At 47.1% G+C, this 142,169-nt stretch overlaps 5 protein-coding genes and 2 pseudogenes across 13 annotated transcripts in view; 3 read left to right on the forward strand and 4 right to left on the reverse strand.

The window, feature by feature from the left end:
• Positions 1 to 27,019: 27,019 nt before the first annotated feature.
• On the forward strand, positions 27,020 to 27,867 carry LOC307097706 (transmembrane protein 230-like; annotated as a pseudogene). Its single transcript has 2 exons — positions 27,020 to 27,174; positions 27,649 to 27,867. The product of its transcript is annotated as a transmembrane protein 230-like (transcript).
• A 2,852-nt stretch (positions 27,868 to 30,719) lies between these two features.
• ANKDD1A (ankyrin repeat and death domain containing 1A) lies at positions 30,720 to 64,282 on the forward strand (the record flags this gene model as incomplete). Its single annotated transcript, XM_079769205.1, has 15 exons — positions 30,720 to 30,753; positions 35,159 to 35,262; positions 37,383 to 37,481; positions 38,561 to 38,659; positions 43,085 to 43,189; positions 43,831 to 43,929; positions 48,932 to 49,030; positions 49,586 to 49,684; positions 50,983 to 51,081; positions 54,941 to 55,039; positions 56,444 to 56,542; positions 57,462 to 57,557; positions 59,498 to 59,702; positions 62,465 to 62,596; positions 63,655 to 64,282. 15 exons carry the CDS (start codon positions 30,720 to 30,722, stop codon positions 63,714 to 63,716), a joined length of 1,530 nt encoding a protein of 509 aa, XP_079625331.1. The 3' UTR covers positions 63,717 to 64,282.
• On the reverse strand, positions 52,442 to 53,305 carry LOC307097560 (nascent polypeptide-associated complex subunit alpha-like; annotated as a pseudogene). Its single transcript has 2 exons — positions 53,275 to 53,305; positions 52,442 to 53,047 (listed from the first exon to the last, which is right to left on the reverse strand). The product of its transcript is annotated as a nascent polypeptide-associated complex subunit alpha-like (transcript).
• Positions 64,283 to 68,457: 4,175 nt separating the features above from the next.
• Positions 68,458 to 93,269, reverse strand: SPG21 (SPG21 abhydrolase domain containing, maspardin). 2 transcript variants are annotated; one of them, XM_079769084.1, is made up of 9 exons: positions 93,022 to 93,269; positions 88,959 to 89,045; positions 85,877 to 86,038; positions 83,141 to 83,221; positions 81,829 to 81,974; positions 74,934 to 75,042; positions 72,621 to 72,728; positions 70,053 to 70,193; positions 68,458 to 69,173 (listed from the first exon to the last, which is right to left on the reverse strand). In XM_079769084.1, exons 2-9 carry the CDS (start codon positions 89,019 to 89,021, stop codon positions 69,057 to 69,059), a joined length of 927 nt encoding a protein of 308 aa, XP_079625210.1. In that variant the 5' UTR covers positions 89,022 to 89,045; positions 93,022 to 93,269; the 3' UTR covers positions 68,458 to 69,056. The 2 variants fall into 2 exon arrangements, with proteins under 2 accessions (XP_079625210.1, XP_079625211.1); XM_079769085.1 differs by lacking the exon at positions 83,141 to 83,221.
• A 7,522-nt stretch (positions 93,270 to 100,791) lies between these two features.
• Positions 100,792 to 119,710, reverse strand: MTFMT (mitochondrial methionyl-tRNA formyltransferase). Of its 4 annotated transcripts, none has more exons than XM_079768559.1 (9): positions 119,469 to 119,710; positions 117,395 to 117,604; positions 115,528 to 115,626; positions 114,150 to 114,252; positions 112,976 to 113,051; positions 111,440 to 111,531; positions 105,749 to 105,827; positions 104,600 to 104,682; positions 100,793 to 102,097 (listed from the first exon to the last, which is right to left on the reverse strand). In XM_079768559.1, exons 1-9 carry the CDS (start codon positions 119,687 to 119,689, stop codon positions 101,903 to 101,905), a joined length of 1,158 nt encoding a protein of 385 aa, XP_079624685.1. In that variant the 5' UTR covers positions 119,690 to 119,710; the 3' UTR covers positions 100,793 to 101,902. The 4 variants fall into 4 exon arrangements, with proteins under 4 accessions (XP_079624686.1, XP_079624685.1, XP_079624684.1 ...); XM_079768558.1 differs by having other exon boundaries at positions 100,794 to 102,097; positions 115,528 to 115,650; XM_079768561.1 differs by lacking the exon at positions 104,600 to 104,682 and having other exon boundaries at positions 101,969 to 102,097; positions 115,528 to 115,650.
• An 8,011-nt stretch (positions 119,711 to 127,721) lies between these two features.
• Positions 127,722 to 134,664, forward strand: SLC51B (SLC51 subunit beta; the record flags this gene model as incomplete). Of its 3 annotated transcripts, none has more annotated exons than XM_079769690.1 (4): positions 127,722 to 127,975; positions 130,618 to 130,829; positions 131,950 to 132,040; positions 134,466 to 134,664. In XM_079769690.1, exons 1-4 carry the CDS (start codon positions 127,812 to 127,814, stop codon positions 134,662 to 134,664), a joined length of 666 nt encoding a protein of 221 aa, XP_079625816.1. In that variant the 5' UTR covers positions 127,722 to 127,811. The 3 variants fall into 3 exon arrangements, with proteins under 3 accessions (XP_079625816.1, XP_079625817.1, XP_079625818.1); XM_079769691.1 differs by having other exon boundaries at positions 127,917 to 127,975; positions 129,819 to 130,829; XM_079769692.1 differs by lacking the exon at positions 127,722 to 127,975 and adding an exon at positions 128,616 to 129,985.
• Positions 134,665 to 136,308: 1,644 nt separating this feature from the next.
• The window catches only part of RASL12 (RAS like family 12), a 12,883-nt gene continuing 7,022 nt past the window's right edge, over positions 136,309 to 142,169 (reverse strand). Inside the window, exons 3-5 of the mRNA XM_079769689.1 lie at positions 140,231 to 140,304; positions 139,355 to 139,545; positions 136,309 to 136,697 (exon numbers count right to left, since the gene is read on the reverse strand). Of these exons, the coding sequence (XP_079625815.1) occupies positions 136,322 to 136,697; positions 139,355 to 139,545; positions 140,231 to 140,304 (641 nt within the window). The 3' untranslated portion in view covers positions 136,309 to 136,321. The remainder of the gene's footprint in view (positions 136,698 to 139,354; positions 139,546 to 140,230; positions 140,305 to 142,169) is intronic.

Raw genomic sequence — 142,169 nt, forward strand, 5'->3', positions numbered from 1 at the left:
TTCCCGGGGCGCTGACAGGTTGAGCAGGAGGAAGGGTCGCCTGGCAGTGGGGAGGAGGCCACAAAGGAGGAGTCGGGGTGAGCTCTGGAGAGTTCTGGTTGGGCCTGTCCCGAACCCTGAGGAGCCGGAGTGGACCTCTCCTCGGGGCTTGCGTCTGCTCTCTGGGCTCCGGGGCCTCCCAGGTCGCTGCCGATGTCTGCTGCCTGACTCCTGGCCCAGCGTCCTGTGAGCCTGTCAACACTGACCTAGTCATGCTGGCTCGTGACTGTGCTCCTCGTGTGACCACGAATGAATCAAGAGGGGAAGCAGGAGCCCCAGGGTTTTGGGGGATTCCCGGATGCAGGCTGCTCAGGGTCTGCGTGAGGGAGGCCTCGGGGTGCCTCGGAGGCTGGGGCTCCCTAGAGCTGAGCTGTGGAGTTGCCCTCCTCCCAGGATTGAGGGCCAGTCAAAACATCCCCACCCCCAATTCGATTGCTCTCCTGCCGATGCTTGCCAAGAAAGAAGACTAGGGAGCAGCCACAGCAGAAGCCTCCCCCTCACACCCCATCCCCCCACCCCTGCTTACTGAGACCTACTACCTGCCAGGCACTTTATTTATGTGTAAATTTAAGCAGATTTTAATAACTACATTTCATACCATTACATATATGTGCTATAAAATAAAAGAACTAGCCCTGGCTGTTTGGCTCAATGGATAGAGCATCTGCCTGCGGACTGAAAGGTCCCAGGTTCCATTTCGGTCAAGGGCACACTCCTGGGTTGCGGGCTCGATCCCCAGTAGGGGGCGTGCAGGAGGCAGCCAGTCAATGATTGTCTCTCATCATTGGTGTTTCTATCTCTCCCTCTCCCTTCCTCTCTGAAATCAATAAACATATATTTTTTTAAAAAAGAACTAGTTCTTCTTCATCTGGGGACCATGGAACCCTCAAAGATCTAAGGATAGACTTCAAGAGATCTGAAAATTTGGAAGAGAAAATACTACATCTTTATTTTTACTGGCTTCAACCTGCATTTTTTTCTCTTCACTGACGTGGCCACAAATCACATCAAATTAGCAGGACCTTCTGATGGTGTCACTGGGAGAATGATAGATATTTTCAAATCCCATTACAGTTTTCTCAGATGTTTCAAAATACAGTTTACACTCACCCCTATTTCAAAATTACAATTGCTGTTAGGCCTATTGCAGATCTTAATGTTGCTTGCGTTAGTCACTATTACTATGTCAAAATTTGTTTTTTAAAACCACATTTGTTTTGGATGACGACATTTTAATAGAGTTCGTTTCCTTGATAAGCCTACGTCATTTCATTTGTATTTAAGAACATGGTTCTGAGAAGGGGCTCTGGACATACACAAGCTGAGAAGCCCCTGAGGTGGGCCCACCCTGCCGTATTTGGTGAGATACCCATATTTTAAAAATGAATCCTGTGTGTGTGTTTTAAAATTTTTTTAAATATATTTTATTGATTTTTTACAGAGAGGAAGGGAGAGGGAGAGAGAGTCAGAAACATCGATGAGAGAGAAACATCAATCAGCTGCCTCCTGCACACCCCCTACTGGGGATGTGCCCGCAACCAAGGTACATGCCCTTGACCGGGATCGAACCTGGGACCCCTGAGTCCACAGGCCGACGCTCTATCTACTGAGCCAAACCAGCCAGGGCTGAATCCTGTTTTTTAAAAGGACTATTTTCCAGTTACATCAGAAAGGTGGATGCTGATCTGGTTATTTTTACTCAGTCTGGTGAAATGCAGCTCCCCACTGTCACTGAACAGTGAGCAACCTACCGCTCTCCAGTTGAACACTTCTGTCTAGTAGCATAAAAATCTTTCCCCAACAGGCATTTGAATTGTTTGACTTAACAGAAAAACAACCCTGGGTCCCCTGCATGCTTTTCTTCGAACGCATGTACACGCTCTGTAATGAGGCCGTGTCCTAGGAGCGATGGCGAAGGAGCGGAGTTCTTAGCTAGACAAGAGGCTGGCGGTGGAGGGCTGTGGGGAGAGGGGGCAGGACCACTTTAAGGAAGGGTGGCTCTTGCATCCCTGCGCGCAGCCCTGGACGCCCAATGAAGAGACAAAGGGGCTCAGAGTCAGGATGCCGGCGAATGACCTCCAGTCTCCGTTCTCTCCTTGCAGCCCACTTCTTCCCCGCATCACCCGCCTTCGCTGGGGTCCTGGTTCCTCAACTGGCTCCCCTCTCTCCTGTGAAAATGTGCTCTGAGAGAGGGGATGGTGGCGTGGAGGGAGTGGCAGTCCCAACAGAGGGGCTGGTCTTAGAGCTGGCTCGGGCATGGTGGGACTCAGTCCTGCAAAATGGGCATAATTCTACCTGCTCTTGTTGGCGTGGACTAGATGAGATGGCAGTGAGAAAACGGTGACAGTCCAAGGTCACAGTGATCACCAGCTCTCTCACAACCAGGTTGAAGCAAGTGATAAAGCTCCCCGGTGACTTTCCCCAGTGGCCTTTGTATTTAAATTGGGGATGGAGTCTTGCTTCTTTTGCAGTGGTTTCTCCCCGCTTCTTGGGGAGGGGAGAAACCCACAGGGTCAGGCTCTGCCCTGCCCTGCCCTGTGTTTGGCCTGGAGCAAGACAGTTCACTTCTCTGAGATTCAACTTATCATCTGTTACGTGGAAATAATAACAGGACCTACCCCCAGTGTTGCTGTGATGATTCAATAAAATCCTTTGTGAAGAGCATTCAGTGCAGAGCTTTGGGAAGAAATATCCTAAAAATGTTTATTGACCGTCATTCAGTATTCAAATCCTGAGCTAGCAAACAGGCCATGAGTAATGAAGGCAGGTTGGGCAGTATGATAAAGGGATTGAAGGAGAGCAGAACCGCCCCTCCCCCCTAACCCCCACCCCCCCCACTCCACCCCACCCCCCGACTCCACCCCACCCCCCGACACACACACACACACACACACACACACACACACACACACACACACACACATACCCCACTACCACAGGGCTTCCTACTGACAGGGAAGAGGTGTCTGGCCTGGGAGTGAGGCACTCGACCTCCTGATGGCCTGTCCCTATGGGACTGACCCTCAGACTGCAGGGTCAGTGGGCCAGGCCCTCGCTGGGCTCTGCGTCCTCCCTCAGTCCCCTGGGCTCAGGAGGCCGGCCGGCTGCCAGGCCTGATGCTCAGCCGCACTGGCTCCCCAGGCCAGGCCTGGAGACGAGGAGGGAGGGCCCAGGAGTGGAGTTGCCTCCTCAGGGAGTCCAGTCTCCCTCTTGCCTGGATGGCTTCTCAGAAAATGAGCAAGGAATAAATAAACAATAAATTAAAAAAAGAAAAAAGAAAATGAGCAAGGCTGAAACTGATAGGGACGGAGGAGAGCAGGAACCAGGACCCAAAATGAGGAGCTAAAACTGAGAGGGGAAGGGACACCCAGGCAGGGCAGGGCAGGGCAAGTGGAGAGCTTGGGCCCCTCAGAGCTGACTCCAGGGCCGGGGGCTGGGTCACACACTCTGAGCCCCTGCAGGCCTGCTCCGCCCTCCCCAGAAGCCAACAGCTCTCCTCCATCGGAGTCTCCCCAGGGCCCACATTGCTCAGGATGAACTTGCCCTTCACACACACCAGAGCCAGAGCAGCACCCATGAAGGAATGGGGGTGGGGGCTCTTCGGAGTCACCCTGTGTTTGCCAGCAGAGGCCCACAGTCACCGCTTCTGACCAGGAGGTTTCAAGCATTGCTTCTAAAGCTCCAGCCATTCATGAGTCGCTTTCCAGACATTTGCTACTATTACCCATTCAATATTTTTCTTCCAATAAACCCCTTTCAATCCTTAGCCTAGTCCCGAGCAATAATACCTCTGAAACCACAAGTTTTGATGAGCTGATTTATTTTTACCTGATTTACATTTGGATCAATATATTGTTTAAAAAAACAGAAACAGTTCACCCCCATATCATCTAAACTCACCTTACAGGCCATGTTTTCAATTTAAAAAATGTTTTTTATTTTTTTCAGAGAGGAAGGGAGAGTGAGAGTGAGATAGAAACATCAATGATGAGAGAGAATCATTGATCAGCTGCCTCCTGCACACCCCTTGCTGGGGATTGAGCCCGAAACCCGGGCATGTGCCCTGACCGGGAATCGAACCATGACCTCCTGGTTCATAGGTCGACACTCAACCACAGAGCCACGCTGATCGGGCTAATTTAAAAATTTTTAATCTTCACCTGAGGACATCCTTTTATTGATTTTTAAAGAGAGAGGAAGGGAGAGAGGGAGAGAGAGACACTGATCTTAGAGTGAAACCTCCCTGACCAGGGATGGAACCTGCAACCTGGGTATGTGTTCTGATTGGGAATTAAACCCACAATTTTTTGGTGTATAGGACGATGCTCCAACCAACTGAGCCACACTGGCCAGGGCACGGACCATGTTTTTAAATTCATCTCATAGTCCATGTTTTGGGAAATGAGTGGAAAGAAAAGATTTGGGGATCACTACTACTTCCTAACTGTGTGACCTTGGGAAAGTCACTCAACCTCTCTGGGCTTCAGTTTCTTCATCTGTGAAACCCTCCTTCCCGTAGCTGCCTGGGCACGGGTGTGAGTGCTGAGCACAGGCCCTGGTCATGGTGGCGTTCCCCCTCCTGCAGTCCCACCCGCTTCCCCGCAGGGTCACAGGCAGGAAGCCTGGTCTCTCCACGGTCTTCCTAACCCTTCCAGGGCATCCCACACGGAAGGTTTGCCTGGGCAGAGGTGTGTTCCTTTGACACTTGTCCTGGAGTCTACCATCCCAGGAAAGTGCTCCCTGGCGTCCACCCCGAGCTGCCAGGTCAGCTCTGGTACTTGTGTCCCACCCTCAGTGGGAATGAGAATTAGTTAGGGACCCTCCTCACGGGGTGGGGGGCGCCTGAGGATGTGGAAAGGCTCCTGGGAAGCTGGGGTCAGTCCTGGCACTGCCACCATCTCTCTGGTCTCTCTGTGCCTGGAGCGAGTCACAGGCTCTGTCTGCACACGGGTTTTCTCATCTGTAAAACGAGGGGCCAGCTTCGACTGAACCCGGCCTCTCCCTCCCTTCCTCCCCCACGCAGATGGTGTGGGGGGAAGGGGCAGGGACTCCTGCCCTGTCCAGTTGAGCAACTCATTTGTTTCTCTTCTGGTTTGAGGATGTGGGAACCGGGCGGGAGCGTGGCGGGTGGGATTGGGGTTGGAGAGGAAGTTGTTGATGAGGGTGGGAGACTGGCTGCCACTAAACCCTGCTCCACTGGAAACTTCCTCTCTGACCCCTCCCCCATACAACCGCAAGGAAGAGTCCATGGGTTTTTGAGGATGGTCTGGGAAGGATTAGATTAACATGGGGAAGGGGGTGGGGAGGCATGTCTGGTGGGGTATTTGGACTGTGTCTGGTGCCTCCTTCTGAGAAGTGAACTCAGGACACTATTATGAGTCTCCACATATGAGGGGTGGGAGGGTTCAGAGATCACCTAGTGACTAGGTCCTAGTCTAACCCCCCATCCTGCTTTCACAGAAAGGGAAAGTGGGCCCGAACGTGTCTGGGGTTATGCGATGACTTGGGAGCAGAGTGAGACAAGAACCTGCCTCTGCTGCCTTCCTGCCTGCCTGCCTTCCCACCTCTCCTCCCAGCTCTGATGATGCTCCCAGGGCGCTGCGGGGCCTCAGTAAAATACGCTCGAACGGATTCATGTGTGTGTGTGTGTGTGTGTGTGTGTGTGTGTGTGTGTGTGTGTGAATCCTCACCCGAGGATATTTTTCCATTGATTTTTAGAGAGAGTGGAAGGGAGGGTGAGAGACAGAGACAAACTTCCATGTGAGAGAGACACATTGATTGGTTGGCTCCTGCACACGCCGATCAGGGCTGGGGATCAAGCCTGCAACTGAGGTGCATGCCCTTGACTGGAACTGAACCCGAGACCCTCCAGCACACAGGCCGATACTCTAACCACTGAGCAACCGGCTAGGGCTCTCATTGATTCTTAACAGGAAGTGTGGGCACTTTTGCTCTGAGTTGACAACCACTGCAGCTGCACACATATACACAGGCAAGCAAGCACATTAGCCCCAACATGCACACACTCACCTCCCCCCGAACGTGTGCACAGCTGTGTGCATACATGCAGAGCCACTCGCCTGTACTAGTCAGCATTTAGGCACACAGATGGGACACACCTGTGTACTTCTCCTTGTGCCAGGAGATGCCCAACCAGAGGCTCCCATCCTGTACCTTCTGACCAGCCTTCTATTTCCACAGTGGAGAGTGGATTTGAAGGGGAGGAGCTCAGACAAGGGTGTCAGGCAGCTCTTCTATGGGTAGTAAAGGCCCACACCCCAGGCTGGGCCCCCTGGCAGATGCCCATTAGTCTGGCCTAGAGGGCTGCTCAGAGTAGCAGGGCAGGCTGACAGGGAAACCACCAATTAGTCACGGGGGCCCCGTGAGGCTGAAGAAACGGGGCCTTGGAGGGGTTGACTGACTTGCCCACAATGGCTGAGCATGTAAATGGCAACGTCTAAATTCGATCTTGGGTCTGTTGGACCAAGAGCCCAGGTTCATAGTCCCACAGGCATGCCTTTCTTCGTGCCCAAGTAACTGGTCCAGGCAGCAGTCCCTCACACGCCCATAAAAATGCCACCAAACGTCTCATGGACAAAATAAAGGAAACAGTGGTATTACTGGAAGTCGAGGCTTGAGGGAAGCTTCGTGGACAAGTTGGCCTTTGAAGCTGCTTGAAGAATGAATGAAAGTTCATTAGAGAGAAAAGCAGGGGAGGCCAGGAAGAGCTTTCCTCGCAGAGGCAGCAGCATGAACAAAAGAAGTGCAAGGAGGTGTAACTGTTAGGGAAGGGCAGGGTGGCAATGGAGCAGGGGGTGACTGAGCAGAGGGGTGTGTGGTCAGAGATCTGGGATGGGGCTGGAGGACTGACATGCAGGTCAGAGAGGTCGAGGGTCAGGCAAAGGTGTTTGGGTGCCAGGATGTCCTGGAAGGTGCTTAAGGAGGGGTGTGAATCCATTAGCACTATATTCGGAGGCTCACTCTGATTCCAGGATGAAGGATGGTAGTGATTGGATGCAAGGAGACCGGGCTGAGGATGAGGGACCAGGAAGAGCTGTTACAGGTATTGAGGCAGGGCTCATGGGGCTAGAACCAGTCCTGGAGCAGTGGGAGAGACAGGAGGGTGGGTAGGAGAAGAGAGACAACCTGAGAATAGATGAGGGCAAGGGTGACTATGCAGCCACTAGGTGCAGGCTTCTGAGACCACCCAGCGCCCACCTCTACCCTAGCCCAGGCCACTGGGTTCAGGCTGAAAGGCCTCAGAGAAAGCCTAACCTCCGCCCCAGACTCCCTGTCATTTCCAGGTGCTGCCCACCCCACCCACTTTCTCTGGAGGAAAGCAGCAGAGACACCCCCTCCCCCCCCCCCCACACACACACGCACACACACACTTTTTAATCTAGCTATGGAGAAATACTCAATCGCTGCAAAGCTGGAGGGACAACGCTGGCTGCCACCACTGGGCACAGACACTGCAGTGAATGAGGGCCCCTGCCCCTACGAATGGCTGCTGGTGCCACTGGAAGCCAGATGAGGGTCCTGTTGTGACTGCCTTAACGGACCGCCATGGTGGATCTGTCCAGTCACTGCTTCAACAGCAGGTCCGGGTGGTCATGCTGACGGGCCAAGTCTGGTCACATGCCCATCCTTAGCTGCAAGGGAGGCTGGGAAAGGGAGTATCTGGCATACTGAGCCTCCATCATGGAAGCGGGTCTCCTCTTCATGAGGGGAGAACACCCTACACCCAGGAAGGGGTTTCAAATGCTGGGTGGCCAACAGGAGTGATAAATGTCCAATATGCTACCTCATGGGGGTGTTGGTAAGAATTAAATAAATTCCATGTGAAGCATCTGGTGTAAAGAACACGCTCAATAGACGTTAGCTCTCATTCTGTTAAACTGTAAGCTCTACGGGGGCAGGAAGTAGGCCTCTTTTTTGCTCCGTCCTGTAGTCCTAGTGCCTAGGATGGTCCCTGGCACATAGTAGGAGCTTGACAAATGTTTGTTACGTGAATGTCTTGCTCCTCAAATCTGTGCTCTGTCTAGTCTTTCTCTCCTCTCCTTTTGCTCTTTGCTCTGGCTGTGGCCACAGTCTTTTCCAAGGAGGAGGCATCCACTGGAGCAGAAAGAACACTGCGTCAGGAGTTAGGTTCCATCATCCACTTACCATGTGATCTTGGGCAACTCCCCTCCCCTCTCTTGGTTTGGATTTCCGCACCTGCAAAATGGGTACAGTAACCTCAGCTGCTCAGCCCCACACCCCTGGTGTGAGGGACAAATGAGAAAATGTGAGAAGCTGATTGCAAAGCAGCAAAAATCCTCTGCACCAAAGCCGGGAGGAAGCAGCTGCTGAAGCCATCCACCGAGAAGTGTTAAGACCCCACCCAAGAGGATCAGGGTTTGAAGCAAGGCCGAGGGGATGCGAGTGGGGAAATGGCCTTCCTCTTCCCTCAGTGGAAAGGCCTGGTGCTCGTGTGTCTGTGAACTGAAGCTATTTTTATGTAGCACAACTGCGATTATGACAGAGCCTCTTCCTGAAGGGGAAGGGTGGGGAGTGGACCTGAGTCATCAGTGGGACGGTCGGGCCACCCACACAGGCTACCGTGGAAATCTGACCTATCCCCCCAATCCACTCCAGGCCTCTGCCTTCCTCAGGTAGAGGCAGGCCCCCAAGAGGGCAGTGGGGCGGACCACCTGCTCCAGGGACTAAGTCAGTCACTGGGCTCAGAGTCTGTCAATCATTATTGATGCTCCAATGAGCTGTGGGTTGGCAGTGTCCCTGGGCGGGAACCTGAGGATCCACTGAAAAGAGGTGGGACAGACGGATGGACAGGGTGCCTGACACATCCTCCCAGCTCCCTGCAGGCTTGGCCGGCTAGAACTGGCTTCCACCAGGGATGATCGGGCACGAACTGTGTGCCCTCCCTGTGCTCAGGGGCTTTACGTGCCCCCCTTTTATTGAATTCTTCCAACACCCGCCCCCGGAGGCACAGGTGATTTGCCTTCATTTCATAGATGAGGGCACTGAGGCTCATGAGGGTTTGACTGACTCAGCTCCGCAGACCTCCCCACTGTGAGTCCCGGGCTGCCGAGCCAACAGGAAGGGTGATTATTTTCTTTACTGGAAGGACAAGGAAAGCCGTCCCAGGGAAGGTGACATTTGAGCTCGGCCCTAAACAATGAGCAGGATTTAGCTATCTTGGGGGAAGGGAGAGGGAGAAGGAAGGGCATGTGACCAGAAGGGATGCAGCACGGGTAAAGCACGGACTGTGACCATGTATGGTTTGTTTGGGGGTGTCCAGGAACTCAAGGTATCTGGGTAACAGCAGGGGCAGTGGGGGCCTGAGGGGAGGGCATCGTATGTGAGACTAAGGGGTTTGGGCTCTTTGGGGCCGCTGCCGGCCTAGGCGTCCTCCAGGAAGTGTGGCCACGCAAAGAGAGGGGAGGGGAGGGGAGCCCACAGTGGGAGGAAAGACGCGGGGTGGCTGTCAGACCAGAGGAAACGAGGTAGGTTTCCTGCCCTGGAACACGCGTCAGGCAGTGCCCGCACGGTCACAGGGCTGCGGTGCTCCGCGCCAGCCGCCTATGGAGCTGCAGGCCCGGCTCCCCGAGTCCCACAGGCCCCTTTCCCCTGCCTTTCTCCGAGCCTCCTCTGTCAGCCTTTGCACACGGTATTCCCTTTAATCCTCACAGCCCCCTGCAAGGTGAGTATTATCACCCCACTTCATGGGGGAGGAAACTGAAGTTAGAGAGGCGAGGGGACCTGCCCAGGCCAGAGCAGGCCCTCTGGGTGACCTCAGGGGATCCTCACCTTCATCCTTCAACAAAAGAATCTCCTCTGAGCCCTGCTTTTAATCGGGGGACCAATGACCTCCTTCCTTCAGAGTAAACAGGACCCTGAGGCCACACCCAACTTGTCTGCCTCCCAGGCCCCTCAGCACAGATGCAGATGTAAATCTGGAGAGCCCCTTAGAGAGAATTTTGTCCACATATTACAGATAGGGAGACTGAGGCCCAGAAAGAAAGAGACTTACTCGGGTCCCACAAATGGCCCGAAAGGTGATTGGCCAGCCTCTTTTGAATCAGAATCATTGGGGCTCTAGCCCAGCTGAGAAGTTGAGCAATGAAGTTGGTTAGAGGGCAAGGCCCGGGGGAGGGTGCGGGGGGTGGGGGGGTGGGGGGGTGGGGGGGGTGGGGGGGTGGGTGGGGAGGCGCTTGTGGGACACGAGCTGGCTTGGGGCTTTGGGGAATCAGAGCCAAAATGCACTCAGCTCCTTCATCCCACTCAAAGCACTCAGACAATTTAGAAGAAGATGCCCCCTCTCAGGACACTTGACTGCTTGCTACTTGCCTGAAAGTGCACCCGAAACTATGCAAATGTTGGTGACATCATTGTCCCCGCATCCCCTAGAATTGTGCAGGACACAATGTGCACAACTGGAAGTGGCCACCAGCCCTGAAAATGAAGGGAGGGCTGAGCAGCTATTCCCACTTCTTTCCCTTCCCCCTTCCCACAGAGCCAGAGACCAGGGTGCCATTGCCCACCAGGGAGGGGACGACAAAGACAAGGGAGGAGGGAGGGAGAGTATGGAGGGCAGCAGAGGGGAAGGGCGGGACTCATTTCTGCTCTCTGAAACCGAAACCAAAAGTCCCATAAGGCAGAAGTCAATGTGAAGGGCAGGTCTGCAGCAGAAAGTTTGCACCTTTGCAAAGCCGTGCTGAGGGAGCTGGATGGGACACCCCAGCTCAACCTCGGGGTCACCTAGACCAGACCTTGCCCTTTGTGCTGACAGAGTGTGCAAGGCAGGAGACTCTTTTCTCATCTCTGATTTGAAAGGCTTCCCCTGACCTTAGTGCTCAGTACTGGGCTTAGGATCTTTGCTGGAAGGGGTAATGGTGCTCCCTCAAGCCACAGTCACCTGAGAGGGTGACCTAAGCCTGTGAACATGCACACACCCACAGCATGGGGCAGCTGGCATAATGTGCCCTGCTTAACGGAGACCCTACTTCCCCAAGTTGAGCTCAGGACATGTGAAGTAACATGGATTTTTGTGGCCCATCTGCTGTGAGAGGTCATTTAGGTGCCACAACATTGGATTCTCTGGGGCTCTTGATGCTTTATTCAAAAAAAGGAACAGAATGTTTGAAACCTGGTCTCTAAAAATTCAGATGGTGCGCTGACCATTTCTTGTATGATCCAACGAGCCTGTCATGTATCAAGAACCCGGGTGTCACCCTCCCATGGAGGTTTCCTGGCTCCCCTATGTAGGGAGGGATGCTGAACTCTGGCCCCTCCCTAGAGGGCTGAGGATGTTTAATTCACCTCTCTATCTCCCATAATGACAGGGACCTCCCTCCCTCTGAAGTTCTAAGAGTGTAAACTTCTGGCCCAGGGCGTGGCTCAGTGGTTGAGCACTGACCTATGAACCAGGAGGTCACAGTTCAATTCCAGGTAGGGGGTGTGTAGGAGGCAGCCTATCAATGATTCTCTCATCATTGATGTTTCTATATCTCTGTCCATCTCCCTTCCTCTCTCTGAAATCAATAAAAACACATCTTAAAAAATGAGAGAGAGCCCTAACTGGTTTGGTTCAGTGGAAAGAGCATCGGCCTGCGGACTGAAGGGTCCCAGGTTCGATTCCGGTCAAGGACATGTACCTTGGTTGCAGGCTCATCCCCAGTAGGAGGTGTGCAGGAGGCAGCTGATCGATGTTTCTCTCTCATTGATGTTTCTAACTCTCTATCCCTCTCTGTAAAAAATCAATAAAATATATATTTTTAAAAATGAGAGAATGTGTAAGCTTCTGGTTTCTTCATTTGTGTGCTGACACCTACCCTGTGCTGGCTTCCCAGAGGAAGGAGAGAAAGGGGAGGGTAGACTGATGGGTCAGGGCACAGGGGAGCCTGTCCTCACCATTTTCCAGCTCTGTTACCTTGAATAACAGTTCCCCTCCTCTCTGAGCCTCAGTGTCTCCATCTGGAGATGGTGATGATTTAAATAGCTGACTTTTACTGAGCACATCCTAAGGGCCAGGCACTGTGCTAAGGGTAGTGCATGCAGTAACTTATTTAGAAATTACTTACAAGGACCCCCAGTGTGGGAGGGACGCCACGAAATCAGCTGAGGAAATGGAGGCTTGGAGGAGTTAAGTGACTGCCCAAGGTCACGTGCAGGCGAACTGGTCCCCCAGAACCCACCTCTGTACTTGACGGACCCAGCAGGCCTGTGGGAAGCTCAGCACGGAGCTGGCTCAGAAAGTTCTATGGTGGTGTTGTTACCCATGGCGGCCAGGCCTAGCTGGCCCAGAAGGCACTCACAGCCTGAATTCAGGAACTTGGGGCAGTGAGAGTTCAGCCAAGTGACCCCACCAGGATGCTGTGAAAGGAGCCCCCCAAACTGGGTCTAAAAGACCATACCCAGCAGGGGTGGGGGCAGAGACTGCCGAGGGCCATGAGGAGGCCCGGCAGAGGGCAGGAGCCTGAGAGGAAGCTAGCTGAGTGAGTGCTGGAAGAAGAAGCAGGTCACATGCAGGCCTGGCTGAGCCACAGAGCCCGGGCTGCAGAAAGCACAGGTCTGGGAGCGCCCCAGAAAGCAGGTCACTGATAAGGTAACAGTCGACTCACTGGGCTGCCTCTGGGGATCTGGCTTAGCCGCCCTTTCCAGCACCCAGGGCTGACTCCGCTCCTGACCCGGGGACCGCAGATAGACGGCCCCAAGCAGAAGGGGCTACGGCGTGCCTGAGGAGCCTCCTGCAGAGGCTGGCAGACCTCTAGCCTGCCAGAGCAGAGGTGGGTCTGCAGTGTACAGCCAGGGGCTGGGGGCACACACACACACACCACCCGGAGGGCCAGGATCTGAGGGCCAGGCTGGGTAGATGCGGAGAGCCCACTAGAAGCCTCGTAGCGCTGCTCAGTCCAATGGGCCAGGATCCTCGAGGCACCCTTGCCTCCTTTCACACCCCACGGCCAATCCTAGCAAGTCCCATTGACTCATTTCTTCCCCATCGCCAGCTGAGCCACTGCCGTTTCTCACCTGGGGTATTGCAATAGCCCCCTCACTGGCCACCCTGTTTCCACCCTCAGTTAGTGTTCAAGATCATGTCACTCCTCAGAGAGAAGCCTCCAGCGGCCCCCACTTCACTTAGAGCAAAAGCCACGCCCACACCTCTCAGCACACCCCTTTGATAACAGTTCCCACACCTCTCCCGGTCCCCCCTCCCTCGGCTGCCGCCACTGGGCTTTCTTGCTCTCTTTCAAGCAGGTCAGGCCTACCCTCCCCTCTCCAGGCCTTTGCCCTAGCAGTTCCCTCAGCCCAGAAACTATTCCTCGGAGATGTGCCGGGCCTGGCAGTTCTGCTCAGATGGTACCGGGTTTCTCAGCCTTCCAGCAGACCACAGCACTCAATTTAGGATTATTCAAGGACTTTTTGCAGAGGTGTGGATGGGATGCAAGGAAACCCTTTGCTACTCCCAGGCTTCGGGGGAGGACAATAAGTGGCTGCTGGAACCAGGAAGGAGAGGATTGTGGGACAGGCCACCGGACAAGAGCAGGGACCAGCACGGAGGGACCAGGGACATAAACCCCTCCCTCTCCTTCCTGGCTCTCCTGAATGGGCTCGGAATTGATGGACCAGGCTGGAGGGCCAATGAAGTGTCCCCTGCCGTTAGCCACTCCCACCCCCAATTCCCAAGTCCTCTTTCCTGGCCCATTTCTTCCCCTGGCACTTACCTCCTAACATATTTACCTACTCACTAGGGTTATTTTTATTGTCGGTAAGGTCCAGAGACAGGAATTTTAGTTTCCTTTATTCTCTACTGTATCCCAAGAACACTGGCTGGACATAGCAGACACTCCATAAATACTGAACAAATGAGTGCCCACTCAGCTCCCTGGGCACCCCGGGGCCCCTGCCTGGGGAGGGAGTGGGTGGCTGCTGCTGTCTGGCCCTCCAGGATTGGACAGAGCCTGGCTGGGGAGGGAAGGAAAGCCTGTGCCCAGAGCAGCCCCCCAAACCTGCGGCTCCTGGAGCAGATCCCTGCCCTTCCCCACGGCTGTGATGTTGCTACCAGGAGGGTTGTCGTTGGCAAAGGCCTTACTGCGTTTGGTCTTCTGAACAAGGCGCTGCTCTGTGAAATCTCCTACCTCATGAATCAGCTCTTTGAGGGCACGTCTGGCCCCTCTCCTGGGCCTCCAAGGAATGTTTCCTTCAAGGAAGCCCGAACTCACCCTGAAGGTCCCGGAGTCGCAGGCCAGGGGCTGTGTGTTAGGCCTCCCTTGGCCAGGCCGTGAGGCCCAGGGCCAGGGCTGTGCAGGGCCTGCTGATCACAGGGCTGCCTTTGCTGGGCTCGTGGGCTCCCTCCCCCACAGGTGCCTGGGTGCTGCAAGGGCCTTTCTGATACGGCACCACCACCCCTCAATAAGCTTCAATGTCCTACAGAAGGGAAGACTCAAAGGTGACACCCAGCCCGGCCAGTGTGGCTCAGTGATTGAGTGTCGCCTGTGAACCAGGAGGTCATAGTTCGATTCCCGGCCAGGGCACATGCCCGGGTTGCAGGCTCAATCCCCAGTGTGGGGTGTGCAGGAGGCAGCTGATCAATGATTCTCTCTCATCATTGATGTTCCTATCTCTCTCTCCCTCTCCCTTTCTCTCTGAAATCAATAAAAATATGTATATACATAAACAGGTGACGTCCAGCCCAGCCCTCCCATGTAAGCCTGTGCATTTTCTCTAAGGGATCTAACAACTGAAAGCTATTTCAACCCAATCACCAACAGGACTGGGGAGGGAGCCTCAGAATGTGATATTAATCTTCCTCTGAGGAAAAAACACACCAAACATTTGAAACCAATAGGAAAATTCTGAAAAAGGAAAGGAACATACCACACAAAACCTAGAGGTCATAAAGTAAAAAGATGGATAATGTGAACACATAAAAAACTAAAAACAGCCCTGGCTGGTTTGGCTCAGTGGATAAAGCGTCGGCCTGTGGGCTCAAGGGTCCCAGGTTCGATTCTGGTCAAGGGCATGTACCTTGGTTGTGGGCACATCCCCGGTGGGGGGGGGGGGGGGGGCGGGGTACAGGAGGCAGCTGATTGATGTTTCTGGCTCTCTATCACTCTCCCTTCCTCTCTGTAAAAAATCAATAAAATATATTTTAAAAAAACAAAACTAAAAACATGGTTCAGCCGGCGTGGCTCAGTGGTTGAGCATCCACCTATGAACCAGGAGGTCACGGTTTATTCCTGGTCAGGGCACATGCCCGGTTTGCAGGCTCGATCCCCAGTGTGGGGTGTGCAGGAGGCAGCTGATCAATGATTCTCTCTCATTGATGTTTCTATCTCTCTCTTCCTCTCCCTTCCTCTCTGAAATCAATCCTACATAATAAAATGGTAATATGTAAATTACCATCACTCCGCTATGCCCACGATTGGGCCAGCAGGAGGCGCAGGGGGCGGGACTCAGGGTGGCCGAGGTAGCTGATTGGGCCAGCAGGACGCTGAGTTCAGTGTCTGTGTCATGGCTGCGCCGGAGGCTTTCGGAAGGCCTGGTGCACCGGCGGACAGCCGGCCAGCTCCCCCGCGATCAAAAGCCAAAGCGGGGGAGCTGGCCGGCTGTCTGCTCCGGCACAAGGCCTTTCGAAAGCCTCCGCCGCGCCGGAGGCTTTCGGAAGGCCTGGTGCACCGGCGGACAGCCAGCCCGCTGGTGCACCAGGTGCATGATTAAATCATGCACTGGGCCTCTAGTAAAAATATAAAACAAAAAAATCTGAATGAAGAAAATTACCAAAAATGCCACACACTGGAACAACTATTTGTAACATACTGTCACATAAAGGACTAATCTCCTTAATACACACACTTTAAAAAATAATATTTAAAAAGGTGAACCAAATTTTAAAATGAGCAAAGACAATCACAAGGAAAGAAAAATTTAAAATGAAATGATGCTCAACTTCCCTCATAATTAAAGAAATGCATAACAAAATAACAATGAAATACTATTTCCAACTGCCACATTGGTACCAGTGTTTTACAGTGCACAGAGGGAAAGATTCTTACATTGTTGGTGGGAATGTAAATTGATCAACATTTTGGAAATAGCTATTGTTGTGGGGTATAGGTGGCCAAACATTCTTTGACTGCTCTCAATAGAGAGGTGAGGTCTATGTTCCCTTCCCTTGAATTTGAGCTGGTTTGTGAGTTCTCTGACCAGTAAAATACAGCAAAAATGATAATGTCCTAGTTCCAGATGTGTATCCCTTAACTTGCCCAGCAGGTTCCACTTCTTACCTCTTGCAAGCCAATCGCCAGTTTACCTGAAGTGCAATTACCTGACCTCATCCTGCTGTGAGAAGCCTGAACCAGGTGGGGAAGCCTTGGAGGATGTGACACCACTCGAAGAGAGAGAAGTCACGCAGTGTTGAGGCTGGGTCATGTGAGTGATGACTCCAGCCTGGAAGAGAAGCAAAGATGAACCATCCAGCTGAGCCCTTCCTGAATTCTTGACCCACAAAATCGTGACTAAAATAAAATGGTGGTTTTAACCACCAAGTTTTGGAGTAGTTGATTATACAACCATAGGTATATAGCTATCCAAATTTAAATGTACCCTTTGACACAGCAACTGCATGGATTCTATGAATCTAACCTACTGAAATGTTTGTACAAGTGTACAAAAACACCTGAACAAAGACATTCATTGCAGCATTGTTTGGGAGAGCACAGGACTGGAAATGATTTACCTGTCCATCATTAGGAGAATGGCTAGATTAATTACCATACACCTCGTTAACTGTATATACGGTGCCGGCTGAAAGCCTGAGACAAGAAAAAGTCCCATGTGTGGTTCTGTACGCCTAGGGTGACATAACAGTGAAGAGCAGAGATTCTGGAGTCACAGACTCTAGCTCTGACATGTGTGACCTGTGCGACTTTGGCAAAAACGTTTAACTTCTCTCTATACCATCATTTCCTCCCATGCAAAATGGGGACGATAATCACAGTATCTACTTTGGATGGCTGTGGTGAGAAATGAATGAGTTACAATGATGAGCCTGGTATGCATCTGTGCTATACGTATTTTGAAAATGCAAAGAGCTTGGAATTTAAATTGGGTTAGACCAGACTTTTAATATCTTAAAGGAACTGCGTAGCAAAGGATCTGCCAGATTGACATCTTGGGTGGGGCAGGGAAGGGAGCTTTGACCAAGAAAGGACTGAAGCAGTGGTGGGAGAATGTTTTTAAAGAAATGGACTCCTGTTGTACTTCTTGTTCTGCCCTTGCTATCTTTTAGAGATTCTTCCTACATCAGCACTTACAGACCCACTCAGTTCTCTTTAACCACTGCTCAGCATTGCATTGTATGGCTGCACCTCAATTTATTTCACAACCCTCTCTTGATGGACTCTTGGGTTGGTTCCCGTTCTCTGCTATAGTTACAAACAATACTGCAACCAACATCCTTGCATATTTATCTTTGCCTTATCACTGCTATTATTTCTGTGGTGTATATTCTTAGGAATGGAGTTGTTGAGCATAAAGTATATGTACAGTTTTTAAAAGTCTGCACTTTATTTTTTTAATATATATATTTTATTGATTTTTTACAGAGAGGAAGGGAGAGGGATAGAGAGCCAGAAACACTGATGAGAGAGAAACATTGACCAGCTGCCTCCTGCACACCCCTTATTGGGGATGTGCCTGCAACCAGGGTGCGTGCCCTTGACTGGAATCGAACCTGGGACCCTTGAGTCTGCAGGCCGACGCTCTATTCACTGAGCCAAACCGGTCAGGGCAAAAGTCTGCACTTTAAAAAAAAAAAAAGATGAACTTAGTATCATTTTGCCAAGTATTATCAGGCCTTGTTTTGAATGAATACAAGGATGAACCAGCCACCGTGCTGTCCTGAAATGTTCACGGTCCGGCAGGCATGAGAGCGGGGATAGCAGTGTAGTGGGGGTGGTAGATGCAAAACAAACAGTTATCCCCGCGGAGGCCAGGGCTGGACCATGAGCTCTGGGAGCCCCAGGAGAGAGCAGCATTTTGGATCTGGGGCAATCATGGCGGCCTCCACAGGGGAGGCTTCCTGCCTTGCCTTTGCACTGGGGTCACAGAGCACTTTTTAGAACACCTGCTCTTTGAATTCTCACAACAGCCTTTGCATTAGGATTATGATGATGATGATGATGATGTAGTATTATTATTTCCACTTTACAGATGAGGAAACAGGCCTGGAGTATGAAAATCTTTTCCATCTCCTGTGCTTCCCCCATCATTTCCCCCTCTGTCCACTCCTCCCACCCCCACTCCCGCCCTCCACTTCCCACCCTGAACCGTGCTGGCTGGGTTGGCAGAACTCTGAGTGGTGGGCACTGCCTATGGACACTGCCTAGGCTAGGCAACCTTCTTGCAGAGGCTTGGGGCCCCGACCTCATGTGCGGGTGTGGACTGGCCCCTGCCCCTGCTCTCGGCCCAGACCACACAAAGCTGCTTCACTTCCCAAGCCAAGAATGTCAGGTCATCCCATCCCTTCTCCAGGCAACACCTCTCTTAGAAATTAGGCCTTCATAAATTTTTTTTTTTGGGGGGGGGGCAGAGGGGGTTAAGCATTTGCCCTGTTCTGCAGTTTTTAAAAAATGTACATTACTCTAACAGGAACCCATAGTCAATTCCCAAACTTTCTGTGCGAATATTCTGTCTTTTCCCTCTGGTTTAGAAAGGCCGGAGGCAGTTAACCCCACATTCACTCATATCCCCGCTGCATCTCTTCCTCCCTCGCCCCGCCCTCACGCACCAAGCCCCTGGCCTGGCATTCTAGGACCTCCACCCGCAATTTGGAGAACCAGCAGCAGGAAGCCCGGATGGAGGGCCCGCTGCGAGAGAGTAAGAGCAGGCGAGCACCCGCTGCCCCGCGTTGTGCCTGCTTCTTCCCGGCGGGGCCGAGCCAACCTCAGGTCAGACTACAGCCTGTACCCCCCAGCCCCTCCCTCTTCGCGCCCCTCCGGCTTACGTCACGGTCATGACGATGCTGGGCACAGACTACGTGTGCGCACACCCGCGGAAATTACGGTATTTAGGGCAGCTCTTCGCGGCTCTGGCTCCCCCGCGCGTCGATAACAGGAACTGCAGCCGGGACAAACCGGCCCCGCCCGCTCCCGGCAGAGTTCCTGGAGGAGGCTCAGCGCCCACCCTCCTGTCTGGCTCCTCCACACCGGAGTACCTGCTTGCGCTGTTTTTGAGGCTTTCTCCCAAATCGCTTTCCTTCCCAGCGAGAGGGTCGGCCCCGAGAGTGGGGTTGCCCCGGCGGACGCTGGTCTGAGAGATGTCCTCGGGTCTCACCGGTGGCACGACCCCAATCTGGACACAGCGGGTGCAGCACCTTGGGGACCACTGGGCTCACTTTGGAGAGAGGCACATCTGGATTCCACTTGCTTCTCTCACCTGCTTGCAGCGTGTCCCTGGTCGAGTCATTTACCTCTCAACTTCACTGCCTCCTCTGTAAAATGGAGCTTAGATTTCCTGGCACTGGGCCCAGGGTAGTGCCCGTGGCAGGTGGGAGCAGAAGGGTAATGATCACCACCATAATGGGGCATTCACTGCATGCTGGGGAAACATTCTGAAATGACCTTGTTAAAAAATTGAGGGAAGAAACTGAGATTTAGTGATTTTCCCAGAGTCACACAGCTAGAGGGTGGGAGAGCTGGGACTAGACGCAGGAAGACATGGGCACACAAGTGTGGGGAAGGCTTGTGAATTTAGGGGTGTCCAGAGGCCTGAAAATAATCCAGCCCTGCCCTTTTGGGTCATTAACCAATGCTTTCTTCTTCTAATAGATTACTCATCCCATCTTAGTATAATTCTTTCATAGGAAGGGGCCTGAAAGACCATCCAGGACTATTTCCTTAAGAAAAGAGGGAACGCCCAGCCGGTGTGGCCCAGTGGTTGAGCATAGACCTATGAACCAGGAGGTCACGGTTCAATTCCTGGTCAGGGCACATACCCGGGTTGCAGGCTCAGTCCCCAGTGTGGGGCGTGCAGGAGGCAGCTAATCGGTGATTCTCTCTCATCATGGATGTTTTTTTTTCTCTCTCTCCCTCCCCCTTCCTCTCTGAAATAAATAAAAATATATTTAAGAAGAAAAAAGAGAGAGAGAGACTTGTCCAGGGCCACACAGCTTATCCTGTTGTTCCCCCATTTCCCTCCCCTCGCCTTTGGGTGAAAGGTTCTGCAGAGTGATGCTCCTTCCCACTGACAGTCAAATGGCCCACTCAGTACAGGCACCTCTCCGGGGGCTGGCCACTCCTGACCCACGTGGCCAGAACCTTCCGCCCCCACACCCCGTTCCCTCCTCTAGGCACAGCAGGCCTTCTTCCCTCACGGAGCTGATGCTCTAAGCAGGGAGACAAGGGCGGCCTCTGACTCCCAAGTGCTGGCACAAGACCAGCAACTCTTTACCACTGTTTGCATGTGTGTGTATGTGTGTGTTTGTTTGGGGGCAGCAAAAGCAATGCTCAGAGACTGAGTTGTCTTTGCCAGCAATTTATTTAAGCACAAGTTTGCTGTAGGAATTCTAGTAATTTCATAAGCCAAAGCACACAGGATAATATCTCTTAATAAGCCAAATACAAAAATAACATACTCCAAACAAATGACAAGTTGATCACACTGTTTGTTCCAGGCAAGGGGAGATGAAGGAATAAAGTCCAAATTTAATATGAGGTGTACCTTTTTCTACCAGCAGGCACTGGGTAGACCAACCAGAGCTGATTTCCAGCTGCCAGTGCCTAAAGTAAAAGTTCTCTGTTGCTAGAGTACGTTGCTAGGGAGTGAGATGCTAGTTGTGGTAGGTGAGCTGATCTCTCTCACTGGGCAGCCCTAGGGCTTGTTACCACTGCCTCTTGTCTGGCCAGGACAGGAGAGAATGCCCCGAAGGTCTTCAGGGAATTTTTAGGTTAAAACTCAAATAGTCCTCACAAACTGTCAGTGTTTATAGTGTGAACGTCCCATCGCCATGGTTACTTCTACCCACTTTCTTATCGATGAGTCTGCAGGGGAATCCCTCAGCTGCCGGGTTACGGACTGCTTATCAGTGACAACAGATGTAGAATGATGACATCCTGGCAACACTTCATACTTATATCAAAGCAATTTTTTCTCTTTGTCATAAACGAGTGGATTAAAACAACTTCACTTAGGTCATAAACAAGTGGATTCGAAATCATATTAAACCTGTATACAACTGTGTGTATCTTTTTTCTTTTGTTAGGAAGGGGCTAGCATAGTATATAGCAAGTGATTCCCAGTGGCATTCTTGAGTAGATGAATTATGGCTATTTTTTTCCTTGCCTGTATTTTAAATTTTCTTTGATAACCAACAGACATTACTTTATTAATAAAACAAGAAATTCTCTTAAGCCCTGGCTTGTGTGGCTCAGTTGGTTGGAGCGACATCCTGTGCACCAGAAGGTTGAGGGTTCAATTCTGGTCAGGACACTTACCTAGTTTGTGGGTTCGATCCCCAGTAGGGGCGCCTACAGGAGGCAACCGATGGATGTAGTTCTCTCACATCCATGTTTCTCTCTCCCTCTTTCCCTTCCTCCCTTTCTAAGATCAATTTTTAAAAAAACTCTCTTAAAAAAAAAAAGGTCAACAATCATAAAGGAAAGTGAGCTAGAGATAAGAACAGATTGTTCTCAGAAAAAAATGAAAGTGGTTCATAAACATAGAAAAAGATAACCAACTTTGCCTGTAATGATAAGGATGCAAATTAAAATTACACCGAGCTTAACATTTCTTGCCTATCAGATTGGCAAAATTCCAAGTTTGAGAGTGTATTCTGTTGGAAAATCTGAGAGAAATAGGCTCTCTCATACACTGCTTGCTGATGGGGGTTGAAAATAGTGTAGAACATGTGGAGGGGATTTGGCAACAGCTAGTAAAATCATTTGTGCACTTACCCTTTGACCCAGAAATCCATCTCCAAGAATAGACCCTATAGCTCTACATTGGCAAAAAATACCAAATGGCCCAGCGGATAGAGCATCAGCTTGTGGACTGAAGGGTCCCTGGTTTGATTCCGGTCAAGGGCACATGCCCAGGTTGCAGTTTCGATCCCCAGTAGGGGGCGTGCAGGAGGCAGCCAATCAGTGATTCTCTCATCATTGATGTTTCTATCTCTCTTTCCCTCTCCCTTCCTCTCTGAAATCAATAAAAATGCCAAATGGTAAATGGATGAGGCTACTCATTGTAAATCTATTGTAATGGCAAAAGACTAGAACCAGGGCAAAAGTCCATCGGTAGGAACTGGGTGAATAAGCAACGCAATGGAGGACTCTTAGGCCACAAAAGGAATGTGAGAGAGAGAGAGAGAGAGGAGAGAGAGAGAGAGAGAGAGAGAGAACAACATACTGCTGTGGAGAGATCCCAGGTGGATTGGCTGGTGAGTAAAGCCAGGCAGTTGTCCAGAACAGGCAAATCTTAGAGACAGAAAGTAGCTTAGTGGTGGCCTGGGGTCGTGAGGGGATGGGAACACTGTGGGTGGCAAGGGAGTGAAAGCTAAAGGGTATGGGGTTTCTTTTCTTTTTGGGGGTGATGAAAATGTTCTAAAATTTAGTGGTGATGACTATACAACTCTGAATAATACTAAAACCCATTGAATTGTACACTTAAATGAGTGAATTGTGTGGTATCTCAACAAAGCTGTTACCAAAAAAAGGCAAGGTGAAAAAAATTATGTATAGTATGCTACTATAGGAAAGGGAGAAAAAAAAATACATGTTATATCATATATACATGTATATGATCAAATCAAATAATATAAGGGTAAACAACAGCAAAAATGTTATTGTGTCAGTGGGGATACAGTTGGGGAGCAGAATCACTTTGAATGGTGGGACAGGGGCTTTATTACCATAATTCGCTTTGCACAGTTGTCGAAGGAGCTGGGAAAGGCAGTGATCAGCGGAGTCACTAACCGGTCAATCTGAGAAGCCAAGCATGTCCAGCAGCTGAAATGGAACAACAGGAAGCTGTGGGAGGTCTGCGGGACGCTGCTTCCTCAGTGCAGAGAATGCCTCTGGTTGGCCACTGTGCATCTGTGGGGGCCTGGGGCCACTGCTGGGTCATCAGTTGGGAATAAATGCTGGATGTGGAGTGAAGGAGAGTGAGAACCAGGTGGGAGCTGCTGGTCTATGACAACTGACTATGACAACTTTCAGAGACTTGACTTTGAAATGTGTACCAGTAAATATCTACACTAATAAAAGAGAAACATGCAAATCAACCATCACTCCACCACGCCAAGCCACGCCCACCAGCCAATCAGGAGCGAGTATGCAAATTAACCCAACCAAGATGGCGGCCGGTCACGGAGCTGGAGCAAGCAGGAGGCTTGTGGTGCCCTGGCAATGGAGGAAGCCAAGCTTCCCACCTGCCCTGGCTGGCCCTGGCCTCTGCTCAAGGCTACAAAGTTTCAATTATAGAAGATAAATAAATTCCAGATACTTGATTCCAGCCGGCCCTGGCCTCTGCTCAGGAGGCACTGAAAAAAAAGAAAAAGAAAAAGAAAAAAAGGAGAGGCTGGGACCTTAGGTCGCCGGGGAGTGATCAGGCCAGGATGGGACGGCAGGAGCCATTGGGGGCAAGCAGACCAGCAGGGGGGCCAGTTGGGGGTGAGCAGGCCATCAGTGGGGGTCAGTTGGAGGTGATCAGGACAGCGGGGGGGGGCAGTTTGGAGTGAGCAGGCCAGCAGGGGGGCAGTTGGGGGTGAGCAGGCCAGTGGGGAGGAAAGGTTGGGGTGAGCAGGCCAGCAGGGGGGCAGTTGGGGGTGAGCAGGCCAGTGGGGAGGGAAGGTGGGGGTGAGCAGGCCAGCAGGGGGGCTGTTGGGGGTAAGCAGGCCGGCAGGCAGAGTGGTTAGGGGCAATCAGGCAGGCAGGCAGGCAGGCAGGTGAGCGGCTGGACCCAGCAGTCCCGGATTGTAAGAGGGATGTCCAACTGCCAGTTTAGGCCTGATCCCTGTAAACCGGCAGTAGGACATCCTTCGAGGGGTCCCAGATTGGAGAGGGTGCAGGCCGGGCTGAGGAACAAACCCCGCCCCCTACCCCCCCCTGCACGAATTACCTGCACCGGGCCACTAGTTTTACATAATTATAAAACAAAATTAATGTTAAAAATATCTGAAACAAATATGGAGCAGCCCCCAAACCCAGCAAGGTCAGAGCTAGAAGGACAATCCAGGGGTCTCTGGACTCCTCCCGAGTGTGGCCTGGGTCACCGGGAACCGCAAACCTACACGTTCAGGGCTCCCATCAACTTGGGGGATCGTGTGCCATTGCGAGGCCGTCCACCGTCCTTCCCTCCGTCCCTCTCTCCCTGCGGTTTAATGGTCAGCAAAAGTGCCTACAGGGAAGCCGGGGAGTGGATAACAACCCCGCAAGTAAACAGATAAATGTTGTCAGCATGAGAAATGTCCAAACCTGTAGAATTTAAAAAATAAGAGTTTATTAGTTTATTTGAGCTAAACAGAGGATAAGCCTGGAAACATATCTAAACAGACAGAGAAAAATGCTTCCCAGAATGACAGTTTGCGGGGTTTTTTAAATGTATTTGGAATTGAGGAGGGAAGTAAGGAAGATTACCTGGAGGTGGGGAGAACTCGAGGCTGGGGTTGGATTAGAGGATAGTTAAGATTATGTGCTCTCTTGAAGGTGGTTAAACTTCCAAGGGATCTGAAAAAGAGGCATTTCAGAGATGTGTTAACTTGAACCAGTGATTTTCAACCTTTTTCATTTCGTAGCACATGTAAACTAATTACTAAAATTCTGTGACACACCAAAAAATATGTTTTTTGATGATCTGACAAAAAAAAAAAAAAAGGTATACTTTTGATTCATTCACAGCGCCTGGCTCTTGTTGTGTTGGCTGTTGTCATTTATTTTATTTTATTTGACAATCTAAGAGAAAAGAGGTGAGTGCCCCTGAATAAAATAGTCAGGTGTTGCATGTTTTAAAAATCCTTGCTGCACACCATTTGAAAATTGCTAACCTAGACAGTGGACAGGGCTTGCTTAAGGCAAAGACAACCTTTTATTATAGGCCTGAGGTGTGATTGCCCACCATGACCTGCCAAGGGGGGAATTTTTTATCAGATCACCCTGGGAGGTCACTTCCAGTTAGATCTATTACAGTGCCTCTTTTTCTTTTTTCTTTTTTTTTTTTTTAAATATATTTTTATTGAGTTCAGAGAGGAAGGGAGAGGGGGAGAGAGAGAGAGAGAGAGATAGAAACATCAATGATGAGAGAGAATCATTGATCGGCAGCCTCCTGCACGCCCCCAGGCATGTGCCCTTGACCGGAATCAAACCTGGGACCTTTCAGTCCACAGGCTGATGCTCTATCCACTGAGCCAAGCTGGCTAGGGCCAGTGCCTCTTTTTCACCCATGATATTCACGTGGCATGTTCAAAAGTATTAAACTGAATTTTTACAGCCTCTGAAGGAGGCGACTGACTTGTGGGCACGCCATAGGGCTATTGGGGTGGTGGGGGAGATTCCAGGGCAGCGGGATGAGCAGAAATAATGATTCTGTATGAAAACACAAAGCTGGGCAGTGGACATTTAGGGGTTACACACACACACACACACACACACACAGAAAGAGTGTGATTGGAGGGAGATGAGAGTCAGAGACTTGGGAGGAGCGGGAGGGGTCCTATGGACATGACTGGCTCTTTGGGGAAAGACATGTTGAAATATGGTTTCCAGAAAGCTTTGCTGTGTCTGAATTTTCTTGAATTCCTTGACACTTGACAAACAATGACCTGCATTCGCTTTCAAGGCTTTGGAGCCAGACTAGTGCTTCTTTTGAGCCTGAAACGACAGGGCAATGGGTTCTGAGTGGGAGCAGGTGAACCCAGTGTTATTAGTGCCACAGAATCACACATTGTGACTGTGCTTGGGAGGAGAAGGCTGCTGTGCCAGGGACAGTGAGGGTCGGGGTGGCACCATTACCCTGGGGGAGTGACACTTAGCAAGTCCTGAAAAGCGCCAAGGAGCCAGCCATGGAAGGGGCTGCTCCAAGCAAAACGGAGCCGCAAGTGCACAGGCTCTGAGGCAGGGCAGACGGAATACCGTTCTGCTGCGGGAACTTGTGCAAGTTTAACTTTATTGTTTTCCCCCTCCCTGAGGAGGAACATAGAAGACATTTGAAATCGCATGCCTTACTAAGCTACAAAGTTAATACATAGAGCTCATACATGACAGCAATTGGCCTTACTTTTTCCACAAAGCAAGTTCTTCACCTGTTTTTCCTCAGCTTCATATTTCCTCCTTATTCCTAATCAGTGTTAAGGTCAGTCACTTCCCTCTGTCACACAGACTCACACCGGTCCAGACTCACAGCCACCCCCGCTCCCCTACCCCAGGCCCCAGCGCTGTGCTCTCAGGCCCTCTGCCCATCCATGTCAAACCTGATGGCCTCTGAATTACTTGTTCTTCTTGTCCCTCAGCCCCACAGTCCCTGATGCCAAAGGGGTGGAGGCAGCATATATGTGAAGCTGGGTACTCTTTGCTTTGAGAAAGACATGGAGATGGCGTGTGTGTGTGTGTGTGTGTGTGTGTGTGTGTGTGTGTGTGGTGAGGGCTGGAGATGCACGGTGAAATGGGCTCTGCATCCTGGCAGGGACAGAAGAAGGGCAGAGCCAGTGTTTGGCTTCCCCAAATATTTCCGTCCCAATACTCCCAGGGATAGAGCAGTGGGAACACCCGAAGCTCGGTGGCCTTGTCCAAAGTGACCCCCGGGGTATTGCATCTATACTCTGACTCGTACAACCATGGTTGTGTTTGAACCAGTCTGTGCGGGGTGGAGCAGGTGGCCGTTAGGTGAGGCGTGTCATGAGCATCTCTGTTTCCAATGGTGAGCGGGCTGTCGGCACGGACGATTTGGCGCGGCGCCGGGTGAGGGACTGTCGCTGTGTCAGTGTGTTATGACGCCATCTCACACCAACCTGGCTACTGGAACCCCCAGTAGTAAAGTGAAATACTCAAGACTCTCCAGCACAGAGGATGGCTACATCGACCTCCAGTTTAAGAAAAGCCCTCCTAAGATTCCATGGAAGGCCATTGCGCTTGCTACAGTACTGTTTTTATCTTATTTTTTAAAATATATTTTATTGATTTTTTACAGGGAGGAAGGGAGAGGGAGAGAGCTAGAAACATCGATGAGAGAGAAATATCGATCAGTCGCCTCCTGCACACCTCCCACCGGGGATGTGCCCGCAACCAAGGTACATGCCTTTGACCGGAATCAAACCTAGGGCCCTTCAGTCCGCAGGCCGACGCTCTATCCACTGAGCCAAACTGGTTAGGGCTACGGTACCTTTTTTTATTTTTTTTATTTAAATATATTTTTTTATTGATTTTTTACAGAGAGGAAGGGAGAGAGAGAGAGAGAGAGCTAGAAACATCGATGAGAGAGAAACATCAATCAGCTGCTTCCTGCACACCCCCTACTGGGGATGTGCCCGCAACCAAGGTACATGCCCTTGACCAGAATCGAACCGGGGACCCTTGAGTCCACAGGCCAAAGTTCTATCCACTGAGCCAAACCGGTTAGGGCTACGGTACCTTTTTTGATTGGCACCTTTTCATTCCCATAGGCTCCCTTCGGCTGGCCGGCTATATCAGCAAAGGGGGGGCAGACCAGGTCATTCCTGTTCTGATCACTGGCATCCTGGCGTTCCTGCCAGGGTTTTACCACCTGCGCATTGCTTACTATGCACCCAAAGGCTACCGGGGTTACTCCTAGGATGACATTCCAGACTTTGATGACTAGCACCTACCTCAGCCCTGAGGAGCAGAGTCAGATGGGTCTGAGCTCAGCTTTAAGATACTGAGCAGAAACTATAGCTTCGGGCTAAGGAATTCTGCAGGTTGCAGATGCTTAACAAAGCCATGGCCATGTTTTATGGGTCCATCCTAAGAGCTTACAGTTAGCTAACTGGACATGCTCTGTATTTCATCTCCTGGCCCTGACAAAAAGCTGACAAGCTTTTCCACATGAACCTGCATCATGGAGGAATAGCAATGCTAACGGAAGAAAGTGGGAGGTGATTCTGCAGAGGGAAGTGTTGCTGCCACCACCCTTTTTAGAGTCTTTATTGTCCGTTTGCTCTTGTGGTAAATGGAAGAAGGCAGTATGTCAACAACAGCAACAACAACAACAACAGCAACAACAACAACATGGTTGTTCTAATAAAAATGCAACTTTTCACCCTAGCTGGTTTGGCACAGTGGATAGAGCATAGGCCTGAGGGGTCCTGGGTTCGATTCTGGTCAGGGCACATGCCCGGGTTGTGGGCTCGATCCCCAGTAGGGGGCATTCAAGAGGCAGCTGATCAATAATTATCTCTCATCATTGATGTTTCTATCTCTCTCTCCCTTCCTCTCTGAAATCAGTAAAAAAAAAATACATATAAAAAATGCAACTTTTCCACCCTGCCTCGGGCATCATGCAAAATTGAGGTTTTGACTATGGTTTCCTGTGCCCGTTGTCCATGACTGTGTACCCCGGAGTATAGGCACCCCAATTTGAGATGCCCAGTACCAGGGCATCTCAGAAGGGAGAGCAGGCAGAATGCACTGAGCCCTGGGCAGAGACCCCCCGACTCTCAGTGAGTGGCCCTGGGACTCTGAGGGTAGGGTTCCCACCACTGTAAGGTGACAAGGACCATCACAGACTGTGTCCTGACACTGGCATGTGCCCATCTTCCTGCAGAGGATGCACAGAAGCAGGCATCCCAGCCGGGCCCTCAATGAGAGCAGTTGTGTAGCTGATGTGCTGTGTTTGAATTGGCCACTTACTGGCTGTGGGACCTCAGGCCTGAGGCTCCTCAGGTCTTGTGACTATCTGTGAGCAGCAGTTTTCCCGGAAAAAGAGGCTGATAACAGCATTCGCCTCACAGGGTAGGGGTGGGGAAGAGGGAACAGTGCCTGAGATACTGCTAATACAGACTGACACAGCGGCTGCTTCACAGCTGGTGCTCAGTAAATGAAGACGGTGCAAGAGGTTCGATCTGCTTATGGAAGATACCGAAATAAAAGCCTGTGAAACAATGGACTTGGATGAAGTGGTGTGGACAGCCTAGAGCAGCGCTTCTCCTACTTTAATGTAAACACGAATCACCAGGGATCTTGTTGAAACCGGTGTGGCTCAGTGGTTGAGGGTCGACCTATGAACCTATGCCTGGGTAGCAGGCTCGATCCCCAGTGTGGTGCATGCAGGAGGCAGCTGATGAATGATTCTCTCTCTCCCTCTCCCTTCCTTTCTGAGATTAATAAAAATATATTAAGAAATAAATAAGGTTCTGATTCAGGTTCTGATTCAGCAGGTGGGGGCTGGGGCACCTTCCCAAGAGAATGCCACTCAAATAGCAAAGGAGCATGACATCAACTAGGCAGAGTGCAAAACACAAGTCAGTTCTGTTTTGTTAAAAAACAAAGCAAAGCCCTGGCCGGTTTGGCTCAGTGGATAGAGCATTGGCCTGCAGACTCAAGGGTCCCAGGTTCGATTCCGGTCAAGGGCATGCACCTTGGTTGCGGGCACATCCCCAGTAGGGGGTGTGCAGGAGATAGCTGATGGATGTTTCTCTCTCATCGATGTTTCTAACTCTCTATCCTTCTCCCTTTCTCTGTAAAAAATTAATAAAACATATTAAAAACAAAAAACAAAACAAAAACAAAAAACAACCCTCTGATTTCTCAAGATGTAAAGTAAGAACAATGGAAAGCCTGGGGGGCCATCTTGTGGAGAAGCCTGCCACCCGCGCTGGGGCCTCACCTCTGCTTCAGGGACCTGGGAGAGAGGTCCCTGCTGGTCCACCAGGGACCACCAGGCGGAGCCACTCGCAGCCCCTCCCTCCAGCCCCTGGGCTTCACAGGGGAAGAGGGGGAGAGGGAGCTGGATTTTAGTCACAGTCCGCTGTGCATAATCCCCCTCGTTGTTGCCAGGCTTTTTTAGACCGGTGGCCCCAGGCTACCCCCACCAGCAGTGACGTGGCCGGGACAGCTCCTCACTCCCCACCATTTGGCATTATCCAGCTTTCTCATTGTTGCCAGTCTAATTGGCGCAAGTGAAACCTCATTCTCATTTGAACTTGTGTTTTTCTGATCATGAATAAACCGGACCATCTTTTCATAGGCTTGCTGGGGCTTCGGTGTCTTAAGAGCCTGCCCAAGTCCCCAAGGGTGGGGCCTGCTGGAGGCCTTGCACACACCTCTGGGCGTGAAGGCTGGGACAGCTCCAGGGGGAGGGGAGGAGGGACACACGCCCAGGGGGACCTGGGAGCCAGAGTGGCCCCTCCCCTCCCCGACACGGGTGGTGGGCCAGGTCCCGGGAGCCGAAGGAGGGACGGGCAGCCGGGTCTGGGATAGAGGTGGGGGATGGGGAGCGGGGGGCGGGGAGAGGCCGCAGAGCCGAGCTCACGTCAACCCCAAGGGCCGAGGCTGGGGGTGGGGGTGGGGAAGGGGGGGGAGGGTCAAGGGAAGCGGCTGCCGCCTGCACCTGGATGGTCCCCGCTCCGACTCCGCGCCCCCTCCCCTCCCCTCCCGCCTCCCCTCCCGCCCGGCTCCGGGGCTGCGCGGCGGGTGGGCTGGCGCAGGGCCGAGCGCGGGGCTGCGAGCGGCGGCATGGAGGAGCACCTGCCCTGGGAGACCGACGGCCGTGAGTCCGCGGCGCTGCGAGGCCGGGGCGGGGCGGGCAGAGGACCAGAGCATCTCCTGCACCCCCCGCACTCCCACACTCCCGCGGGGGCGACCCCGGCTGGGATTGGCTCGGTCCACGTGTCCTTCTCGGTCTTGGGCTCCTTTGTGGCGCCGAGAGGAACGTGCATGGGGCCGAGGGGACACTGGCCACGAGCCGGAGACATTAGCTCGCAATAAGCTGGCAGTGCCATCCTTGACTGAGTCCTTACTTCGTGTGCCAGGCCGAGCGACAGGCGCGCTCTTGGATCTCCAGGGCGGCCTCTGGGTGGGACCTATTGCTATCTCCATTTCTGCAGAAGGGAAAGCTGTGGCACAGGCTGGTTAAATCAGAGGCCCACGGTCACCGTCAGTCAGTGGTAGACGTGCTGAAGGCCCCGGCTCCCCCAGCATGCCTCCGTGCATGAAGAGCGGTGACCACATCAGATGGGGAAACTGAGACCCAGAGGAGAGGAACTATGGTGTGCCCAGTGCCAGGGTCTCAAGGCCAGGTAGCAGCAACCATGGGGGCATCAGCTGGGAGAGGGGAGAGAAGGATGGTGCCAGCCAGCGTCCTCAAGGGGATGGGTGTGGGGGAGGGGCTCTATCAAGGTGTTATTTCAAAGGGTACAGGGTTCTGCCCGGGACAGAGGACCACCTGATCAGGACCTTTACAATGTGCAGCAAGATGCCTGGGGGAGTGTGGGATGGAGTTCTGGGCAGAGGCCCCGGCCTGGGCAAAGGCTCAGGGGTTAGAGTGCAGTATGTGTGTGATGTGGCCACAAAGAGGACGCATGGGTTGAGGTGGATGGGAGAGAGGAGACTCAGTTTGATCTGGGCTGTGCAGGGTCAGCTTGCTCCCATTTGGACTCCTGGCTGTTCGCCAACACAAACCAGCCCCTAGGCGTCCGCTAAGAGAAAGGGAGTCGGAGCTGGAAGGGATCTCTTCAGTTCACTTTCTCTCGGCCCTCCTGCAATGTTACAGCTGAAGGAACTGAGACTCCCTGGGGGACGGACTAGCCCAGGATCCTGCTGCCAGAAAGTGGCAGAGTGGGTACTAGGACCCCAGCTTCTCTAAGCTCACACCTGCAGTGCCAGCTCCTTTCCCAAACCTGGATCGTGGTGGTTTACAGCCAAGGGGTTAAGGAAGGAAAAGCTGGGGAGCCAGTGTGAAGACCCACGTCCCGCGTGGTTCAGGGTTCGGGATCTGGGGAAGGGACCACATGCAAATGAAAGAGACGAGACAAGAAATAATAATTTGGAAATTGGGGGGCCAGGCGGGAGCCCAACCCAATAGGAACGACTCTGCTTGGACTCAGGCCTTGCCATCCTTTTATTCAATTTGGGACACACCTATAGCCCTTAGGCAGGCAATTTCCAGTAACAGACTATCTTATCAGTAAGGGTTTACATGACTGTCTTGTGGGGAAGTTGCTTCAGCTACCATTGTCTCCACTAAACAGTGGGTGCATAGCTCTGACCTTTGCCAGGGCTCAAGGGTCACCAGCATTCCGGGCTCCTTGTCCACACCTCTCTGCTAGTGAAGACAATAGCCAGTGCTTCCTGGAGATGTTTGAGATCTGAGCGGGGCTCTTCCAGAAGGGCCTCCTCACTGCAGGAAGGGCAGGCCCTTCGGAATGGGGCGGATGGAGCTATCAAGGTGGACCTCTCCTGGAAGGTGGTGTTTTCTCCATCCCCTGAAGTATGGACAGGAAGCTGTCTTCCCCTGGGCTTCTTTCCTATCATTTACCTGAGCTCTCGGCTTGGTTTTCCCTGGGGCTAATGAGTCTTAACTGAGGCAATACTTTATAGGTCAAAGGCCCCCGAAGAGACTTAATGAGTTGTGTGTTTCTCATTCATTTAACAAATATATGCCAGGGCCCAAATTTAAAAAATTACATTGCCCTAGCCGGTTTGGCTCAGTGGATAGAGCATCGGCCTGCGAACTGAAGGGTCCCGGGTTCGATTCTGGTCAAGGGCACATGTCCTGGTTGAGGTCTTGATCCCCAGTAGGGGGCATGCAGGAGGCAGCCAATCAATGATTGTCTTTCACATTGATGTTTCTATCTTCCTCTCCAAAATCAATAAATATATATATATATTGTTTAAAAATTACACACATATATATGCATGCCAGGGCCTGAATTTGGGGATATAGTAATTGACAAATCAGACAAAAATCTCTCCCATCATGGGCTTATCTTATAATGGGGAAAGCAGACTATAAACTTAAATATGTGAATATAGCATTTGCCCATGGTGAGAGGTGTTATGGAGAAAAGTAATGCAGGGAGGTGGGTAGGGAGGGTGCTTTCCTTGGTTGGGGCTTCACTGGCTCACTTCCAGGTCTTTGGCCACCAGAATTTATTTATTTATTTATTTTATTAAATGTATTGGGGTGACATTGGTCAACATGAACATACAGGTTTCAGGTGTGGGTTTCTATATTACAAGATCTGTATATTGCACTATGTGCCCACCACCCACAAATCTCCTGTCACTGCCACCAGAATTTAATCTCTGATCTTTTGCCTTGGAGGAATGATAGTGATGACAATGGTGGCACTACTTCCCAGACACCATGCTAGAGGCTTCTCATATCTTATATCTAATCATTACAATAGCCCTGGGCAGCTTATGTCTCCATTTGGAATATGAGGAAACTGAGGCACGGGATAATGAAGTAACTAAGTCATACAGCTAGACAGTGACTCAGCCGGAGCTGGTTGCCCTGGGGCAGCTACTCTGAGGTCCACAGGTTGTATCTGGGAGGCACCAGAAGGCCCAAGACCCTCTCCCACGTCTGGGAAGCCATGTGGAATTTATCAGGCAAACCAAACTGATGACAGGCCTGTCTGTCACCTCAATGCATCACTGGCCACCTGTCCCTAGACAGAGTCTGGGTTTAGACATTCACACTGGACCATACATGCAGGATGTGGGTCTGGCAGCAATAAAACCACAAGATTACCTCCTGTAATGGCTGCGCAAAGGGCCAGGAAATATTTGTGCCCGTGTGTCCAAGCATTTCTGGAGGAGGGACGGGCATCAGTCTGGGGATTGTTAGTGTCACTCATGGAAGCAGAGTTTTGTGGACCCCTCCCTGTGCCCAGCTTTGGGCCTGCTGTGAGCTGTAGGTGGATTGGGAAGGGTCCGGTGTGGCCAGGGCCCCCAAAGGAGCTTGAGGTCCAGCCAAGGAGATCAGGCATCCTCACAAGCCAAGAGCAGTCAGGATGACAGCAGCATGGGGGTCACCAGGCCTGATCCCTCCTGACTTGGCCACTAACCCTCTGAGTCCACCACTGCCCATGTAGGGGGCTGGCAGGGGAGCTCTGAGGTTCTCTCTAGTATGGCGGGGTCTCTCTTTTCCTCGTCCAGCACGGAAAGAGAGATGATCCGGTTCTTCGCGTAGAGGGGCTGGGGATTGAGAAATAAAAGAAAGAGACAAGACACAGAGATAGAAGGAAAAAGCTGGGACTGGGTGGACCGCTGCCCTCTTCTGATGGAGAGACAGTGACCCAGAGCCGATGCAGCGTGTTTATTTTATACCCCCAGATACCAGGAAGTTTCACCAAAAGTCAAGACAAAGGAGATTATTTGCATTCTTGCATTCCTGGTGCTTGACTGGATTTACATATCAAAACCCACTCCCGGACACCTGGGCAAAGATAAGAGTCAATGCTGAGACCACACCTGCCTTTTTGGCAAAGCGTGTTCCCAAGGCGTGGCTTTGCCAACCGCCACTGGGTTCAGCTGACAATAATTAAAGAATGCCCATGTGCCTTCCCAGGCGCTCTCTACACTCTAGTCTGAGACTGTCTGAAGTAAAGGTGCATGATGAGGGTGAGAGGTGTGCAGAGAGACCACAGAGAAGGCCCCCTAGCTGGGAGAGGAGAGGTGGAAGGATGAAGAGAGAAGCCAGGTGAGCTGCCCCTGGCCTCCGCAGGGCCTGACGCAGCACAGGACTCAGCTCCTGGCTGCTTTCTGTACAGCGCTGTGAAAAAGGCAGTATAGACTCCGGGGGGAATGAATTCCATTCCCTTCCTAAGAGCAGCTCTGGGGGAGCAGACATGAAGCCGGGTGATGGGGCACCTCTAACGGGTGAGGGGCACACACCTAGCTCTGTGGATGGTCTTGCCCATGGTCTCCCACGTTCAGGGTGTGGCCGAGTCCTGGCCATGTGAACCTGTGGTGAGTTAGAAGGAAACGCAAGCTGTCTGGGGAAGTCTCCACACAGAGATGGAGGAGAGGCATCCCCCCCACCCTCCATTCCTTTGGAAGACCCCAGCCCAGGAAACATTCAGGGCCAGGGAGGGGCTCTTCACTGCGCCTTGGTATGCAGTGTGGGGACCCCCACTCTCACCCCACTTTCCTTCTTCTCCCCCCAGTGCTTCCTCTGGAGAGGCAGCTCCACGAGGCTGCCCGCAGGAACAACATCGGGAGGATGAAGGAGCTGATCAGAAGCAGAGTCAACATCAGGGCCAGAAACCACGTGAGTAAACAGGCTCCTCCCGCTCCGGAGGGATGGGGACAGTGGGGCTGGGACGCCTCCCCCCAGGAGGGAGAGTTTATGGAGTCTGCATCTGCATTTGCATTTGCAGGTTGTCCACATTGTCTCAAGGTCTCTGAGGCCTCACCCGAGGTCACGGTCAGCATTCTGAGCCAGACTTGTGCAATTCCAGAACTTATACTTATAAGTTACTAGAAGCCCGATGCATGAAATGTGTGCAAGGGGCTCAGCCCTCGCAGCCATGCTTCATCGGAAGGTTGTCCGGAAGGACGTCTGGAAGGTCGTCCAGCTGTCCGGTCTAATTAGCATATTACGCTTTTATTAGTATAGATACTGTGACCTATCTGAAAGGCATACCTGACTCCAAGGAAGGTCAGGAGTCAGAGGCTGACAGATAGGCAGATAGGAGCAGAACCTGCAGGGACAAAGGTGGAGTGATGCCTGAGGTCAGAAGTCCAGTGGTTTGAGACCAAGAGAGAGCAGACCAAGAGAGGCTGAGCATGCACAAGGCAGCCATTTAGCTCAATTCTCTGAGGGCCCTCTGTGCCCACTGAATGTGTCAAGTTGCTGTGGGCCCCCGCCTGCCCTCAGGGACTCGAAGACCAGGCTGGGAGAGCAGACATGAAGCCTGGGGGATGGGGCACCTCTAACGGGTGAGGGGCACACACCTAGCTCTGAAGGCTGCAGGTGAGGTGGCCCACAGCCCTGCCGGGGAAGAGGACAGAGGGCAAAGCCATCCCTTCTGGTGGGGGACACGGAGGATAGGCCTGAGTACCACCCGGGGTAGCACCTTCTGCCTCAGGGCTCTGGCTGTCAGGAGCACCTTAGAGGAGAAGCCAGCTTGGGTGCTCGTCCGTGGAGGCTGAAAGAGTGGATGCAGGATTTCTGACTGCAGCAGGGGCTGCTCTGTCTGGGGTGACACGACAAGAGTATGACCTGGGTCTTCAGAGCCTTCCTGGGACTCAGTAATAGTGACAGGATTTCTGAGGTTTTCAGAGCACTCATCCACCTGTTTCCTGGTGATCCTCACTCACCCCTAGAGAGGGGAGGGGGGCAGAAAGTATTAATCCGGTTCATATGTTGAAGCAGGCACAGATGGGGCAGCAAGTAACCTCAGGTCACACAGCAAGTTATTGATGACTGGAGCCTTGGTCGCAGCTCCTGGACAAGCACTAGCAAGGAAGCATGGATTTGTTGGATGATAGGATGCTAATGCCAGACTTATTCATTCATTCACTCATTCATTGATTCATTCAATCAGTAAGTATTTATTAAGGGCTTACTACTCTGTGCCAGCACCGTGCTAGGTGCTAGGGACAGAGCAGAACCCATGATGCAGCCCTCTTGGAGCTGATAGTCTAGTGGGGGAGGACTGACATTAAACTGAGTATCACAAGCAATTCATTCCCACGGTGGGAAGTTGAGCTCCACGGGGGTGGGAGGGGTCTGTCCCACCTGGGGGGTCAGGGAAGGCTTCTTGAGGAAGAGGTGTTTTTTAGGAGCCAGTGAAGAAGGACAGTGTTCCAGGCAGAGACACCACTCTGAAAATTAGTGTTTCTCTCATTGTCCCCCCCACAAGCAGAAAACTATGGAGGGACACTGGCTTCCACCAGGCCTGCTCAGAGGGCCAGATACCATCATAAACTCCCAAGGTGGTGTGAGAACCAGGTGGGGGGTCAGGTGCCCTCAGACCCATTCTGAGGGAAAGAGGGGACAGAACCCAGGCCCTCAGGGGCCCTCAGGGACTTGGAGAAAAACCATAGGCCACCGGGGAAGAGTGGGGAAGCTGGCATTTGTGAGAAGCAGTGGTAGGCAGGGCCAGGCCATGCAGTGTGTCCCAAGAGGGGGAGCTGTGAAGAGTTGCAGGTGGTGGACAGATGGATCTAGTTGTTGTATTTTACTACATGCCTTTCAGCTGCTGCCCTTTGGAAGCGGGAGCTGCCAGGATGCGGCTGGGGCCCCAGTCACTGGTCACCAGAGCCCGCGAAGGCCTCCCATGCTGTCGACCAGCTTCCTGGCCTGGTGGTGGGTGGCGGGGAAGGGGTGGGAGGTGGGCCAGGCAGCCAGCCAGTGCCTCACAGGATTCCTCTCACTCCTGGCAGGTGGACAGGGTGGCCCTGCACTGGGCCGCAGGTGCAGGGCACGAGCAAGCTGTGCGGCTGCTCCTGGAGCATGAGGCTGCTGTGGACGATGAGGACGCGGTACAGGACCCCTATGGAGGCGTGTCTGTGTGTGCATGTCTGTCTGTCTGTCTGTCTGTCTGTCTGTCTGTCTCAGGGTGGGGAAGCTCACTCTGGATCTATGAGCAGCTGTCATTGCCAGGGTTACCGCGGATATGCAGATGCACAGGTGCAGAGTGGGCAGGGAGCCTGAGTCTTTAGGGGCTTTGACACTGCAGGGGTCCCATTTACCCCTTGTCCAGTCATAAAGATCTATCTCTCCATTTTCAAGGGCCTTTCAGTTCTCAGAGAGCCTTTTCAGTTCCTGCTGATATCACGTGGGCAAGGAGAGATATGGGCTGTAAAACAGATAACTGATTGGATTAGTGAAGTCACCAGAAGGCAGGTCTCTCCCAAGAGAGATGCCACAAGGCACTGTTCTGTCTAATCCTTAAACCAACAATTTGCACAAAGACTAGCAAATTGGCAAGCCGCACATTGCTGAGCACTGAAAAGTAGCAGGGTCTACAAAATTAGCTCTACAGGTTTGTGGCAAGGGCTGATTCTGACGATGACATTTGATAGGGATACATTTAAGAGTCTAAATTTAAATATTGGCCTGGCTGGTGTGGCTCCGTTGAGCGTTCGACCCATGTAACAAGAGGGCACCGTTTCAATTCCTGGTTAGGGCACATGCCTGTGTTGTGGACTCAATCCCCAGCAGGGGGTGTGCAAGAGGCAGTTGACTGATGTTTCTATCTCTCCCTCTCCCTCTCTCTAAAAATCAATTAAAAAAAAAAACACAACCTAAAAAAACCCCTGTATTTGGAAAGAGTATATTCTGAGATTGGCTCCCTCCAAATTTTTTGTGTTAAAAGGGTCCCTCTTTATGAAATGATGGCGACAGTAGACGGCAGCTGTTTTATTTAGCAACCTCCCCTACCCTGACAGTTTGCAATAGTGTATCAGCCTCTGTTTTTAAAAACGTCCTGGACTTTAAATCCCTAAAGCTGGGAGCTCCTTGGCCTGGGTGGCACTTGTGGTTTCTATTGGTTGTGTGACTTTTCAAAGCAGCCACACCTCCTCATTCTCCTCCCCTCCTCCCGTGTCCTCTCCCCTAGTTTGGGATGAATGCACTGCTCCTGTCTGCCTGGTTTGGCCACTTACAGATCCTTCAGATCCTGGTTAACTCGGGGGCCAAGATCCACTGTGAGAACAAGGTAAGGCCTCAACTGGCAGCCCGCTGGACCCCACTGCCCCTGCCCGCCCTGTCCCCGGACCCAACTGCACAGGTGTGCCCCACCTCTGACACGTGCCCTGTCGCTGCTCCCTTTGGTCCCACATACATGCCTCTGCCTGCCCCAGTTTGCTTCCTGAAAACCCAGCTGAGCTCAACTGGGACCCTCGCTGCTCCCACTGGCGCTTGGAGAAGGGCCGGAGGTGCCTCTTCCATCAACATGGAACACCTCTTTCTTCTGATCCCCTCATCCTTTACCACTCTAGATGCTATGACAGTCCGCGGTTGTCTGACCAGCCGCTTCATGCACAGAAGAGGAATACAAGTAACACCCTCAGAGGGTGGTAGGAAGATTAAATGAGAGAGAGGCGGGGACCCTGCCTCCCTTGTGCTCAGGGTGGCGGGATAGGAGAAAGCACTGGTCACCAAACTCTGGGATCTTTGGGCAAATTACTTTACCCCCCTGAATCTCAGTTTTCCCCTTTGGAAATGGGGATGCTGGTACCCACCTCCGAGCTGTGGGAGAAGCACGTGCAGTGCCGTGTATGTGTTACCGGGTGCAGTGTCAGGGAGCCCGGCAGTCCCTGGCTGCTCACTGGTGTGCGCTGTGGTTCGAAGGAGGGCCCAGCCAGTTAGAGTGCCTGGAACCCCCGCACAGTGGTTCTAAAGAAAATGGAAACATCTTGGCCAAATGCTGTCAGCCAGGGGCTCTCAACCTGGGTCCTTAGACTTCAGGGGCCCAGGGATTTGGATGGGGAACAGAACATTTTATTTCACTTCTGTCAAACTTCTGCTTGAAATTTTAGCATTTCTTTCAATGATGGGTGAATGCAGGGGTGGAAGTGGCATGGTCTCTTGAGGCCAGGGCTGTGAAGTCACATGATAGTGTGTCCACCACATTCTATTGCTGAAAGCCCATCACAGGGCCAGCTTAGATTCGGGGGATGGAGAGTACTGGATTCCCCTGAGGAGAGTAGTACAGCCCCACCACGTAGGGTGTTTCCAAGGGTGGGAAGAATTGTAGCAGCCATCTTTGCAAATAGTCCACCCCGTCTTACTTTCAATCCCTCTTCAAGGTCCTCCCCAAAGGTATTCTTCTCACAGTTAGATGAGCTGTGGACTGGGTCAGAGGCCATTCATTACCCCTGTCTGCTCAGCCCAAAGCTTACCTTGCCAGTCATTGGTGATACTTCAAGTTTTACTAAACTACAGACTGCATTCAAATTTCATCAGTTTTTTAAAAACACTTAATATTCTACAGTGCATTTAGTCGTCTTGTCTCCCTAGTCTCCTCTAATCTTGTGACCATTTCTCAGTCTTTCCTTGTTTTTCACAACTTTGACACTTTTGAAGAGTACTGGTCAAGTACTAGTATTTCATAGAAAGTCCTCCGTTTTGGTTTGTCTGATGATTAGATTGGGGTGACAGAATTTTGGGAAGGAGACCACAGAGGGCAAGTTCCTTTCTTACCTCCTGCTATCAGGGGGCATATGACACCACCATGATTTGTCGCTGGTAATGTTACTTTGATCCAATTCTGCCACCAGTTCCTATGTGTGTGGTTTTTCCATGCCACCAAGTAATTAACTCAATTCTCCACAGACACTGACCAGGGGTCCCACCAAATTAACTCAATTCTGACACCATCTACCAGGAGACAGCATCATAGTCCATAGGCTAAGGGCTGAGCCCTGCAAGCCTGCCCCACTTCAGACGCCAATCCCGAGTCCCGGCTGTTATTTGGGCTCCCCAGGAACCCCTTCCCGGGTTTGAATAATTTGCTAGAGCAGCTCTCAGAACTCAGGAAACCCATTTACTTACTAGATTACTGGTTCATTACAAAGGATATTAAAGGATATGAATCACTAGCCAGATGAAGAGATGCATAATGTTAACGTAAGAAACATTCAAACCTGTGAAGAATTTTTGTGAGTTTATTTGAGCTAAACTGTGACAATTGCCAGGAAGCAGAATCTCAATGGGTTGAGATAATGCTGCCGAGAATGGGAGTTTTGCACTTGTTTTATACACTGCAATCAAAAGAGGAGATGTAAGGGGGTTACATGAAATCCATTGGTGATAGTGTTGTAGTGTAACCCCCATCTTACAATGGACGCCTCAAAAAAGTCGAATTATGGAGTCATTTATTAAAGGCTGGTGGCATACGAGGGGCTAAAGCTCCAAATCTCGCAGCCCCGAACAGCTTGCCACGCCTGGCTTATATTGGCAGAATATCACAAAAGTATCGATTACATCTTTGAGTCTGGAATGAGGAACCTGTTTCGCGAAAAAGCATTTTTACAGAAGCAGAATTTGAGCAACTTAGTTATCTACAAATCAATGAATCAACAGAAACACATTATCTGGGACCGACCACCTGGACAATTTAGAATAATTGTGCTGTCCAGATTCTGGGATCACTGAGTCAACAGGAATGCACTATCTGTAGCTAGTAAGGCAATTTAGGATAACTGAACTGTCTTGGGTCCCAGGAATGTGCTTCGATGACCAGTGAGATCACAATCAATAAGTTCAGAAAATTCTATTGTTTTAGCAAACAAATAAGTACAGAACCCAAACAGCAGTTTCTACCTGAGATGATTGCTACCATACTTCAATAGATTAGGGAGGTGGGAGAAAGCAAAGCGGGGAAACCTCTGGGATTGGATAAAAAGTAAAATGATAGACACATGCTTTTACAAAGGTGGGCACAGGCTAGTTCACAGTCAACCATTAACCGGAGAGCAGTCACAGTGAGGGACTCTGTGGCCTCCCCGTGCATTGGTTGTGCCCTAAGGGGTCTGGAAAAAGGGAAGCTACCCTGACATTCCAAACATATGTTATCATGTTATCGTAGATGCAAAAAGACTGTAGGCTCAGTTAAGGTCAAAGTTGATCTTTGTCAGGGAAGATACAGGCCTAGGACATGACTACCCATTATAAATGGCCTTTTATTTTAAAAAGCTTTAATTTCAGACCACCCTTTGTGGTTACTTGAGGTCTCTGAGTTTGCAAGGTCACCATGCAGACCTTCCCTGAGCTTGTCAGGTTAGCATGTGCCCCCTTTTCATCCATAACAGGGTCAGGCCCCGAACAAAGGAGCATCTTGTCCTTGTGGAGTTTGGGGCCCAGCACATGGATGTGTTGTGGTTCACCAACTGGAAGCTCTCCGAACCCCCTCCTTTGGGTCTTTGTGGAGCTTCATTACATAGACATGAGTGATGCCATCCGTGGCCATTGGTGCTTGACTCAACCTTTGGTCCTCTCCATTCCTGCGTGGGGGGGGGGGGGGGGGGGGGGCTTAAGACAAAGTTTCAACCTTCTAATAGAGGTTGGTTCCCCAGGCAACCAGGCCCCAACCTTACATTACCTGGGGGCTTTTGCAGTTACCTCATTAACATAATAATAGACACCTTTATCGCTTTCAGCACTTAGGAAATTTGAAAGGTTTTAGGAGCTCTGTTCAAGGAAGAGGGATAAAGACCAAATATATATTTCTTTTTTTTTAAAATATATTTTATTGATTTTTTACAGAGAGGAAGAGAGAGGGATAGAGAGCTAGAAACATTGATGAGAGAGAAACATCAATCAGCTGCCTCTTGCACACCCCCTACTGGGGATGTGCCCTCAACCAAGGTACATGCCCTTGACCAGAATCGAACCTGGGACCCTTGAGTCCGCAGGCCGACGCTCTATCCACTGAGCCAAACCGGTTTTGGCCAAATATATATTTCTAATTACTAGTATAAACTACAATATTACTTTTCATCAGTTAGTTAAAGTAGAGACAGCCAGGTTTCTCCACTGTAAGATTGTTAGCATTTTCCCCTTTCCATAGTCTATTGTTGGAAACTCTTTGTGGTTTTAATTTGCATTTCAGTAACAACTAATGATGCCAGATGTCATTTCATGTGCTTATTTGCCATATACTTTGATGTCCAAATTATTTTATAATTGTGTTGTTTAATTTCTCATTGATGAGTTTTTGGAGTTCTTTATACATTTTGGATGCATTTAAAAATAAATTGTAGATATTAGTGTACTTCCTTTAAATACTTCAGCATTATTATTAACTAGGGTTCATTTTCCTTACATACAAGGAAATATACAAATCTTAAATTTATACTCTCTGAGATTTGACAAATGCTACTCCTGTATAACCCAAACCACTGTCAAGATGTAAAGCATTGTTCTATTGATTTTTATGACCCATTCATTGTTGCAATCTATTTGAAAAGCAGTGCTTTAAACACTCTCTCGCTGCAATGTAAGAGGCTCTGGGCTGTAAACACAGCATTTGCAAACCTCCCTCGCTTACCTTGCTTGTGGGGCCAGGAGACCTCCTTCCTCACCGTGTGTGAGAAGGGTCTCCGTTCCAGACTGCAGGGACCACCTGGGCTTGTTTCAGGACGGCCTAACCTTACTGCACTGCGCAGCCCAGAAAGGCCACGTGCCGGTGCTGGCGTTCATCATGGAAGACCTGGAGGACGTGGCCCTGGACCAGGCTGACAAGGTGAGGGTGGCATCAAGCCTGTCCTTTCCACTGGGCCCGGGGCTCCTGGAGCCACTCGTGCCCATTCCTCAAGTGTGTCCTTGGAGCTCCGGCTGGTGCAGACTGGACCCCGTCTCAGGGAGCTGCTGGTCTAGAAGGGACATTAAGGCACAAATGAGCAAGACACAGCAGAAAGATGGTTAGTTCCGTCAGAGAGGCTCTGATAAGGACGAGACATGTTAGAGAGGGAAGCCACTGCTTCCTGCTTCCTGGAGGAGGTGGCATTTGGCAGATGAACTGAATTCTGTCAATAAGATTGGAAAGCAGAGAGCATCCTAGAGAGTTAGAGGTGGAAAAGGACCCTTTGTGTGTGAGTTCAGGTGGGTCAGAATATTGAGAGCGAGGGCCAGAGGGTTGGGGTCCCTCATGAAGATCTCGACCCCCAGCCTCAGGACTCTGTCCCTTATTCAGCAGGCAGCAGGGAGCCACAGGAGGGTTTCAGGGGGGGAGGGACCCCCCTAGTGGGGTCTTGTTGGGAAGTTGGGTGTGTGGAGCCAGGAGAGGGGAGAGTGTCTGGGTCAGGAGATGATGTCAGATGTGGTTGGGGAAAGAGAGGCCGGGTGGGCAGAGCATAAAAGTTCACTCTCTTCTCCTCCCATCAGCTGGGAAGGACAGCATTTCACCTGGCTGCTGCACACGGGCAGCTGGAGGCTCTGGACTTCCTGGTGGGCTCTGGCTGTGACCACAGCGTCAAAGACAAGGTACTGTGACCGCAGGTCCCGGGTGCTGGGCTCCAGAGGGGTGGGCGCTGGCAGCTCATCTGGGCCTGACTCTAACTTGCTGGAGGGGCAGGAGCCCAAAGACCAGAGTGTGTCCACCCAGCAGGCATTTATTTGAGCACACTCTATGGCCAACTCTGTGCTACAGGTGAGGGGCACAGAGATGCCCAAGACAGTTTCTTACTCAAGGACCTCAGTGCCACTTCCTCGTAAAGAGCTATGATCTAATATGGGGAGTCAGCCTGGCAAATCGGATTGGTTGGCAGTGCTGCCCGGAGTGGGTAGGAGTGGACTGTGATTCCATTGGGAACATCTGTTGTTGGGGGTGTGGGAAGAGTTAGGGGGGTGGTAGCCACCCTCCTGTGGTCATTTGCTTTCTTTGTGGTTTAGTAAGCTACAGCGATTATGGCAAAAGTAGGGTGAGAGCACTGAAGAGGGAGCATTTCACGATTTTGAGGAGTGAGGGATGGGGACTGGAAGGACTACCCTGCAAATGACTCATACCAATGGACCATTGCAAATCATTAGGCAAATACAGTGAGGGGCCAGATTCTGATGATCTCTGATTATGATGATAATCTGGCCACTCAGTGTATATCCTATATAATAAAAGGCTAATATGCAAATTGTCCCCTCGACCAGGAGTTTGACCAGCAGGCAGGCTGGCCAACCACCCATGTCCCCTCCCCTTGGCTGAAAGGGCAGAGCAGGACAGTACAAAATGTACTGTATCCTCCATCCTGTGTAACTATGTCCCTGATATGACTCCTTTTTCTGAGAAAAAGCACAGAATGTGTCAGTTACCCAGCCCACCCTTAAATCAGCCAATAAGAATACAAAGGGAGATAAAACCAAAGGCCAAAAGAATACTAACCGCCTCCTGTCTTTGTGTAACCGGACCCTAGTCCTCACCCAACCAATCGGAATCAGCCAACTCGGTGGTCCAAGCATCACCCCATCACCCGACCCCAAGCCCCATAAAATTGCTGTACTTCTGGAGCTCTGGGCTCTTTTGCATCCCGCCGCTGCATCGGTTAGGTGCAGAGAGACCGGGCTCGAGCTTGAATAAAGGCTCTTTGTTTTTGCATTGGACTCGGCTCCCTGGTGGTCTCTGGGGAATCTTGAAATTTGGGCATAACACTGGCCAGGCTGGCTGGACCCCACCCATGCACAAATTCATGCACCGGGCCTCTAATATATATATATATATATATATATATATATATATATATGTGTGTGTGTGTGTGTGTGTGTGTGTGTGTGTGTGTGTGTGTTCAGAGATCATAATAATCTGGCCACTCAGTGTATGTTGCAGCAGATTCTAAACAATGCTTCTAACAAAGAGATGAACTCTGTTTTTAATCCTCTGATTAACGTGCTTGATTGGAATAGGAGTCCTATTTCTATGCTTCGGACAGAGAGCTCACAGACAAATACATCGCAGGGTCTTAGAACTGGAAGGCACCTTCATCGGGGGCCACTTCAGCCTTCTCACTTCACAGATGTGGAAACTGAGAGCCAGGGAGGGGGCTGCTTTGGCCCGGGTCACACAGCGAGGCAAAGGCCAAGCTGGGTTTGGGGCCAGCATCCTGATGCCTAGCCCTGTGCTCCTCCCCTCACTAGGCTGCCTCCTGGGGCACTGAGCCCTCAGGTCTGCACTGAATTCATGTCTGCATTCATCCTCTTGGAATGAAAGGCTGCGTTGGGGCCTGAGAATCAGATTAGGCTGCTTCCCTTCATTTTGGAAACATGGCGGGAGATGGTTGTGTTCTGTGCCAGGCACTGAGCCAGGAAGCAGGGTTACAGAGCGGGGAAAGAACAGCCCCTGCCAGGACACATCACTCCGGAGGCAAAAAGATTGCACTCGGGGCCCAGGAGAGCAAGAGCACCAAAACCAGAGAACGAGAAAAGCCCAGCTTTTTTAAAAAACTATATATTTTTGTTGATTTCAAGAGGAAGGGAGAGGAGAGAGAGAGATAGAAACATCAATAATGAGACCGAATCATTGATTGGCTGCCTCCTGCACGCCCCCTACTAGGGATCAGCCCGAAACCCGGGGCATATGCCCTGACCAGAAATAGAACCGTGACCTCCTGGTTCATAGGTCAATACTCAACCACTGAGTTATGCCAACCCGACTAGCCCAGCTTTGATGAACTTGCTCAGAAGCCTGAAATCAGAAATTCTAGAGAGAAGCATTTAAAATTGCACACCCCTGAGAAGTTCTGTACGCTCAGATGAGGAATATTTTCATTTTGTATTTCATCTGGGGAGGGCAGCAAAGAGAGCTTTTCAAGGCTCTGGGCTACTGAAGGTCTGACTCCTGCTGTCCCACCTGTCAGACAACACAATGACATAACGATGACAACACACGTTGTGCCACAGGTGCTGTAATGGTAGAGAGGCTTTGAGCATCCAGAGGAAGTGATTAATTCCACTGGGTACATCGAGGAGTTGCTGATAGGGCCTCACAGCAGCTGATAGGGAGAGGTTAGGCATCCCCACTGCAGAGGGCAGAGGTCACTGGACCCCAGGCCAAGCCCTGTATCGCCTGGCTCTCCTGTCTCTGACCCCCGCCCCTGCCCAGGCAGAATTCAAGTGCCCTTTTAGGGGTCCCTGCCACCTGCTGCTTCAAAGAGCAGGATGTGGATATTAATACCCCAGAAGGAAGAAGAAAGCCCTGCCCTGCCAGCTGGGGGCCCTTGTCAGTTCGTTTGCATTTCTTTGATCAAGGAGACTTAACCCTATGGCCACATTCCCACAGTCTGATCCTTGCTGCAGAGAGCTGACTAGGCCGCTAAATGCACATTTGCAGAGAGATGGGAGAGAAGCAGAACAAAGCTGTTGGGATTTTTTGTTTATTAATATGATATAACTGTCATCATAAAAGAAATTTAAATGTTTCACCTTTGTTCCCATTAGATAGGTATAGCTGTTTTATGTACATGTGGATCTATGATGGGGGAGCAGGGCATGTTTTCAACTCTTTTTCTTTAAAATATATTTTATTGATTTTTTACAGAGAGGAAGGGAGAGAGAACTAGAAACATCGATGAGAGAGAAACATCAATCAGCTGCCTCCTGCACACCCCCCACTGGGGATGTGCCCGCAACCAAGGTACGTGCCCTTGACCGGAATCGAACCTGGGACCCTTGAGTCATCAGGCCGACGCTCTATCCCCTGAGCAAAACTGGCTAGGGCTGTTTTCAACTCTTTTAAGTGCTGCTTTAGCTTTGGTATATGTTCACAAACTCATCGGGCCCTTTAAAGATCTGTGCTTAAATGGGAATGTCCACCCCTCATGAAGGCAATGAGACAGGCCAGCGCGAGGAAGGAGCCTGAGTGAGGAGGCCCCTATGACTGGTTCAGTGAGATGTGTCCCAGGGGCCTTTGGGGTGTGAGGAATGGCCAAGGCTGCATCTTCCCTTCTGGATGCTTCTGTGGTCCCTCAGGGTCCTTGCCCTGGTCTTCCATCTGTGGTTCCTCTTTAGGGACATACCTATCTCTGGCCGCTTCCAGCTGTCCTCCTCTTTGCTGGGGCCCTTCACCCTCCTTCCAGCTGTCCTTCGTAGTGAGATCCCTTTAAGGATAACCCCAAGCAGGCTGCCCTCATGGGACTTCTAATACAAAGAACACTGTGCCTTCTGCCCCACCACATGGAGCCTCTTGGTTCTGTCACTGTCACCTTTGTACTTCTCACATGTGAGGCGACTACCAGTCCTCTGGCTCTCAAGTTCCAGGAGGCAAATGTGAAGCTCCCATCACATTATTTACTCACTAGAGGCCCGGTGCACGAAATTCGTGCACGGTGTGCGTGTGTGTGTGTGTGTGTGTGTGTGTGTGTGTGTGTGTCCCTCAGCCCAGCCTGCACCCTCTCCAATCTGGGACCCCTCGAGGGATGTCCGACTGCCCGTTTAGGCTCGGATCCCCCCGGTGGGATTGGGCCTAAACGGGCAGTTGGACATCCCTCTCACAATCCAGGACTCCTGGCTTCCAACTGCTCACCTACCTGCCTGCCTGCCTGCTTGCCTGATTGCCCCTAGCCATTTCTGCCTGCCAGCCTGATCAGCCCCTAACCACTCCCCTGCCAGCCTGATTGATGCCTAACTGCTCCCCTGCTGGCCCAATTGCCCCTAACTGCCCTCCCCTGCTGGCCTGGTCGCCCCCAACTGCCCTCCCCTGCCGGGCATCTTGTGGCGGCCATCTTGTGTCCACATGGGGGTGGCCATCTTGTGTGTTGGAGTGATGATCAATTTTCATATTATCTCTTTATTATATAGGATCAAACAAATGTCTATTGAGAGTTTGCCGTGTGCCCAGGTCCTATTCTAGGCACTTGGGGAAACCAGAGAACAAAATGGACAGAAATCCCCACCCTGTGGTGCTTACGTTCTGCCAATAGAGTCAGACAATAAACCATGAGCAGGGGATACAAGTAAATCATAAAGGTATGAGAAGGCCGGCGGTGCTATGGAGAAGAAGGAAAAGTGGAGCAGGATGAGGGGATCAGGAGGACAGGGGTGGAGTCCCAGTTTTAAGTGTGTGGTCAGGGTGAGCCACAATATTCCACGAGAAGCTAATAATGTCTTGGGAAAAGGCAAGGCGGCAGAGGCTGGAGGCCTGGCCTTGAGCAGAAGGAGGGCGGGTGGTCTGCAGTCCCCTGGGAGGGGCCGGTTTTAGACAGGAGCATGGAAAGTAGGGATATATATATTTTTAAGAATGTGTCTGCCTTGAATTGTAAAAAAAGAGAGACCAGGACTTGGCCCTTGGCAGTGCCCTGGTTGTAGTTTTCGGCACAGTTCTCAGGAGCAGGGTGGCTTTGGCCCAGCATTCAGGGCTGCAGCGTGTCACGGACTTGCTCTGTGACCCTGGAGATGTCACTCCCTCTCTGGACCTCCGTTTCCATGTCTATAAAATAAGGGGTGGCTCTAGCAGGCCCTCAGAGCCTGGGAGGTGTGTGATTCTACCAGCCCCTCCTTGCAGGACGGGAACACGGCTCTTCACCTGGCCGCTGGCCGGGGCCACCTGGCTGTGTTGCAGCAACTCGTGGACATCGGGCTGGACTTGGAGGAGAGGAATGTGGTGAGTTGCCACCTGGATGATGCAGAAATGGGTGACACTCACTCTCTGCCTTCAGGGAACCCCCAGGCCGTGGTTTTCCCCCATAGAGGCCCTAAAGCTGGAAGCTGAGGGTATGTTCTTGAACCAACAGCCCGCCAGGAAAAGCTAAGCCGCGGCACAAACCTCCAGGCTTAGTGGGGCACCAGGCATGAGGGATTACCAGGAAGTCATGCACAGGGTGTGTGCTCACAGAAGGGAGAAGTCTCGTGAGCAGGATGGGCAGGGGCGGCTTCCTGGAATAGGAGGGAATGGACAGAGAGCGGGGTGAGGCTGCTTGGAGGGCGGGAGAGCCTGAGCGGAGGGGTGGAGGAGGGGATGAGTGTACCACCTGTCCCTCAAAGTGAGAAAATCAGGGGCAGGGATTAGGGAACCGCAAATAATGGGGTCATTGTCCTAGGAGCAGGGCAGTGGAGAGCTCCGAGCCCCGGAGCCTGGCAGGAGGGTGTCCTCTGGTCTCAGGCCCTGGCCTCAGCCTCCTGCCCTCCCCCCACCGCTCCCCTCTCCCGTGTGTTTCAGGAGGGTCTGACCGCCCTGCACGCTGCTGCTGAAGGGGTCCACCCCGACTGTGTGCAGCTCCTCCTGGCGGCTGGGAGCAGCGTGAATGCCCTCACTCAGGTAGCCAGGCCTCCCCACGACTGACGGCGGACTTTTCAATAGCTCTATTCCTTCATCTGCCACATAACCAAGTAATTACTTTGTTGGATTGCATGTCTGAGGTTTTTGTTAATCCTCACCCAAGGATATTTTTTCCATATATTTTTATTTATTTATTTAAAATATTTTTATTGATTTCAGAGAGGAAAGGAGAAGGAGAGAGAGATAGAAACATCAATGATGAGGGAGAATCATTGATCGGCTGCCTCCTGCATGCCCAACACTGGGAATTGAGCCTGCCACTCGGGCATGTGCCCTGACCGGGAATCAAACCGTGAGCTCTGGTTCATAAATCAATGCTCAACCACTGAGTCATGCCGGCTGAGCCCATTAGTTGTTAGAGAGAGTTGAAGAGAGGGGAAAAAACATTGATATGAGAGAGACACATCAATTGGTTGCCTCCTACACGTGCCCTGGGCTGGGATGGCTGCCCTGGGCTGCTGAGTTGTAACGGCGTCAGCAGTAACAGCCACAATGATTCCAGAACATTGTGTGCACAGAGGCTACGAGGCAGCAGGCCCAGGGTCTGGTCTTGGCTTCTCCACTGCTGAGCTGCTGTGATCTGAGCAAGTTACTTAACCTCTCTGAGCCTCTTTTCCCAACTATGAAATGGGGAGGCAACCAATCAATGTGTCTCTCTCACACAGATGTTTCTCTTTCTGTCTCTCCCCCTCCCTTCTACTCTCTCTGAAAATCAATGGAAAAAATATTCCGGGGTGAGGATTAACAAAAAAGAAAATAAATAGCAAGATGGCAAATGTAAATTTAATAATATCAATGTTAAACTGCTCTAAGTATGAATAATCTATATATATAAAAGCCTAAGCGACCATTATGGCTGAATGACTGGAACAACCAGAATGACCAGTCGACCACCGTTCACTATGATGTGCACTGTACTGGGGTTTGCCCTGTACTGGCAAATCTTACTTGTCCCCTTCTTTGACAACCATCTCCTCAGAGTCTGTACTCTGCGTGTCGTTACCAGGTAAGAAATTGTGCAGCCTTTGGCCTGTGTTCTGGAGTTTGTGACAGGAGGCAAGCAAAGGCTGAGGTCATAGTGAGCTCCTTTTACTGTCACCAGGCCTGGGCAAGTCATTGATTTCCTCGGCCTCAGAGTTGAAAGGAGATAATAGTCCCAGGGGGTGGGGAGAGGGGGAGGGGTTATGAGAAAAATGGAACAATGAATCCCTAAGTGCTTTGCAAACCCAGCTATGAAGGGTCCGTAGGGCATTGCATTGATTTCTGTTTTCCTCTAGAAAGAGCAGAGCTGCCTCCATTATGCAGCTCTCAGTGGCTCTGAGGACGTGGCCCGGGCCCTCATCCACTCAGGGGGCTGCACCAACGTGGCTGATCGTGTAAGTGTGGGGGCCTGGACTGAAGGGGGTCCCCGTGACCCCAAAGTCTCCCATGACCCCATTGATTGGGGTTAGGATGGGAGCCAGCTGGCAGCGCGGAGGAGAGTCAAATAAGGTTCAGTGGGACAGGGTTAGAAACCACGCTTGCATTGCCTTCCAAGCGAAGTATCTCCTCGTGTTCGCCTCCCATGTATCCACTGAGTCAGGAATGATCTTATTCCAGATTTAGCCTCTTGGTTGTCCACATTGTTCCTGTTACGTTGTGGCACATGCAATGTACCATAGGCAACAGTATAACCTTGTGGTTAAGACTTGGACTTTGGTGTCAGACAACCTGGTTTTGAGGCCTGGCTCTGCCACTCACACTGAATGACCTTGGGCAAGCAGCTTTGACCTCCCTGGGCCTCTGTTTCCATATCGATAAGTACTGTTATTATTCCCATTACACAAACGAGGAACTATCTATGGTTTAAATTAGAAAGAGGTCATTTCACATAGCTGAAATAAGTACTCTATTTAAAATTATTGTAGCCTGGCTGGTGTGGCTCAGAGGTTGAGCATCAACCTATGAACCGGGAGTTCATGGTTCTATTCTGGTCAGGGCACAGGCCTGGGTTGCGGGTTTCACCCTCCCTGGGGCTGTGCAGAAGGCAGCCAATCAATGATTCTCTCTCATCACCGATGTTTCTATCTCTCTCTCCCTCTCCCTTCCTCTCTGAAATAAATAAAAATATGTTAAAAAATATATAACATTATTGTAAAAACAGTATAACACAATTCATTAGAATATAGAGAAAAGGGGCATCCTTAATCCTGACACCCTAGTAAAGCAATGACTTTTCTTTATCCCCTCTCTGTTTCTCCTCATAGCAGTAGCACCTCTAGAATAAATCCAGAATAAGGCAGACTTCTGCAAGGAGGATGCTTATTTGTTTTTCCCCATCAAGACACCAGAATTGACTCCAGTCCAGTGGAGTCTCCCGAGCCCAGGTGCCCAGTGTTGCTGCAGAGTTTCCCTGGTAGACATTTTTCAGGTGTTGACCATGACAGATGTGGTCCACTATCCACATCACATCGAACAGATCCTCAACTGTTGGATATTTAAGTTGGTGCTGACTTTGCAACTATAAAGAATGATTTCATGAACATCTTTATGGCATAACTTTTCATTTATTTTGCATTATAGATGTATTCTCCAAGCAGGACTTCCAGGTCAGGTAGTAAAAACATTTTTATGATTCTTGTTTTCAATCCCACAAAAATGCTTATTAATGATGGAAACAGAACAAATTTCAAACCAAGCAGCAATCACTCCTTCCAAAACAAACAAACAAACAAACAAGTCCTCATTTTCAGATGGTTACGCTGTGAATTCCAGAATAGCATTTACAATATTATTACTATTGTTCTTCAGGGCTTGGATTGACTTTGCTCTCGACACACATGTGCTTGTGACATGAACGATTCTATGACCTTAACTCCCGCACTGGTTTCATCAGCCTCTTCCTCTCCATTCTCCTCTTGACAGTTGGAGTCTGTGTTTTCTTGAATGTCTGAGACAGCTTCCCCTGGAACTTTGAATTGCTCAGCAGCTAGCAGGACTTGCTGAGATAAATCCTCCATCTTGGCTTCCCCCCAGACTACGTGGGTATCTGAGGCTGGGCTCTTGTAGACATCTGGTTTTGTGAGGACAAAGAGGATATTCTTAGATTTCTGGATAATGACCCTTTATAACCTCTGTAACCTCTCGAAGGCCCAGTGGGGACCCAGCCTTCCGCGCCTTCTTTTCACTCCGGCTCTGTTTACTGACTGGCTCTTCATCGATTTCAGCGGCTGCCGGCCGTGCTTGTTGTGTGGCTTGCCTGTGCAGACTCCTGTTCCTCGAGCTCTGGTACTGACTCATCAGATTCGGTTCCACACCCTGTCTCAGCCTGGGGCTGTGGCAACTCCTGCTCTGTACCAAGATCTTACGATTTGGTGCAAGTTGTTAAATTGCTTTCCCAAAACATCACACCACATAGCTTCCAGTCATTTATGAGTGACCTTTCACCAATATTAGATATTCTTCTATAGTTAAGTGATTCCTTGTTATTGTTTTAGATTACTATTGACTCTGAACCATTAATCGTTTTCCTAGTTTAAGTTCTTTTGTTGTGAGTTACTTCTTGAGATCCTTTTATAATCCAATGTTACTTTGTCGCTCAAATGTCTCAGCTTTGACCATCGGGAGCCCTTTCAGTTGGCTCCTGGGTCCCTTGACATTGCCTCATCATTCTGGGTGTGTTTGGTTCTCTTAATAGACGTTATTTTTAGAGCAGTTTTAGGTTCACAGCAAAATTGAGCAGAAGGTAGAGATTTCTCATATGCTCTCTGCCCCTACACATTTGTAGCCTTCCTTATTATCAACACCACCCACCAGAGAGCTACATTGATTACAATTACTTGAGTGTTTTTGTCTTCTATTTTAAATTAATTCTAGTAGCGTTTTGGGTGGGGGAGGGAGGGTAATAACTATTTTAACCTGTTTAGATGAAAACAACCAGGTTGCCTACAAATAATGATATCATTAAAATCTTTTTTAAAATATATTTTTTTATTGATTTCAGAGAGGAAGGGAGAGGGAAAGATAGAAACATTAATGACAATCATCGATTGCCCTGACCAGGAATCGAACCTCGACTTCCTGGTTCATAGGTTGATGCTCAACCACTGAGCCACAATGGCTGGGAAAATCTTTTCTATTATTTATAAACTGTTTTTCCCTGTCCTAAACTAGTAATGGCAACAGTGGGCATTCTTTTTTAAAAAATATATATATTTTATTGATTTTTTTACAGAGAGGAAGGGAGAGGGAGAGAGAGCTAGAAACATCGATCAGCTGCCTCCTGCACCCCCCCCTCCCCACTGGGGATGTGCCTGCAACCAAGGTACATGCCCTTGACCAGAATCGAACCCGGGACCCTTGAGTCCGCAGGCTGACACTCTATCCACTGAGCCAAACCGGTTAGGGCAACAGTGGGCATTCTTGCTGTATGTGTGTGTGTATTCTGTTTTATAACCTTTTTATACTCAATATGTGAGGGTGTAGTTCCATAATCAGTATAGACCTATACTACCAATTTTACTGGCTTTGTACTATTGCACAGTATGTGTGTGACCTAGAGAAGGGGATACAGTGGCAGTATCTTCACTTTGTCATGCAGTCAGGGGTCACAGGGGACCATTGGGAAGGGAGTCTTCTAGCCTTGAGCAAGGCCTTGGATAAGTGTTGGACTTGGAGTGAGATCTCTGTTCCAGTTACATCCAGCTCTCTCATTCATTGATATCACACATAAGTAGGTAACAGGCATCTACCGAGGTGCCAGGGGTTGAAAGTTCACTAACACAAGGTATCTATTAGCTATGTCCTTTGGCAAGTTGCATAAGTTCTCTGAACCTCAGTGTTCCCATTTGTAAGATGAAAATACCAATAAAAATACCATCCTTATATACTTTCTAGGTTCATGTGTGGGTTAAATGGGATATCAGAGAACATTAAGGTGTTGTTGCTAGAAGGGACCTTGGCAAACATCACTTGCCAGATGAAGAGTATCAGAGAAGGAAAATGACTTGCCCAAAGTCACAATATGAGGTCCTGGCATAGCTAAGTCTCAAACTTGGGTCTTCAGGTCCCCACCCACCTTGAGGTTCAGTGTTTGGACCCCAGGGATTCAGGCTAGGGGGCTGTGAATGCCTCAGGCCACCCATCCAACCCAGAAGCACTATCAATGCTCCTCCCTACTCTCACCCCCCAGCACCACCTCCTGCTCGGCAGTCCCAAGTGGGACCCATCAGTTGATTTGTGTCTCCCTCACCCCAGCAGGGAGACTCTCCAATGCATCTCGCTGTGAGGCACAACTTCCCCACCCTGGTTCAGCTCCTCATCGATGCTGGCAGTGACCTGGACGCCACCGACAATGTAAGTGGCTACAGAAACCACTTGGTTCCCACGGAGTCTCTGGGCACCCTCCCAGACTGTCTGGGCTCGGCTGCAGTCTACCAGATGGCCCAACGCTAAGGCATTGCTTTTATAGCTTGATTTGTGAACTCTGTAGTTAACACCTTCCTACATTCAACCTTTTCCTTTCATTGACTCCCCCCCACTTCCCCCCAGGGAGAATCCTGGGGCAGGGGTGACTAGGGCAGTCTTGTGTAATAACACGAGGCCTCCAAGTCCTGAAGTTGTGATCAGTCAGGAGTCCTTTTAAACCCCTGTTGCCTCAGTCCACCTCCTACCCATGTATTCCTCAGTGCCAGCACATACACACCACTAGGGGAAGAAAGCAATTTAGCAGGAGATAGCATATACCATTAAAATTGTGACTATTTTTACATCTGAGAATTGAGCTTCAAGAAATATATTAAGATCTCCTGCACAAAGATATTCATTGCAGCATTATCAGTCTTCAGTTTGAAAATGGGCCAAGTACTTCATAATAGAGAAGTGGTTAGGTAAATTACAGTATTGACATAGACTATGACGGAGCTATTAAAAATGGTGTTTGCCATGGCTGGTGTGACTCAGTTGCTTGGAGCATTGTCCCATACACTGAAAGGCTGTGGGTTCGATTCCCAGTCAGGGCACATATAAGAGGCAGCTGATGGATGTTTTTCTCTCACATCAATCTCTCTCTCTCTCTCTTTCCCTTCCTCTCTCTAAAATCAACAAACATATCCTTGGGTGAGATTTTTTTTTAAATGGTGTTTATTAGAGTTGATAATATGTGTAAAGTGTTGTGATAGGTATAAAAATAGGTGCAAAATGTATGCATATTCAGGATGGTCTCAAATATGTAAAACCAACAAACTAAGAACATTCTGCATTTTATTTTATTTTATTTTAAATATATTTTTATTGATTTCAGAGAAGAAGGGAGAGGGAGAGAGAGATATAGAAACATCAACGATGAGAGAGAATCATTGATCAGCTGCCTCGCGCACGCACCCTACCGGGGATGGAGCCCGCAACCTGGGCACGTGCCCTTGACCAGAATCAAACCCGGGACCCTTCAGTCCACAGGCCGACACTCTATCCACTGAGACAAACCGGCTAGGGCCATTCTGCATTAAAAAAAAAAAAGACAAGAAATATCATCACAGAGGTTGACTTGGGTGGGCTAGTGAGCAGTATGTTTTTGTTTTTACCAACTTTTCTCTGGTATTATGCTGACGATTAAACGCAGCTCACTCTTCCTCATAACTTCTTAGAGAAACGTTGTTAAGGCCCAACCGGGAGTGGACCCACCTTGGTCCTGTCCCGGCGTTAAGCACAGGCCACTTCTCCATGCCCTTCCGTTCCCCTGTCCCCCGATTTCTCTTCCAGAGGCAGCAGACGCCCCTCCACCTTGCCGCAGAGCACGCCAGGCAGGACATAGCGGAGATGCTCCTGGTTGCGGGCGTTACCTTAAACCTGAGCGACAAGGTACCTCTGCTCACAGCCAGCCTCCCTTTCAAGCTTTCAGAGTGTTCAGGGCCTCCCCTCCTTTACAGACCACCTCGAATGCAGCTTCCTCCAGGAAGCCTTCCTGCTCCATTGCCTTCCCCTGCCTCCTCGGAGGGCCCTCAGCCCTTGGCCCTCCCGTTCCTGTTCTCTAGGCCTAGGATGTGGTAGCCCTCTGTTTCACGGCCCCATCAGACTCTGGGCACCTTGAGTCACAGGTGGGGGAGGGGGACGCTTTTCAGCACATCATGCCGGTGGGGTGACTACGTCCTCAGTGGCTGGAGGTCTGAGAAGAGTGAAGACCTGGTATGAGGCTTGTGAGGGGAAGGTTATTTGCAAAAGGCCCTTGGGATGGGGTGAGGAGGGCTGGGCAGGACCAGGCTCTGCGGCTGGACCTGGGAGGGGCTCCCTGCTTTGAGCTGGGCCTTTGGGCAGCTGGCCAAACTCGAAGAGGAGCTTCCCATCCCTGGGGGTGGTTGAGGGCAGCCCTGATTGGGAGGCCTGGATCCAAGGGCTGGGAGCATGTGGGGACGTAGGCAAACTTGCCTCAGTGAGCCCAAGCCCCTTCTCTTGGCTCTGGTTTCATCTGAGGAATGGGGCTGGTACCACCTGTTTCACAGGTGACGTAGAAGTGTTATGCAGGCTGCATTCCATAAGCACCAAGGCCTCCTAGATTCTAGAGAACACAGGAGGTGGTGGCTGGAATGATTATTACTGCTTATTCTACCCGTGACTTCCCCACCTCCCTCCTCATGACCAGAAAGCCTTCCTCCTCTCCAGTAAGAGGTGTCGATGGCTGGAAACCACTTTCTTTGGGCGGCAGGGTTTGTGGTCCCGGCTAGAGATCACCTTACACCCCTCCTGTAGAAACTCTGGCTTCCCTCCTCGCTTCTGCTTGCAGCAAGGGAAAACCGCCCTGGCCGTGGCCGCCCGCAGCAGCCACATCAGCCTGGTGGACATGATCATAAAAGCTGACCGCTTCTACCAATGGGAGAAGGTACTGGGGCCCTGCGCAAAGGGAGCGACCTGGGCTCCGGGTGGAGTTGGCTTTGACCAGTTCAGGGGCCCCTCAGTTTCCAAGGCGGTAGTAATCCCTGCCTTACCTCCCACCAGGGAGGTTTGTGAGGGCCTGCGATGGGGAGCGTCCACACCAGTGTGGAGGGACTACAGGACGCTGCTATGGCTCCTGGTTGGGGGATGAATAGAGGCAAGCGTGCAGGTGTGAGGAAAGAGATGTCTGGCTGGTCCTAGATCACTGCCATCTCCGGGTGATTGGAATTACTGCTTGGGGTGTTGTATCCAGGCAACTCCTTAAGCCCAGGAGGAAAGTGTGCTGAGAGTGATTAGCGATGTCTGCTGTGGAACTGGGAAAGAAGGGTGGCTGACTAAGGCCAGGCATTTGCTGTTCTAGTTGTCAGCAAGTGGGGGTGGGGCAGGGTTTTTTTTTTGTTTTTTGTTTTTGGTGTCTTTGAGGGTTGTTTATATACACAGAAAATGATTTTTTACATTTATTTCCGTTTTAAAAAGTAATACTAAATTTATTATAATTTAAAAAAACTAATTTTCTGTGAATTTTAAGTTTATTTTATAAATCTTGTTATTCTATTTATGCATCCCAGTAAATTTGAATAGTCACTTTCAAAGAAGCCTTTTGATTAGTGTTTGGCTCCTGTATGAATTTGGTTAATTAAACTACTGTAAACATTTTAAAGTGAATGAATACATTTAATATAATAGATTTTCTTTTCACGTACTTCAAATGCTTCCTCAATTTAAAAATTATCCTAGTAAACCCAATAAGTTAAACCTATAAATAAAGTAAATTTCATTCAAATATCATTCCAATATTGTTTACAAACTTAGTAAACTTCTCTACACCTCTCAAATAAAAAAAAAAATCACTATTCCAAATCAGTTGGTGGATAACCAATTTCAGTAGGAATCATGAGATATTCTTTTTCACTGACATGCAAGAGTCTCATAAACATTACAACCCCTTTACAACAGACAACCCCTAAAAGTAACCCCAGGATATTAATATGAAGGGTTTGACGAAATGATTTGTTTATGTGCTTAATGTTAAACCACATCAGTCTTTAAAGCTCTCAACTCTAGGGCAGAGGTGCAGTTAGAATCACGAATTCCCCACCCTCCCCACCCCTCCCCAGGCCAATTCAATCAGAATCTCTGGCCTGGGGATGAAGCTTAGTAGTTCTTAAAGCTCCCAGATGACCCGATGCACGGAGATGCCGCTGAGAACCCTGCTCTAAGAAACGGCTTCTTACTACCAGGGTGAGAGCCACGCTCCCAGGGCCTCCCCGTACAGGTGACTGGCCAGACACTGCTGACCGGGAAGTAACATGCAGACCCCAGGGTGACCTTTCTCACCATGACCTTTTCCACAACCGGAACTCTGTATCCACTTCCTTTAGAGGGGCTTGCAGAGGCCTTTGTGGGTTAGCTTACGCCATTATGTAATTCTTTTGTAACCTCTCATTTTATCACTGGCTCTGCATAGAAGGAATTCTGTCACCTCACCCTTCACTGCTGGTTGGGATGTGGCAAGTCCAGTGCCTTGTTTGGTTTTAGCCACAACTGCTGAGCCGCCCTACTGACACCTGCACCACATAAAAACAGAGAAAAGAGGGGAGTTGGGAAGCCTTCCTGAGAGAGGTGGCATTTGGGTGGCCTTTTGGCTGTGACAATGGGCTTGAGGGGCAGGGCGGTGAGGAAAGGACCTCTGGATGGAGGAACAGTGTGAGCAGCTCGGGTCCCAGAGGCCAAGGCAAGGCATCGAGGCGGGAACCAGAGCAGCAGCCAGTCAGCCCAGGTTGGCAACGACACCGTTTCCCAGTTCCCAGCCCAGGATCACGAGGGAGAGCCTGGCAGGGATTCCCCCCAGAAACCCCTGTTGCACTTCTGGGATCTGCCCCACAGGACCACCTCTCACTCGGGGACCCCCGTGACCTCTCTGGGAAGAGGGTGACCTTTAAGCAGGACCATCGGCAGGAAACGCAGCAGCTTCGCGCTGTGCTGTGGCGACTGGCCTCCAGGTACCTGCGGCCCCACGAGTGGAAGAAGCTCGCGTATTGCTGGGAGTTCACTGAGGCCCACGTCCATGCCATCGAGCAACAGTGGACAGGTACCCCTCGCCTTGCACCCCAGAGCAGCCAGCAGGTGGAGGGGTAGGGGCGCTTGAGGTAGTTTCTGTTTCCTGTGCTTCTGGGGGAAAAGCCTGTGCCGCCCACAGCCCCGCCACGTGAAGCCACGTGCCATTGCCAGCACACAGCGTGCTTTTTTCACTCGTCCAGGCCTTTGCACCGGCATGCCCTCTGCTTTCCCCGCCCCATTGTCCTGTGAGCTTCACATTGTTCGTGAATCAGCCGGAGCTGATACTAACCGTTCATACAGGAAACTGAAGGCACTCCCAGTAAAAATAAGAGGAGCTGCTGTGACCACTATTACCTAACGTGTATCTGAAAATTCTGGCCCTGGTACTAAGGCATGAAACAGAATTAGAAATGAGTGTAAAGACTGGAAAGGAAGAGAGAGATTTATTAAGTCCAGATGCTATAATTATATACACAGGAAGTCCAGAAGAATCAACTGAAAAGCTCTTAGAATAAAATAATTCAATGAGCCTGGCCAGTATGGCTCAGTGGTTGAGCATTGCACCAAGAGGTGGCTGTTTTGATTCCTGGTCAGGGCACGTGCCCAGGTTTCAGGCTTGTTTCCCCCAATCGATATTGATGTTTCTCTCTGATCGATGTTTCTGTCTCTCCCTTTCCTTTCCTCTCTCTCTAAAAAATCAATTAAAACATTAAAAAATTAATTCAGCCCTGGCCAGTTTGGCTTGGTGGTTAGAACATCGGCCCACAGACCGAAGGTTCTCAGTCAAGGGCACGTACCCAGATTGCAGGCCTGATCCTGGCCCGGGTTGGGGCGTGGGCAGGAGGCAACCGATTGATGTGTCTCTCTCGCATCAATCTCTTTCTCTCTTCTCCCTCCCTCCCTTTCACTCTCTCTAAGAATCAATGGAAAAAATATCTTCGGGTGAGGAGTAACAAACAAACAAAATTTAATTTCATGAAATGGCTAAATATATGATAAAATATAAAAACACCAGAGTATTCCTGTGTACCATCAATAAGTGGGCCAAATATATAGAGTCATTTTAAAATATATTTTATTGATTTTTTTACAGAGAGGAAGAGAGAGGGATAGAGAGCTAGAAACATCGATGAGAGAGAAACATCGATCAGCTGCCTCTTGCACACCCCCTACTGGGGATGTGCCCGCAACCAAGGTACATGCCCTTGACTGGAATTGAACCTGGGACCCTTGAGTCCGCAGGCCGACGCTCTATTCACTGAGCCAAACCGGTTTTGGCTATAGAGTCATTTTAAAAAAGATATTACTTTTATAATAATGTGTGTCTATAAAAAGAAATATGAATGACATATTAATAAAACAATAAAAATTAGTTTAGCCATAAAAGAAAACTTGGGTAAATGGAATGACATTTTGTATTCCTGGCTGGAAATAATATCTTATAGATACTGATTTTTCCCAAATTAGATTAAAACTTTGATCTAGTTTTTTAAAAAATATATATTTTATTGATTTTTTTACAGAGAGGAAGGGAGAGGGATAGAGAGTTAGAAACATCGATGAGAGAGAAACATCGATCAGCTGCCTCCTGCACACCCCCTACTGGGGATGCGCCTGCAACCAAGGTACATGCCCTTGACCGGAATTGAACCTGGGACCCTTCAGTCCGAAGGCCGACGCTCTATCCACTGAGCCAAACCGGTCAGGGCTGATCTAGTTTTAATCAAATGAATATAGGAGGTTTTTGAAGCTTGACTGAAAGAATAAATAGGGAACATATAAATGAATATTCTGGGGGGGGGGGGGGCGGGGGGAGTGAAGACGATCTAACCCAACCAGACTCAATCATTTATAAAGTTAAAATAACTAATATAGACACCTGACACAAAAATATGCAAACCAGTTAGTGGAATAGAGCAGGGTATCCAAAAGTAAACTGTATCACAGACACGAGCTTTCACAGCCGACAGAGGGGCCCTGGGGGGCAGAGGCTAGTGAACAAACGGGCAGCCCCTGAGGAAGTGCCGCTGAGGGCCCCGGGGAGGCAGGTCAGACACAGCGAAAGGACTGACCTGGACCCGATGGCTGGCCCGCCATCGCCCTGCCTGGGAGAGCAGACCGAGTCACAGAGTTTGAAACAAGTCAACCCCACCACCGGCACTGAAGGCGTGAGCACTTGTTTCCAGACATGGCTGTGCCTTGGGGTCACCTGGGAAGTGGTGACACCACTCAGTGCCCAGGCTGTACCCAGAACCACGCTGTGGGAAGCTGGGGGAGGGAGGGGAGCCTAGGTGTCAATGTTTCCTACAGTTCCCAGGTGTTCCCAGGTGTTCCCAGTGGGCACGTCCGGCCGGGAAGCACTGATGCCGGGAAAGAACCTGGCCAGCTCGGGCTCTGACTAAGCCGACTTCTCATCGAGGAGGGCCACTAGCGGGCCAGGCACAGATTGTCCTGCGCAGCCAGAGATAACGCCGACCGCCTTGTGCATCGTGTCCCACAATGGGTGCCAGTTCTCTCTTAAGAGTGACACCAACAGCATGTGTGGTAGATGCTCAGGAGGAAGCCTGGGGCTGGGGAGGTTCAGGGTCCCCAACACAAAACCTCCACCCGCACCCTACCTGAGGAGGCTCTGCCACTGCCCTCCCCTTCTCTGGGCGGAACCCCTCTAGAGCAGAGGAGGGCTGGCGTTCCGGAGGCAGTCAGGGCAGCACAGACACGTGCTGGGATCTGGCTCGTGCTCCGTGGGCCAGGTTGACTCCTTTTGCTTTTCTCTTTCTCCTTCACGGTCCCCAGGCACCAAGAGCTTCCAGGAGCACGGCCATCGGATGCTGCTCATCTGGCTGCACGGCGTGACCACGGCGGGTGAGAACCCCAGCAAAGTGCTCTTCGAGGGCCTCGTGGCCATCGGCAGGAGGGACCTGGCGGGTAAGAGCGTCCCCTGCCCAGCTCCTTTTCAGGGCAGCGCCCGGCCCCAGGGTCAGAGCAGCGTGGCCGCCTCTGGACTGCGGCAGAGCCTTCCAAGGCTGCTCAAACCCCAGTGCCGTGGCGCTGGCTCTGAACCTTCCAGATTCCTGGTCCCGGCTCTGCCTCTCTCTGGAACTCAGGTGAGGCCTTGAGCAAATCACAGTGCCTCCTGGCCCTGGTCTCCCCACCTGTGCAAAGAGGGTGTTGTCCCAGGTGATCCCTGTGATGTTCACAGCCCCAGAGCCAGGAATGCTACAATCTCTTCCTCTCCAGCCTTCCATACTTGATCCCGCCCCCTCCCCCCCCCCCCCCCCCGCCCCCCGCCTAGTTTGGAATAAAGCTGGAACAGCCTGCAGAGTTTTTTTTTGTTTTTTGTTTTTCTTTTACAAACATTAAGACATACGGGCCAGAACTGGCTTAATATGAGTTGAGCCAGTCAGATTTCAAAGTTTCCAATGCCATTCCAACTTTTGAATTCTACCTATTAAAAAGGATGAAACAAATGGAGCTTGTAATGAAAAAAGAAAAGAAAAGAAAAAGAAATTGTCGGTCCCAAAAGCCTGGCTTGGTATTCAGGGCATCCCATGGGACCGTCAGGCAGAGGGACAGTCGGTTCTAGCACCAATCCCCCATTAGAAACAAGGCCAGCTCTGATGACAAAGCCTTCCACGCTGTAATGCTGATTGGCACGGCGCTTTACGGGAAACCACAGGATGGGGCATTGGGCAGTCGCCAGTAGCAGTGAAGGCTACCTTAGTCACGTGGCAACAGGAAACACATGGAGAGCCTGTTACCGAGGGGAAAGGAAAGCCCCTGGCATGCTGGCCATTGCACAGCTGCCACAGGCAGGGCAGGAAAAGAGTCATTTCAGAGTGGAGGAATTGGGCATAACTTCTTTCTTCTTCCAAAATGTTAAATATTACTGTTGCTTCTTCTTTTAACACAAATTCTGGCAGCCAGTGAAAACCTGAAACCAGCCCTTAGGCAACATGAGGCAATAGGAGTCTCGTCTTTTGCAGAAAGCATCAGGAGGAAAATAAACACCGGCCCGGGCACCCCCAGCAGGTGTACAGCCATGTGACCAGAGGGGCTGGACCTTCAGGAGCTGGGACCTCTGAGTGGGGGCCCCTGAACAGAAGACGACCACCATTTAAGGGCTTAAAAAAAAAAATCACCGTTAACAAACCTCCAGCTGCTTTTACGGAAACGCAAGCTGCTTTTACGGAAACGCATCGTCATGCAGGGCCAGCAGGCAAATGCTTGCAATTTCTTTCAGTGATTGGCCCAGGGGCCTGTCTTGGGTTTTGCAGGTAATCCCTTCCCGCAGGTATGGTCCTTCGCGTCTCTCAGCTCACTTTCATCTCCATCATCTCAGAGCCTCACAGGGTGCAAGAGGCGTCTTGTCAGAGAGGACACGGGCCCAGGCTAGCTGAGCAGCTAATCAGGTGGTGAGGGCAGGTGCCAAACCCAGCATTCCTGTCTCTCCAACTGGTGAAGGGCTCCATCCATCACTTACCAAATGGACCACCCTTAGCTCCTCCACTGGCTTTTAGGAATGCCGTGCTTGCTCCACAGCTGTTTCTGTTCCCAGGTTTATCTGTGCACGCTGACAGTTCCAGACCAGCTGTGCCGTCCAATATGGTTGCCCCTTACCACACACTCTCATTTTTTTCCTCTTGTAAAAATGTTTAAAGTTTTAAAACGTTTTTGAAATCATTTTAGACTTACAAAAATGTTGCAGAAACAATACAAAGAATTTCCAAATACTCTTCACAATACAGTTTCCCCAAGTATTAACATCTTACATAACCAGAGCATAATTTCCCAAACCAGGAAATGAACACTGATACAATACTATTAGCTTATCTTCAGACCTTATTCGAACTTAGTCAGTTGAGCCATTTTTTTGGACCAGGATCCAGTCCAGGATCAATCCTTGCATTTAATTGTCATTTTCATTAAAAAAAATATTTTTATTGATTTCAGAGAAAAAGGGAGAGGGAGAAGAGATAGAAACATCAACAATGAGAGAGTATGGTTGATCAGCCACCTCCTGCATGCCCCCTACTGGGGATCGAGCCCACAACCCGGGCATGTGCCCTTACCAGAATCTAACCGTGACCTCCTGGTTCATAGGTTGACGCTCAACCACTGAGCCATACTGGTCAGGCAACATTCTCATTTTTATAGCCCCAAGATGAAGACTCACCTCTCTGGAACAGCTTTCTCTATTCAACCCAGCTCTCTGCAATGATGGAAATCTGTGGCTACAGTTTATTTGCCACTAGTTACCTGTGGCTACTGAGCACTTGCAATGTGGCAAGTGGGACTGAGGAACTGAGTTTTAAATTTTACTTAATTTTCATTATTTGGAATTTAAATAGGCACCTGTGGTAAAGGGCAACCGCATTGGAGGGCAGCTGGTCTGGAGTTTCACTTTCAGGTGACAGGCAAGCACGGGTCACTGTGCAGCTCAGCCACGCGGATCCGAGTGTGGCTCCAGGGAAAAGGGACTTAGGAAGTGTCACAGCTTCACAGCAGGCGGAGAGTATGGGCGCTGGGAGCCTGGGAGTTGGAGTTCTGCCTGCCACTCTTTCTAATTCCAGCTCTTTTGCATGTGGCACAGCTGGTGATGGTCAGCGGGGAGCCCACATCTTAGATAAACTCCTCATGAAGTTACCCATTGGGCCCGAGTCCTGGGAAGGAGAGAGGATAAAATCTGTTGGAGCCCAAAGGGGTTTCAGTGACCACACACGGCGGGCGGGGGTTCACAATGGTACAATCCTCTGAAAGGCACGGTGGCATGATCTCCCAGAATTACAGGGACATTTCCCCTTCACCCAGCCATCCCACATCCGGGAATGTACCCCACAGAGGAACCTGCACACCTCATGCTAACACTAGTGCAGATTAATACAGGGGAAACTGCCGTGGAGAGGGGGATGTGGGAAATCTGTACTACCTGCTGTTTTTTATACTGTTTTAAAAATTAAGTCTATTAATTAAACAAAAAAATCCCACAAATTAAACGTTTTGAAAAGAAAGAGGCTTTGAAGCCAGCCCATTTTACAGGCAGTAGCCTGGTGATGAGAGGTGTCTTGCCAGAGGCCGCACAGCTCACATGGATCAGACCCCGGCACAGCAGGCAGCCTCCGTGCTGTGGCCTCCCGCCCCACCCCCCCCACCCCCCCACCCCACCCCACCCCACCCCACCCGTCCTCCGCATGGAAAACCCTCCTCTTCCATCTTCCATTTGGGAAAGGTATTTTGTACCACATGGGACTGAGGTCATTTATCTGAATGGATTTTGCACAATGAATTTTTGTATTTTTCTGAGACAAAAATAGCAAGTTCTTAAAATAAAATTGAAATGTTGAAACATCTCTCAAATTCAATACTCATTTCTTTTGTTTGGGAGACCTATGGCAAAATTTCAGATGAGACAAGCTGTTGTGGACTGGTTCTGTGTAACCACAACCGTTCAGCTCACCATCAGCAGTCAGTATTGACTGAGTGTCTTCCGTGCCGGGCAGTCTGCTGGGAGCCGGGGAGCTGCACTGAGTCGCCCCGCCCCGTTCCTGCCCTCTGGAAGCTTGTGGTCTGGGCGGCGGGTGGAGGGGCTCAGATACCAATAATGTAATACAGTGCGGTTGGTGCTTGAATGGGTATATGCAGGGAATTATGGGATTTATTCCTCCTTGGAGAAGGTAAAGGGAGGAAGGTGAGAGAATCAGAGAAGACAGAAGTGGGCAAAGCACATTCCAAGCAAAGAGCAGCCTATGCGATGGCACGGAGGCGGGGAGGCGTGTCTGTCTGAGAACGGTGTGGCTGGGTCACAGGAAGCATGGGAGGGGAGGAGATGTGCTGGAGGGGCCGGAGGCCCACGGGCCAGGTGTGCAGCGGGTGGGCTTTTCAGCCCTCGTTGAGACGACTCCAGGGGGCACTGGTATCCCCGGGGCTCCCTCTGTCGGCCTGCGTCACGATGCCCGATCCCTCTTCCTTCCACAATCTTCCTTCTTTGGATCTTTTATAAGCATCTTGCTTTCGATGTTTCATCTCAGCATCTGCTTTGGCCTGAGGCATGGAGGTGTGGCGATGGGGTCCGAGATGGCTGAGTTTCTGGCTGGGAAATCTGAGGAGCAGTGATGTTGGGAACTGAGATGATGGGGTTTGGGAGACAAGGGGCAGGTGTGGGCAGTGGGGACATGGGTGTAGCTTTAGCCAGGAGAGTCAGGGGTGCCTGTAGAAGCATTCAAGGTCAGCACTCAAATCAGTCAGGGCTGGAAATGGCAGTCGTCAGGGGGGAGAGCCAGGGAGGCATGGCTTACAAAGGGAGAATTTGAAGAGAGTGGAGGGCAGCCCTGGTTCATTACTGCACCAGGTGAGGGGCTGCTGCTGACCACGTGCAGACTGGCCCTGCCCACAGGCCCTACCTGTTTGTTGGGATGTCGAGACACAGCCGGTGAAACTACGGCAGCCTCAAGGCCAAGTTAGAAACGGCAAGCCCTGCCTCTATGGCTTACCAACTGCTTCCCTAATTCACGACCGCTGTCAAATCATAAGGCACTCAGAGAAGACCCTGCACCTCTATGGACAGATCACTGGCTTTAGGTATGACCCAACGTGGCATTCCAGTCCCCCTCCTTCCTGTGTGACGCCCAGCAAATCTCTCCACCTCTCCACGTCTCTGTGACTGCGCCTGTAAAATCAGTTTAAAATCTGAAAAAGTATGGCCAACTCAGTATTCTGAAAACTTAAAGGGAAAGAAACATGAATGCTGATTTTTTTGGTCTAAATTGTACCTCAGAGAAACCAAATAGTTAATGAGGCAAAGTTATAGTTGTTTTTTGTTTAATCAGTGAACTCCAGTTAACCAATGCAGAAGGAATAATAAACATTGGAGTACTGTCGCTGTCCTGCAGCCCCTGAAGAAATGATGCTTGTGTGTGATGATCAGCAGTGGCAGCTAAACCATCGGGGGACTTTCCAATGACTGGATCAGGCTGACAAGGAGCAATCTTAAGAACTCAGACACAGAGAGACATTATGTACCTCCTAAAGTTCCCAACAGGAAGTACACACCACCTGTGAAGCATTCCCACCAAAAAGAATGAGCTCAAGCCTCTACATGTAACTATCAGTTTATGGGAAATACCAGGGACAGAGAAGTTAAAGGACACCGTGAGTTGCCATCAGCCAAATCCAGACGGTGGTGAATTCGATAGGGCAAACAAGCCTGTTTCTTCAACAATAGCAAGAAAAAAATAGAGGGCAGAGGGAATTGTGTGAACTTTGTATGGAAGCTGATTAGAACAAGTCAATCATAAAAGGACGTTTATGAGGTAGTCATGAATGGGAATATTGACTAATGATATGAAGGAATTACTGGTGAACTGCTAAATGTGTTAATGGCATTATGGAAATACTTATAAAATCACATGGTATCAGAAATTGCTTTAAAGTAACCCAGTGACGGGAGTAGGTGTGGAAGAAGGGCTGGTGGGATAAGAGATGACATAGCACTGTCCATGACTTGATAATTTTTGAAGCGAGGTGAGTGGGACATGGTTCATTATATTATTTTCTCTACTGTATGTGTGTTTAAAATCTTTCATAAGGAGGGAAAAAGGAGGTCTGAAAAGTACCTGGTACAGAGTAGCAGCTCAATAAATGATAGCTACTGTTATTTTACACTGAGCAAACTGTGCTTAAGAGAGATTAAGTAAGTTACCTCAAGTCACACTGAATTGGCAAACACCACAGTCTTGCTTCTCAGACAGTCCTGTGTCTGTGTAGCCCGATACAATAATCACAAAAGCCACTCACTGAAATTGAGTTTTTATTCCAAATGACTGTAATGGCTAGAAAGACAACAGCTAAACCTCAAAACAACTTGCATAACTGGAATTGGAAGTAGTTGGTCTGCAGGAGAGTAACCGGTGTGGTGACGACCTTGGCACTTTGGTAACAGTTATAACGAGACAGCACAGAAACAACCAATGTCCTGATACACAATCTGGATGTGCAGTATCTATAGCAAATGATATAAAAAGGAAGAAAGGAAAGAAGAAGAAGAAAAAAAAGACAAGGAAAAACTCCCACAAAATCCCAAACCTCAGAAAGTAACATTCACATAAGTACACAATGGTGAAGACTTTTGGTAGCAAAATTTTCACAATTCTGAAAATGGGAGTCTTCAAAAGTACTTCTTCAAATTCAAAAGCTAAAAAAACCAAAGAGGGAACAGTTACACTGGCTTAGAAGAGCTGCCGCCTGTCACAAAGGTGACCGTCAGTCCTACTTCCGAACAGTGATAACCGGTGAGCCTGACGAACTGAACAGAGGCTGACTGGCGGGCACTGATGTCACTGATGGTACAAGAACATGCTGGGTCACTCGTCATCACCAGCCAAAGCGCCAGCTACTGCTCCTCCTGACTGAGGCCGAGGTTGCCTTTCTGCACCTCGAGCTCCTCGGCACTGACCATCGATGGGTCGATGGCCGCATATTTGGTTCCATGGAATTGCAGCAAATGTATCTGTAGAAATGCAGAATCATTATTTTAAACGTCACCATAGTATGTAAATGCCTGTACCTCTAAAATTAGAGTAATACCTACTAATTAGAGAAAAATTGGAAAACACAGAAAAGTCAAAAAAGTATTTTTAAAAACCACAATCTAAGTTCCTACAAACTCTTGATAAACATGTGAAGTGGTGCATGCTGCTCCATGAGCAGGGGTTTACTCTCCCCTCTGCTGCTGCAAGGCAGGGCCTTCCCAGCCTCTGCTGTGCTGCCTAGCACCATGCTGAATGTCTCTGGGCATCAAGCTTTTCTGTATTTAGGATCCTCTCCTTAGGATCCATTTCCACAAGTGGATGACGAGATCAAAGGACATGACTGTTGTTGTTTTTTAAAGACTCTTAATACTTTCTGCCAAATTGTCAAAAACAATAATTTCTCACCGATATTCTAATACCCATTTAGGTAGAGGATGAAGAGGTGCTGTATTTGTAGATGCAATTTGTTAATTTTTTTAAAAATGCATTAAAAATAGATCAAGAGGTCACTTCGTGGAGCTCAGATTGACCCCATGGAGGTCTGGTGTCCTGCTCTGACTGACGTCATCGTGTCCAGGAGGCAAGGTCACATCCTACCAGAAGGTGCGTCAGCGTGTGGAGGCGGGTGGGCCTGCTGTTCTTAGAAGAGGGATGGTGGGCGGAGTCACCTGGGGATCTCTAATATATCTGCTCAAATTATCCTATAAATTATTCATGTAAACCGGCTTTATTGAATCAATGCCTCAGTCCTACAGAGAATTCTAGTTCTCTTACTCCACATGAAAAAGAAAAAGGCTTTATGTTTCAAACCATACACGTTGGGTTCCAAGTGCCCTGGGTTCCAAGCTGGGACGCACCTGCACATAGAGATTCACCTCTGCACTTCTGCACAGGTACGGGAAATTGCCTCCCGTTTTCAGGTGAGCCCTCCGGGCATTAGGGTACAGTTTGTACATTTCTTCTTTAGCTTCGGTTGAAAGTGCACTCTGGTCAAATACCTTTTAAAAAAAGACAAGGTTGTAACCTACTGGTAATTTAATATGTTCTTTTCACATTATGGAAAGTGACACCCTAGGCATTTCTTCCCATGAAGAGACACTGCTGAACCCCGGTGCAGTCGGGGCCACCTCCTCCTGCTGATCCCCAGCGACTCCAATGCAACGTAAGACCTTAGCCAAATGTTTGGCTGCCAAATGTCTCCTGCATTCTTTTTTTTTTTTTTTTTTGGGGGGGGGGCAGTTGGGGAGAGGGAGGAAATTCTTCTATGCATTTCCTTTTTCCTCAAACATAGCTAACTAAATTAACAGAATATTAATAGTGAACAAACATTATTGGAAAATGCCAGTTTAATTTCAAAGAGATTGTAAAACCCCAAAAGAACTTCAAAATTTTACTATTAGTTAATAACAGCTATATAAGTAGTATATGCTCAGTAAAAAAAAATAAAAATAAAAAATAAAAAAAATGTACAAGTATGAGGAAAAGTCCAGATCCTTCCCTGGGGGGGCCATTGCTAGCAGTTTGGGGCATATGATTCTAAACATTTTTCAATGCCCACACAAACGGATGTTGATGCACATATGCAAAAATGTTTTTCAAAAGTAATTTGAAAGAAACAAAAAAGTGCATCTCATCTTGCTAAAGCTTAGAGACAGTTTTCAGTGTCCATGTACCCAAGTGGCGGGCAGTTTTAAAAGATGAGCAAGCAGATCAAAGGCACCGTGAGGAGCAGACATTCCACCGAGAGTATTTAAGGTTGCTCAGTGTCACGGTGAATGTCAGAATGTAGAGATTACAGAGGAAAATAAAAACAAGTTATCATGCTTATCATGAATAATTTTCTGACAAAAAAATCAACTTTTTAAAATACCCTGTTATTTGAATTTAAGAATAAATCTATTTTTGAGGCAAGATAGTTATATGATATTTTTTAAAAAGTATAAGCCAAGCCCTAACCAGTTTGGCCCAGTGGATAGAGCAGTGATGGCAAACCTATGACACGCGTGTCAGCACTGACACGCGTAGCCATTTCTGATGACACGCGGCCGCTGAGGCGGCCACATGCCGAGGATGAAACATTTGCTGCTCCTGAGGATGAAACATTTGCGAAATAATATTTTTTCCTCAAAGTGACACATTACCCGAGTTATGCTCAGTTTTTTGGCGAAGTTTGACACACCAAGCTCAAAAGGTTGCCCATCACTGGGATAGAGTGTTGACCTGCAGACTGAAAGGTCCCAGGTTCAATTCCGGTCAAGGGCATGTACCTTGGTTGTGGGCACATCCCCAGTGGGGAGTGTGCAGGAGGCAGCTGAATCGATGTTTCTCTTTCATCGATGTTTCTAGCTCTCTATCCCCCTCCCTCTCCCTTCCTCTCTGTAAAAAATCAATAAAATATATTAAAAAAAAAAGTATAAGCCAAAACCACAATAAAATACCACTTCATATCCACTAGGATGGCCAATATCAAAACAACAGAAAATAACAAGTGTCGGTGAGGATATGGAACAACTGGAACCCTGGTGCATTGCTGGTGGAAATGTAAAATGGTACAGTCACTGTGGACAATGATATCGTGGTGTCTCAAAAAGCTAAACACAGAGTTACCATATGACCTCAGCAATTCCACTTCTAGGTATATACCCAAAAGAATTTAAGTACAGACTCAAACAGACATTTGCACACCCATGTTCACAGCAGCATTATTCACAATAACCAAAAGGTGGAAACAACCCAAATGTTCATCTACAGGTGAATGGGTAAATAAAATGTGGTATACACTTACAATGGAATATTATTCAGGCTTAAAAAGGAATGACATGCTAATACATGCTACAACCTGGCTACAGGGACTAGGAGGAGGGAGCAATGGGGAATCACTGTTTACTGGGTACTGAGTTTCAGTTTGGGATGATGAAAAGTTCTAGAACTAGATAATGGTGATGGTTGTACATTGTAAATGTACTTAATGCCACTGACCTGTACACTCAAAAATGGTTAAAGTGGTCAATTTTATTATGTATAATTTACCATAACTCAAAAATATAAGAAATTTTTGCACTAATTAGACTTTATGGGATTCTTGATTTGCTGCCCTCCTGAGGCACCTTCTCTTTATGCCCAGATGTATAATAGCTAAAGTGTAATATCTGTTGATAAGAATAAAAATAAGTACATCAAAATGGGTAAGAATCACCACGTTTGTTTAAATTAATTCTGATTTCGATTGTGTTATCTCTGCCAGGAAAAATATAGGATAAGCAATAAACAGATTGTTTTGGAATTAAGGAAGCTGAAGAGATTAAAAATAAAAGTCCAAGCTGCCTTTGAAGAACATTGAGAAAATTATAAAATAATTATGAGGAGGATCTTGACATACACATTTAAAAAGATAAAGCATCTATTTCACTTAAAAGAAAGCTTACATCCATGATGGTTACAGGGATGTCCCGAATTTTATGAGGTTCCACATAAGAATTTTGACAATTCAGGGTAAGTCTTGAAGCCAGTTCACTCTGACCCAAACTTTCCAGCTACAGAAAGAAACACAGGTAAAGTTTTTGAATTAATTTTGTCTTTTACGTTTCCATTAAATCCACAGATAATATTTGTGCTTATAAAGGAGGGATCATGTGTCAGGGGGCCAGGAAGATCACTGATAAGGAAACACATGTATTTGAGAGCCATCAACTAGGCCTCTCCGGTGGTGGCATTTTTCTGTTTGGGAACCTGGCCTTTCCTAGCTTCCACCTGAACTGCTTTTTCAACTCCATGCCCATGGGCAGCAAGCCAATTTCCATAGCTCAAAGACAACAGATAGCCCTAGCCAGTTTGGCTCAGTGTATAAATGGCAGCCTGCGGATTGAAGGGCTCCAGGTTCGATTCCAGTCCAGGGCATGTACCTCAGTTGCAGGCTTGATCCCTGGCCTTGGTCAGGGTGCGTACGGGAGGCAACCTATCAATATCTATCTCACATCGACATTTCTCTCTCTCATCGACGTTTCTCCCCCCCCGCCCCACCGCTACTTTTCACTCTTTAAAAAAAATCAATGGAAAAAATGTCCTCAGGTGAGGATTAACAACAACAACAAAAAAGACAACAGATAAACATTTAGGAGATCTTAGAGCTCAGAAATATTAACTAGCCCAGTAGTTTCTAAATGCAAGTCTAGTCCTGGGTGGGTAGCTCAGTTGGTTAGAGTGTTGTCCGGATATGCCAAGGTTGCAGGTTTGAGTCCCAGTTAGGGCACATACAGGAATCAACCAATGAATACATAAATAAGTAGAACAACAAATTGATGTTTCTCTCCCTTCTTCTCTCTCTCTAAAACAATCAATAAATAAAAATTTTAAAATCCTATATAATAAAGAGGTGATATGCAAATTGACCCTCACATCCTTGCACAAGATGGTCACCCCATGTGGTCAAAGATGGCCGCCATGTGATCAAAGATGGCTGCCACAAGATGGCCGGCAGGGGAGGGTAGTTGTGGGAGACCAGGCCAGCAGGAGAGGGCAGTTGGGGGTGACCAGGCCTGCAGGGGAGGGCAGTTGGGGGCGACCAGGCCTGCAGGGGAGGGCAATTAGGGGCAACCGGGCCAGCAGGGGAGGGCAGTTGGGAGTGACCAGGACAGCAGGGGAGGGCAGTTAGGGGTGACTGGGCTGGCAGGGGAGGGCAGTTGGGGGTGACCAGGCCTTCAGGGGAGGGCAATTAGGGGCGACCGGGCCAGCAGGGGAGGGCAGTTGGGAGTGGCCAGGACAGCAGGAGAGGGCAGTTAGGGGTGACCAGGCTGGCAGGGGAGGGCAGTTGGGGGTGACCAGGCCTGCAGGGGAGGGCAGTTAGGGGTGACCAGGCCAGCAGGGGAGGGCAGTTGGGGGCAACCAGGCTGGCAGGGGAGGGCAGTTGGGGGCGATCGGGCCAGCAGGGGAACAGTTAGGCATCGATCAGGCTGGTAGGGGAGTGGTTAGGGGGTGATTAGGCTGGCAGGCAGGTGAGTGATTGGGAGCCAGTAGTCCCGGATTGTGAGAGAAATGTCTGATTGCCGGTTTAGGCCCGATCCCCCACAGGGATCGGGCCTAAACCGGCAGTCGGACATCCCCCGAGGGGTCCCAGATTGTAGAGGGCGCAGGCTGGGCTGAGGGTCACCACCCCCCGCTCCCCAGTGCATGAATTTCGTACTCCGGGCCTCTAGTCTATAATAAAAGCATAATATGCTAATTAGACTGGACAGCCGAACGACCTTCCAGATGACCTTCAGGAGGAAGCCGGGGCTGCGAGGGCCAAGCCCCTTGCATGAATTTCATGCATCGGGCCTCTAATAAATAAATAAATGCAAGCCTATAGAGCTGCTACGTCAGATTCACCTTGGGAAGGTAGGAGTGGGGAGTGGAATAAAAATACAGGAATCCCTGATCCCATGCCCAGGAATTTCAGTTTGATGGTCTGGAATCTGTATTTTGAAAAGATCCCCACAATGATTCTGAGGAATTACCAGCAGTAATATCTTTTGGATATATTAATGTTAACCCTTTGCACTCGCTTGCTTTTTTCTCAATTCCTTTATTCTAATGCTAACTGTGTCGAGTCACACTCGACATCCGAGTGCAAAAGGTTAATATGGAAGGGTTCTCAACAAGCACCTTTAATACATCCTCAATGAGACAGATGTTTCTTCAGGAACCAAGCAAACATGAAAACTCCCAGTATAAGGTGTCCCACCCCATGCTACAATCCTTACCCTGTCCACCATGAAATCAATGGCATCAGCCATCACAGGGTCCACTGGGCCAGATGAAAAGTTTCCAAGAACTATTTTTTTGAGCATAAATGATGGCATCAGCCAAAAGCTGTAAAACAAAGACCTGATAATTTAAACTTCCAAGACTACACATAAATAGCAAATATTTATTCAACCCTGAAGTGTTGCTATATTAGCTACTTAGGATCTAGAGATAAAAAGACCTAGTCCCTTCTTTCAAAGCGCTCAGCATCTTTGAATACACTTTATATACACTTTCCCAAGCTCCCAAAGAATTATGTTTAATATGACTAAACTTTTGAGGATTAAATAATTATAAGTGACTAGTGGCCCGGTGCATGAATTTGTGCACATTGAAAGGAAATTAATTAGAAGAAATATTTTAATATCGCTATTCGCCCTTTCTCTATAATAGAAGTGTCAACCAAATTTACAATCGAAAATGACAGATCAAAACACATGTGTACAATTGGCGCCAGGGAGAGCTTTATATGTATCATGCATGCACGAGTCAACTTAGCCTTTTATAAATATAGAATAAACTTGCTTACTTAGACCTGCTTTCTGATTTAGCTAAACTTTTTCCAGCCCAGTGAAGCACCCCAACTTCTCTTTCAGGTAATTGTCAGCAACACAGCAGTAAATATCAATATGATGCAGATTATTATTGTAGATCACGCAGGGAGAACAAAGGGTAAAATATTTAACTGTAGCAGTGTTTGACTATATTCTGCGCAGTGAGAAAACCTGCAGTTATTTTCAAGGTCCACCATTTCTTACTTCTTTTCAGTCGGGTCAAGTTTCTAAACTTTCTAAATCTCCGTTTTCTGGCTAATGAAAAGAAAATAGGATTCCACCAAGTCTCCTATCTACCTACTCCAGGACTTCTGTGAGGATCAAATGAGATGAGGCATGGGAAAATGCTTCAAAGGCATTTGGTTAAAGTGTGAAATGTTTGCACCTGGCTATAAAGCAAGTCATGTTCCTGGGCTGAAGAAACTGCAAGGAGGCTAGTCATTGCTAGGGAGAAGAAGCCAGGCGTTGCTATGTGATGTCATTACTCAGCACCCACAGCGACTGTTTCCAGGCTGGGCTGGGCTGTGGGCCGCATTTTGTGCCATGGGGTCTCAGCAGCGTCAGCTGCGATTTAGTGGGCTGTCACTCCGGGGTAGTGGTGGGGCCTGTGTCCCACTTGGAGGAAGCCGAGTGTTGCTTTGTAGGCACCAGGTCCGCGGTGCCAGTGCACATCAAGGCAGCTCCTGCGTTGAGTGTCTGCCCCCTGGTGGTCAGTGTGCATCACAGTGACTGGTCAGACAGTCGGACACTTAGCATATTAGCCTTTTATCTATCTAATAATAGAGTAGTATGCAAATCATCACTCCGCTACACTCACAAGCCACGCCCACCAGCGACGCCCCAGCCACGCCCACCATTCAATCTGAGTGCGTTTGCAATTAAACTGAAAACATGGTGGCAGCCCCGCCCCACAGCCTCTCTAGGTCTCTGGGAGTTGGAGAAGTCAGGCGCCAGCGCCTGAGGCTGGCTGCAGCCACAGAGACCAAGAAGCCGCCTGCCCCATGATCCCAGGCTGCAGCCAGCCTCAGAAGCCTCAGGTCCGCCTGCCCAACGTCCTGGGAAGACGGAGAAACCGGGCCCCAGCACCTGAGGCTGGCTGCAGCCACGGAGACCAAGAAGCTGCCTGCCCCGTGATCTCAGGCCTCAGCCAGCTGGAGAAGCGGTTCACCCCACGTCCTGGGGGAGACAAGAAACCAGGTGCCAGTGCCTGAGCCTGGCTGCAGCCCGGGAGATGAAGAAGCCGCCTGCCCTGTGATCCCAGGCTGCAGCCAGCAGCAGAAACCTCAGGTCCGCCTGCCCCATCTCCTGGGGGAGACTGAGAAACCCGGCCTCAGCGCCTGAGGCTGGCTGCGACCTGGGAGATGAAGAAGCCGCCTGCCCTATGATCCCAGGCTACAGCCAGCTGGAGAAGCTGCCCACCCCATGTCCACCCGCCCCACGTCCTGGGAGAGATGGAGAAACCGGGCACCAGTACCTGAGGCTGGCTGCAGCCCGGGAGATGGAGAAGCCGCCCACCCTGCGGTCCTGGGCACCAGTACCTGTGGCTGGCTGTGGCCTGGGAGACAGAGAAGCTGCTCACCCTGCAGTCCTGGGCGCCAGCACTTGCAGCTGCAGCACAGGCGAAGCCCCCTGTCCACCATCCCCTGAGGCTGCAGCCAGCCTGGGTGTCTATGGCTGACCAGAGGGAGGGAAGCCCGGATCCTGGGTGCCTGTGGTCAGCTGGAGGAGGGAATCCTGGGTACCAGGTGCGGGCCGAGGCAGAGGTAGTTAGGGGCAATCAAGCCAGCAGGGGAGCAGTTAGGGACAATCAGGCTGGTAGGCAGAAGCAGTTAGGGGCAATCAGGCAGGCAGGTGAGCAGTTAGGAGCCAGCAGTTCTGAATTGTGAGAGGGATGTCCAACTGCTGGTTATCCCATGAGGGGTCCCAGATTGGAGAGGGTGCAGGCCAGGCTGAGGGACACACTCCCCGCTGCCCCCCCCCCCTGTGCACGAATTTCGTGCACCGGGCCTCTAGTATATATATATAGATATTTCAAAATAACTTTACCAAGGTAGACATTCTAATGATTTCAAGACTTTTTTTTTCCTAATTGCTAAACCATATTTCCAGTGATAACCTATGTCTTATAGAAGACAGAAAACCTAAGATATCAACCTTCATGTTTACATCACCTTTGGACTGACTGATATTTCAAAACAGATTTCAAATTAGCAAAATGAGAGTTATTGTACCTCCTAAAGTTTGCTACTATTAGATTCCACTGGTCTAATTCAAGGCAATTCCATCTTTATGGATTTCTATGTGATTTTTGGTTGATATTAATAATAATTGGTTGATTTAATTATATTAATGATATTCTATTAATTACAAATGCTGAGAGCTATTCTATAGGGTAAAACACTAATTTCTCTAAGCCTGCACTGAAAATGACTTGTAAAAGGTGCAGATCACCTTCTGATGCATATTCTCAGTAGAATGGCCTTGTTGGAAGATGAGCTTCCCTCACAAGGATAGTCGGCTGTCTTTTACTTATCTAAGTTCTCCACCTCACCCCCAAAGCTTTCTTAATTTCCAAAAAGGCCTGATGCCTAGGTATGCGTTATGGGGAGTGGACCCTGTTGTCTATGCTCACCTCTTTGACCTCAGTGTATGGCACATAGTAAACGCTCAGATATTTGTTAAAAAGTAGCTAATATGCCCAGCCAGTGTGGCTCAATGGTTGAGTGTCAAGCCATGAAGCAGAAAGTCATGGTTCGACTCCTAGTCAGGTCAATTGCCCGGGTCGCAGGCTCGATCCTCAGTAGAGGGAGTGCAGGAAGCAGCCGATTGATAATTCTCTATTATTATTATTTTTTAAAATATATTTTTATTGACTTCAGAGAGGAAGGGAGAGGGAGAGAGAGACATCAATGATGGGAGAGAATCATTGATTCGGGGATTGAGCCCGCTACCCGGGCATGTGCTCTTGACCAGAATTGAACCCGGCACTCTTCAGTCCGCAGGCTGATGCTCTACCCACTGAACCAAGCCAGCTAAGGCTCTCTGTCATTATTAATGTTTCTATTTCTCTCTCTCTCTCTCTCTCTCTCTCTCTCTCTCTCTCTCTCTCTCTCTTTCTCTCTCTCTCTCCCTTCCTCTCTCTGAGATCAACAAAATATATATATACTAGAGGCCCGTTGCAGGAAGATTCCTGCAAGAATAGGGCTTCCTCAGGCCTATTCCTGCAAGAATAGGGCTTCCTGAAGCCGGAGCAAAGCAGAGAAGGGAGCGAAGCCCGCTGAGGCAGGCTTCGCTCCCTTCTCCGCTGCCTCGCTCCCTCCCGTCTCCGCTGCCTCACTCCCTCCCATCTCCACTGCCTCGCTCCCTCCTTTCTCCACTGCCTCGCTCCCTTCTCCGCCGCTTCGCTCCTTTCTGCAGTGCTTGGCTTCCTTCTACGCTGTCTTCAGTCTTTGCTCCACGCCTACGCATGCAAATCAACCGGCATCTTTGTTGAGTTAATTTGCATACTTGCTCCTGATTGGCTGGTGGGTGTAGCAGAGGGACGGTTAATTTGCATGTTTCTCTTTTATTAGTGTAGATATTTTTTAAAGTAGCTAATATGCAAAGAATACAAAATGGCTTCTGACAATTGAAATATTAAAAATCATCCAGCCCTGGATGGTTGGCTCAGTTGGTTGGAGTGTCCTCCTATGCACGGAAAGGTCTTGGGTTCAAATTCCAGTCAGGGCACATACCCAGGTTACGGATTTGATCCCTGGTGCGGGAACGTGCAGGAGGCAACCAATTGGTTTTACTCTCTCACAAATGTTTCTCTCTCTCTCTCTCTCTCTCTCTCTCTCTCTCTCTCTCTTTCTCCCTCTCCCTCTCCCTTTCTCTCTCTCTCTCTCTAATCAATAAAAGTAGGTCCTCAGGCCCTGGCTGGGTAGCTCAGTTGGTTAGAGCATCATCCCAGTACAACAAGATTGCAGGTTTTGCTGGAGGCTAATTCCAGCATGTCATAATAAATGCAAGAAGTCCTCAAAAGATTGATGGGCTTCTATATTCAGCAGGGTTGAATCATATTACCTGCTGCTGAAATAGCTGAAGGCATTTTCCCAAACCTGAAAATCTGCATATATTATTACCTGCTGCTGAACAGCCAAAAGCAGTTCCTCAAACCTGACAATACTTTATTGTTTACCAGGCCTTACCTTTTATATGTATATCTGCTTTGCTTTAGGGCAATTTGTGTTAATAAAAAGCGAGGGGTCCAGAGATTCGGAGAACTTGGTTACTATAGCTAAGTCTCCTCTGGCTCCCCACTTCCAAATTTATATTTCATGTCTAGTCTCTTTATTAATTTACTGCAGCCCCTTCTCCAGATTCCTGAACCCTTCTAGATGCAGGGAAAGACCCCTGGCAAAGTTCAATCCTGGTCAGGGCACATACAAGAATCAACCAATGAATGGATAAATAAGTGGAACAACAAATCGATATTTCTCTCTCTCTTCCTCTCTGGAAAAAAAATCAATAAATAAAAATTTAAAAAGAAAAAAAAACTGTACTCAGATGAAGATTTTAAAAAATCATCAAAAATAATCAAAGAACTTTTTAGTACATCACCTGGATATGAAGTACCTGTAGCTAATGTATACAAGAAATCGTTGCATGAAGGCTGAGTAAACTACTGAGATGACGTTAGGAAAATAACAGAGTACAATCTTAAGTAGATGTGAAAGCCATGAAAACATCGTTTACCTATAACATTATGTGAAAACCAACCTGATCAGACAGGCATGTTCAGTCACTGGGTTATGTTTTAGGGTAGAGCTTAGCCTTGTTAGCAATGAAAGAAATGCATGTTAATTTAGCTTTAAGGTACAATTAGACCCTATCAGACTAATTAAAATGACAAAATCAATGAGAGGATAGCTCAGAGGAAGCAGGTACACCCCTGGTTGCCCCACAAAGCAGTCCACCATCCCCATCTTTCTGAAAAGCAGATGAACATTAAATGTCATGACCTGTAGAACATCTGGTGACAGACTAAATGCTCTACACCAGAATGGGAACATTTTTTCTGCCGAGGGCCATTTGTATATTTATGACATCATTTGCAGGCCATACAAAACTATCAACTTAAAAATTAGGCTGCTATGTTTGGTCAAACATTTAATTAACTCACCCCTACTGCCTTGGCAGGGCCAGACCAAATGACATTCCCCACCCCTGCTCTACTCTATCCATTTTGGGGAACATAGCTAAAGGAAGTAATCCAGAAAGGGAAGGAAAAAGTAATTTGTACAAAGATTTACAATAGAAGACAATGAAAAACTAGGAGAAGCCAAATGCCTAAAGAAACCATTTCAGTCAATACACAGAATCTTATATAATAAAAGGCTAATATGCAAATTGACCGAACGGTAGAATGACCAGTCGCTATGATGCACACTGAGCACCAGGGGGCAGATGCTCAACACAGGAGCTGCCCCCACAGGGGCAGCGCTGCTCAGCCAGAAACCCTAAGCCGGGCTCACAGCTGGCGAGCGCAGTGGCGGTGGCTGGAGCCTCTCCCACCTCCTCAGCAGCGTTAAGGATGTCCAACTGTGGCTTAGGCCCGCTCCCTGTCAGTCGGACATCACCCAAAGGGCTCCCAGACTGTGAGAGGGTGCAAGCCGGGCTGAGGGACCTCCCGCCACGAGTGCACGAATTCCATGCACTGGGCCTCTAGTGTTTACATAAAATAATAAGTGCAACTTGTAGAACACAAGAATAGCTGCATGGCCGAAACTGGTTTGGCTCAGTGGATAGAGCGTCGGTCTGCGGACTGAAAGGTCCCAGGTTCGATTCCGGTCAAAGGCATGTACATTGGTTGTGGGCACATCCCCCGGTGGGGGGTGTGCAAGAGGCAGCTGGTCGATGTCTCTCTCTCATCGATGTTTCTAGCTCTCTATCCCTCTCCCTTCCTCTCTGTGAAAAGTCAATAAAATATATAAAACAACAAAACAAACAAACAACAACAACAAAAAAGAATAGCTGCATGTGCACTGAAGAGAAACTGTAAGAGCTTATGAATGCATATTAAACAAAGCTACACAATAATTTAGAGTAAATGAAATAGCTGAATTCAGAGTTCATTCAATTCTTTTCTTTTGCAAAGATGACTATTTCTAATTTCAAAAGCCAGGGCGGTTTCAGAAAACAGAAGTAGAAATGACCTTCCTCTCTGGTGCACCAAACACACCCACAAAAGCCAACATTTCCAAAATTCCACTGAACAAAAATAGTAACAATTTTGGCCAAATGTTTACGTTCTTACCTGTTTGCAGTCCAAGTCTGATTAAAGATAGAGGTGTCACTGAAGGAATTGCAGAGGATGAGGGAATGGACTCTGGGAGATTTGTGAGTGTATTCAGCAAATTTCTGGGCCAAAAAGCCTCCCAAGGAAGCCCCAAAAAGATGAACCTAATTGTAAACAAGCAAAGGGGGGTTTTATGACAATGATTAATCCTGAACATAAATATAAAAAACAACACCACATTGTTTTACTGTCACCAACCACAGAAGAGAATGTCACTACTAGCCAACAGACTAAACTATCTATTGCAGTTAGAATTTTAGGAAATATTGTACTTAAATGCAATTTATGCAACCCTCAAAAAACAATATAACTGTGCATACAAATCATACAAGTTAAAGAAATACTCTTCACAGATTACATTAGAAAATTAAACCACTTGACAGTTTCTGTTTAAGAAAACTATGATTCAGGCCCGAACTGTTGTGGCTCAGTGGTTAGGCATAGACCCACGAACCAAGAGTTCACCAGTTCTATTTCCAGTCAGAGTACATGCCAGGGTTGCAGGCTCGATCCCCAGCAGAGGGTCTGCAGGGGGTGTGCAGGAGGCAGCTGATCGATGATGTTTCTCTCTCATCAGTGTTTCTATCTTTCTATCCTTCTCTCTTCCTCTCTCTAAATATCAATAAAAACGTATTTTAAAAACCCCAAACACTATGATTCAGTAATTCCATTCTGAAAACATGTCCACACCAAAACTTGTACATGAATGTTCACAGCAGCATTATTTATAATAGCCAAATATTCTGGAAACAATCCAAATGTACACCAACTAACGAATGGATAAACAAAAGGTGCTATATTCATAAATGGGATATTATTTGACAATAAAAAGAAATGAAGTACTGATACATGCTACAACATGGATGAACCTCAAAAACGTTATGCTAAGCTAAAGAAGCCAGTCAGAAAAGACCACATATAGTATGATTTCACTTATACAATACATCCAGAACAGCAAATCCATAGAGACAGAAAATAGAGTAGCTTGCCAGGGTTAGGGGGAGGGTGGGTGAGGAGTGACTGCTGAGTATGGGGTTTCTTTTTGGAGTGAAAAAAGTGTTCTAAAATTGACTGTGATGATGACTGCAGATATCTGTACATACGCTAAAAATCTTTGAATTATAGACTTGAAAAGGGGTACACTGTATGGTATGTGACTTTTATCTTAAAAGAGCTTTTATTTAAAAAATAAGAGAAAAACAACACCAGGCTTTATAATGCAAATGTTGCATTAAAGTCACACGTAAGTAATTAGTTTCATGGTACTCACTTTATCCAATTGTAAGTGGTCTAAAAGCTTTCTGAATCCATCACAGAATTCAAGATGGTCCCAATAAACTGGATATTGCAACTGAAATAATAAAACAATTTATTATTTTTATAACTGATATATATCTGAAAAATTTAGGACTCTCATAGCATTTCTCAGTTGCTCAAGTTTTGCTCCTTATTCAAAATATGTGAAAATATGTTTCTCACCTTTTCCTAAACTTCAAAATTCACATTTTATCTAACAGACCAATTTTAAGAAGAATAAAAAGTAAGCACATTCTAGTGATATTATGTGAATAACAATTTCAACTCACATCAATTTCCTTTCCAAATAGCTGAGAAACTCTGAGGTTCAAAGGTGCACAGAGCAGAACCCATCCAAATAAAAAAATACTGTTTCTCCTTAGATCTAAATTCATTCTGAGTTATGGCTCAGGAGAACTAGGAACAAAATCTGTTCTAAGGAGAGCTCCCTCTCTTTTGGGTAGTATTTCTTTAAGGGAACATTCAATAAAATTGTTCCTTTTTTTTTCAATTGACTTAGTCTGTATGATTTCTTGAACTTTTTATTTTGTGACCAAAAAAGTATGGTGCTTGACCCTAAGTCACCCATCTATTAATGCTAATGATGAGGGGGGAAAAAAAGAAATACAAGTCACTAACTCTTTTCTAGGGAACTCAGGCTTGTCACTTAATAATCCCCTCTCTTTAATAATATGTAAAACCCATCTGACAGGCTTGTTGTTTTAAGCACTTACATGCATTTTGTAATTAATAAATCATTAGAATAAATACTGCCATGTAAATTATGGGATCGTTTCAGATTTGATGTACTTTTAAAATTTGTGTTACTTTTACTATTAAAATTCCATTTGTGGATAAGATTCTGCTATTTTGAGACAGCATGGAGAACAGACTCTTCCTAGCAGAAAATTGAGAATTTGAGTAAGATGATACCCTAAAAGAGAGATGAGGGAGAGAGGAAGGGGGGAGGAGAGAGAGAGAGAGATAAATGAGAGAAACATGGGGGGGGGGGGCGAGAGAGGGAGGGAGAAAGAGAGACATTGATCAGCTGCCTCCCATACAGGACTGAACCCGAAACCTGGGACGACACTCCAACGAACTGAGCCATCTGGCCAGGGCTAAAACCTTTAATTTAAAAAGATCTGTGCTCTGGACAGGTGGAAAAATTGTATACAACTTACTGCACACTTAACTGAGTACAAGTAAGACTGGAAAAATCTAAATAAGATGGATGGATTATATTAATATCAATACCCTGGCTGTGATATTGTATGATGTTTTGGGAAATGTGACCATTGGAAGAAACTGGGCAAAGTGTAAAAGGGATATCTTTGTATATTATTTCTTACAACTGCATGTGAATTGTAGATTTCACTTAAAAATTTAAATGAAAAAGGTATCTGTGCATTTTAACTGCTAGATACTAACAAACACCTAATAAGTTCCAAAACCTCATGGGATTGGGCATTCTGTTCAAAGAACAAAGTAATTTTGAAACACTGCTGGCCTTTTCTTGATTGATTACCTAGCTAATGAAATAGGGAAACCCCACATCAAGCAGCTTCAGGGCAAGAAGGAACATCCAGCCAGAAGGCAAAATATCAAAAAATGCCAGTTTAGAGGGATAAACAAAGGCAGCTGTGGACAGCGCTCTTTGGAGGGACAGAGCTGGGGGTGCTCAGTCTCCTCCCTGGCTGACCCACAGTGCACCGGAAGGCTGTCCTGTGTGAAGCTGCAGAGGGCTGGGATGAGGGCGGTTACCACCCTGCTCTCAAGGAAGGATTACTGAAATCCCAGAACAAGAGAGGTTCAGGAATCTGGAGGAGTTTACCAGGGAAGAAAAGACCTGGGAGGAAGGCAGCAGGCAGTGCCTGCCGATAATAACTAGTTTTCTCAGGAAAGACAAGGCTGTCAGGAGGAAGAGGAATTCATTTGTTTTGTGTGGCCCCAGCTGGTGGTGCCCTCAGTAGAATTTTTGGTTACCTTCCAAGAGCAGAGATCTGGCCCACGTTTTCTTTCCGTTAGGACAGTAAATAAAATGTGCAACAGCAGCAGTAGTCCCACGGGCAGTACCATTTACATGTTACTATCCCAGGTCCCAGAAACAACTGCCAGCTCCAAAGCAAAGAGCCTCCCTTCCTTGGAAGTCAGAGACCGCCCTCCACTGTCCCTACAGGTGAGGCACAGTGCCTTCCCCACCAGCCTTTCACAGAGAAGACTCAAGAAGCTTCCAGTCACCCAATGTTAGATCGCTTTGCTGCCCAGTATTCCATGCTCACCTCCCCTGAAAGCAGTGGTGTACTAAATGAGGAGGGGAAATGGAGTCAGAAGACTGAGCTTGGTTCTCCCTCCACCACCTGTTGGCTGTGTGATCACTAAAATGGCCTGGACCTCAGTTTCTTCATCTACGAACAAGGACAATGCTTCCTACTGATCAGACTTGTGAGAAGAGGGACAGGAGAGAATGCACAGAAAAGCTGCGAGTGCAGAACGCTTCCGACGGAGGTTTGTCCCCTTTGCATCGCTGTATGTCTGTGTACCATACCACCTTCCTTCAAAAGGCTTCATCTCACATTTTAAAAAAGGAAAACAGTACCTTACCTCAATAAAAAATGTGCCCTTCACTACAGTTGATCAGAAATAGAAGCACAACCCCCCCCCCCCCCCAAAATGTGGACCTGAACTGGAATACTGAATCAATAATACTTACAGCTATCACCCGGTAACCCCATCCACTCAGAGCCAAAATCTGCTGGAAAAATACATCTGCAGTTCCGCTGACTGGGGGGAGAAATATGAGAGGACACCTAATATTTCTGGGACCTGCATCATACAGCGACCATATCTTACTGTCATCATCATCCACTATGATCTGGAGGGAAAGTTATAAAAAAAAAAAAGGAAAGTCTTACAGATTTGGTTTTTGTATTGTTAACTTCACACTATAATTTTGCTGACAATTTTAATACCACTGCCTTGTTAAAAGGTAACCTGGGGGGAGGGGTCACACCAGAGTAGCAGCAGTAAAATAAACTGCTTTGGTCTCCTTTTCCTTCTTTGGTGCTAAGGAAATGTTCCACAGAACTTCTTTATACTCCTCCAAAGAGCTGCTTTTTCTACCAGCTTTTAATTTTCCTTTCCATCTATGATTATATGAAGTCTATTTTGTTTACCACTAAACAGTAAACTCTATACATGGCATCTTGTTTCTTCCCCATATGTGTGTGTGTGTGTGTGTGTGTGTGTGTGTGTGTGTGTGTGTGTGTGTGTAGGAGAAGGGCAGTTTGCAGAATCATTCTCCAGTGCTGGCCCAGAGGACTGACTGGGATCCGCAGGGTCAGAGTGTGAACAGGGGAGGCAAAGGAGAGAAAGACTTCAGGCTCTAGGGAGAAACTGGATAGAGATGGGACTGTTCTTCTTGGAAGAACAGTCTTCCAAAGGCGAGACTTCTGCCAGAGAGGAGGGATAGGCAGGGTGGGTGTCACTGTCCCAGGAGAATGTTTCAAATCATTCCGTCGGGTGTGGGGAGTGGGTACAGGAAAAACTGGCTTTTGGGGGGAAAAAGTAGGTGGGAAGGAGGAAGGTCTTCAGAAACCCTCCTGATTTAATGGTTCTTGACCCAACAGGGGAAAACGATGAGCTTTAAATGAGCTGAGATTATTCAAGTGCTCAGCACAGAGTTTGGCAGATGCTCAGAGTTCAATCAGTGTTAGCCATTAGTATCATTCATTGCGTGTTAATTTAATTTTTGTTTTCTCTGACTTTTGGTGGTATTTGGAAAAGCACATTAATGGTTTGAACTTTTGCCAAAGCAAATCAATATTCACCCTACTTTCACATTAAAAAGTTCAAGGCCTCCAGGCCCGATTTTCTGAGATCTCCCAGCTGGCAGCGCTGCGAACCCCATGGTGTCACTCTGGGTGGCAGCACACTGACCATGGTCACTGACGTTACCGGGAGCAGACAACAGCGCAAGGCAAAGTCCAGAGAGCCCTGACAATCCCCTGTTGGACGTGCCCAGGCCCAGGTGGTCACAATAGTATCTCACATGCATGTTTGTGTCCTCTGTATTTTATTGCTCACATTTTTGCTTTTCATGCCTTTTTGCTGAAATTGTGGTAAAAATCTATCAATGGCTTTGACAGTGCACCCAGTAAATCTCAATCTTGTAGTAATAAAATTCATATGAGAAAAGATCTCTAAAGTTTTCTAGAAAATTATTTCAATAATCCAATTTGGAAGACAAATAACAAAAAATAGCATGTTCTTTTTTTATTTATCTCCCCCGCCCCATCCCCAGTTTTATGGAGATATAATTGACATAGTATGTTCTAACTATAAGCCATAAATACAAAGGTTGTTTATCACTTCAACTTCCTCAGAGTTCTTTGAATGGCAATTTTGTCAGAGTTCCTTTAGAAATCACAATATCTGCTTGATAATTTAAAATCTAGCACTACAAAATTTATCAAGCAAATTTATCATGACTTTTGTGGGCCAAATTGACCTGACAACTGCAGAAAATCACATCAATAAAACAACTTCCTATAACTGCTTCTTAGACTATTTAGATAGGTTTGGGTTGTTCTGGGTCTGGTGATCAGCTTAAGCGAGTCCATCAAGAGGAGCTCATATGAGTTAAGCTGAGGGATGGGACAAAGTAGAGGGACTCCAGAGGCCATTTCTCCTTTCAGCATGGGCAGTGTCTCCCAGGTAGCAAGAAGAATGGGAGCTCCCTTTGGTAAACAGTCAAATACGTCCAGCTTTGAAGTCGGATTAATTTGATTTTAATCCCAACCCTACTATCCTAGAACAGTGCTTGGCACATAGCAGGCATGATCTGTTGACTAAATGAGTTACTATGTCCTAAGGAGACTGAACTAGGCAATCCTAGAATCCCTTCTAACTTGGGCAACCTTTAACAAGCTAACCACTGTGAATCTCAGTTTTCTCATCTATAAAATGGGCACACCACTACCCACTTTGTTAAACTATTGGAAAAAATTAAATAAGATATCTGGGGACTTCCTACAACAGTGCCAGGTATATAGCAGGTATTCTGTCTATACTTGGAAAATTGTATCTCAAATTTTTATATGGAGAGTAATTTTGTTATTAATTCAAATTTGCATGATACTTCCACAGCTGTCTACCTTGACAAAATAACAGAGACATAGATGATCGTCAGATCATAGTATTCTTAATACTTTTGCAAGGAGATAAGCAAAGATTTTATTCTGTGACGTGAACAGCCCTTGTCTAATATGATCCCAAAACATCTAGGATTAATCTGGGACTCAGAGTCAATAGTAAATTTTTAAAATAAGTGTTTGGTGCTTTTGGACATCCCAGGGAAATTAAGTTTCCAGAAGATGACCGTGGCAGAGTGAATAAATCATTGCTAACAGAGGATCTCTAATGTAACCCATGTAAATCTTAAATCTGAGGAACAGAAAAATGCTTTATAATAGAATCTGATTGCCCTTACTGTATAGTTGCTATTGCTGTAAGCTTTCCACTAAACTACACTAAGGAGTACATGTATTCTTGCTTGCTTGAATATGTAAAAGTAATTATAAAATAACGAGTATATTTATATTCACTTTTACTCTTGAATGAGCCTCAAAAGTTGACTGTACTTGATAGAGAAGGGGCAAACTTTATGCTCTGAAACCCAAAGTCATGATACTTGGCAATAACCTTTACTCTCAAACACTGTAAGACGTAACATCTAAATCACATACAAAAACAATATAAGATTTTGGAAATAAGTGTAGTAAAACCATACATACCTTTTTAAGGGGAACTGTACTTCTAAACCAGTTATAATCAGGAGAGACTTTAATCTCTCCCATGATTAGCTGAAATGGAGGTTAACCCTGAAATAAAAGCATATGATGTTTCATGTCAAGAATTCATGTTCACATCAGAACTAAATGTACAGTCTAGTCTAGCTATACCAACAATGTATACTTTAAAGGGTAAAACTGAGGAAATGAGCTATTTTTAACTTGCTGATATATACTTAAAGCACAAAAAACAATTTGGTGAAATGCTAGAATCACAGAGCAGGAAGAGGCTTTGAGAGATAATTATTCACACCTCTAGTTCTTTCAAAAGAGGAATCTGGTCTAGAAAATTTAAACGACTTACCGGAGATGCCATGGCTAATTCAGAGCCAGGACAGTCTTTTTTGACACCAGATTGCTGTCCTAGTTAAATGATTCCAAAGTGCAGCGCCATCCCCTATCTTTTGACAATATCTTATTAATCCATCTTAATAAAGATATTCCTGTCTGATAGAATTATAGGGAACAGTCCACACTAAAGAAAGGAGTTAATGTAAGCTGCTTCCTGATCAATTCACCAAATACCATAAATCTAACTGTAGTAGAACTTAACTTCAGAACCTCACATGTAGTTCTTAATGCAAAATACAGGAAAATTGCTGTTCATATTAATGTGATTAAAAATGATCTAATATCCTCCAAAGATCTATGATAATACATGAGGGTAGGCTTGAAGGCACTAGAACTAGCAACCAAACAAAACATGTGCCTTTACAAAAAAATGTGTGGTCTTTTGTAGTGAGATTAGGGATTTCTAGCTTTTATAGTTCTGTGACCGCAGAGCAGTCACGGACCCTCTTTGGGCTAGTTTTCTCCCCTGTGACTGTTTCACCATGGTATCTCCAACACCTAGAGCAGTGCTTGGCACACAGCAGGCATTATCTGTTGACTAAATGAATGACTATGTCCTAAGGAGACGGAACTAGGCAATCCTAGAGTCCCTTCTAACTTGGGCAACTATGGGTGTTGAACTGGCTGAGCATCTTCCATTTAAAGGCCGGTCTCTTTGCTCAGGCATGCGTGTTGTCATAACAGGAACCTGAAATTATAGTTCCCTGTTGTAGATTCTTATTGCCAAACAAGGAACTCCCACCCATTAGTTTCGAAGGATTCAGATACCTACAATGTACCATGTCCTCTACCCCAGGGCAAGCCTAGATTTCCTAGGAGGGCTAGGATGAGTTTGGGATCTTAGGATTCAATTTCTGGGCTGACTCTGAGCTGTCATTTTAGAGGGCCTTCTCTGGACTGAGCAGGGGCAGGGGATTCTAAAACCAAAGGAGCTCGCCCAGTGGGCATGACTCAGTGGTTGAGCGTCGACCTATGAACCAGGAGGTCACAGTTCAATTCCTGGTCAGGGCACATGTCTGGGTCGCTGGCTCGATCCCCATTGTGGGGCTTGCAGGAGGCAGCTGATCAATGATTTTCTCTCATTATTGATGGTTTTATCTCTCTCCCCCTCTCCCTTCTTCTCTGAAATCAATAAAAAATATATTAAAAATAAATAAATAAAATCAATGGAGCTCTTCCTCCTTGGACCTCCACATCTTCTCCCTCAGTCACTCAGGGCACTCAGCAGTCTCAACTGTTAATCTCTAACCTTGAGGGATTACTAAATTGAACCCCAAGGAAATGGTAAATGTAGAGATCCAATATTAAATTTGACTTACAACCTTGACATTATAATAATGGTCTCTTCTCTCAATGCTAAGATGGTACTTTTAGAAAAATTTGTTAAAATCATAAATTGCTCTAAAGTACCAAGAAAATCATTAGCCAGCCTTATCCTGAAAATCACTGTGCACACATACAGTTTTAATTCATACTGAAATAAAGAAAATCATTCTTTGCATATCCATTTTCTCTTAAATATTAACATGTTAAAAATCTTAGCCATTTGAACTATAGCCTTTCTCTGAGCTGCTTACCACTTTTAATTGAAAGCAGCTAGCATATATAGTTAATTCTGGAATATTTTCAACCTGGACAGACTTGAAATATTCCTTTGTCATCTAAATAGTTCCTAACAGAGACTTTTTTTAATTATTGCATTACTATAAACAATTATCATTTTACAGAAGAAAACATCAAAAACATGTTTAGAAAAAAAAATCTACCCAATACATTTATAAAACACCTTAGTTAATTAAAAGCAGAAAGCTTCTTTCTAGATTTACTAAACTTGGCATAAAACAATTATTCACAGTTTGCAATCAATTGCAATGGACTAACCAAACTACTATACCCAGGCACATACATTGACTGTCATCCACTTCTTCCCATAGCAATAAATAGAAAAATATTCCTTACCACAGTCCTCAATATTATTCACAACTACCCCAGCATCATAACATTTTATAACTAATCTTGCTGGAGAGAGTCCTGTGACTAAATTTTTGTAGAGGCAAGTGATTTTAACACTTGTGCTAGTTTGGCAGTACATGAAAGGTAAGACAGATAGCAAATGCTGCGTATGACCAACTGACATCTAAGTGAAAAAAAACTCACTGCTGCAAAGGGAAAGCAGCTGTGAGCAGTATGAAAAGGAAGTTTGTTCTCCCAGCTCTCTTTCATTCACTGAAGGGGTATACTTTTCCAAGTCACAAGAAGAACATTCTGTATGTGGCAAAAAAGGTTAACCGAGATTGTGACCAAACTGGTCGGTATTAAAAAAAAGAAAGAATGTGGACCACGCGCTCAACACTGATCTGATCTCTCACAATTCAATTCTTCACAAAAACAAAAGCACCTGTCATGCTGGTAGGGAAAGGGCTGCAGAGATCAGCCTTGATCTTGCCCAAGGAAGCCCCTCCCCTGGGAGTGCTTTGGCCACCTGGTCCTCCCTAGAGCTGCTTGCCAATGAAACTGCCAGTTGTGAGTGTGCACCAAGAATTACCAGCATTTATGTCTCAGTTTCAGCAGAACCTGCCAGTTTACAGCCAATGAAATCACCTTTACCAATGTTTGTCACATAACTAGCTTAACTACTCAGAGGTTTTCTGAACCTTTATCTCAATCTGTAGTTGATCTACATATGCACAACCTATGATTATTATTAACAAAATATTGAACCTGAGAGTCTCCAGGAGACGCAATTGGCTTTTTAAAGCAAGTCGCCCGTACCTTACCATATCAGAAAATAGCTATCTTTTTTTTAGATATCTTCAGGGGAAGATTTACCTCTCTCTCTTTCATTATCTTCTAAACCTCATGGGAGGAAAAGTTGCCTACTTGACATTTCTTCTGTGTGTGTGTGTGTGTGTGTGTGTGTGTGTGAGAGAGAGAGAGAGAGAGAGAGAGAGAGAGAGAGAGAGAGAGAGAGAGACCTCATCTTCTTCTGTCTTGGTATAAAAGCTTTTGGAAAATTGCACACAGCTATTAAGTTACTCCTTTGTGCTAACAGGAGCTGCAACATTGTAGGTGGAGAAGCAAGAACTCACAACTCCCCAGGAAAACGAGAAGAGGAAAAGTGAGAGACTCCCGACAAGTCTCACACCTGGCCTTACTCAGCAATGACAAAGTCATTTGTCACTTTCAGGCTGAGGCCCAATCTCCAAAATAACTGGTCTCCGCTCAGAGTTATTAAAAGTTTACTGGAAAACATGTTCCTGGGCTGCAGCAGCGCAGCCCCGGGAGGGGATTACAGGAGTGTGCCCTGGTCCAGCGCCCCACCCTCACCCTAGACGACCCCCACACGGACCCCCATCTTCTCCCAGTCCCACCGGTGACAGCCACACAAAGGCAGGGTCACAGGCACACCGACCACCCCCATGAACCCAGACTTGAGAGCTCTCTCTCTCTCTCTCTCTCTCTCTCTCTCTCTCTCTCTCACACACACACACACACACACGGACATGTGATCACGTGCATGGTCACAAGGATCGGCCCACTCACAAAGTCACACCGACTGGGACAGCAGCTCCCACACATACATACACACTCACCTGCAACCCCATACACATCACACACCACACCCCCGCTTCCCAGGGCCTTGCTCATCCCTCACCTGCCGTGGCCGCCCCCACGTCCTCTCCCCTCCTCCCCAAGGCGGCTCTTCCCTCCAGTACCGGAGCGGGCCGGGGAGGTGGCTGGGCCGGCGCGGGGGCCGGCGGCCGGAGCGCTCAGACCCGCAGGCGCAGCAGGCGGTGGGGACGCGCCGGACCGCCGGCCTCCGAGGGGCGGGGCGCGCGGCCGAGCGAACCTGGGCCGCCCCGCTCCCTCCTCCCCAAACGTCCGCGCATCGGCAGCCTCTCTCCCGCTTCCGGGTTTGAAGTGGGCGGGGCCACGTCGCGAGGAAGGGGCGGGGCTCCGGTGGTCACCATGGCGACGGGCCCCGGGAGAGAGTCCCGCGCTCAGGCTTCTTCCCCAGGGCTGGGAGCCGGCGTCCACCTCCGCTGCGGTGGCGCGCGCGGGGAGGAGGCCCCGGCTGCCTCAGGGTGGGCTCTGGGTCACCGGTCTAACGAGGGAGAGGTTATGGGAATGGCAGCAGGGGTCGCCGAGCCCCCTGGGACCTGCCTCCGCCTTCAGTTCGCGCCCTCTTGGAGGAAGCAGCTTCCCCTTCCCGAGTAACGCTTGGAGGGGACTCCTTCGAGTTCTGGCTTGGGTGAGCAGGGCTTTGCATCCTTTCTTTTCTTGGCAAGTTTTTTTTTTTTTCCGTTGGCACAGCTACAAACGCCCTCCATAGCCCTCCACTGGAACCTACCCACTTCCCTTCCCAGGTTTGTGCTGATGTTCTGAGGGCTTTCTCCCTCGTCACTTTCCCTTAAATAGAGAATATTGATATATGTATAATCATTTTTCATAAGCAAGATGTTGCAGATGCCATGACCTTTTGAGTAAAATATTTGCTGAAAGAATAAGATTGAATAACGTTCAAGTCTTTTTGTTTGAAGTTTTTAGTGATCCTATCACAAGGTCCTGTGCTTTTTTTTTTTTTTAATATATTTTATTGATTTTTTACAGAGAGGAAGGAAGAGGGATAGAGAGCCAGAAACATCGATCAGCTGCCTCCTGCACACCCCCTACTGGGGATGTGCCCGCAACCAAGGTACATGCCCTTGACCGGAATCGAACCTGGGACCCTTCAGTCTGCAGGCTGACGCTCTATCCACTGAGCCAAACCGGCCAGGGCAGGTCCTGTGCTTCTTAATCTGCTTTAGGGAAAGCTTGTACTCTGTTTAAACGCCTTTGGATTTTACCGTTACCCCAGGCAACTGTTTATGGGATTTAGGTTAGGGGAGAATCCTAGTAAATTCCATCCTTAGTTATGACCTCTGTCCTTCTCAGGAGCTTTGGGTCCCAGTGTAGAATTTGGACGAATCCCAAAAACATTTCCCAAGAGCATAGTAACACATTCGCAACACTCCTGCCCCCATCCCGTCTTCTGGAATTTCAAGTCAGTCACAGGAAGCAGTCTTTTATTATAAGCACCACATAGGTGTACAGGGCATGTTCCCACTGAAGATTTTTAAACTTCGGATTAGTTTAACGGACTGGCAAATCATTGGTTGTATGTAAACCCGTTATGGGTGCTCTTCACATTATTTATCTGTCCACCTGTGTGGGGAGCTTTAATTTAGGGAAAAGGGGGCGGGGGGAAAGGAACAGAGTGATTCAACCAGTACCTTAGCAAATGATCAGGCTCATAACACGTACCAAAAGGATTCTGAACGAATTAAAGAGAGAATAAATAAATCTAACCATATGTATTTCCAAAACTGTAGTCCTTAGATCCCATACCCAGACCTCACTTTAGTAACAGCCTTAATATATATGCCCAAATATATTAGAAATCCTTATTCTGTTAGTTTGGTAATAAAAATTTTTAACCTGACTTGATAATGAAAAACCAGTTCACTATGTAGTTATGTTTTGTTATATATATATATACACTTCTTTTAAAATGTAAAAGGTCCAACTCAAAATGTTTTGTTTCCCTTACAAAAGGACCCCGCGGTCATGTTTGGACCCTCAGTTACTCCAGAGTGCATGGCAAGCACATTTTCCATTCCCTAATCCGAATGAGGAACATTTAATATCTGTGAGTTCCAGCTGTCCTGTAATTGCACAACTGCAGAGCACAAACTTTTTGATCCAGGGCAGGCCACAGTACAGACAGACCTGGTGTTTAAGGCTGTGAGGGTTTGCAGCTGTCGTGCCTGGGGTCTGCCAGGTGGTTCCCACAGCACCAATCACTGTGTGAGAATTTCATTTAAAAACTGGAATGTTCATAAAATACCCTGCAAATACCAAACAAAGTAAACAGATGGCCAGCTGGCTGTCAGAATTGCCTAAACCCATGCTCTAGCCCTCAAATTGATCTCTTGACAGGATATTTGTTTTAAAACACACATGCAAAATAATCCTAAATATATCTTGAATGCATGTATACACAACAAACGGAACAGTGGTTACCTCTGAGGAGAAACTGGGGGTGTAAGGAGTAGTAAAGGAGAACTTTGGCTTTTAGATTTAGTATTTGAATTTATATAAGGTATGCAGATGTTACTGTGTGATACAAATACTTAAAAACAACTATATTCATGCTTTAAATCCTGCCCTAAACCCTGTTCTAAATCCTTCAATAGTTCACCACTATCTTTTTTTTAAATATATTTTATTGATTTTTTACAGAGAGGAAGGGAGAGAGATAGAGAGTTAGAAACATCAATCAGCTGCCTCTTGCACACCCCCTACTGGGGACGTGCCCGCAACCAAGGTACATGCCCTTGACCGGAATCAAACCTGGGACCATTCAGTCCGCAGGCTGACGCTCTATCCACTGAGCCAAACCGGTTTCGGCCACCACTATCTTTTAAAAAAATAGTTTTTATTGATTTCAGAGAGGAAGGGAGAGGGAGAGAGAGAGATAGAAACATCAATGATGAGAGAGAATCATCTATGGGCCGCCCCCTACTGGAGATCAAGCCCGAAACCTGGGCATGTGCCCTGATTAGGGAATTGGACTGTGACCTCCTGGTTCATGGGTCAGTGCTCAACCACTTAGCCACACCAGCCAGGCCCCCACTCTTTTGAAGCTAAAGTCCAAGGTGCACAGGTTAGAGTAGGTCTGGCTCTCTCAAAGGGTCCTGAGCACTCTATGAAGTCTCAGACCTCTAGGCGTTTGTATATGCTCTTCCCACCATCAAAGTGCCTCCCTCCCTTGGCCCACCTGAGTGTTTTACCCTTATTTTACCCCCAAGAACCGTGGATGTGTGAAAAAGTGAAAGAGGAGCAAAACACTTACTTTTTCACACTAATACCAACTCTTGGAATACCATCCTTTTAAAGCTTCTCAGGGTACAATTGACTGTAGTGTATTATACCAAATTATGCTGACACCCAAGACTGAAAATGAATGTTGTTTCCTCACTGCCAGACCAAGTCTGTGTCAAACACATACCACACTGAATTATAGGGATCAGACATGGAGTGGGGATTCTGGAACTGCCCAAGACAGACACAAATATGACTCTTCTGCAGCTTGCTACCGAAAGATCCTATCAAACAAGTTATAGTTAGTTATTTATAATTAATAATTTATTATCATTTGAGAGTTAAGAAATCTGACACTTCCCCTCTCTGGGGGTGATTTCCTTCTCTATAAAATGAGTCCAAGGTTAGACTTAAATGATCTCTAAGTTCTTCCCAATTCTAAGATTTTAGATTTTATATATTTATGAGAGATATATTATAGACTCTTTACAATAGCCTTCCCTCAAAGTTGCTTCTCTCTGGTAATCCTCCACTACTGCCTCTCCCTTTCCAATAAACTTTTAAAAAGCATCACAAAAATGCCTCTTGCCCAGGCTGGGTGGCTCCGTTGGTTGGAAGGCTTCCGGTGCATCAAAAGGTTACAGGTTTGATTCCTGGTCAGGGCACATACCTAGGTTTCAGGTTCAATCCCCGTCAGGCACATGTGGGAGGCAACTGATCGACATTTTTCTCTCTGTCTCTCTTTGCCCCCTGCCCGTCTACCTCTAAAATCAATATACATATCCTCTGGTGAGGATTTTTTTTTTAAAGCCTCTTCAATGAAAAAAAGTATTTTAACTTAATGAATAAGTTAATGTTTGTCCATTATTAACTTTTCAAAATGGAAGTTCCTAAGCAAAGGTTCCATCTGTCGACCTAGCATCTCATCGACCTAGCATGAGATCATCTACCTTTAAAGAAGAGCAGCAATATAGAACCCTGCAACGTAAGAGCTGTACCAATATACTGCAAAATAAATATGTAGAGTTCTAGAAAACTATGAATCCTTAGAGGTAATAAAGACAGCGGTTGAACAGTAACTAAAACGCAACAATTGTTTTGAAATAGTCTAGCACAATGCCTGTGTATAAATTAAAATGTGCTCCCATGTCTTTGGTTCTGAGCAATAAAGCCTAACACATTAAATCCTCTGGTCAGGGATAAAAACACTTGCCAATAGAGGCAGGCTAGTCCAGGATTAGGACCATAGACGGGTGTCAGACTACTGGAGTGTGAACTCCAACTCCACTTATGAGCAATGTAATGTTCTGGAAAAGCAAGGATCAATAACAGTACCTGGCTCAGAGGGTTAGTGTAAGGATAAAGTGAGATAGTTCAGGTTGAGTCCTCACAAACATAGCCAGAACTCATAAAATGTTAGCTAATAATAATGGTATTGAGAACTTACTGTGTGCTTGGACCTGGCTAGATGCATTTACATATGTTATTTCTAATCCTCATGGCAACCTTTGCAAAGTAGGTACAATTTTCATTTCATAGATAGGGGAACAGATTCAGAGAGTGGTAACTAGCCTGGGCTTATTCAGTGGCAGGGCCAGGGATCACACCATATTTGTTGAATCAAGGACTCTGCCTCTCAAAATAGTATATTTTTACCTTGAAACTGTTTGATTAATATAAAGGAAAAGAGTGAAAATAAGTTTTACTGCCTAAAATATAAAGTATAAAAACAACAAGCATTCTTTTTGGCAACCATTCTCAGCTGCTTTTTATGCTCAGAAACATTTCTTTTCTCTCCCAAACCAAACCATGAGTAAAATCCTTTTAAACAAAATCTATAATCTCCTAGTTAATCTTAATATTTCACTAGCCAGCTGTTGCTGGATCCCTGTTTCATCACCTCTAAAATGAAATTTTGAGTTACTAAATCATAGATCCTTTCCCACTCTAAAATTCTTTCCCTCCTGTTGGTCTAAAGGTACCTCAGTAAGCAGTTGCTGCCATCCAGAGGAGAAATATGTTGCAGGCCCAGAGAAGGAATTATGGCAGTTTTAGACTGGTGACAAAATTAGCTTCCACTCATTGAGTGTCGACTATGTGCCAGGCACTTCCATGGGCATATTCCATATGAATTTCTATTCTTCAAGTCAGGTATTACCCATGGTTTTAAACTGAGAAATCATAGTTTAAAAATTTTAAGTAACTTGTCCTGAGTCACCCCATTAATAATGAGTAACTGAATTCTGTTTTGAGCCTCATGTTTTTTCAGTGACAAGAGCCAAAATAGAAGCTTCTTGCAAAAGAGGGAATGTATTTGCAAATACATCCTTTTAGCCAGAGTACAGAATGGACTGTGTCCCACCTTCCCTGAGAGTACCCTGGACCTAGGGGCCAGAATATGGATCAGATCCACGCGCACCTCTTAAGCTACTTAAAGCTGTTGCTGCTCTGGCATAAAAATCATTTGTTGGATGTGACAAAGTACAGAGTCTCATATCCAGAGATTCTGATTCATGGCCTGGAGTAGAACCCAGGAATCTACATTTCAAACAGGTACCCCAGCCCTGGCCAGGTAGCTCAGTTGGTTAGAGCATCACCCCAATATGCCAACGTTGCGGGTTTGATCCCCAGTCAGGGCACATACAAAAGTCAACCAGTGAATGCATAAATAAGTGGAACAACAAATCTCCCCCCTCTCTCTCTCTCTCTCTCTCTCTCTCTCTCTCTCTCTCTCTCTCTCTCTCTCTCTCTCTTCTCTCTCTCTCTCTCTCTCTCTCCTTTCTCTCATCAATAAAAATTTTAAAATATTAAAAAAAAATCAAACAGGTACCCCAGGTGCTTTTTGTTCAGATATAAGTCCTGCTCAGTCACACTGGATTGTGGTTTCTATAGGAGCTTGAACAGAGTGAGTCATGTGGTTCCCTGGGGCCTATCTGGGATGTGCACCGTTTACTTTTTCAAAGAATGTGTTGCCAATTTGAAGATGGCATTACTAAACCTGGTGTTTATCCCCCAGTCCCAGGATGGGCTCAAGGCTCCCTGAATGGGAAACTGTCCCCTATGGGATGAGCTTTGCACTCTTGCCTCAAGATTTCCTATGTATGAAAGGTATTTCCTATACTCCTAAGTATGCCAACCATGCTGACCAACTTCCTTTCCAGCTCACATGCCTCACCCACAGCCCTGTACTCAGCATTAGGCTGTTTTCTGTGCAGGTGAAATCACTGGACTGGGGTGGGCCTTGACTCAGACTGGCCAAGGACTAGAGGTGGTCTGCCTAAGAGATTCTGACTGGTAAGGGCAATGGTAATTGGCTAAAAAACCAGATGGGATCCACTCAGAAAGTGGGGTGGCAGACCTGAGACCATTAACCAGTAGGTAGTAAGGGACTGATCAACAGAGCTGTGTCCTCAGGAAGGCTTTCCCACTCCCCTGGCAGTGTCCAAATGGGCACTTCCTTAGAGCCTCTGCAGAAATCACCACTACCACACACCTATACGCTCCCAGAGGGCACTGCTGCTCATTCTCTCTGGATTTCATTGTATGTGCTTAATGTCTGGAGCAGGGAGTAATACATACTAACTGAAAACAAAAAAGCACTTTCACAGTCTATTACTCTCCAAACTACTTTGGGAGTGTTTGTTTTGTTACCTTCAGCCCCGTTTCACACATGAGGAAACTAAAGTTCAGTGATGTTCAGTGTGTTAGAGATCAGAGAGCTATCAGTGGCGGAGTCAAAACTCTCCGTAAGAATGTAATTCCCAAGTGATAACCAAGTTCTTTCACTTCCACAGTGAAATCTTTTAAATCCTTCCCCCTTCCCCATAATTGGAGCTGTTGCCCAAACCTTCACATTTCCAACTTCCCAACAGATCTTTTACTTCCAATCTTCCTTTCACCCCCGACCAAAGTTACCTACCCAAAACGTAGATCTGGTTATGTGACTTCCCTGATTGAGTCTCTTGCATACAAGACAAAGGTCCAAATTCTGTTTTCAAAGCCCTCCATAACGTGGTCTTCTAGTTTTGCTCTTTCAGTCTCATCTCCATCATCATAGTTCATATCAATTCTGGTTTCTTCCAAACACTATGTTCTTTCCCCCCATGTTTAACATGCCATTTGTTTCTCTTCCATGATTCGTTAGCTTTTTCCCAGCCAGCTTTACATGTAAGTAGATAATTAGCCCATTGCATTGAAGAGAATGCCTAGCAAATTTATGGCTTAAAGAATAATAAAAGCCAGTCATGCTCCCACCACCCAGTTTAAGAACATTAGCAACTCCCGGTGAGTGTTCTTTTATGCCTCTGCACATGCTAGGATGCCCTGCCAGGCTTTAGTCTGCACAGTGAACTCATCATTTGGAAACTCAGATTCTGCTTTATCTTCTCTGGAAAGCCTCCATTGACTCCCTTGAGGGAGATTGAACACTCCCATTATACCTCCATTATGGCATTTATAACTATTATATTTGCTTATGTTTGCCTCCCCAGTAGACGGAAGATGTTATTTAACCTATTTATCTCCAGCAACCAGAATAAAAGTAGTTACACAGAAAGTGTTCAATAAGTAGGATGTCCATATAAACTGGTGTGCCTGGTGTCCACATAACCTGCAGAGACCTGGTTTATGCCTGTTGTCCAGGAGTAATTATTACAAGTACTTCCTTTTATACTCATGAACGTATTCTACTTTAAATGATCCATTATATAATTGCCCTATCAATCAATAAATGTTGAATGATTAATGGAGAGTTTAACAGATAGAATCTAGGCAGAAAAAGCTGATATATAAATATCCTCAAATAAAAATTCAATAGCTGGCCACTGTACCCCATCCTCTTCCAGAAGTGCTTGACTCTCTGAGACAGAGAAGATGAGTTTGCACAGACCAGATGCTCAATAATTTTTATTGTGTAAATACATTGAAAAGTGTTAAGATATTCCTACTTCAAGAAAACCTAGATGTAAAATGTGAATTTACAGTAAAGATCAATGTGACAGATTACTACTGTCTGTTTACTAGTCGATGGGAACTAGATAGTAGAGGAATTTAAATAACTGACTTTACTACTTGCTAAAAATCAGAAATGCAGATTACTCCTGATTAAAAATCTAGTCAATGAGGACATAAATTTTAAAAATTTAATAGATACATTTTTTTAAAAAAATAACCTCTTCAGTATACATATGCATATCAGTTAGTTGCACTTGCTCTTAGGGAAACATAAAATCTCCTTGACTTTGACATAAATAAAATTTTTATTTAAAGTTTCTTTTGTTAGGCAAGTATAAAAGTGTTGTTTTTTTTTTTAAATTTATTTCAGAGAGGAAGGAAGAGGGAGAGAGATAGAAACATCAATGATGAGAGAGAATCATTGATCGGCTGCCTCCCGCATGCCCCACACTGGGGATCGAGCCCACAACCTGGGCATGTGCCCTGACCAGGAATTGAACCGTGACCACTTGGCTCAACCACTGAGCCACATTGCCCGGCTAGAAAAGTTTTTAACTATTGTAAAACAAAAAACAGGAAGTGAGGTAATTAATCTTTTGGATAATAATCTTCTCTTCTCCAACAGTGTCATATTCCTTGAAAATCAAAGTAATTCCTTATGAATAAGGCTTTTAATAAATTACAAATATGTAATAGGTCTTATCTATCTTCTTCCTAAACTACTTAGTGCACTGTTGCATAGCAACAATTTTCTCCCCCCGCTTCTTTGTTGGAAGTCTGAGAGTCTGAAATCTGCATTGACTTGGATGAGCTTGGGAATTTTTCTGGTGCCAGGGGTGCAAATATCCATTGTAGAAATCAGTAGCTGTTAGTGTTTTCTTGAGCATCACTGACCGAACACCAATCCAGCCATCCTAAAGGGCAAAAGATAAATAGTGAATATGAAGTAATAGTAAAATGAAGTAAATTTTAGTTTATAAAACTTTATCATGAAAACAAATAAACCAACTAAAACACTTTTACTAAATGCTTAGCTGCAAAGAGCACTGTAACACGTACGATTCTTTGACTCTGCAAGTTCATTACCAATGAGTGATAACAAATGTACAGATCTGTATAAACCTATTTAAACATAGAGGAGCAGGATAAAAAGGTATATTTGCATGGTGCTTTATAGTTTTCAGAGTGTGTCCATGCTTCTTGTTATGACTGGTTATTAGAATACTAGCTGTACGGGGTTAATAATAGCGGATTTTGTAATCAAATAAAACACCATAATTTCAAGAGAAACATCAAAAGTGCTTTATTCAAAGTAATGTCCATCGCTAGCTACACATTTCCACCTCTTTCAGGTAATTTGTGGATACCGTCCCAATAGAACTTTTCTTGTTTTGAGGCAAACCATTCAGAGACCCAATTTTCTACTTCTTCGTATATTTTGAAGTGCTGCTCAGAAAGTGCATGTGCCATCGATCAGAACAAGTGGTAATCTGAAGGAGCAAGGTCTGGTGAATACTGCAGGTGGGTTAATACTTCCCAGGCAAGATCTTTTAACGTGTCTTTAACTGGTTTTGAAGTGTGTGATGGTGCATCATCATGAAGCAAAATTACTTTGCTGTGTCTTCTGGCATATTCTGGTCGTTTTACGATCAAAGCATGGTCCAAATTGATTATTTGTTGTCAGTAGCAATCAGTATTAATGGTTTCACCTGGTTTTAGAAGCTCATAATAAATCACACCTTCCTGATCCCACCCAACGCAAAGCATTGTCTTCTTTCCGAAGCGATTTGGCCTTGCAGTCGATGTTGATGATTGACCTGGATCAACCCATGATTTTGTGCGTTTGGAATTTTCAAAATCCACTTTTCATCGCCAGTCATAATTTGATGCAAAAAAGACTTTCTTTCGTACCATTGAAGCAACATTTTACTGATGTCTTTTCGATTTTCCATTTGTCTTTCGTTCAGTTGATGTGGCACCCATTTTCCTTCCTTTAAAATCTTTCCCATTGCTTGTAAACGATAGGAAATTGTTTACTGAGCAATGTTTAATCTTTCTACAAGTTGTTTTTTGAGTCTGACACGAATCTTCATCCAATAATGCTTGTAATTGTTGGTCTTCAAACTTTTTCGGTTGACCTGGACGTCTTTGTCTTTTACATCAAAATCATCACTTTTAAAGCATTTAAACCAGTGTTCACAGTATCTTGAGATGGAGCATGTTCACCATAAGCTTCCTAAGTATTCAGCAGCACTTTTCTTCAAAATAAAGTAATGAATTAAAACTTCCCACAAATGCTCTTTTTTTTGGCACGAAATTTGACATTTTTAAGTGTAAAAATATCTATGATGTTAACACCTTTAGCAAATTTGACATATGAAGTTTTGAAGCTTGTTGTCAATACAACAAAATAGCATACATATCAAATCGCATATATATCAACATATGTGTAACTCTATCTATTGAAAAAAAATCCGCATTATTAACCAGTACACCTAGTACAACCACTCTAAAAAGTAGACAAATCCAATACTATCCACAGAGAAAAATGATGCCCAATGTGAGTGATTGGTCTGAGGTGACACAACTGGTGGATCTCAAACTCACATCTGCAGACAACACCAGCTTCTTCTATGAGAGCAAACTACAGACCCAGCCAAGGACAAGACATATGCACCCAATGTTATTCCAGAATAAGTTGAAGAGACATGAAGGGAGGTTGACACAGGAGTTCTATATCTATAGTCTGTATAGGTCAGATCAATCTATCATACATTTTAAACATCCCTTCGTGAGCATGAAACATCTCACATATACACCATATGAAGGAAATGCAAGAAATGTGGAAGACTTCTTAGGAAAACACCATCTATATATATAAAAGCCTAAGCGACCATTATGACCAGTCCTTACAATGCGCACTGACCACCAGGGGGCAGACGCTCAATGCAGGAGCTACCCCTGGTGGTCAGTGTGCTCCCACAGCCAACCTCCTGGGGCCAGCCAGTGGCCTTGGTGTCTGTCCCTTCTGTGCCTGTTGAATAGTAAAAGCAAGTAGGACACATGCACTGTAGTTCAGCTAAATACTTGGATATGACTATCTTTTATGATAGTCCTATTAACAAGATAAAAAGAGCTTGTTAATTAAATTGGTTTACATAGAATATAAAATTTCTTCAAAAGAAGCACTATGGTTACTGAATTTTCTTTCATTGTTTGAGTAACAACAATGCCTTGGCAAAACTTCATCAATTTAAAAAAATTATATGAGATTTTACTATTTCTTAAGAAAAATTGTCCATTGCCTCAATCTGATAGACAAGTAGTTCAGTGAAGTCCCAACTAAAAATGATAAATGATACAAACTATAAATTTAGTAAAACAAGTATGATAATTTTAAACTAAAGGAAATGTACCTTGCAACAAACCAGAAGTTTTTGTGACTGTTTGTGGTATATTATGGATCCTGGAATAACAGCCTGTCCTGTAAACTTTGGATCTAAAGAATGGAGGGGGGTGGGAACATGAGAGAGCGAGATAATTATACTTCATTATGCTTCTTAAAGATTCAATCATCTTGGGAGGCAGTACCAATACTAGAGAGGGCTCATTTGCTGATGACCTGACTCTGTAACCCAAACTTACGATGGAGCCACAGTATTTTGTGTGTACCTTGAACCCAAACGGAAGCTTTCCAAACATATAAGCTATGAGTCCTTTACCCAGTCCCTCAAAGGTCAACCTAAAAATGCTGAATCCAGAAGTTTTGAGCATTTTGGGGAAATAACTAGCTACAAATGGAGAAATATACAGGAGGCTTAGGATAAAAGCTGGCCCCTTCATCCATGATCAAACACATACCAATTCCTAGATTTCTGGGGAACCCCGACTCTGAACTAACTACACCAGCACCCGCTGTGGCTCACACTCCTTCAGTCCACCACACTGGGGGAGGCGGGTACTGATGGGCCTCAGAACAGGCCTGTATTGTGAAATGGCATACCTTGGCCTAAGATCTCACTGAGCTGCTCAGACATTTTCTTTATGACATTCACCAGAATGAAATTGCACCCCCTGAAAAGCTTAGTGTAGGAAATCACAGAGCTTAAAATGGGATAGTACCACTGCTCTGCCTACTTCCCAGGTTCCTATGATGATTAAATGAGAAAATACATGTGAATGGACACTAAATGAATGTAATATATTATCATTACTGAATCGAAACAAACTAAAAGAATCCCTATTTTTTGTAAATGTGACCTATGGTAAAACAGACACATTTTCAAATAGATTATAGTGAAAACATTTTCTATGTCAGCTATTCAAAAGTTAATACCGCCCTGACCGGTTTGGCTCAGTGGATAGAGTATCGGCTGTGGACTGAAAGGTCCCAGGTTCGATTCCGGTCAAGGGCATGTACCTTGGTTGCGGGCACATCCCCAGTAGGGGGTGTGCAGGAGGCAGCTGATCGATGTTTCTCTCTCATCGATGTCTCTAACTCTTTATCCCTTCCCCTTCCTCTCTGTAAAAAATCAATAAAATATTAAAAAAAAAAAAGTTAATACCAGTGAGGACTGAACTATTAACTTCTACCAAATCCAGAAGTTTAATGGTGTTATCCATCCAGAGCGTCTGTAACGGAATCTGCAAATATAATTAAAGAAGGGATGATTAAAGAAATGCCCTCAACCCCCAAACCTTTTAACTACCATTCTGTGCCAGTCAGGTCTGACTTGTCTCCCAATTACAGAGGAATTGGGAACTCAGTTTCTAAATCTTACACAACAGAACATAAACATGACCTTCTATATCAGTCTCCAAAATTTATAAGATCTTAACATTAAACACTATTTTAAAATCAATGTTTATATCTTTACTAGAGGGCCAGTGCACAAAATTCATGCAGGGGTAAAGGGGAGGAAGTGGGGAGACCCTCAGCCCGGCCTGCACCTTCTCCAATCTGTGACCCCTCGGGGGATTCCGAATGCCGGGGGATGTCCCTGTGGGATCAGGCCTCTATTATTAAAAATCTAGAACATAGTTTTATAAGGAACTTTTTTTACTTAACCATAAATCATAGACAACTTTTCATTAGTACACACTTATCTATTTCACTCTTTTTATCTGCTGTATAGTATTTCATTTTATGAATGTACCATAATTTATACAACCAATATCTTTATGATCAATATTCATTATTTTTAATTTTTTGCTATATAAAATTGTAAAATGTGGTAATAAATAGCCTGCTAGATATATGTTTGAGGACTTTTATATATTTGAAGAATTTTATACATATATATTTGAGGATATTGTGTTTTTTATTTTATTAATGGCTTCTTTTTAAAAAAATATGTTTTTATTGATTTCAGAGAATGGAAGGGATAAGGAGAAATAGAAACATTGATGAGAGAGAAACACTGATTGGCTGCCTCCTACAGGGATTGAGCTCACAACCTGGGAATGTGCCCTGACCAAGAATCAAACCTGTGACCTCCTGGTGCATGGGATGATGCCCAACCAACTGAGCCACACCAGCTGAGCTAGTTATTGTTTTTTTAATGGACTACCTGGATTAAAAAGCATCAACATTTCACTGTTAAAATGCTGATAGGAGAAAAAAATGACAATCTATTGTTGTTTATTAGTGATGCTGAGGAGCATTCCATATATTTACTTGCAATTTTATTTTTTATGAAAACTACCAATTTATGCTCTTTGCCCATTTTTTAAATAAAACTGAGTTGTTCATCTTTGCCTATTAATTTGTGAAAGCCTTTTATATTTTTAGGAAATTAGCCTTTTAATTCTTGAATGTGTTATGAATCTTCCCAGTTAGTTGACTTTTTACACTATTTTTTTCATGCATAAGTTTTTTATATTTATGGAGTAATATTTATCAGTCTTTTCTCTCATAACTTCAGTGGTTCATGTCATGCTTAAGGAGGCCCATCCTATAGTTCAAGATTATTAAATAATATACAATTATTTAATTGTGCTTTTTTCCCCAGTCTTTGGTGGGGTTTGTAAAAAAATTAAATCCCTGATCCATCCAGATTTTATTTTGATTTTAAAAGGTAGTCCTCTAAGGCTAACCAGTTGTCCCAGTGCTACTTACTAGATAATCCATCTCACCCTTTCCTGCAATGTGAAATGCCACCTTTATCACATAATATATATCTGACATCCTAGAACTTGATTTAAAGATGTTAACAAAATTAACACATACCAGAAAATAAGTTCTCTCAATTTTCTGAATTAAAAAGAAGTTTATTTTCAGACTGTGTAGCTTGATCTTATTTCATAGGTAAAGAAAATGAGGCCCAGGGAAATTAGCTATTTTTCCCAAAGTTAGACACAGCTAGTTAGTAGCAGAGCCAAGGATCAGAATCTATGTTTTTTCATCTTCAGCTCAGTGCTCTTTTTATGAGATCCCTTAAAGACATTTAATTTTTAGAAGAGTTAAGTGGTTGCAAAGATTTGAACATTAAATTTAAAAATATTAAAAGTTCATAGTGTTCATATTCTTACAGATGACACACTTTGGTACAGTATTCTCTCTATAACTTGCTGACACATTTTGCTTCACTCATATTGCTTCCAATAGAAGTTTTTTCATGTGTGTAATCTTTTTCTTTCAAAGAACTCAAAATATTTTAGAAACATGCTTACTGACTAAAAAGAGATTTACATATACTGAGAGCTATGAATATGTTAGGAATATAATAAAAATATACAGGTCTTTTTAAAAATATATATATTTTATTGATTTCTTTACAGAGAGGAAGGGAGAGGGATAGAGAGTTAGAAACATCAATGAGAGAGAAACATCGATCAGCTGCCTCCTGCACAGCTCCTACTGGGGATGTGCTCGCAACCAAGGTACATGCCCTTGACCGGAATCAAACCTGGGACCTTTCAGTCCACAGGCCGACGCTCTATCCACTGAGCCAAACTGATTAGGGCCAGATCTTTTTTTAAATTGATTTGAGAGAAACATCAGCATGTTGTTCCACTTATTTATTCATTGGTTGCTTCTTGCATGTGCCCTGACCGATCAAACCCACAACCTTGGTGTATTGGGACCATACGATAACCAAATGAGCTACCCACCAGGGCCCCAAAAATACAGTTTTATTCTTGAGGAGGTAAAGCTTATCTTCATCTATCATCAGAGCATTGCAGAAAGGAAAGGGATGGTAAGAATATAGTAATTTCGGTGTCCACCATCATTACGGTCAAAATTATATGTTCGCATGGATTTAAATTCATAGTTTATCTCCTTTGATCTTGACAGCTGTGAACAGGGTCATTAACCCCATTTTAGAGGTAAATATGCAGAAGCAAAACCCCAGAAGATAAGGGTTTTGCTCTTCATAGTAAATGGCAGCTCTAGGAATTAAATCTCACCTTCTGGCTCTTTCTGTTATAGCACCAGCTTTTCTCAGTGTAGAGGAAAGGTGAATTGCAGAAATAGGATCACTATGTAGTAATATATCTCCATGTTTAACTTTTTGAGGAACTGTCAAATTGTTTTTCACAGCAGCTGCACCACCACCAATGTATGAAGGTTCCAAATTTCTCCACATCTGTGTCAACACTTGGTACTGTCTGTTTTTTAATTATAGTGATCCTAGTAGGTGTGAAGTGGTATTTCAATGTAGTTTTGATTTGCATTTTCCTAATGACTAAAGAAGTGGATCATGTGTCCATGGGTTTACTGGTAATTTATATGTCTTCTTGGGAGACATGTCAGATCCTTTGTGCATTTCCTAATCAGGTTATTTGTCTTTTTGCTGTAGAGTTTTAAGAGTTCTTTATATAATCTGGATACTAGATCCTTATTAGATGTATGTTTTACAAATATTTTCTTCTGATCTATAGGTTGTCTTTTCATTTTCTGGGGAATGTTCTTTGAAGCCCAACTGTATTTTTTAATCTTCACCTGAGGATATGCTTTTTTATTGATTTTTAGAGAGAGAGAAACAGTGATGTTAGAGAAACATTGATCAGTTGCCTCCTATATGTGCCTGGGTCAGGGATAGAACCCACAACCTAGGTATGTTCCCCGGCTGAGAATCAAACCTGCAACCTTTTGGGGTACAGGACAACACTCCAACCAACTGAGCCACCGGGCCAGGTTGGAGCCCAACAGTTTTTAATTTTCAAGTCCAATTTCTCTATTTTCATTTTGGTTGCTTATCCTTTAGGCAAGATATCTAAGAACCATTGCCTAATTCAAAGTCATTAAAATTTACCCTTGTTTTCTTCCAAGAATTTTAGTTTTATCTCCCACATTTAGGTCTCTAATCCATTTTTGAGTTCATTTTTTATATACAGTGTGAGGTAGGACTCCAAATTAATTCTTTTGATTGTGAATATCCACTTGTCCAAACTCCATGTGGTGAAAAAACTATTCTTTCCCTATCAAATTGTCTTGGCATCCTTACAAAAAACTAACTGAACACAAATGTATGGGTTTATTTTTGCACTTCCAATTCTACACCATTGAGCTGTTTAAACATAGACATAGACAAACAGCTCAATGGTGTAGAATTGGAAGTGCAATGGAAGCTACACTTTGATTACTGTAGCTTTGCAGCAAGTGTTGAAATTAGGCAGTGTGAGTCCTCCAACTTTATTCTTTTTATCAATAATTTTTGGCTATTCTGGTCTTCCTGAGATTCAGTATGAATTTAAGAATCAGCTTGTCAATTTCTGCAAAGAAGTTAACTGGGATTTGTATAGGAATTGTGTCGAATCTGTAGGTCAATTTGAAGAATGGTGCCATCTTAACAATATTGTCTTCCAGTCTATGAACACAGAGGTCTTTCTATTTATTAGGTCTTCTTTACTGTTTACTAGCTCTACCATTTTGGGGGGATTCTTTATGTTTTTCTCTATCTAAGATCATGTCATCTGCAAATAGAGATAGTTTTACTTCTTCCTTTCCAATCTGGTTCCTTGTATCTTTTCCTTGCCTAATTGCCCTATTACCTCCACTGTTGAGTAGCAGTGGTGATAGTTCTCTTGCTCCTGATCTTAGTGGGGGAAAGCTTTCAGTCTTTCACTATTCAATATGTTAACTGTGGGTTTTTTGGTAGATGATGTTCTTTATCAGGTTGGGAAAGTTCCCTTCTATTCTTAGTTTATTGAGCATTTTTTAAATCATTAAGGACACTGGCCCGGCCGGGGTGACTCAGTGGTTGAGGATCGACCTATGAGTGAGCCAGGAGGTCACAGTCAGGGCAAATGCCGAGGTTGCGGGCTTGATCCCCAGTAGGAGGCAGCCGATCAATAATTCTCATCATTGATGTTTCTATTTCTCTCTCCCTCTCCCTTCCTCTCTGAAATCAATAAAATAAAATTTAAAAAAAGGACACTGGATTTTGTCAAATGTTTTTCCTGCATCTATTGAGACAATTCTGTGGCTCTTGTACTTTATTCTATTAGTATGATGTTGCTTTGATTGATTTTTGCATGTTGAGTCAACCTTGCATTCCCTGGATAAATCTCACTTAGTCATAGTGTATAATCCTTTTCCATATATTGTAATATTATTCAGTATGTTAATTATGTTGAGGGATTCTGCCTCTATATTCATAAGGGATATTGATTTTTAGTTTACTTTTCTTGTAATGTCTTTATCTGGTTTTGCCTCTGCTTGGAATGCTCTTTTACTGATCCTGGCATGGCTGGCTCCTTATTGTTTTTCAGATCTCAACTTAAATGTTAGTTCAGAGAGGTCTTCCCCATCTAGCCAATCTAAAATAACCTCCAGTTAGTTTATCCTTTTAAAATTTTCATCAAAGAACTTATCACACTATCTGATATTTTTATTTATTTGCTTATTTGTTGTCTTCCCACATCATTTTATCTCTAGTACCTGGGATAATGCCTGACATATTATGAGCCTTCAATATTCTGTTTAATGAATGAATAAATAATAGCAGATATAATTTAATGAGTACCTCCTCTGTGTCATATACTGTACTCTGGTCATAATAGATGCTTTATATATATTATATCAGCCCTAATTTTCTCAAGAACAAACTAAAGATCAGAGGTTATTTAATGTTACTGACCTAAAGTAGTTAAAATGGTAAATTTTATGTTATGTATATTTTACCACAATAAAAAAAATGAACTTCAGAATTTTTAAGGTTTAGTTTATGAGACTCATTCCTAAATAAAAATATTTTGAAAGTGAAGTACACACACAATTAAGTAAAACTGCATTCTGACTTCCAACTTACTATATTTCCAATGGCACGATGAAGTCTGAATATTTCCTCTGAACTTTGTTCCTCCCATTTTATACAGCTGGTACGAGCAGAAATCTTAGGGGCTACAAGATAAAGCCAATAGCAAGAATGAATATCAAGTTCAATGTCCATGAATTGATAACTATTGATGCTGAATAATAGATACAAGATTAATTCATTACATTATTTTCGCAATTTTTGTATATGTTTGAAATTTTCCATAATGCAAAATAAAAATAAACAAATCATGCAGGTACTAGAAGAAAACATGGGTAAATTTCTTTATAACCTAAGTGTAGAAAAAAATCCTCTAATTCAAAATTCAAACGCAATTAAAGAAAATGATGATAAACGTGACTACATAAAAATAAACTTTTGCAAGACAAAAAGAAATGCCGTAAGTCATGCATTGAGGGGCATGAAGGAGCAGCTCGCCAGTCAATGATTCTCTCTCATCATTGATGTTTTATCTCTCTGAAATCAATAAATATATTTTAAAAAAAGAAATCAGTAACATGGAAGGCAAAAAATAGTGGAGGAATTAATTATTATAGATTAAAGAGAATAAATGGACATAACAACTAATTACAATTGGATCTCAGTTGGAAAAATATACAGCATAAAATGTGTTTTTAGACAATAGGAAAATTTAAATATGGATTGGATACTAGATGCTATTGTGGAACTGTTCATTTTTCATGATGCATGCTGAAGTGTTTAGGGATAAAAGGTCATGATGCATACTTCCAAATGGTTAAGCAAAAATTAAAATACACATGCTAAACAAATACACATTTAGAGAAAACAAAGGAAAATATGGCCAAGAATTAATAATTGTTGACTCTGGGTTAAATAGTCAATCTTTCAACTTATCTCTGTGTTTGATACTTTTCAACATAAAGAGTAGAGAAGACATTTCTAATCTTTCATGAAACTGCATGTTAACAGGGAGAGGGAGACCTTACCAACCATTCTTTAGAAAAGGACATACAAGTGGGCATTCAATCTTTAGCCAAAATTAAGAGAAATGTGCAAATGAAGAAATCAAAGTGTTCAGATACTATCAAGTCAAAACCCTTTGCCCTGGCCAGGCAGCTCAGTTGGTTAGAGTGTTGTCCCGATACACCAAGGTTGTGGGTTCAATCCTCAGTCAGGGTACATATAAGAAGCAACCAATTAGCCTGGCCAGTGTGGCTCAGTGGTTGAGCATCATCCCATGCACCAAGAGGTGTCCGGTTCGATTCCTGGTCAGGGCACATGCCTGGGTTGTGGGCTAGATCCCCAGTAGGGGGTGTGCAGGAGGCAGCCAATCAATCAATGTTTCTATTTCTCTCCCTCCCTTTCTCTAAAATCAATAAAAACATATATTTTTAAAAATCAACCAATGAATGCGTAAAGAAGTGGAACAACAAATCTCTCTCTCTCTCTCTCTCTCTCCCTTCCTGCATCTCTCTAAAAATCAATAAAGAAAAAAAACCGACAAAGGAACCCATGGAAGGGATAAGAGTCTCTGTAGCTTTCACTTACCATGTGTCACCCCCTCAGTTGGCTGCTGCCTTCCATTGTTCAAACTTTCAGGCAAATTTTTCAAAACTGAAATAAGCTAAAAAAGGAGAGCAATATATTCAAGATGAAAAGAAAAAAAAGCAGAAATATATTACAACTCAGTATCACATCGCTTTAAAAGCTGTGTGACAGGTAAATAGTAAACTGGCCCAAGCCGTAAGCACACGTGTCTACTCGGTGGGGTTTCAGTAGAGATGTTGCTCTCTGTAGAGTGCAGGTCATTGATGTGCTTCCAGTGAATGCTGAGCTTTGACTGGATGTGCAAGCTTTCGGGATCAGGACAGACTATGCTCAGTTATCCACACTCTCACCCTGCAGGGAGGAAGGCAGTGGAGCCTCTGAGTGTATTCTGGGATCACACAGCTCTGGATTCAAATCCCAATTCCACTACCTACTAGCTGTGTCATTGTGGAAAAGTTATTTTACTTGTCTGTGACCTTCAATGGCATCATCTGTAAAACAGTCACCAGCAAGAGCTACCTCAAAGGTTTGTTGGAAAAGTAAAAAAATCAGTCTATAAAGTATCCCGGCACACAAGTCAGTGCTCAATAAATGACAACCACTATTATAGTAGCATTTCCAAGGTGAGTGCCTAGAATAGGACACCATCTATATAGTTGGGGGGAAAGTTTTCTTCTACAGAAAATTAACTAGTTCATATGAAAATCATTAATTTGGTTATTAAGCATTTACTCAGACCCTACTGTATACCGATTCAATGAGCTATACAAAGCCATGAAGTTCATGTATAGCTGGGGGCCAGCAGAATTCCAGTGCATATGGATGCAAATGACTGGAACACAGGCACAGAGTGCTTGGAGGGAAGCCACGAGTCACTTAGGAAATTCGGATGAGACTGAGGAGAGTGAAATTGGGAAGGATACTAGAGCCTCGCTGTGAAACTATGGCCCACATAAGATCACGCGTGTCATTTGAAAACCTTTATTAAATACCCAAACTGTGTAAATTCTCAAAGACACATGAGACCACAAATGCCATGTTAATTTTTAGGAAGTCAGGGATAGAAATCACTTTTAAAGAATTAAAACTACATATCATAAAATTGTTCTTCTCAGCATAACCACGTAGGAAATCTACTAAATGAATAAAAGCAGTGGGATATCGAGAACTGTACCATGCTGGCACCCAGTCTTGACAGCACTACTTCCAACTCCTTGGCGGTGCTCTTGGGAGGCACAGGAATGGTTTCCTGTTTGAGAATTGGACCTACATCAAATCTACAAACAAAAATAGTAATGTGGTTACTGACAGTTTCTTTCAATCAAAATGCCTGTCTACATGAGCGTTTACACACTACCAGGATAGTTTAACCTTGGCCACAAATTTGACTGTTAGCCATTAGCAAAGATAAATGTCAGTTTGAAAGAAAGGTGAGTAAAATCTGGCCTGTACTTAGATTTTAAATTTATTTTTTCTTAATGGGTAAAAGTGTAAAGTTGCATATCAGGGATTTGATTGTAATTATAGATAATTCTATCACTATTAATAAATAGTATGAAAAAAATCTCTATTTGTATAATGAAATCATAGAGCAAAGAATTTCTTTTCTAAGGAAGTACAATAAAAACATTCCTAATTATTTATTTCTATATTTCCTTTCTGAAAGGACAAGAGTTTTGCCTTGATTATAATCACTGTTGATTATAAGTAGATACAAGTATATTTGCATTCCCACAAGTCTTATATTTTACATCAAGCTCTGTAAATACTGGCCATTAGTTTTTATTAGAAATATGCTTTTCTTTGAATATTTACTTTGTAGACCTGTTAATTCTATTTTTTACCTATAAGTTTTAGTAAAATATTTATTATGAAAAATCACATTCACAAAAACAGTGAATAGTCTAATGAATCACCATATATACATTACCCAAATTTTAGAATTATCAAAGTTTTGACACTCTTGTCATCTCCCCCCACCCTTTTTCTGAATTAAAGCAAATCCCAGATATTGAATTGGTCTTCTGAACTTGTGAATTATTAGTTTCTATGGGGACATAAGGTGACAATTGGCAGAGTCTTAATACATTCCTGAAGCAGTTTTAAATAATTATTTCTTAGACTGCAGGTATAATAAAAAATTAAATGTTTAAAAAATTATTGGTATACAATATATTCTTATGTCAGGTTCCAAAACATTTTGACCATCGTTTTATTATAGAAACCAGGGCCAGTAGAACCGAGATTCATAGCAACTACTATACAAAAATCCATTTCTCATTTCCATAACATCTTTTATAAAAATCCAGTTGCTAATAATATAATTTATTTCAATTAACATGTTAAAAATTTCACAAGGGCATAAATACCAAAACACATGGCTTATGTTAGAAACCAGGAAAAAACAGAAAGACTATAAAAGCAAAGGAAGGATTCTGGAGTTGGAGAAATTAGAGCATCATCCATTCATCCATACCCAGCCCTTCCAATGGACTGATAGCAACATTCAAAATCACCAAAAAAAATCTCAAGAAAATAAAATAAGCTCTTACCTTTTAGGTCTGATTTGCATAATTGTTACTCCAGTAATTGTGTCTCCATGAAGCACAGTATGGATTATAGGGGCTGGGCCACGCCACCTTGGGAGGCAACTGGGGTGGACATTCAATATGCCACTGAGTTAGAAAAGGCAGAAATTAGTATGGAAGTGGGTTGTGCCATTTAGTTACTGCTATCTAAACTAATACGCTATCTTTATCATTAAACCTTCCCAAAAATTTTGAAAAACTAACAGTTGAATCTAGTCTTGTACCACCAGAAAAGGGAGCCAGAGCTAAATTCACTCTACTATAAGAGACCAATGAAACTCAGTTAAAAACAGAGCAAGAACAACTATTCATTGTTACAAGATGTTGCACAACAGCTCATGATGTCTGGAAGTTTTTAAACAAAAAATGCTTTTTTTTTTTTTTTTCACTATATGAGAACCACTCAAACCCTGTCATGCATCTCAGATAGTTTAGTTAATTAATTACCCTCACTTCTCTTGGTTTGCATATAGATGCCTAAAACAAGCTTCTTTTGGTACCATCACCTTCACTGTTTATCCCAATACTCCTATCACCCATTAATGAGCAATTTAAATAATGTGCTAATCTGTCATTAGTTTAATGTTTCCATCAGCATGAGTATGCACTTGAGAATGTGTGAATATGAGTCTTATAAGTTTCACTCTTCAGCTCAGTCTTACTCATTCAACAAATATTAACTGGGCATAATGCATGTGCTGGCAATGTGCTAAGTACTGCGGATACAAGCAACAGTGAACCAAACCTGCCCTCAGGGAGCTGATGTGACAGTGTGAGGAGTGGAAGATAAGCAATGAAAAACAGAATATGTAAAAAGTTTGTCAGTGGTGCTAAGGGCTATGGAGAAAAATAAAGCAGAGACGGGAATAAGACTATTGGGTGGGAGATTACAATTTTAATAGTGGTTTAAAAGGTTTTACCAGTCAGAAGACACTGGGCAGAAACATGAGAAGGAAAAGGCACAGCCATGCGGATCTATGGAAGAAAAGCTTTCCACGCAGAGGGAACACTACAAAGGTTTGAGGAAGGTAAATGTTGGCCAGTTCAAGGCACAGCAGGGAGGCTAGTATGGCGGGAGTGGAGTAAACGTGAGGAATAGTATGAGGAAATGAGGCCAGAGAGCCAGCAGGAAACCAAACCAAGTAAGCGGGTCCTCATAGGCCTTTAACTTTTGAATGAGATGGAAAACCACCAGAGAACGTTGAGCAGTGATTGATCTGACGTATGCTTTAAAAGGATCATTTTGGCTGCTGGGTTGGTAAAAAAGTGAGAGGGCCAACAACAAAAGTAGAAGCCAATGAGGAAGCTACTGCAGTACAACAGGTGAGTGGCCACAGTGGAAATGATGAGAAACAGATTCTAGACAGATTTCAAAGGCAGAGCCAGTAGGATTTCCAGATGGATTAAACGTGTGGTGGGAGATAAGGAATTAAGAATGACTCCAAGGTTTGGGGACTAAGCAACCAGAAGGCTGGAGGTCCCATCTGCTGAGATGAGAAACATCAACATTTTTGTGGCCTCCTGCACGCCCCCTGCTGGGGATGGAGCCCACAGCCCTGACAGGAAATACCCTGCTGACCTCCTGGTGCATGGGTTGCTGCCAACCACCTAGCCACAGCGGTTAGGGAGCTTATGTATAAAATTTAAATGAGGGTGAGTGAAAAAACATCATACATTTTAACAAGTCATGCTATTAATAAAATGTTTTATTTTAAGAGAAAATACTAAAGCAAGAGGAATTAAGAGTTCAAATTATTGCATTTTGTAGATACCAGGTCCATACATAAAGACCAAGGTCTCTCTACTATATTTCCTTATAAATAAAACTTACTAGGGAAATTTAAGAATAAGAGCCTCACTCAAAAGTCGGCCAAATGAAGCGACCACTCCCACATCATATTCTCCAGATCCCACATCTGGCCACTCATACACGGGCAGCTGAGCTTGGACAGCATATTGCTTCACTGGGAGTCCTTTTGGCGATGGGGAAGGCACTGTGACCACCTCTAGTTTCTCGATTAACTCTTCTTCTTTGTTTTCCCTAAATTGTAAAGATTGGAAGAAAATAGGACAGTATTAAGACAATGACAGTATTAAACTATTTCACCCACCTCTCAGTATTTTTATGATTACATTCATGAGCAACTGAGAGACTGAGTTTTCACTTTTCAATTAATTTTAATTATTTTAAGTTTGAAGAGCTACACGAGGCTAGTGACTACTGTTTGGATCAGCATGGCTCTAGAAATATACAGAAGCATATGTAGTACAGACATTTTAAACAATTGGGATAGTACATATGCTGCTCCATGTTTTGTTTTTCACTTTTAACACTATATATGCTATTGTGGGAGTCTTTTGGAAAAGATGGGTTAATTATACATTTGCTAATTTATGCAACGAACATTTCTATAACAAGAAACTAAAAACAGTGACTGTCTCTGCAGGGAGGAACTGGGGGATAAATACTTGGGGGAAAAACAAGCATGTATTTCTTGGGCATCATTTCATGACAGTACATACAGCACTACCTCATTCTTTCTATCTGCTGCATAGTATTCCAGTGCCCGGAGGGGCTGTTCATTGGTTTATTTAGCAGGTACTGCATCACATGTTGAGGAGTCATGAGGAGTATACAGAGGGCCCCAAAAGAGCAGGAGAAGTGGAGCCACCAAGTGAAGTGTCAGCAGAAGGGCCAGGATACGTGCAGTAAGAGATGTGGGAGGCAATATGGGGAAAACAGCATGCGGAGAGTACATTATGTAGGGCCGGCGGTGGTCGGCAAGGCTCGCGAGCCACATGCGGCTCTTTGGCCCCTTGAGTGTGGCTCTTCCACAAAATACCACGGCCTGGATGAGTCTATTTTGAAGTAGTGGTGTTATAAGAAGTTTAAGTTTAAAAAATTTGGCTCTCAAAAGAAATTTCAATCGTTGTACTGTTGATATTTGGCTCTGTTGACTAATGAGTTTGCCGACCACTGATGTAGGGTATGCAAAGGGAGCATGTGTGAAGGGAGTGTTTCAAGGGGTGTGTGTGAAGGGAGAAATATGATGCAAGGGGATTGAGGAGGGAGTCAATATGAGGGGCTGCTGTGAAGTGCATGTGGGGAAGACTTGATAGAGATGCCAGAAATGAGGGGGGGGGGCGGGGGGGAGGGGGCTGGATACATCAGGAAAAAACGGAGCAGGGAAATATGAAATGGAGTAGTATATAGGGGAATAGCCACCACATATCATGAACTTCGAGGACAGGCTGGATCGCAATTATTTTCTTTCCTAGTAAACAATATTTGTTAAATTTAAAAAATACTAAATATATACCTAAGAGTTCTGCTTTATATGTTTACTCATCTGAACCTGCTTTGTGGACTATGTCCTCATTTCAGCCCTAGATAATAGGTCCAGTTGTATACAGGAAGGGGGTGGGGAGCAAAGGAATAAGACAGGGGTGTGCAAGGGGATGCCTGCGCCCGTGAAGAAGCCCAAGGGACTTGAGGGTACAGCTGAGATGAATCCGAGGAAGTGGAAAGGGGAGGGCTTTGAAGTCACTCCATTTTAGTCCCAGGAGCTCAGACGATGACCTTAGGCAATCGCTTAACCTCTCTGAGCTCCGATTTCTCCACGCGCCAACAGGCAGGCAGGTGGCCGGGCCGGACGGAAGTGATGGCCGCAGAGCGGGTAGCGCTCGGAGAACGACAGCCCCGGCCCGGAGTGCGGGGTGTAGACCGGACAGTCCCGGGCGGGTGCGGCGCAACTTCCGGGCGCCGGATTCGCCGCGATCCGGGCGCACCCGCCTGGGGCGCCGCTCTTTCCCCCACCGCAGTCCAGACTGTAGGGCCCGCTGCAGAGGCTGGACCCCGGCGCCCTCGGCAGCCCCCCACCCCCGCCGCAAGCCCCGCCCGGTACCTGGCGGCGTGCAGCGCCCGCAGCGCCTCGCGGGAGAACTGGTCGGTGCCGAAGAAGAGCACCCGCCAGGGCGGCTTCTCGCGGACTCGGGTGCCCCGGCCGTCCTCCCCGCCGGGGCACCCGCTGAGCCCGGCCAGCGCTCGCCACTGGGGGCTCGGCCCCCGGCCCGCGCCGCCTCCCACGGGCCGGGGCCCCCAGCAGCGTCGCACCAGCACCCTCATCGCCTCCGCGGGCGGCCACCCTGCGCAGGCGCGTCGGGGTGAGCGTGAGCGAGCCGGGCTCGAGGGGCGGGCCCGGGAGGAAACCGGAGGGGGCGGGGTCTGTCTGGTTGGAGGCATTTGCCCGGTCAAGAGTCCCCGTGATTTTTATTGCATTTATTTGCACGCTTTATCTAATCTCCACGAAGAACTCTTTCTGGAACAAATCATGTGTTTTCACACAATGAAATCTAATTTATTTTCGTAATTCTGTGTCATTTTCTCAGCCATGATAACTAATATTTACTGTGCATTTAATATGCCACGCTTTGGCTAAGCATTTTGATTAGTTCCGCTAATCCTCATATCATTCATACCAGGCAGATATTATCACAACCATTTAACTGAAGAGAATGTGAGGCTCAGTGAAGCTGAGTAATTACCTAAGGTCCTCACACCTAGTCCCTGTAGCTCCAAAGCATGATCCTGACCAGTTGGCATTCACAGTGATCCTGTGTCCTCTGAAAGCCAGTCAGTGTCTCTATCTTGCACCTGAGGAAAATGAGGCTCAGTTACTTGCTCTGGTATCACTCTACCCTGTGGGTTTCCTCCCACACAGAGGGATACCATAAAGGAGATTCTTAGGGAAAATGATGGCTGCTGGTGGGGAGTGCTCTTAGAAGACCCCTAAGGACCTCTAGTGATTAGATTTGCATTCCCGGCGCCCATGCAGTGGCTTTCTCACACATCCTGCCTGTAGAGAGGAGACCAGATTCCTTTTTAGTCACTCTCACCAACTTTTCCCGTCACAGAGAATTAGACCCAGTGACCCTGGACCAGTCCGTTTTCCTAAATTATGAGCTCTGAACATCCCTGCTTCATGTCTTTGTTCATGTTGTCCTTCCTAGATGCCCTCTCCATCTTCCAGCTTTCTAAATGCTATCACACGTTCTTCAATGCCAAGTTTAGCCATCCTCCCCTGAGCGCTTGCCTGTATGGATGTAATGTCGTTCTGCATGCGTCCTCTTAATGCTCTGTGGGGACCTCTGCTTCTCACACAGTTTGGAGTTATTGAGGGAAGTTGCTAATGTATGCACAGTGATACATTCACCTGTGTGTTGAATAAAAGAGAAAGAGGCAAGAGGAAGGGAGAGACTGTATTTCCAGTGATTCCGCTCATCTGATCATATATGAGCAGAGTGAGATGGGACCCCAAACCTTCTATTCTTTCCATGGAGTTCTCTTTCAGTATCCTCTCTTAGGGTAAGTGGAATATGATTCTAATATTTAAAAAATGGTCTTATCCCATACCACATGACCTATAAACACAAGTAAAATAGTCATTTGGGTTTTCATCTTAGAACCTGGCTGCTGTCTAAATTTATATTTGTGTTGATGTCCCTTCTCTCCTTGAGTCAGAGAGCCTGCATTATGCTACATTTAATTTTCAGCAGCCTAGTTCTTCACAACTGTCCCCTAGAGCTGTCCCGAGCTGTTCACAGCACCCTCTGCCATCCACACAGCGACTGATAGACGCCAGAAGGTTGAGAGGAGGAAAGGATTTTGTAGGATGATCATAGTTCATTTGTCATCAGACAGACTTGGATCTACCACTTATCAGCCACGTGGCCTGGGATAATAAATACACTGAGCCTCAGTTTCTCCGAATTGTAAAACGGGGATGGTACTACTACTGTACTATAGCCATCTCCTGCCTGTGGTTGCAGTAGGATTCCGCTAGGAGGCGCTGCTCACCAACCTTTCCAGTCATGACGGTGAGGACGTCACAAAGCGGTAGGGCTTCTGAGACGGATTAGGCCCTCTGTGTTTCCGTAGGAAATGTCAATCCCAAATAGGTCCTGTCTTTCTGTAAAGCAGGGCTGGGCTGCAAGACCACCCGCTGAGCACAGGCCGGACGTGCTGGCCATCCCACAGCTCTTACCGATGATGACTGCTAAGGAGGCTGTTCTGTGCAACAGACTCTCCCCCAGCGGGAGACTGGAATGTCTTTCGTCCCAGGGGAGAGCCAAGAGGCAGCCTGGGTGTCCTTGAAAGGAGAGAGACCGGAGAGGTCACATGACATCTGAAGGAAGCCAGATGTGAGACACAGGACCCAGGGGCAGGTTAGGGATACGGAAGAACCCCTTTGCTGCTGGCAGTCGACCTAGTAAACCAAGGGGAGTGTAAATATTGCCCACATCCAATCCAGACGCAGCAAATATTTCTTCCTTATGGACTATGCACCTGTTAATAAACAAAAAAATTGTCATGGCCGAAAGCTTTTTTTAAAGAATGGGTTTATTAAACCAAATGCAAGCAAAAAAAAAAAAAAAAAAAAAAACCAGGACCTGGGGCATGAAGTCTAAATCAGCAGCAGCAGGGCTAGATAGAGAAAGCAACATGTCCGTTGTCCCGGAGTTGACAGGCTCTTCATACACCAAGTAGGGGAAGAAAGACCTAAGTTGTTTTGAAAGAATTTACATTGGCTGTAGATAAAGGGGATGGGAGAAGGTGAATGGGGCTAGTTCTGGGGTGGGTGCTGGGTGCAAGGAAAACATGTTTGTTCTTTAGGATTGGTTATGGGCAGCAGTCTGGAAAGTTCAAGTGTTAAGCAAGAAGCTTAGGCTCCTGGGGGGGCGGGGTGGAGGGAGGGAAGGAAGGCTCATTGGCTCCTGGCTATTCTCTTTAGATAAACGCAGAAATAGCCACCTGGAAGTTAATTCAAAGTTTCACCATTCAGTAATGTAAGCAGTCTTTTGTTGGTTTAGCTCCTTGGTTAGAGTGTTGGCGGTGGACTGAAGGGTCTTGGGTTGGATTCTGGTCAAGGGCACGTACCTCAGTTGCAGGCTCAATCCTGGCTCTGGTCAGGGCATGTGCTGGAGGCAACCAGTCGATGTGAAAGACACATCCAAGTTTCTCTCTGTCTCTCCCCCTCCCTTCCATTCTCTCTCTCAAAAAAAAAAAAAAAAAAAAAAAGAAAAAAAAAAAGAAAAAATATCCTCGGATGAACATAAACAAACAAAAAAAAAATAAAAACTAATAAAGTAGGCAAGAAATTAACACAAAGAGACTCCTTTTTAAAATTTATTGATTTTAGAGAGATCGAGAAAAGTGGTGTAGGGGAGTGGGGGAGGCACATCCTTTCGTTGTTCCACTTACTCATGTATTCATTGGTTGCTTCTTGTATGTGCCCTGACTGGGGAATCGAACCCCACAGCATTGGTATATTGGGACAACACTCCAATCAACTGAGCTACCTGGCAAGGACAACTCCCCCCCCCCCCTTTTTTTTTTTTTAAACCAAGACAGATCTTTAAAAATGATCTGAGCCAAAAGGAGGAGCTTTAAAAGAAAAATTGTCCCAGTACTATAAGATCTAATTTATATGTGGAATTAAAAAAACAAAAACAAAAACCACACAAATAAATGAACAAACAAAACAGAAACAGACTCTAGATGCAGAGAATAAACCGATGATTGCCAGATGGGAAGAGGGTTGGGGGGCTGGGTGAAACAGGATTAAGAAGTGCAAATTGGCAGTTACAAAATAGTCATGGGGATGTAAAGTACAGTTTAGGGAATATAGTCAATAATACTGTAATATTATTGTATGATGCCAGGTTTGTACTAGATTTATCTGGGGGATTACTTTGTAAATTATATAAATGTCTAACCACTATGCTGTACACCTGAAATAATATTGAATGCCAACTGTAGTTGTGCCGGGGTTCTTGTTCCAGCATTAAGAAGGGTTCAGCAATCTGGAGAAAGGCTGTGCGTAGATTAAGTAAGAGTCCAGAGACAAAAGATAATTTTGAAAGGCATTGGGGGTCAGAGGAGCTTCAGTTAAAGGAGCTAAAGATTCTCCTTGTCTCAGGATCCTTGCTTTTTATTAACACATTTGTCCTAAGGCAAGGTGGAGATAATACACTTCTAATAAAGGGTAGGGTTTACAGAAGCATTGTCAGATTGGGGAATAGCATACAGCTGTTCAGGTGTTTGGCCAACAGGAGGCAATAACGTGTAGATTAAGATGCCCTGAGCTGTCTGGCAGCAAACAATCATCCTATTCAGGCTTGGGGGAAGTGCCTTTTAGCTATTCCAACAGGTAATTACATATGTGACTCAGCCCTTGTTGAGCCCCCAAGTTTCATCAAACTTTTGATAAAACTCTTGTAATTATGACATGCTGGAATTGGCTTCTGGCATAATTGAAAATTTAAGAAAAATAAAAGAAAGAAAAATTGCCCCAAATCTGATCAGGGCAGAACTTTTTCCTTTTTAATGATTTAATTCACAACTTTCTTCTGAAAATAAATTATGATTTCTGGTTAAAATGCTTAGAAAATTTTCTGATAAACTTAAAAGGATTAAGACTCACCCAACTGACATCAGTCAAGAGTCTTAGTGACCTTTTAATCAAACATTCTTTAAAAAAAAAATCTAGTCTATTCACTATTATTTAACCATTTACCAAGAGTGAATTTTTAAAGTGAGACTACCAGAGGCCTCCCCTCACAGCAGGTTTGTAATAAAACTTTGACAATGAATCGTCCTAACTGAATTGTCTGAAGTGTTTGCTTTAATACTGGGGCCAACTATATGCCACCTCTGTTCCCTCAAAGAATGTTGACTTGCATGTGAAAGGTGGAAGCAACAAAATCCAGACAAAGTAACACCCAACACTGACTTACCAAGTTGTTGGACATTCCTCAAACACATTGAGCAAGTCCTCTTCAAGATGAGGCTATTCAGAGTGCTGTTTATGGACATGACTAAGCTTCAATATCTCATACGAAAGGCTGAGAGACTTTGATTTTATTCTGCTGTTGGACTTTGATTTATTCAGGGACTAAAGAAGGTATTTGGTTATACTGTAACCAGAAGCAAGGGGTCAAAGACATAGGAAGTATTAAGTATTCTGAAGAAGGGCCAATGACATAGGAAGTCTCAGATGCCATATAGATAAGATGAAAGGGATGAAGGTGGCTGCAAATGAACTTTCATGGAGAAAGTACATACTTGGTTTCACATTTCACACTAGCTTCTGCCCAAACTTCCAATACTTTGCAAATGTTCCCGAAATGCTCCCAGCAAAATATGCGTCTGTTAAAAAAGCATTGTGTAAAGATGGCTTCTCATTGGATGCCCATCCTTCCTCTCAACCGCCCTATTGCAGACAGAGGCATCAAGTCAGTGCTTATGCACCAATAATTTTGGACTTAATTGCCCTACTTTAAAAAAAATGCCCTCACTAATTCTACTATATGTTTTCCCCTCAGGATTTAATATAAAAATTGACCCTTAGAAGAAATATGCAATTCTATTGATACCATATAATCTAACATTTAGGTTTTGTTTTGTGTTGTTTTGCCATCTTTGTGTGTGTGTGTGTGTGTGTGTTTAAATATATTTTTATTGATTTCAATGAGGAAGGAAGAGGGACAGAGAGATAGAAACATCCATGATGAGAGAGAATCATGGATCAGCTGCCTCCTGCAAGTCCCCCACTGGGGATCGAGCCCACAACCCGGGCATGTGCCCTGATGGGGAATCGAACCGTGACCTCCTGGTTCATAGGTTGACACTCAACCACCGAGCCAAGCTAGCCAGGCCATACACAATATTTAACTGATGTGAAAGGGTTCCCTGACAAGATGACATACAAGCTGAAACTGGAAGGATTATGAAGTGGCAGATATTAGACTCACAGGGACAAACCAAAAATCCTTTCCACTCCACTCCACTGCTCATTGTCCCCCACATTCCAGGCCGTGGGACAAGGGACTGGAGATGGCAGGGAGGGAAGGAGATTCTAAGGTAGAACTGATTTGTCCAGAGTGATATGTGAAACTATGAGGAAGGGAGAACTTGGTGATGTGCTCTCATCTCTGTGCGTATGTTTCCTTCATGGCACCTGTCAACAGCAGTCACCATTACGCGATCTTCATGAGGCCGGGGCAGTGTCTGTGATTTTCATCGCTAGCAGAATGCTTGGCACAGAGTAGGCACAGAATCATAGTTATTGGATAAGCGATAGCAGAGAGAACTAGGGTAAGAGGAGGGATAAAAAAGAAACAGGGAGAAGGGTGGGAAACCTGGGGTGGGGCAGGCTCCTCATGATTCTCCTTCAAGGCAGACAGGGAGAATCCTGGCCAAGGGGTCACTAGGGGACCCACACTGGAGTGACTGTCCAGCTCTCAGCCTTGCTCTCCTGGCTACCTGATGGGCATGTGATTTGAGCTGGGTATCCGTGGCACCTTGCCCTTGGCTGAAGCAACTGATCCAAAACATGGGTACATGACCCAGGTCAGGACAACTAGAGCCCTTTGCCAGGAATTGCCAAACTGGAGTTGAGAAACTGGACCCCTTGTCCTCCAGCTGTAAGGGTGACTTCCTACAGCCTGGCCCAGCTTCCGGGAGATGGCAGCCTCTGGGAATGAGCCTGATAGCCAGTTAGAAGCAGGGAGAGAGCTAGAGAGAGAAGAGCTGGGGATCCTCAGGCTTCTGGTTCCAGTTCTCCCCAAGGTCAGCTCCACCCTGCTCTTCACAGTTCTATGAGCCAATGGTTACCTTTTGAATTGCTTTGCTGCAGTTAGTGTTGAGTTCCTCTCTCTTGAAATCTATCCGTTGCCTTTCTCTCCAAAATGCACCCTGAATCTGACCACTTCTCACCATTTTTACAGCCACACCCTGGTCCAAACCACCACTATCTCTTCTTGCCTGGCTGAATGCAACACCTTCCCAATAGGTCTCCCTACTCCTGTCCACCCAGCAGGCCAGTGATCTTACATAATTGTCAATCAGAGCATGTCACTTCCCTGCCTAAACCCTCCGGGGGCGTCTCATTACATCCAAACGCCTTATCCTGGTTTACAAGGCCCTGCAAAGGCCTGCCTCTGTGTACCCTCCAGCTTTATTCTATGCCACTTCCCTCATCACCTGCTTCAGCCCTGGCGCTCTCAGCGCCATCCTTTTTGTTTCTCAAACTCATCGCGCCCATTATTTCTTCAGTGCCTTTGCACCTGCTGTCCCAGGTCCTGGTCCTTCAGTTTTTAGTATAGGACTATAGCAATCATAGCTCTCCTACCCCATCTCTTTCTATACCATTTTGTTGTTTAAATTACTCACAGAAATTCTCTCTAGCTGAAATTATTTTATTTATGTTTTTGCTAACTTTTTTGTTGTCTGTCTATCCCTCCTAGAGTGTGAACTACAGGAGAATGGGGTCCTTGCCTGTCTTGTTTACCATATCATCTGCGTAATAGGAACTCAAATAATATTTATTGAATGAATGAATGAATGAATGAATGAGTTACAAAATAATGAGTTGCCGGAGTTCCAGGCAGGTCCCTAGGTTCCCTGTTGGGTCTCCTTTCCTCTGCACCATGCTGTTGTCCACACTGTTGGCCTGTGCTTAACTCCTAGAGAAACTTGTTCCTGTCACTTGACCTCACTCAACTTCGATGACCCCATTTGTGAAATGGGAACCCTGCTCCTTGCCAAGCCAACTCCAAGGATTGTTGAAGGTGCGAGGAGCCAGTGAGTGGAAAAGCCAGAGCCCACCGATGATCAGAATGAATGGGTCTGGCCTGGTGCGGGGAGCATCTCACTGCTGCTTCCCTCCAAGCTCTCCTCACTCTGTGCTGTTTGGCCTGACCTGCTGCCTCCTTTCTGTGCCGCTCACACAGCCTCGCTCACTTGCCTTGCCTTCCCCACCCCTTGCCCTCCAAAGGTCTTATTTTACAGCTCCTTGTGAGGAATTCCTGTACGGCCCTGGCCTTCACCGTGAGAAAGGACAGGCTATCAAAGGCCAGGCTTGGCTCCCTGCTCTGTGGTTAAATATTGATAACACCAGGAGACAGAGGCCCGGAGAGAGCACACCACGTATCCCCCTGCGGTGCAGGAACCCCCAGACCCAGGGTCCTCTAAGCCCATTCCTCAGGGCTGGCAAGAGGGTCTGGATGTTTTCTCTTTACATGAGGCCACCCTATAAGAACGTGAGCACTGGGCTCCTGGTTCTTTAAGCAATTAAAATCGGGTGGAGCCTGTTTGCCATCCGAGGCCACTCATTCAAGGGGTCAGTCACCCCAGAGTAGCAGAGAAGACTCCAGGCCTGGGCGTGTGCTGAGAGCAGAGCTCCCCGATGGGTTGGGCTGCCACAGGCTCTGCACTAATCCCGGGTGACAGCCGTGTGGAGAGCTCAAGTGCAAAGACCGTCCTGTGCTTCTGTGAGAGGAGGAGGAAGACACAGCAATCAGTGCTGCTCCCCAAAGCAGACCAAGGCCGGCCCGGAGCCGAGGACCCAGGGTGAGTGTCTCCAGCCTCCCATGGGGATGAGTGAGCAGGGTCTTCCGTAGGAATCACAGGCCAGTGGCAGATGGTTAAGCTCTGTTTAAAATGCAGGAATCCCCCAGAGGGGCCCAAGGAGACAGGACAACTAAACTCAATGTGATATCCTGGGTGGGATCCGGGGACAGGAAAAGACATTCATAGAAAAATAAAATCCAAATAACTCGTGAAATGTGGGTTAATTTTTTAAAAGCAGGGATAGTCATATGATGCTCACTCTAGAAGGAAGCTGGCCAAGTGTTCTGAGGGGAAAGGTGTCTTTGTTTCTGGGGCATCTAACACAGCCCAGAGGGCTGACTCTCAGTTCTGGACTCGAGTCCGACTTGTCATTTTGTTTGTTGGTATACGTTTATTATAACAATATTACCATATTTAAGACACACGTTCCACTATGGGATCAGCCAAGTTTGTACACTTATCAGATTGGCTCCGACACCACACCGTCCTGATCACTGCAGTTTTACAGGAAGTCCTGAAGTCTGGTAGCGTCAGTCCTCTAACTTGGTTCTTCAGTGTTGTGTTGACTGTTCTGGGTCTTTTCCCACACCATGAAAACTCCAGAATCATTTTGTGGACACACATAAAATAACTTGCTGGGATTTTTATTGGAATTGCATCGGATCCATAGGTCAAGTTGGGAAGAATTGACATCTTAATTAGTTTTACTAATTAAACACCCAAAATTGGAATTGTCTCAAAAGTTATAAATACAGTATATAAATACATTCAAATATAGAAAAAATATATTTAAAATATACATTAAAATATATACATTTAAAATATATAATAATTCCATGTATTGTTTTCATGAAGGTAGTGTGTACTCATGAGAAATGTATACAATACAGAAGTATTCAAAGTGTTCCCAGGCATCTAGGCCCCATCCCACCTTCCCAGAGGGAGTCGGTGCTTGGTTTCTGGACCTTCACCCTCTCTCTGTGGTTGTGGGGAGGTCTACATAGGCAGCAGGGGCCTGTGGGCGATGTTACTAATTAATCCAGGCACTCCTGCATCTGAGATTGGACAGAAAGTCACAACCCTTCTTAGGAAGTGCTCTGGACAGACAGTTGGAACCGGAAACAAGATCACATCGATTAGCCATCCCTGTAACTTTGTCTTTTCATTATTCAGTATATATACATACAGCCCCAGCTTTGTCGGGAAGGTCATTTGGCCGTCCGGTCTAATTAGCATATTACGCTTTTATTATTATAGATACCCCTCAAAAGGATAAGTGGGTAGTATGCCTCTGAGTCCTCAGAAGTCTAAACGAGGTCCTTTTTTCCCCTGAATTCCATCTCCGCCTTGACACGTGAATGGTATTTCACATGTGAAAATATTTCCCCTCAAAACCTGTAGATGTTTCTTGTTTTCTCAGAGCCTCTGGAGTCTGATGTGAAGTCCTTATTTTAGCACTGTGTCTGTCTGTCTGCCATCCAGGTGTTTCTCCTGTTCCTGGCTGGGCCTCCAAAGGCTACTTGGGAAGGCAGTGTGAGCAGGGGGACTGGAGATCGCCTGGGGCCTCTTTTGTTGTTGTTAGCCCCAGGACGTGTTTCTATGATTGGTTTCCTCAAAACCCTTCTCTTCTTTTATTTTTTAAATTCCTTTTATCTCCCTTCTTTTCCCCTTTTTCCTTTTCCCCCAGAGAGAACTGTTCTAATGTGTTTAATGTGTCTTTTTTTAAGTGGATTTTTTAATGTGTTGTTTTGTGTGCATATATTTTGTATTTTCATAAACAGTATGGCATGTCCTCTATGATCCTTAGGGATACTATTTTAGAAATATTTTTTATTAATTTCAGAGAGGAAAGGAGAAGGAGAGATAGAAACATCAGTGATGAGAGAGAATCTCTTGCATGCCCCCCACCGGGGATCGAGCCCGCAACCCAGGCATGTGTCCTGACTGGGAACAGAACTGTGACATCCTGGTTCATAGGTCAATGCTCAACCACTGAGCCACGGCGGCCAGGTATTAGGGTTACACTTTTTTATATATTACACACCCAGGAGCAGAGTGGCTGTGCACACTTACTGTGACTAATTTGCTCTCTAGATGCATACACTCCCTCTGATTCTTATAACATGTCCTCCCCCCAAAAAAAGAAGTTATCAGGGGGCTGCTGAACCGAGAACAGCACTGGCCAGTCAGGCCTAGGGGTGGCAGCGAGGAAAGTGAGCTGCCCGCTCTCAGCAGCAACAGCTGACAGCTACCCTTTTCTGGTACTTTCTCTTCTCCTCAGCTCTGGGTCGCAGGCATGCCAATCTCCAGGTTAGAGACTGTGATAGGCCCAACCTTTGCTCTGTGGGTCTGTGACTGGCTACCACATGAAAATCAAAGGCAAGGGATGGGACCATTTACTAAGGAGCCAGGGTGAAGGGAGCTGTGGCTGTAGAAGCTAGATGGGGATGCTGAGCAGGCAAAAACGGACGATGTCCCCGGCAAGGGTCCCACAGCCCAGCAGCGGCTTAGTCCTTCTCGCTCCAGGTCAGTGCTCTTCCCCACGCGTGACGGGTTTTAATAAAGACTTGAGTGACTCCCAAGTCTGTGGTCTCTGCCTCTCTGGGGTGAGCTACGGGTCATGCTTTCTGCTTTGTTTCCAGGAATCTGCAGGGCTTTGCTCAGGGGCCAGCACCTACGAGGCCAAGAGGGCAGCTGAGGGGCCGAAGGGGCCTAAGGTCTTCGTTGTCAGAAATGTACCCCAACCAGGAGCAGGGCGTGCCCCATGGTGAGGGGGTTCCCCGAGCACCAGCGGGCACTGTGGTGCCTCCGGAGCTGCTGGAAGAAATGCTTTGGTTTTTTCGGGTAGAAGATGGTAAGTGGCAGGGGATGGTGTGTGGGGTGTGTCCTCTCAACACAAAACACAAATGGACTCTGGCTGAAGCCCTGGGCATGGTCCCTTCCTCCACAGCAGGCTGCACATTTGCTTCAAAGGGGTCTCAGGACCCAGGAGGGTGTAGTTGAACCTCACGGTCCTTCTCTGGGGGCTTGGTCCTTCATTGACTCACCCTCCAATCAGTCACAAATATTTAAGTTCCTTCTGTGCGCCAGGCACTGTTTTCAGCACTGAATAAAACCAAACTCTCTGCCTTCACGAAGCATATGTTTTCGTGAGAGAGAGAGAGAAAATAAACAGGATAAACAATCAAAACGCGTAGTGCCTTGGTGATGAGTTGGGCAGTGGCATTTTGTTAAACGCTCTGGATGATTCCAGGACTGGGAAAAAATAAGGGGGAAAATTAAGCAGAGAAAGGGAATAGGAAGTGGGTAGCGAGGGTAGGTAATGTGGTCACTCAGAAGGTGACATTTGAACCAAGGCCGTAGGAGGTGAAGGACTCAGTTATGTGGGCGAAGACCATTCCTGGTGGAGGGACCAGCCGATGCCACAACTCCGAGGCTGGATCCTGCCTCGGTTCAGTACAGTGTGGCCAGATCTCGGTTATCTAGATTCACATTAGCCACCTTATGTATTATCTGTGGGCAGTTCTTGGATCCATTTTAACTGCCACCCTTCTTTCCTTCCTTCCCTCCTTTCCCCCCTCCATCCCTCCCTCTCTTCTCGTCCCCTCCTTTTCTTCCTTCCTTCCTTTCCTGGCACTGCCCAATGCCTCAGTCCCTGGCAAAACTCTGAAGATTGTGAAGTTTATCTTGACTCACCCACCCCCACCCCACTATCATCCAACTGCAGTGCTGGCCCCATTAGATGATTAGGGATGTTCCAAGGCAGAGATCTTGGTACCCCCGCCCCCCCCCCCCCTCACACACACACACTGGAGTTCCCACAGGGTGGGGGGCTCATCTTCACCTACAACACCTGATCCACAGCAGGGGACCATGGATGCTGTGAGCTGTGTCTGAGCCCAAACCCCAAACGTCAGGGGGCCTGAGGGGCACCCCAGCCTCTGCTCAAGTCTCTGCCCTCTGTGTCCCCCCAGCAACTCCTTGGAATATTTCCATCTTTGCCCTGGTGGGTGTGGTGGTCGTGATAAGCATGGTCCTCCTGGGAAGGAGCATCAAGGCAAACAGGTAGGAGATGGTCTGGGGGTGGCCTCTGGGAAGGTGGGGGCCCTGCCCTCCCAAGGAAACCTGGGGAAGGGTATCTACGGGCCTTGACTGTCCACCCTTTGGGACAGCAAAATGCAGCCTTCAGGGTCTTCTGAGAACCCAGAATTTTTGGAAAACTAGCAACACCCCAGTTACCACCTCTGGCCCTGGCCAGGGAACAGGCAGGGGCTGGTGTGTCTCAGAGGTCAGGAACTCTGGCTCTGGAGTCACCGGGGCCCAGCTCTGTCACTCACTAGCGGGGCAGCACACTCGATACCTCTGAACCAGTTATTCCTGTGAACGGTGGGAGCACCCGGTTCTCTGTGGGGAGTGCTCAGTGGGGCTACTGCAGAGGAAGGGATGCTGTCCAAGGGGAAAGTCCGGCCCTGCTCCAAGGCCAAACGCAGGGCTCAGACAGCCCTCATAGCAGCTGAGGCTCCTGGGGTAATTTTTATAATGACAATACTCCTCAACCCTGGATGCACACAAAGTCACGGGAATATTAAACATGCAGAATGCTGGGCCCCTTTGGAGATTCTGACACATAGGGGCTGGGGTGAGGCCTGGACAGTGGCATGTGCCTAAACTCTCTGGATGGCTCCAGGGCTAATGTTTGAGATCCTTGAGGGCAGGGACCACATTTGATTCAACGCGTTTCCTCCAAGCAATTGCCACGATGTGTGGACCTAGAACTCAATAAATGCTTACCTCACTCATCCCCATTAATTCATTCATGCATTCAACTATTGCTATAAACCCATCAACCATCACATCAGTAACTTTGAAACAATAATGAGACTGTCTCCTTCAAGTCTGTATCATGTTTTGTAATTTTAAAAGCACCTTCACATTCTCTTATTTGATCCTTAGGAAGCTCTGTAAGGCAGGACAGGCACAAGTTATTAATTCCCGTTGTACAGAACAAGGTCATTAAGGATGCACGGAAGGGTTGGCCTAACCTCCCTGCTCTTCCTTCTATGCCATATTTTACATCATCTACGAGTCTTCCTCACAGTTCTGCTACCAAGTCAGAAAGAAATAACCCCATAGTTCACACTGAGAACTAGTCATTATGAACTGCTGTGGCCCCTTCACCCCTCAGATAGGGGCTGAGCACTTGCTCTGTGCCAAGCTCTGTCCTGAGAGTGGGGGCCACAACAGCGGCCAAGACAGATTCGGCCTTGGCCTTATGGAATCTACAGATCGGTGAGGAGGTGACGGTAGTTCAAAGTGACAGATGATGACTGTGGGACATAGAGAGTATTGTGGGAGCACAGAGCTGGGGTCTGGGGCCTTCGGGGCAAAGAGATGGTAGGCGGGCTGCCGAAGCCTCCAGACCAAGGGGCAGCATGCACCAAACTCCAGGTGGGCGGGAGGGCCGGTGTGGCTGTAGTGTGGGGTGTGAGGAGGGCTGCAGAGGGGGATGGGGGGAGAGGGAGGACAAGAGGCGGCAGGACCCAGGGTGCACACACGCTGAGGGCCGTCCTAAAGAGTTCCGCTTCTAGCTCATGAGAAGGGCTTTGCACAGGGACGTGAGAGGTTCCTGTTTTAGGAAGATCATTCTGCATGAAGGATGCAGAAGGGCCCAGACGGGTGTCACCTCTAAGGGGCTCTGCCTCTCTCATCCTGTTGGGAAGCATCCCCCTCAGCAAGGTCAACTCAGAGCCAAGGTGTCTGTCCAAGGGAGCAGCAGACGCTGAGCCGCACCCCCTCTCCCCCACCCCAGGGCCCAAGCCGAGTCTCCAGGCAGTCAGCTCTAACCACAGCTGGGTCCCTCCCGCAGGGCCAGGAACTGTACTTGGAGTAAAACCACCTCAGAGGGAGGATATCTGGGGGAGTTATTGAAAGGCAGGAAGGCTGGATGCGGATTAAGGAGGTGGGCAGTAGGGAGCCACTGAAGGTGCTTGAGCTGGGGAGTGACGCGTGCACACCAGGGCTTTGGGGACACGACTGGTGTGTTTAGGCTGGTTTGGAGAAGGAAGCACCGAGAGGCAGGAAGATTGTTTCGGAACGCCCCGCAGTGTGCCTGGGGGTGTGGTGTGGGGTGACCAGGACCTGCACTGAGTGAGATGACAGTTCTGGGAACGGAAAAAATGTGATTTGGTGAAAACACAGGACTCAGAGCCAGGAGACTTAAATGCGTGTCCCAGGTATGTGCTCCGTAGCAGGAGCGCTAATAGTTGAGCTCCCAGGTGGCAAGGAGGATTTGGGGAGAGGCACGGGCAAGACTACTCTGTTTCTCTGCTGAGAGAACATCAACACGGTCTCCCCAACAGTTCCCAGGACAGCCTCCTGGGTCTTCCCCTCAGGCTCTCTACCGCATCTGGGAAACCCAGGCCTCCCGCAACCACTCAGTACCCCCAGCTCAGGGGACGCGCACGCGCAACAGTGTTTTCTTTCCCCCCAGAAAGCAAAAGATGCTGCCCCGGGAAAAACAAACTCCCGAAGTCTTGACTGAGGCCGGAACCAAAGATGACAACAACCTGAACATCCTGAGGGAGACTTTGCTCTCAGAAAAGCTAGATTTGGCCGAGGGGGACATTGAGCTAAAAGAGAGGAGTACGCCGCCAGCCTTCCTTCCAGACCCACAGGAATCCGAGAGCTAGTGAGAGGGCGGGGCAGGGCCCCCGTGCTGTGGGCAGATTAAACCGGAAGAACGGCTATCAAACTACAATTCTGTTATGGGAGAAAAAACACACCCACAAAACCCCTTTTTATTAAAATGCTTCTCAATATGGGCAGTTGGGATTGCACAGTCTGTTCCAATGGTGGTGCTCCCCACATACGTGGCTGGGAGCAAAAGTGCAAAATGCACAGCCAGCCTGCAGGTCAGGAAGCCTGGCCGGGCCTCCTCATGTGGTCCCAAGGAGGTCCCAGCTCTCTCTGCCCTCGGCTTCACTATTCAATGGGCTGAAGGCTGGGTTAGACCCGCTGTTTCCCATCCAAGCCCCTGGAATTGCTGGCAGGGAAAGGAGCGGGATTCTGGCTCAGAATCCCCTTCCCAGCCCTTCCTCTCACTAGGGGCCTCTCCTTTATCTGCTTCTCTGCTGAGGGTCCATGAAAGACTTCCTTTGGGCCAGGGGTCCCATGGTACAAAGATTAGTACCTAGGGGACGCCCTACCTCTGAGACCCTTCTCTTGCTAACCCTGGGACCCCAAGGGAGGGTCCTGATCTGTGTCTGAGCCCCAGTGTTGTGGTCTAAGCTGTGGGGGCAATCCCAAATAATTTATGCAAATATTTGCTTTAAGAACCAAAAATGCTTTAGGTTCTATAGTACAAAAGAAGACTTTGGACACTCAGACCCATGATGAAGGGTCCTGGGTCCTGCTGAACCAGGCTACAAACTGGTAAACTGTTTCCCCCTCCGGACCCAGGACAGGCTAGTGGTGCCTGGATGTCAGATACTGCCAGCCATGGGCTCCCTGGAATCCAGAGTCCTTGTCACTAGAGAGGGTACCTTTGTTCTGCAGCTTTGATCATTAGACTAAGGAGGCTGGTCCTGACTATGGGCTGAGTCCTTCACTTGAGGTTGGAAAACAAGGGGGCCCCGCCTTCTGGTGAACAATCCTAAGGTCCCCTTCACTGGACACCCACAGCCTCTCCCTCTACCCTCCTTACGAGGCCACGCACTGGAACAGCCCCCCCTGCGACTTGGCTTCTTACAGGCTGTCCCGTAGGTTCACACTAGATGTTGTTTAGAAAAACTGGGGGGTTTGTTGCCTGGGGCTTCTGTGAGATCAGGAGACAACGGGAGGACCAGACTGGCCCTCCAAACCCTGCGCCCACCCTGCCCTCCATCCACCAGGTGGCTCGAGGGCCTCGGCCTGTGCTTCCTGCAGGATGTCCTCAGGCCTGCACGTATTCCGGGCCTCCGGGAGCCGTCCACCCAGAGCTGTCCACCAGGGGCCACATCCGGCTTGGTTGGAGCTGGAGCAGGAAGGGGTGATACCACAATGGACACCGCAATTTCCTCCTGCTTAAGGCTGACTCCAGGGGTCTGGGTTGTCCCAGGGGGCTGTTTCCCTTCAATGGCAGGGAATGTCGTGGTTACCATGGAAACCAAGGCCCTCGGAATAGGAGCAGCATTCCTGCCCATCCCTCCAGCTCACACACTGAGCTGGGCATCCGGGGACACCGCTTGGTGCTGGCGCAGAGGTCAGCTGTCCACCAGAGGGCGCCGGCTATTGTTCCATCAGAGGGCAAGCCAGTGGCCAGAGGTCAGCCACCTCCTGCAGCCCTGCCGGGCTCGGAGCCTGGGATCCTCAGAAGATCTTGAAGCCCTTCAGTAGGGTCAGGGTGGGTGCCTTGCGCTTGCTCTGGGCCCGGGATGACTTCACAGTGACCAGCTTGGCCTGGGCCACGGTGGGCATCTCCTTCAGGCTGGCGGTGGAAAGCGTGTTGAAGGTGCAGCTGGCCAGCCCGTGCCGGGCAGTGAGCGGGGCCTGGTGGGGCAGGGCCCTCTCCTCGGAGATGAAGAGGGGCCGGGCCGGGGAGTTCTTCTCCAGCTCCCGCCGTGCCTCCCGCACTGCCTCATGGAAGACGTGCTGCACGTGCTCAAAGTCCAGGCAGGCCGAGACCTCGAAAAACAGGCACCCAAACCTCCCCGCCAGGGCTGCGCCCTCTGCCTCGGTGACCTGCCTGGAGGGGAAGGAGGGCGAGGTGAGGTCAGGAGCATGCGTCCACGTCAGGCAGGCCTGGGCCTACACCAGGCTCCCACTTCCTAGCTCGGTGACTAGGAAGCTACAAGGTTTAGCTTTCTCATCAGTAAAATGGGACAATTACATCTGCCTCTCAGGGTTAAGAAGATTAAGCAAGACAATTTGTGTTGAGTGCCTAGCACAGTACCTGGCAGAGTCAGTGCTCAATAAATGGTGGCTGATGTCACCAAAGCCAGAATTTAGGAGCGAGGTTGAGGGTAAGAGAGAAGCTGGCCAAAGGCCCTATCTAGACCCTTCCTGTGGCTGGAGGAAGACAGCCATCCACATCCCTTCCCTCTACTCCCATATGGGGCCCTTGCTCAGGACATGAGCCACCCTCAGCCCGCCCTCGTGGGATCAGCTCTACAAAAAGGCAGTGGTTTGGACTGACGGGTGTGAGACCACAGCGTCTACAGAGACGTGGAGGGCCAAGGTCACTCAGGATGCCTGTGGTTGGCAAAGCTCTCAGGAATCGTGGGGAGGTTTGTCTGCCTGCCTAGGGGACGGGCAGGAGAGAGAAGGGTGACAACATTCATGTGGAGTGGGCGGGGGGCGCGGGAAGGAGAGAGGGAGCAGCACCTACTCCCAGCTTCATCCCACCCCCCAGGATGGTGGGGTCAAATATTTGCAATTGGGAAGGTCCTGAAAGCTTCTGACCTAGAAGCCACGGGAGTCAAGGTGAGCGGGGAAAGGCTGGTTCTTGGGCAGGTCAAATGTCCAGAAGAGAGAAGGGACAGGATGTCCCTGGCCAAGGCTCAATGGCTGAATCCTCCTGACCACCTCCCATTACTGAGCCGCCCCACCCACCACTCCTGAGGACAGTGGCGCAGCCCACGCAATGAGAGGAGACTCTAGGGTGGGTACTGGTGGGAACAGGTTTCTGAGCCAAGGTTCATTGGCAGGAGCAGGGAGCTGGGAGTGGGCTAGCTACCCAGGGGAGTACCAGATAGCTAGAGTGACTGGGACAAAAAGGGTCAGGGGCAGAGCACCTAATCCCGTCCCCACCCAGAGCTGGTGTCCTGTCTATAAGCTCACTACTTCCTGAGGTGCCCCTGGTGAAAGAATATTCAGTATTATTTACTTTCATAATAAACTTGAATCTGAAACGTTGTCATCAGGGGGCCTGAATAATGAGCTTTCAGGAACAAGAACCCCATGCGTCATGCATGCATGTGTGTGAATGGGTGATGCAGGCATGTAACATCCTTTTTCTCATTTTGTTGGAGCCTGGTGAACGTTTTATCCGTGGTTTGGGAACCGCTGCTCTAAACCACATTTAGCTGCAAGTCAGTCATGGGAGGCACTGATCAGTGCTCAGCTCCAAGTCAGATTTACGATGCCCATCAGGTCCTGACCTCCTAAGCTAGGGACCTGATGGGAGAAGGAAATGGGGATACAGGGACTTGTTCTCAGGGAATGGATGCTGCTTCATTTGAGCCTATGTTCTTTGTTATTTGCTCCCAAACCATTTTTAGACAATCTATTTGGCAAAGATTGGGATCAAAACAATGGTCTGGTTTTTTTCCTCATAATGAAAACTGGTTTATCTCAATCCAGTCTTCTAGGCTCTGGGGGCTCTGTGGTTCGTTTTGGCTTTAAGCTCACACAACTTTCTTCATGCCCTGAGATGGAATGTCTGGGTCTGAGGGCTTGTCCCCCTTCATGAGACTGCAACCCCTTTTCCCACTGTCCATCTGACCTGTTTTAAACAAAGGGTCCCCTCCTTGCTACCACCAGGCAATGCATCCTTGGGGCCTAAGGAATCAGGGGTGGCCATCCGTGAGCAGGGAGGGACCGGTGGAAGGCTGGTAGAAGGTGCCAGTACGGATCTGTGAAGTGGGTGGTGGGAGGGATGTCAGTACGAATGCCAATGAGATTACTAGTACTTATCAAGTGGAGGCATCATATTCTCAGATGCTTCAGGGCAGACAGGCAACTTAAATGTGTGTAGAGAGTAGAGGAAAGCCACAGGGAGTGGTGAGGCCTGTGGTCAGCTAGAAAGAGCATGCTCTGCCTCAAAGCATTCCAATTCCAGGTCTTCTAAAATACAGTGCCTCCAAGCAAAATATGGCTGCAGTATTCCATGGGTATCTGCTCTCTGGTCCAGTCTGTGACCTCTGACCCAAGTCCAACCCTTGCTAAGAGAACTGCGCTCAGCACAGCCAGCCGTGGGAGTGAGCCTGGGGGCTGTGCGCGGGTGAGGTGAGAGCTGGTTGCACCAGAGCAGACTCCTTACCCAATAAACCGGAGTCTCCTTCCCTAGAATTGGAACTGGGCACAGAGTGACCAGCCAGCTGCACCGAGTGGGAACAGAAGGTCATATAGACTCAGGCAAGAAAGGGTGGGTGAGGCCGAGAGAGACCACAGAGCCCCAGGAGTGGCCTCTCTTCTGACTCTCAGGGTCCAGCCCCTGTGCTGCCCAGATGCCCCTCCCTCCCTGTCCATGGCTGCCTAGGAGACCACACCCTTACAACATACCCCTTTTACCTAAATTCCAGATTACTGTTCTTAGCAGCCAAATAATCCCTGAAGACGATCCCCAGACTTCACAGATGCGGAACGTGAGCTCGGGAGGCATGGGACGACCGCCGTGCTCACCTGTACTGGGCCATGTCCAGCTTGTTGCCCAGCAGCAGAGCCGGGTAGCTGCGCTGCGTCTCCTTCGCATGCAGAGCCAGCAGCTCCAGGTAGCTGCTGCTGGCCTCGAAGCTCTGGCGGCTGTCAACACTGTAAACCACCATGAAGGCGTGGGCCCAGTTCAGATAGCGCTCACAGTTCCTGGGGGTGTCCTGGGGCAAAGGAGGGAAGCCCTGGTCAGGGACAGAGGAGGTCGGGGCGAAGGCCTTCACCTGAGCTACCCCGCTGCACCTCCCCACTCCCAGGGTCTCTGTATATTGTTTCCCAGCAGAGCCCTTGTCAAAGGGGCACTTGAGTGTGGACTTGGCGTGGTGTGAAAGGGGACATTGTCTCGTGAGCCTCCCTCCCACCACCCAGCCAGAGACTTGGAGACCTTGGCCTCTGGGGCGCAGAGCCAACATGCTGGCATGGGCCCTAAAGAGACCTGGCTGTCTCTGGGCACCGCTGGTTTTGGGTCAGGTTCATGGTGCTCTTTTGGCTTCTGAGAATGAGTGGCATCCGGCCTTGGCAGGAGGTGGTGAGAACACAGGGAGATGGGTGTATTGGGGGGAACTTGGGCCGAGGGAAGCCTCTGTGTAAACATGTGTGTGCACCTGTCTCCACGTGTGCACGAGCATCAGGCCCCAGAGCACAGGATCTTGGAGCTGATGCCCTGGATCGTCAAGTCTCTCCAGGCCCCACCCCTTTCCTCCTCCTTTGGCAAATGAAGAGATTCAGGCCAAGAGAGGGTCACACAGCAAACTGGAGCTGAAAGGGGATATTCCCATCCGAGGCCCCCACTGTGGGGCCAGGACTTCTCAGGAGGCTGCACTCTCAGCTGCAAGGGGGTGACGTTACCAGGTCTGCAGTGTCCATGACCCTCAGGTGCACCGGCTGCTGGTCCACAGTCTCCTCAGAGCTGTAGGTGTCCTCTGCAACACAGAGAGTCAGCTGGTTAAGGGCCGAGCAAGCCGCTCCGCTGATAATGGACTGGGCCTGAGTCCCAGCTTCGCTCTGTGCAGCCTGGGGGCCGAATCCAGGGCTGGCTGAGCTGGGAGCACTGCCAAGGCCTTGGCCCTCCCCACATGGAGGGCATGAGCAGCACCTCCCACCCAGGAGAGACTGTGCCACCTGTCAGGGCTCAGAGCAACAGAGGCCACTCACAGAACACGCCACGGGGGACGGGATTGTGTTCTGGGTCCACCAACCACGCTGGCAGGATGGAGTGCGTGGCAGCAGAGGCCTCGGGAACTGCACTGCCAGCCTCTACCTCCCGGACTCCAAGCTTCTCCACCCTCTTCCCCTTTAACCACAGAGGAGCCCACAGGAAGCCCCCAAGGACAGTCCTCCTGTCCCCAGGGGGAGAACTCTGTTTAGAAGTCCCAAGAAGGTGTTTTTTTTTTTTATTTTTTATTTATTTATTTATTTATTTATTTTAATATATATTTTATTGATTTTTTACAGAGAGGAAGGGAGAGGGATAGAGAGTTAGAAACATCAATGAGAGAGAAACATCGGTCAGCTGCCTCCTGCACACCCCCCACTGGAGATGTGCCCGCAACCAAGGTACATGCCCTCGACCGGAATCGAACCCGGGACCTTTCAGTCCGCAGGCCGACGCTCTATCCACTGAGCCAAACCGGTTTCGGCAAGGTGTTTTTTTTTTAACTTGTTTTTTAAATGTTTTTATTTATTTACTAGAGGCCCGGTGCATGAAATTCATGCATGAGCAGGGTTCCTAGGCCTGGCTGGGGATCAGGGCCCATTGGGGCCTTCCTTCATTCCGCACTGCCCCCGGGTGGTCAGCATATGTCATAGCGAGTGGTCGAACTCCTGGTGGGTAGAATTCCCCAGGGGACAATTTGCATATTAGCCTTTTATTATATAGGATTTATTTATTTAGGGAGAGGGATAGAAACACCAATGAGAGAGAAGCATCTATCGATTGGCTGCCTCCTGCACGCCCCCTACTGGGGATCAAGCCTGCAACCCGGGCACGTGCCCTGACCAGGAATTGAACCATGACCTCCTGGTTCATGGGTCGACACTCAACCAGCTGGGCCCAAGAAAATTTTACAAATAATTCTTGTCGAAATAATAGAGGAATCTGGTAGTCGAAAGTTTTAGGTTGGAGATGTGGAACAAACTCCACTGTGGCTACTTTTTAGCTATGGGACTTGGTCAAGTCATTTCAGCTCTTTGAAAAGAACTGTTTCCTCATTTCATTTTACTTATGATTATTATTTTTTGTTGTTGTTGTTAATCCTCACTCGAGGATATTTTCCCATTGATTTTCCAGAGAGAGGGAAAGACAGAGAGAAACACTGATGTGAGAGAAGCACATCAATTGGTTGCCTCCTGCAGGAGCCTGACCACACCCCAGCCTGGGAAGAGCCTGCAACCGAGGTACGTGCCCTTGCCCAGGAATCAAACCCAGGACCCTTCAGTCTGCAGGCTTTCTATCCATGGAGCCAAACTGGCAAGGGCTGTTTCCTCATTTTAACTGTTTCCTCATTTTAAAATGAGGATAAGATTGATAACATTCGCTAACCGTTTTCAAGCTTTTCCTTTGTGCCAGGCACTGTGCTAAATGCTTGTCCCTGCACTATCTCACAGGGCTGTGCGAGGACTGGATGGGCCGCTGGTTAGGGGCGCTGGCCCTCCACAAATAACTGGTAAAAGTGGGGACCATGGTGCTCCAAAGTTTACAGAGCAGGTTCACTTTTTCTACTTTAAAAAAAGTGTTTTTATTGATTTCAGAGAGGGAGGGAGGGAGGGAGGGAGAGAGAGAGAGAGA

Source organism: Cnephaeus nilssonii (genome assembly GCF_951640355.1).
Source record: "Cnephaeus nilssonii genome assembly, chromosome: 4".
NCBI classification, from domain to species: Eukaryota; Metazoa; Chordata; class Mammalia; order Chiroptera; family Vespertilionidae; genus Cnephaeus; species Cnephaeus nilssonii.

Bases quoted from the DNA above. Each gene is read 5' to 3' on its own strand.
- SPG21 (XM_079769084.1), bottom strand. From the start codon at position 89,021: ATGGGAGAGATTAAAGTCTCTCCTGATTATAACTGGTTTAGAAGTACA. The intron at 75,043-81,828 runs GTAAGAACGTAA...TTTGTTTTACAG, and splicing joins CAGACTTGGACTGCAAACAG to CTTTTGGCTGATGCCATCAT. The intron at 72,729-74,933 runs GTAAGGATTGTA...TTCTTTCTGTAG, and splicing joins TTGATTTCATGGTGGACAGG to CTGGAAAGTTTGGGTCAGAG.
- MTFMT (XM_079768558.1), bottom strand. From the start codon at position 119,689: ATGAGGGTGCTGGTGCGACGCTGCTGGGGGCCCCGGCCCGTGGGAGGC. The intron at 117,605-119,468 runs GTACCGGGCGGG...TTTACAATTTAG, and splicing joins CGGGCGCTGCACGCCGCCAG to GGAAAACAAAGAAGAAGAGT. The intron at 104,683-105,748 runs GTATTAACTTTT...TCCATTCTTTAG, and splicing joins TAATAGTTCAGTCCTCACTG to ATCCAAAGTTTACAGGACAG.